This window comes from Rhinolophus ferrumequinum, chromosome 18 (genome assembly GCF_004115265.2).
Source record: "Rhinolophus ferrumequinum isolate MPI-CBG mRhiFer1 chromosome 18, mRhiFer1_v1.p, whole genome shotgun sequence".
NCBI classification, from domain to species: domain Eukaryota; kingdom Metazoa; phylum Chordata; class Mammalia; order Chiroptera; family Rhinolophidae; genus Rhinolophus; species Rhinolophus ferrumequinum.
In genome coordinates this window covers 38928573-39050468 of record NC_046301.1, presented here as the reverse complement: position 1 = coordinate 39050468, position 121896 = coordinate 38928573, and the positions used below count along the sequence as shown (strand labels likewise).

Below are 121896 nucleotides of genomic sequence, written 5' to 3'. Positions count from 1 at the left end.
GGTTGGAAGTAGGGTTCAGGCTCTGTCTTCTGGGCAAATCGACAAAGTGAATTATACCTTTTCCGTGAAGTTGCAATGCCACCTTCAAACTAGATGAATTCTCATGTGTTCTTGAGTTTCTTTCTGGATTCCCTCTGGATGTTTCCCCAGAGCCAGTGTCCTGCTGTTTTGATGACAGTGCATTTTGCTGTTTAGTAAGGCAGGTCTATCACATTCTTATTCATGATTCTTGGAAGTTGTTGAGGAGGTGGGTGTGGCCTGACTTCCCAGTGGTGGCATGCTTGCTGCATGAGGGTGCTGGGGCCCCTCCCAGCACCTGGTGTGAGGAGTGCAGTTGGGACACGGCATCTGTGATGACTGAATCAGATATGTGGCTCAGGAAGAGTGAGAAGAGGTGAGTCCCGGTGACTGGTCTTGAGGAGCTCTGTCATCTTGTTCCTTGCAGTTTAGAAAGCATCTTTTTAACAATGGCTGTCTGCTCATTGGTGTTGTCCCCTGAGCTGGACAGAAGCCCTCTGAGGGAGAGTGTCCATCCTGCCTTATTGTTTTGGTGATCCTTGTGTCCCCGGCTATCTGGCACAGGACGTGGTCCTTGGCGCTTGGTACAAGTGCTTGGCCGTCGTGGAGGAGGGGCCCGTCGCCCTCCCTACCACTCATTCCCTGTGTCACCTTGTATGTGTCACTTCTCCTTTCCACCCTCTGGGCCCTGTGAACAGGGACATTGGGCAAATTCCACGCTCTGGGCCCTGCAAACGGAGACATTGGGCTGACCTCTGATTCAAACCCCTGCCTGCCCAGAGCCTCTGAGTCAGTGGGAAGAGGCCAGGTGGCTGTGAGCTGCCCTGACTGTCGGGGTTAAGAGTGACGGTTTGCCACTCCTTGGCATGATCCTGGGCACTTAATCTGTCGTTTCTGTAATGTCCTTTGAGAAGCAAGGATGATTATGGCCCTGGCCTCATGGGTCAGAATTAGAAGTGATGGTGTTTTTTTGGCATAAAGCTTGGCTGGTAGTAAGTAATACCAGCCAGGTAAACGTCAGCTGGAAGGAATTCACGGCTGACCTTTTGGTAAAATAGCTTTGCTTAATTTTAACAGTAACACATGCACCTTGTAACGAATTCAACACCATCGACATCTCTAAAGCAGTGAATGGAAGGTGTCACTTCCACTGAGTTCCTCTCCCCAGCAGTAACCTCAGCCACATATTGTCCAGGTTGTTCCTTCAGTTCATTCAGTTGAGCCAGCAGTCTCTGCCCTGCAGAAGCTGAAGTGACAGTTGAGGGCGGGCCATGGGAGAAGTTTCGGTGACTTGCCGTGCGGAGGGCGGGGATGGGGGAGGGATCACCGGCAGGGCTGTCTGTGGGTGGGTGTTACTCAACTCTTCCCAGAGGGGAACTGGGCTTCTCTGCAGCTTTCAGCTCAGGATGCACACTGTTTTCAACATTCGGCATGAGAATCAGGCCCTGAAATAATTCCACTTATGCAAGTTTTCCTACATATATACGAGTACTTGCACACATGTACAAAAGCATAGGTCCAGCGATGCCCACTGTAGCTGTGCTGCGAAAAGGGTAAGATCGAAGAGGATTTCAGCGGGCCCCAGTAAAGAGCCAGTGACACAGGCCGAAGCTCTGTGGCTGTGAAAAAGAAGAGCAGTCCTGCTCTTGGAAATGTATCTTGTTTATCCCACAAACATAGCTGCCCACATAGGAAGCAGGTACAGGGTCATTGATTGCAGCAGTTTTTGAAGATAGCAACATTATTGGAAGCGCTCCTGGCAACCCTCAGGAGATGGCTGGTTAGATAGGCAGTGGGTCAGGCATATGGTGGGGCGTCTGCAGCCAGAGTCAGGAGCTGCTGAGAGCAGATGGGCAGATCTCCAGGTATAACAGGCAGGAATAGGAAAGTGCAGAGAGCACCTTTTGAGGTACAAAACATGCATGTATCTTGATTGTGATAGTGGGTTTGTGTCCTTGTCAAAACTGACAGAATTATTCGCTTTAAATGCATCAACTACACCTGAAGAAAGTTGTTAAGAAAAAAAAAGCAAGGCGCCATCAGTGAGAAAGGGAAGAAAAAAAATCACATTTGCTTTTATTTGCATAGAGAGATACTAGAAGGAAACAGAGGATTTATAAAATGTTATTTCTTTTTAGGAGAGGGGGAGGGAAAAACAAAAGAGGGGGTAAGAGATTGTACCTAGAAAGGTGAAATTTTAGATTTTTGAGCCAAATGACCATATTAACATATTAATGCCATGTTGAAATGAACAAAATGAATGTTCTGTTAGGAACAGCTGAGTTGTGGTTAAGTAGAAACAAGAGTTGTGATTAACTAGAAAGAACACATGGAGAACTGTGTGTCTATTGTGTTGCTTTGTATAAAAAGTGGGGGAGGGATGTGTTTATTGTGGAGGCATCAATTGTGGAAGGAAAAAAATGAGGGTGGTGGCTGCCCCTAGGGAGATGGGCACGGGAGAGGAAGGCTTGCTTCGTGTTGTACCCTTTTTCTGTTTGGTCTTTACTTAAAATTGTATCCATGTATGGGGCCAGTTGGTTGCGGATGGGATAAGAGATGGAGGTGCAGGCCAGCAAGGGGTGGGGAGCCACTCTCAAACCCAGGTGATGCATCTCGCCAGAGATGTGAGGAAAGGGACACTCGTGACACACGTTCAGTCATCTATTCTTTTATTGAATATTTGGCAGTGACAGAAGGATGTTGGGTTCAGGAGCATCTGTGGTTCTCCTTCCTGCTCAGCAGGACCACAGGCCCCTGAGAAAGCCGCCAAGGGGCAGGGTCCCAGCAGGGTCCCGCTCCCCCGCCAGGGAAGCCCCTCTGCCTCAGGTCCCTCACAAACTCACAAGCCTGGCTCGCCTTGGCAGCCTGGTCTTGAAGAGGGACTTGCCAGAGGCCTCGATGTAAGTGACGCTCATCTCTTTGGGGCTGATCTCCACATAGGCGAAGCCACCGAGTGAGTTCTCGACCCCATAGTGGAAGCGCAGGTAGCCACTGGGAACCTTGCGGAAGTGCCTCCTTGAGGGGTCCATGAAGTTCCCAGCCCCACTCAGTATGTAGCCCGTGCCGTTCTCATCCTGAAGGTACTGTGGCCAGAGGACCCAGGGTCAGTGGCCTCCAGCCCCTCAGTGGGGTCGACCACGGGCTTTGTGCCCACCTGTCTTGAATCTAGGGTCCTAAGTGGTCCCTGACCACAGTCATCTTGGGCATGGAACATGAATGCCCTCTAGTTCTCAGTTTCCTCACACGTAAGAATGTATTGATCCTACTTCACAAGTCTAGCTGAGTAAGCTATTGGCAACTGGTAGCTATTATGATGGATTTTAGGGAACTTTTGGTTTTCTTCTTGGTTAAAGAGTATAGAGTTTGAGGGACAGTGACACTTGGGAGACCACCAATGTGCTACGTGGCACATCAACTGGGGTGGGGACCTCTTATCTAGCTCCCCACCCCATTCTACTTGCAGATCTCTCACCTGCAGGTTGTGGTCGTGGCCACACAGGTAGGCAGTGACGTTGTAAGTGGCCAGCAGTGGTAGCAGGTGATGGACCAGGCAGTGGGTGGGCCCGTGCTCGGCAATGGACCACACCGGGTAGTGGCCAGCCACCAGCACGTAGTCCTCCTTGGCTGCTGCCAGCTGCTTCTTGAGCCAGGACAGCTGCGTGCGAGCCATCTGTGTGTCACGGGGCCTCTGCGGCTGTCGGCTGAGGAAATCGTCCGAGTTGCCACACAGTGTCACTGTGTCCAGCATGAAGATGGCCACGGTCACATTGGACCGTGGGATCTTGAAGTGCAGGCGGTAGTAAGGGCTGGGGAAGTTCCTATGGTAGGATAGAGACGGCAGGCGTACATGTTGGGTGGAAAGGCCCCAGGGTCAAGCTCAGGCCAATGGGCCCCTCTGCCCACCAGAGCGAGGTATGGGGAGGGGAGGGGGTCAGGCTCACCAGCGCTTGGAGATCTTGGAGTAGGCGATCTGTGCTGAGACGTTGCCCAGATGGTCGTGATTGCCAGCCAGCACGTACCAGGGCACGTTGCGGAGAGAGGGGGCGGAGAACACATCCTCAAAGGTCTCCTGCAGTGGACAGAAAGGGCACCCCCCACCCAAAGGTCAAGCAGCTACCCCGATGCTCCTCCAAGTCAGGAGCTGGGGACAAGAGAGACACTGAGTGCTCTAGGTCCCCACAAATGTCAGCTTCCCTCTGCCTTCTTCAGAATCAAAAGGTTGAATGGCTTCTCCACATGTCCCACTCCCCCCACTCCAGTGGCACACACCCGGAACCTCTTGTCGTTGGCATCCTGCACGCCAGTGAAGTAGAAATTGTCCCCCAGAGACAGGATGAAGTCTGTGCCCAGGATCTTTGCGGTCCTGGCAATCTCCTTGGCATTGGCCGTTTCCCGGGCTGTGTAGAACGGGGCATTGGGGACCCCTCCCCAGTCACCCACAGCCACAAAACGCAGGATGGGGGCAGTACTGTCAGCCAGGGGGAGCACCAGAGAGGCTTGCAGGATGAGCAGCACCGTCCTTGTGTCCATCTGGGAGGGGAGAGACAAGCGTCTGGGGGCCCGGGGCTAAGTGTGGGCAGCAGGCTCTTGAGATGCCCACTTGCCCTGCTCTGGCCCAGCAAGAAACCTTTGGGGTAGGTGGGCCTAGTTCCCAGGACTTCAGGGAAATAGTTGGCAGGGAGAGTGAGTGTGAGTGGGACAGGCAGGGTCCAGCCAGGGACCAGGAAGGATGGCCATGCAGCCCCATTCTGCCCTCCCTCATCCCGGGCCCAGCACTCACCCTGGCAGAGGCACAAGCCAGTCAGCTGGGCCTCCAAGAGGCAGGTGAACTCCAGGACAGAATGGCGAGGGTCAATGAGCCTTTATTCTCCGGGGCGGAAACGGATCATTAGTAAGGATGATGCAGTTTCTCCGAGGATTGTTTCAGAAGCCCTCCCCTTGGGTCATGTGAGCCTTGGAGTTCCCCAGCGCTAGACAATAGATTGGGGTGGGGGTCTGGCACGTGCCACCCCACTCACACCCATGGGCTCTGTCTGCCTGCCTGAGCTTGTCTGTGTGGTGGGCCTGAGGTGCCGGTTATCTGCACATACTGTGTTTGTCCCAATCAGACACACATCTTGTGTGTCCGTGTTTTCTGAGGACGTTTGTCTGCTTGTGTCTGGGTGTGTCTGAGTTGCTTTCTGTGTGCAGCCAAGCGTGCCTGGCTGGGTCACATGTGTGCTGTGCCTCGGAGTCCTGTGTAGATATGTACACGGAGCTGGCAAGGCGCATGTGTCTGTGATGGACACCTGATTTCTCAACTGAAACTGTGTGGGATGTTGATTTGTGTGTCCATTTTGTGCCTGGGTGGTGTTGTGTGTCTACATTGTGTCTCTAACATGAGTTGTGTGTCTGGTGTGTGTGGTGTGTTTGACAACCGCTGAGTATGTGTCCCAGGGTCATTCCCCTCCCCCAGACAGCAGGGTCTCCCTTTTCCAGGAAGTCCTGCCCACACCTTCCTCTCCTCCCCACCCCCACTCCTACAGGAGGAACCCAGGCAGGAAGCAGCTGATAACACCATGTGACCACAAACTTTTGACCCTCACACCCTCAGCAGCTGCCTACAAACTCTCCAAATGACCCCAGCCCATTGAGGACAGGTGGCCAGGTGCCTGGGCAGTGGGGCCCCTGCACTTGTGGCCTGAGGTGCCCCTCACCTTCCTGCCTCCCTCCTCCCGCCCGGATTCGTCCCTTGCACACTCATGCTCTGATCCCTACAGTCCCTTTCTGGGGGGGATGGGGGCCGCTCATTCAACGCCTGGGTCACCCAGCACGGGCTGGCTGTCCCTCTCACTCCTGCAGCCCAGACAAACAGGAAGTGGGTCACGAGGACAGGCGCAGACCCCTCCCCCGGGACGCGGCCCACCCGCATCTACACCCGTGGAGCCGGTCTCACCTGTGGCCAGCGGGCCCGGGGTTGGGTTAAGCTCAAAGGCAGGCGCCCCGGGAGCCCAGCTGCAGAAGTGCGGGGTGCTGGTAGTCGGGGGTTGCCCGACTTTCAGGTGCAGTGGCCCATTCGCCCTGCCCGGGGGCCCTGGGCCGGCCCAGGTGACCTCTGGGGCTCAGCGCTCCTCACCTGGCCGGGCTAGCCGCGCCCCGGAATCCTGCTCGTTCACCCTGCGCCTCCACGCCTCCGCCTCCGGGGCTCAGGCAGCGCATCTGTAAAACAGGGTAACACACTTCAGAGGGCGGCCCAGACCCAGCGATTGGGGCTCGCCAGGGGGGCTCGGGAGGGATTTTCTTCTCTTTCCCCCACAGAGGCCCAGAGTCGCCACCTGCCTTCACATGTGGGGCACCACAGCCCTGATCCAGCTCTGGGTGGGGCCTCACCCTCAGCTGGGCCACCCTCTAGTGGGGAAGTCTGTCGTCTTCAACCTCAGTTTCCTGGTCTTTAAAATGGGTGTGAAGAGGGCAAAAGAGTCAAATCTTTCTTAGAATTCTAAGTCATGTAAATTGAAAGACTCCTCCAAAAGCTAGAACTCAATCCTTCCTGCTTCCTTTTGAGTGTGGACCAGATTCAAAAGAGTTATTGACTCTCATCCAATGCATGAAGTATGGAAAAGCAAAAGACTTAACTGTGGAGACACCTGGCAGACACCGCTCACCCAAACGGTCCAGGCTAATATTATAGTGGTACATCTTTTTGATATCACATGGCCCTGACATACTGTAGTGAGAAGGGCACTTCACCTCTGTGGGTGAGGTAACCAGTAACGAGTAACCATGCGCGGATGATGAGGACAATACCAGATACACCCAAACTGAGGGATATTCTGCAGAAGACCTGACCTGTACTCTGAAAAAATATCCCAGTAATGAAAAAGAAAGAAGCGTGAGGAACTGTCCCAGACTGGATGAGACCCAGCAGACAGGAGTACACAATGAAATGTGGGATCCTGGGCCAGAAAAGGGGCATTGGTGCAAAAACTAGTGACACCCAAATAAAGCCCGGAGTTTCGTGAATGGTAACATAATTAAAATACATAATTTCTTAGTAGTTGCAGGCGGATCACTGTTCTAGAAGATATTAGCCATAGGGTAAGCAGGGAAGACTAGACTGGAGCTCTTTGCACTGTTCTTGGCAACTTTTCTGTAAATCTAAAATTATTCCCAATTAAAATAGTTTACTTTGAAAATGGACAGGACCCAAGAAACTGAAAAATGTACTCAACATGTTCTGAGCACGCACTGTACCATAAGCCTGACAAAGCGGTGAACAGGACAGACAGGAAATCCCACCCTGCTGGCGCTGACATGCTAGAGAAATTTATACTCTAGCTGTTAATCACTCTCCTTTTTTGGAGGGTGGGGTGGGGCGTTCTCTTTTTATTTTATAATTTATGTACTGTTTGGAGTTTTGCTTAAAAAGCCCTGTTAGTTATTTTGCCAGCAGAACAAATGCACACTTCCTCTTAACATATCTATAGTCAAATGCAAACACAGGAAACAGAGACCTCACTCCAGATTCAGGTCAGTATTTGTTTTTTGGGGGCACGGGGTGGGGGGTGGAGGTGGGGGTGGTTGGTGTGGGGGTGGTGGAGGGAATGAAATTGGGGTTTGGGGACAGTGGGGGGGGGCTTGGAAAGGGGCTTCAACTTTATCCCTACTGTTTTCTTTCACACAAAAAGGAAAAAAGAAATTATCAGAAGCAATTAGGACCAAATGTTCACATTTGCTTCTTCATGTGGTGGGTACAGGGGTGTTTTTAGGGATACTCTTCTATGTTTTCTGTACTATTTTTAAGATCACACAAAATTATATTGTCTTATTGTAATACATGGTCTTTATAGAAAAGTTGGAACATACTGAAAAGCACAAATAAAACAATCACACTTGCCAGTAACACCCCTGCCTGGACAGTCACTATCCATTAATTTTTTTTTCCTGTTGATATTTCTATGCCTATATTTGTCTTCAGAAAAATGGGATACTAGTGATACCATTTTATAAGTTTTTAAAGTGTTAATGTTTCTATGTTTTTTAAATTAAAAATCACAAAAGCATGTGCACATGACTAAAACAAACCAGACTTTGTGCAGAGTGTGCAATGAAACTTGTGGATCCTTGGCTAGATCTCTCTGCTCACCTCTGGGGTTCTGAAATAAGCTCTTCTGCCTCCGTTTGCCCAGGGGAGCCCTGCTCTGCTGATTTGCGGTGACGGGGGATCAGAATTTGGCTCAGAGACCACCCTTGGCTGAGTTCCTCGTTTGGTGTCTGCACGTCCTGCTCTCACTCCCCTCTCTTCTTGCTTTCACCACTCCTCTGGTCTTCTTAACCTTCCTGGGATAGGGCCATGGTCTGACCTCAGGGCCTTGGCACTTGCTGTTCCACCTGCCTAGAAGGCTCCTCCTTCTCCAGATTACCCCCACCCCATGGCTCCCTTCTCATTGTATTTGAGTTTGTTTAATTTATCGAAAATGCACCCCTTCACCCCATTCTGACTCCCTCTCCTGCTGCAGTTTTCTCTGTTGCCCTTATCCTGACTTGGCAGACCACACACCTGTTTATTTTGTTTTTGGTCTGTCTCCCCACCAGAGTGAACTCCAAGGGGCCAATAACTTTCTGGGTCTTGTTTCCTGCTTTGTTTCTCTGGCATCTAGAATCCAGGGCACAAAGGTGGTTGCTCAGGAATTATTTGGGGGATGATGGAATGAAGGGATGCTCCTTCAGGACCCCTCTTCCCTCTAGTCTGAATGTGCAGACTTCCCACCCCCCCACCTCCCAGCTTCATCCCACCAACTCCTTTACAGCTGGTTCCAATTCTAACATTGCTGGTGGTAGTGTTGATAATCTGACCCCGACACAACTCTTGGAGATATTTCAGTCACCCCTGATTAGACTCTGCATCTCTTTCACATCCGGGTCACAGCGCTCAAGTCACATTAAGGGCAGATTATTCCCACCTCAGGGCTTTTGCACTTGCTGTTCCCTCCACTGGACCACACTCCCCCCATCTTCCTGTCACAGAGTACTTGGCTTAAATGCCACCTCCTCAGACTACCCTGACACCCTGACACAATTAGCACCCCTCCCCATCACCCACTCCCTCATCTCTACTGTTGTCAGGCACGCTCCCCGACCCTCCTCACCAAGAGTTCCCATGACAACAGGTCTGAATGGATAACCAAGGTACATTCAATGGGGACAGAAGGGCACGGGGCTAATATTACTTCTGACAAGCCTGGGTCAGTGAAGGGAGCTTGGCCCCGACTGGTACGTGTGGTGTAAGGAGAGCCTGAGGTAGAGGCCAGTGGATGGTATCAGGAGGTGGGGAACAGAGGCTAAAGGGGCCATAGGAACAATGGCCTGGAGCAATGCAGTAGGGACTTGATCTGGAGGGTGACAGGTTTGGAGGAGGATGGGGTCCAAGCTGTGTTTTTACAAGATCAGGGTGGAAAAGAGCAAGTCAAAGCAGATCTATATCATATATCTATGTGTCTATATATCTATGTGTCTACTTATCTATCTCTCATCTGTCTCTACGTATCTCTCTCTCCCGCTCTCTATCCTTACATTTATCTATCTATCTATCTATCTATCTATCTATCTATCTATCTATCTATCTATCATCTGCCTACCTACCTACATACCTGTCAATCAATCACACTATATCTCGATACAAAACTACCAGTGCACAGTTGCTACACACCAAGAAGAAATTCGGATGTCAACAGGAACCGAATTAAGAGTGATATCCTCTGGGGAAGGTTGCTACAGGAAATGATTACTTTATACTTTATCGATTTCTTTATGGAATTCATCTTTACAAATTATAAGCGGGTAATATTTTTGGAATCAGGAAAATGATATTTACCTAAATAGTCATTCAGCATTCCAGATGGCTGTTCAAAGATGGTCGAGCCTGGGTGCCCTGCAGCCGTCTGCCTGGGTTTGGACTGCAGCTGCTCAGCTGTTATTTAGCTGTGTGACTGTTGTCCAGGGACTTCACCTCTCTGTGCCTTATTTCTTCATCGTTAACATTGATGATGTTACAGTTGTTCAATACAGGGTATTGTGTGGCTCAAAAGACCTGCCACAGATGGAACGTGTGGACCAAGGCCTTGCCCACAGCAACCACTCGCTGTAAGCCAGCTGCCGCTGCTTACAATTATTTTTACCATCACTATTATGTGCGTTATATTATAGGGCAGTGAGAGTTTGGATAGACTGAACATATTTAAGAGGCAGAAATGATAGTTAGGGGACCAACTAATCCCAGTTTACCCAGGGCCTTTCCTGATTTTAGCATACAAAGTCCCACATCCCAGGAACCCTCTCAGTCTTGGGTAAATTGGGAGGACAGTTGGTCACCCTAAGATAAATCCTGGGACCCAATGGTGACAGAGAGGAATCACCGGCAACCCCTCGCTTTTGGGCCTGGTGAATCAGATCCCACTCCAAGGAGGACACTCGGGAGAGGAACCATTTTAGAGGGAAGTACTCATACATAAACCCAAATGTGGATGCGTTGAATTTGAGGGACCACTTGCCTGTCCAGGTGGGAGAAGATAGATTTTCCTGTGGGAAGTTAAGGACAGACGTCCCAGCATTTTATTCGGAAATACTTCAAATATATGAGGTCTAACAATTAAGTTCGCGAACTTATTGCAATGATGTTGCTAACCATTTTTGATATCAGAGGGATTATTCATTATGAATTTGTACCAACTGGACAAGTTTACTATGTGGAAGTGCTGAAAAGGCTACATGAAAAAGACAAAAACGACCTGAACTTTTCGCCAAAAATTCATGGCTCTTGCATCCCAACAATGCACCAGCTCACACGGCACTGTCTGTGAGGGAGTTTTTAGCCAGTAAACAAATAACTGTATTGGAACACCCTCCCTACTCACCTGATCTGGCCCCCAATGGCTTCTTTCTTTACCTGAAGATAAAGGAAATATTGAAAGGAAGATATTTTGATGACATTCAGGACATCAAGTGTAACACAACGACAACTCCGGTGGCTGTTCCAGAAAAAGAGTTCCAAAATTGTTTTGAAGGGTGGACGAGGCACTGGCATCGGTACATAGCTTCCCAAGGGGAGTACTTTGAAGGTGACCGTAGTGATATTCAGCAATGAGGTATGTAACACTTTTTCTAGGATGAATTTGAGAACTTAATTGTCCGTCCTCATACAGCAAAGTTGAAAGAATCGTACAGTGAACATCCACATACTCCTAGATACTGCAATTAATATTTGAATATATTTGCTTTAATGTCTATTCATTCATCCATCTTACTTTTTCCCCATGTTAGTATGTCACAGACATCTGCACACTCTGCTCTCAACACTTCATACCATTAACTAGAGTTTAATATTTGTTTGTAGTTCTTTGATGTAAAATTTACATAAAATTGTGTGCACGACTCTTAAGTGTATGCTGGCTGAGCTCTAATGAACCTCAGTTATAGCCATTAAGGAAATAATTTACTCATTCCTGGTGAGATTCAAAACAAAACATAAAAGTTACAGGAGGCAGCTCAGGCTCTGCCGTGGGCAAAGCTCTGTGACACGGAGCAAGTGGCTTATCCTTTCTGGGCCTCAGCTTTCCATCTCTAAAATGGGAAGAGTAAGGGAGTCTACTTGAAATCTGATGTGGTTGTTGTGAGTGTTAAACTAGTTAATCTATGTAGAAATACTGAAGAGTGCCTGGCATGTAGGAATTGTCTTAAAAACACTTTCCTTATTACCCAGATGGAACAGTCAAAAGAATTACAGTTGGCGGAGGAAGAAGTAAAGGCAAAAGTATGTTGTTGAAAAATTTCAAAGACGGCCAACAGAGGAACTTCAGCGGGATCTACATGGTTGTGAGGAGACAGGTCGGGGGAGAGGGAGGCTGTGAGCTAAATCGTGATCCACTGCCACGGAAAACCAGCTCCATTTACCTGTGGGTGAAGAGATGGAGAAGAATGCATTTAGAATCTGGACATGACCAGAGGGAGAAAGGTAAGGCTCCACAGGTGTTTGCCATTTATAATAAGCCCTTGACAAGATCTCATTTATTTAAATCATGTACATATGTTTTTGTATTTTTAATTTAAATTTAACTTGAAAAACAGACAAGATTCTGACACATGTTGTAACATGGAGGAACCCTGAGGACTTTATATTAAGTGAAATAAGCCAGACACAAAAGGTCTGTGAGATTCCACTTATATGAGGTCCCTAGAGGAGTCAGATTCATAAAGACAGGAAGTAGGATGGTGGTGCCAGGGGCTGGGGGAGGGGAGGGGAGTGAGTGTTTAATGGGGACAGAGTTTCAGTGTGGGAAGGTGAGAAAGTTCTGGAGACGGATGGTGGTGATGGTTGCACTACAATGAGAATGTACTTAATGCCACTGAAGTGGACACTTAAAAATGGGAAAGATGGTAAATTTTATGGTACAGGTATATGTATTTTACCTAAATTAAAAACAAATTAACAAACCAGAAAGCACAGAAGATTATCCCTAAAACACCCCTGTATCACCACAGGAAGAAGCTAATGTTAACATCTGATTCTAATTATTTCAGATATGTTTCCCTTTTAATGAAAGAAAATTGTACTGGACAAAGTTGAACACCCCTACCCCCCGCCCGCCTTGTAATTTCAATTTAAAAAATCCCAAGTAGTTGTAATTCAGGGTGTCATCCGGGGTCTCTGGTCCCGCTCCCCACATAAGAACGCAGGACATGGTGAGGCCAAAAAGGAATACCCACGGAGCCATAGATAGGGGAGTCATATCACTATATTCTCGCTGGGGGCTGGGTTGGAGACACAGGAAGCAGGCTCTACACGATCTGCAACCTGCCGTCCGCTTCTCTATCAACCAACCAACCCCACTTGCTAGCTGCAATCCACCGTGTTAACTGCAATCCACCCTTGCTAGCTCAACCACCATCTTCTTGCCAGCCCCCATTTTCTGCTAGCGTAGCCACAGCAGTTATACTAGTGGTCAATGGCTCATTGGTTACAGCTGATGCCCAACCAGCCACGCTGATGGCCATCCAATCACAGTTGATGGCCATTTACTACCTGAGCCAGCACCTTGAGAGCCTGGAAACTGCACTCCTGGCTCTGTCCCCACAGTAGTTTACAGTGAGAAGCCTCCCTCCCACTCTGGTCCCCCAACTACCCCCACCACCACTTTGGAGGGAACAAGTTTACCAGATTTTTATTCTCTTTCCAGAGATGATTAATTGATTTCAGGCTGGTAACTTTAAGTTGAAAAGTATACAATAATTTGGCTGAGTTTAGGAGCAGTACCAGAATGTTTAAAATAATACATTTCCTCCTATTTATATGTTTAATTTTTAAATTTATAACTGCTAAGGACCTCAGAAGGGTTTGTTGGGTGGAGGCACTTAACAAGATTAAAGAATAAAATATATGATTTAATAAGTGTCACCTATAATATTTAAGTGATTTCAACCCACTACATATGTAGTTCTAAGTGGACCCAAATGTGGAGCCAGTGGCCTCTTGAAAGTGAGGGTCCACTCTGCCAGGTATAAAGTAACATAGTAGCTGTAACTGGAACTTAAAGGCTGAAGTGAAACTATGTTTCTCAAGGTATAATTTAAATGGACCATACATTTACAAAGTAACTATAACGATGGATTTTTCTAGGCACCAAAGCTGCCCCAAACCCAGACACTGTCCTCAGTTTGACTTGAGGAACCAAAAGGCTAGTGTGGCTGGAACACAGCAAGTGAAGGGGAAAGTGCGAGGAGATGAAGGCAGGGAAGTGAGAAGGTTTGCGTGGGGTAGATCGTGTGGGGCTTTAGGGCCTGCGGGGAAGGGGGCTTTTATCACCAGTGAGGTGGGTGCAATGGAGAATTCAGCGCAGAGGAGGGACTGATCTAATTTAGGTTTTGCATAATTTTCACTTGCTGTTGCGCTGGGGAGCACCGCCACTGGATGGGAGGAGCAGGTGGGAAAAACTGGGTCTTACTCGTTAAAAAAAATTAAAAAAAAAAAAAAAGGAACAGCGGTCTTGGCTTGGAAAGCTCCAGGGATGCCCAACGGATCAGAAGGCGGGGCTGCCTTTTAGATCCTTGACCTATCCATTGCTGCCCCCGCGTGGCCACAGCTTGAACTGCATAAGTTTAAGTTGTACAGCATGACTTACATAGGTTGTGAAATGATTACCACAGTAAGTTTAGATAACATCCATCATCGCATACAGATAGAAAAAAAGAAAAGACAAAAAAAGTTTTCTACCTTGTGATGAGAACTCTTAGGATTTACTCTTTTAACAACTTTCAAATACACAATACAACATTGTTAACTTAGAGTAATGCCCTCAAGGTCCATCCATGTTGTTGCAAATGGCAAGATATCCCTCTTTTTAATGGATGAATAATATTCCATTGTTCATATATACCACAACTTCTTTATTCATTCGTCAGTCAGTGGACATTTAGGTTGTTTTCATGTCTTGGCTACTGTGAATAATGCGGCTTTGTATGTGGGGGAGCAGGTATCTCTTTGACATAGTGTTTTTGTTTCCTTCCTATTCCAGAAGTAGAACTGCTGGATCATAAGGTAGTTCTATTTTTAATTTTTTGAGGAACCTCCATACTATTTTCCATAGTGGCTGCACCAATTTGCAATCCCACCAACAGTGCACAAGGGTTCCCTTTCCTCCACATTCTCCCCCACACTTGTTTTTTGCTGATTTATTGATGATGGCCATTCTGACAGGTGTGAGGTGTTATCTCATTGTGGTTTTAATTTGCATTTCTCTGATGATTCTTTATATGTCTGTTGGCCATGTATGTCCTCTTTGGAGAAATATTTATTTAGGTTCTCTGTCCTTTGGAGAAATGTTTATTCAGGTCCTCTGCTCATTTTTAAATTTTTTCGTGTTAAAGTGTATGAGTTTCTTATATATTATGATTATTAACCCCTTATTAGATGCAAATATCTTCTCCCTCCCAGTAGGTTGTCTTTCATTTTGTTGATGGTTTCTTTCACTGTACAAAACCTTTATAGTTTGATGTGGTCCCATTTTCAATCTCGCTTTTGTTGCCATGCTTTTGGTGTCAGATTAAAAAAAATCACCAAGACCTACAACAAGGAGGTTACAGACTATGTTTTCTATAAGTTTTATGGTTTCAGGTCTTAATGTTTAACTCTTTAATCCATTTCGAGTTAATTTTTGTGAGTGGTGTGAGACTGGGGTCTGGTTTCATTCTTTTGCATGTGCACATCCAATTTTCCCAGCACCATTTATTGAACAGATTTTCCTCCATTAGGTTTCTTGGCTCCCTTGTCAAATAATAGTTGATTGTATATGTGTGGGTTTATTTCTGGGCTCTTGGTCTATGTGTCTGTGTTAATGATTGTAACGTTTTGTTTTGACTACTATAGCTTTGTAATATAGCTTGAAATCAGGAAGTGTTTTTGAAATCAGAAAACTTTGCTCTTATTTCTCAGGATTGATTTAGGTATTCAGGATCTTTTGTGGTTCCATATAAATTTTAGGATTTCTTTTTTCTATTTTGTAAAATATGTCATTGGAATCTTGATAGGGATTGCATTGAATCTATAGATAGCTTTGGTAGTATGAACATTTTAACAATATTCTTCCAATACATGAACACGGGATATCTTTTTATTTATTTGTGACTTCTTCAACTTCTTTCATCAGTGTCGTATAGTTTTCAGTGTACAGCTCTTTCACCTCCTTAAATTTATTCCTAAGTATTTTCTTATATTTTTTTATAGTTTAATGTATTTTAATAGCAAACTTACAGGAATAGCACAGGTGGCTGACATTAAAAACAGGTACCTGCATGTAGGACAATTCAGTTAAAGAAGTATAGTGAATGGATGGAATCTACTGTATGATAAAAATGCTACAAATTCCATTTTGTTGCCATCAGTAAGATTTTTTTTAAATAAAAATCTAAATGCTGGCATTGTTTAGAAAAATTTAACAGGTTTATTTATAATTGTTATAAAGTGAAACTGTTGAGACTTGTTCAGTGAAACATTTTGACTTACATTAATGCTTTATGTCCCCATGTTTATATTAAAAATTCACACACAAATGAAAATGGAAGAACTTTTAATACCTGATTTCTGTGCCCTATTTTTTCATTTGCAACCATCTACTTAAGTACCTCTTGACCCCATGGGAAAAAATATTTAACAACCAATAACAGGAAGACAAGAAATTTGGTTTTTTAAAGAATGAAATAGTTCCTATCATAGTGGATTGTTAAGCACATCTCCACATATATGGCATGCTAGCTGGTGTCTTTTGGCATAATTGTTACACATTTGGCATGGATAGCACACAGGTTGGTGTCCTCTAAAAGGCCAACCAAATGGGCCACACTTGCCTCCTGCAAAGTAGCAATAGCTGTGCTCTGAAAGCACAGGTCTGTTTTGAAGTCCTGAGCGTTTTCTTGCAACAAATGCTGGAAGGGAACTTTAGACTTTTACCTTTATTTTTTATTGGGGAATGTTGGGAAACAGTGTGTTTCTCCAGGGCCCATCAGCTACAGGTCATTGCAATCTAGTTGTGGGGGGCGCAGCTCACTGGCCCATGTGGGAATCGAACTGGCAATCCTGTTGTTGAGCGCTCACGCTCTAACCATCCGACTGCTCCCGGTCTTTCTTTTTTCTTAATGTAGGAGTTTATCACTATAAACTTGCCTTTTGAACCACTTTTGCAGTATCCCATAGGTTTTGTTATGTTGTGTTTCCACTTTCATTTGTTTAAAGTTATTATTTTAAATTTTTTTTGGACCCATTTGTTGTTCAGGTGTATGTTGCTTAATTTGCACATATTTGTGAAATTTCCAGCTTTCCTCCTATTATTGATTTTCAGTTTTATTCCATTGTGGTCAGAAAAGATACTTGATATGACTTCAGTCTTCTTAAATTTGCTAAGAATTGTCTTGTGACCTATTGTATGATCTATCCTGGAGAATGTTTCATGTGCACTTAAAAAGAATGGTTATTCTGCTGCTGTTAGATGGAATACTCTGTATATGTCTGCTGGATAGCACAAGGGTCTCGGGGTCTGGATGTTTCTTGCTATCCTTGCTAAATGTTAAAATGTAGCACAGTATTTGGAGATGCAGCTGTAAACAGGATGAGCTTGATAGGAACCCAACCTGGTAAGTATAGCCAACTGCAAAGAAGAAACCAACATGTAATTAGCCAATTAGTATACATAAGCAATGGCCAAGCCTCTCTTAAGGGAGACAGAGCTTTGGATGTGAATCCCGTCTCCTTTACTTGCTTCAAGTAAATCAAACTACCACCTAACAACAACTATGGTTTGTTCTTAAATGGTGCACGCTTTGAGTTTGGTAATAGGTTCATTCGGTCTAAAGTATGGTTTAGTTGGATGTTTCCTTGTTGCTTTTCTTTCTGGATGATCTATTCATTGTTGAAAGTGGGTATTGAAGTCTTCCACTATTATTGTATTGTCTACTTTCCCCTTAAGATCTGTTTGTATTTCTTTAATATATTTAGGTGCTCTGATGTTGGATGCTGATATATTTATGACTGTTATATCTTCTTGATGAATTGACCCCTTTATCATTATAGAAGTATACCTATTCCTGCTCTCTTTTGGCTTCTACTTGCATGGAGTATCTTTTTCCATCCCTTCACTTTGATTCTATCTGAGTTCTTAAAGCTGAAGTGAGTCTCTTGTAGGCAGCATATAGTAGTTGGGTCTTGTGTTTCTTTCTTTTTTCAATCCATCAATCTATTCTACGAGTATGTCTTTTGATTAAAGGATTCAATCCATTTATATTTAGAGTAATTATTGATAGGTAAGGACTTACTAGTGCCATCTTATTAATTTTTTCTGTTCATTTTGTAGTTCCTTTGTTATTTTCTTCATCTCTTGCTGCCTTCCTTTGTGGATTGATTTTACATATTAGTATGCTTTGATTCCCTTCTCTTTATCTTTTGTGAATCTTTTGTAGGTTTTTGCTTTGTGGTTACCATAAGAATTACATAAAACGTCTTGTAGATATAACAGTCTATTTTATGCTCTTAACAACTTAACTTCAATCATATAAAAAACTCTACACTTTTACTCCCCTTTTATATTTTTGATGTCACAATTTACCTTTTTTTATTGTGTACTCATAAGCAAATTATTATAGCTATTATTATTTTTAATACTCTTGTTGTTAACCTTTATACTGGAGTTAAGTGTTTAACTCTTCACCATATTACAGTATTAGAGTATTCTGAATTTGACTTTACCTTTACCAGAGTGTTGTATATTCATAGGTTTTCATGTTACCAATTACTGTCCTTTCTTTCAGCTTGAAAATTCAGCATTTCTTGTAAGGCAGGTCGAGTGGTAATAAACTCCCTCAGATTTTATTTGCCCGGGAAAATTTTTCTCTCTCCTTCAGTTCTGAAAGATAGGTTCTCTGGGCAATGTATTCTATGTTGGCAGTTTTTTTTTTTTCTTTTTCTGTCAGCACCTTAAATATATTTTACCACTCTCTCCAGGTCTGTAAGGTTTCTGCTGAGAAGTCCTCTGATAGACTTATGGGGGTTCCCTCATAAGTTACAAGCTTTTTTCTCTTGTTACTTTTAAGATTCTTTGTCGTTGATTTTTGACAGTTCTATTATAATGTGTCTTGGAAAGGGTTTCTTTAAGTTGATTTTGTTTGGTAATCTGTGAATGTCACTTACTTGGATATCCAAATGTCTGCCCAGATTTGGGAAGTTGTCAGCCATTATTTCTTTAAATAAGCTCTCTGCTTCCTTCTTCCTCTCTTTTGCTCTGCAACTCTAAGAATTTGCAATTTTTTTTTTTTAATGGTATCCTATAGATCAGATAGGCTTTCTTCACTCTTTTTCGTTCTTTTTCTTTGTTCTCTGACTGGATATTTTCAAAGTTCCTGTCTTCAAGCTCACAGATTCCTTTTTCTGTTTGATCACTTCTGCTGTGGATGCTCTCTATTGCATTTTTCGTTTCATTCTTTATATTCTTCAGTTCCATAATTTGTTTGGTTCTTTTAAATGATTTCTATCTCTTCATTAAACTTCTTGTTTGTGTAGTCTTTTCCTGATTTCATTGAATTGCCTGTGTTTTCTTATAGCTCACTGTTTCCTTAGAACAGCTATTTTGAATTCTTTATCTGCTAAATTGCAGATCTCCCTGTCTTTGGGTTTGGTTAGTGGAAGATTATTGTGATCCTTTGGTGGTGCCATGTTACCTTTATTTTTCATGTTCTTTGAAGTTTTCATTGTTATCTTTGCATTTGAAGTAACAGTCAACTCTTCCAGTCTTTACTAACTTCCTTCAAAAAAGGGATAACTTCCATCAGCCCTGCTAGAGATGCTGAGGGTATCTCGGACCTTCTGTGGGTACACCATCTCCATGCTTCTTGCTCCCTCTTGTGGCAGAATTTGTAAGTTTGTAAGCCTTCTCTGGATCTTGTAAACACTAAGTCAAATGTGGACAGTCTTTTTTCCCCCCCAAAGGTGGCACTAGAGCTCGTTTGTGGTCTCTCCCTGGCCTATAGATTCTGCCGATTTTTGCACGTGCTCACTAACCATCATCTATGCACAGAGAGCTGGCCACAGGGTAGGGGAGGTGTGTAGGTGAGGTATGCAGAGCCCTAGGAGTATCTATGGGCCAGTTGGGGGAATCCATGGGTGAGGAGTTCCCAGTGGCTTGTTGGCAGGCTTCTTGATGGAAACTGTGATGCAGAGAGTAGGATCCATGTCCCTTCAATGTCCTTTGAGAGTCTTATCTGCCACTCTTCCTACCTCTCTCCTCCCCCAAGTCACGCAGCTCACAATTCAGTGCTCTCAAGATCTCTCTTGGCCTATAATTGTGCCACCTTAGCGGAGAGATGATGCAGGTAAAGTTAAACTGTTTCTCTTACCCTGTTCAATGTATCCAACATCATTCTTTTTTTGTTTATTTCCTCCAATGGAGTGCTGGAACTTCTCCTCCAGAAATCTGAACTTCCACACTTTCTCTCCATGGGTGATTGTTTGAGTCATTGTTCTCCAGGGGCTCTCAGACCGTGGCTGAGAGGGCCTGAAGCCTGTTTACAGGCCAGTAAAGGGTCCACAGCTGGGAATGAGGTCTGTCTGTTTGGCAATTTCATGCACATATTTCACTTGCTCAAGTGTGTGCATGTGACTTGCCATGTCTGCATTCATTGTGTTGCAACCCTTACTTTTCCCCCAAAAAAATCCACTTTGGTGATGAAACACCTAGTCCATATTATTTTTCAGTCAACATTTTGGGGACTTGTCTGGGATTCCAGAGAACAACACTGACGGCTTCATGGCAGGTGAGCAACCAGTTGCTGGCACCCGACATAGAGCCACTTTGGCTGCTGTCTTGCTTTCCAATTTGAATGCTTAGGGTAAGTCTTCTCCAGGAATTGAGCTTCTGCTTTTTGTATTTTGAAGCTCTCTGGGCTTTATTTGGTAATTGTTTAAAATTTTTGTTGTTGTTTTTGTTTGTCCTGTTGTTGTCAAAAAGGCCTTGTTTGTCTGTGTCTGTAAGTACTCGATTTGGCATGTTGGCCTGATTTCTTTGGAAACAGGTTGTCCACTGAGAAAAAGCTAGCTTTGGCCTAAAGATCCTTTTGGGGAACAGAAGTTATTTCCATGGAAATTAGTCAGTTTGGCCCAGAATTAGACTGTCGTCTCATTGAGAGGAGTGTCACTCAGGCTCAGCCTATAACTGGACTCTTCCAGGGTCAGTTATTTTCCTAGAACTGGCTTTTACCTTCGGCCTGGTCTTCTGTGATCAGATTGTTCCAGAGTGAGGCTGGCTGGTAGCTGACCTGCAGGCTGCTCAAGATTGTTTTGGTCTTTTTGCTCTAGGGGAAAGTATCTGACAGATGGGATCTCGGCTATCTAAATATTTTAAGACCGTCCCTCCCCTGCCAGGGACCCTGGCCGAGTACAAGGTTAAAAGCCACAGACAATTTTCATGCACATGTTTCACTAAATGGACAAATCTAACTAAAAGTAATTCAGAAAATCAGTGGCCACTGTGGGGAACTTCTGAGATTCCCAAAATTAATTTTCTTAAAACCAAACTGGACAAAAATAGTGCTAAAACTGAGTGGGATCATTTTGAATGGTATTTTGAGGCTTCCAAATGAGACCAAGAATCTGAAGGCTCCTCTTTGTTAAATAAAATCTTAAAATTAAAAGGCTACTGAAACTTCAATGGCGTCTGAAGTCAAGTGTTCTTCCTCTGCAGCACTGTCTTGGCCCCCCTCCCCCGCCCTTGACTCCATTGTCTCAGGTTCCATCTTTAGGTCCACCCTATCCTTCTGTGCAGACTTTGCCTCAGTTTTATTCTCCAGTTTGTGCAAGTGCTTCTTCCCCAACTCCTTTGCCTCACTCCACTTTTGACACCATCTTGCCTTCCACCACTGCTTTTACTTCTGGTTTCACCTTCAGGGCCATTTCCTCCTGAATCCTCCCCTGCTCTTTCTTCCTACAACACAGGGAAGCCTGTGTGCACTGCCCTGGACAGTTTAAATTGCCTAGCTCTTTTGAGATTTGGCAAATAGTTTTTACACAGCTTCCCCTCATCTCATGGATATAATTGTTTTAGTCATGACATGTTTGTGTTCTCACTGGACTGAAGTTTCCCTTGCAGACAAGTTAATGGCTCTAAAATGGCTAACATGCTATTAGAGAAGATTATTCCTACTTGGGAACTCCTCTTGAACGCCAGTGATCAAAGAACCTATTTCACTGGTCAGGTGCTACAACGAATCTGCTATTCGGCTAGTTTTACATTTTCACTGTGCTTACCATCCTCAATCCTCAGGTTTAGTTGAACATTATGAAGATTCAATTGGCAAAATTTGCAGTAACTCTCCAAATACGTTGGCCAAAAGCATTGTCATTGGTTCTCTTAAATGTCAGATCTACCTCTTTTGGGACTCAAAGGCTTTCCCCTTTTGAGATAATTACAGCGCTCCCCATGCATTTGGCTCCTGCTTCTTTTGATCCACAGTTTGTAAAAGACATACTTCAATAATGTAAAGGCTTATTTCTATTGAAAATCACGCTTTGGTAGAACAATCTTTTCACAATGTACTCCAAGGCAATGAAAAACTCAAGATCTATACAACCTGGAGACTTCATTCATTGGAAAAGACACCTCAAAAAAGATTCCCTCCAGCCTTGCTGGAAAGGCCTCTGTCAGATACTGTTGACAAACCCCTGTGCTGCTAACTCCAGGGAGTAGACTCTTGATTACATGTGTCAGATCTAAAGAAGGCACCAAACAGTCTGATGACCTGAAACTAAAAAGCTGTCAAAAATTAAAGCAGGTGGCCTCTGAAGATGAATTGCCAAAACAACTGAACCAGGCCTGGACAATTTCTTTCTTACTATTCTTAGTTCACTTTCTTTTCCTAAGCTATCACATGAAAAGGGGCAAATTTCTGGTTATTGAATCTGTCATCAAGAACTTTGATCTAAGATAACGATGGTCTTCATCTAGAGGTTTGAGCTCCTGATTTAAATTCCTCATGTAGACTAAGTTGTTATATTGTTCTAATCCTGTTTTGAATTCTTAACTTTTGCATGTGTTGCCTATTAACCCTGGACAAGAGCTGTTCCCAATCCATACACCTTTCCTCTGATATGAGACACAACACCCAGAAGAGGTCCTGATATCAAGGGACAAAAAGGCTGAAGTTGAAAGACCTGTGATGCTTTCAGAGAAAGACCTTGATCAAAAGGAAGGAATGATAAAAGACTGACTAGGCCTTTAAGCGAACGTAACCAGTCAGGAGGCTCTACGGGAAGAACTAGAGCCTATGGGAGGACTTCTCACACTCTACGTAATCACAAGAACCCTACACATGAGGACCCTACAGGAAGAACTGTTTATAATAAAGCTCTATGGTTCTAACTACTTCTCCCTTTAATTTCCTTTCCCTTTATATAAATACTTCTCCATCTTGGCACGTGGGCCAGAGTGTGCACGTGGCTTGCTATGTCTGCATACACTGAGTTGCAACCCTTTCTTTCTCCTGAATAAATCCTTAGTGATGAAACACCTAGTTGATATTCTTCAGTTGATGAGCCTAATTCCAAAATGAACAGTGTCTGTGGACAGGCTGGGAAGACAAGGCTCCCTGTCCCTGCTGTTCCAGAGGGCTTTCTTCCTAGGAAGAGCAGGACTTCAATGTTTATAATCCCACCCCAAGGCACCTATTACTGAGGCTATGTGCCTGGTGAGTGTGCTTGAAGAGCTGTAGTTCACCTCCAAAGGCAGTCTGTTGGCAGAATTCCTTCTTGCTTAGGGAAGGGCAGTCTTTGTTCTATTAAGGCCTTCAACTGATTTGATGAGGCCCACCCACATTATGAAGGGTATTCTGATTTACTCAAACTTTTACCAATTTAAGAGATGTTCTCATTCAAAAATCACCTTTATATAAACATCCAGTAGAATATTTGATCACAGTGGACTTGCATAAATATCACTCTATTCAGAGAATAAATTCAGGATGGCCTAAAACAGTGCAGATAAACCTAACCTTTTCTCAAAATTGAGAGGGATTCCAGGGTTTAATATAGGAACAAAATGAAAATCCCAAATACTATAAAACTTTAAAATAAAGGTGAATTAAAATTTTCTTAAATGATGTTAAATACAAAGACACCAGAAAGAGTTGTGGCCTAAATCAATGGAAAGTCTCAAGGTCCAGATACTCATGTCCAAATTCATGATCACCTGCAAAACTGCAAAAAGAATGAATATGAACCACGTCTGTATTTTTATGGGGAATCTTTCCTGTCAATCACAGGAATGCAGAACTTTCTCCACTGCTGTCCTCTATTTACTTCCACACCAAAGCGGTTCTTGAAACTGTAAGGTGTGTTACATGCTGGAAATTCATGTGATCGAAAATGACAGTCACTCACTGACGCTCCTACCTTCAGAGAAAATATATACATACATCCAGCCTCCCTAATATCTCGTTTTTTGGTTTTTACATTTCATCAAAACTCTAATTTCCATCTTATAAACCAAACTTTACCACTGGTTAACCATCTTTTTTCCTGTAAAAATGAGCATCAGATGAAAGAACTGGTTTATTTCATACCTCTATATCACGTCTGACAGCCTTATTTGTGCTAAATTGGGTATGTTTTGAATCTACAGTGTCTGGTAGATGAGGTATGTTGAAAAATTTGCATCAAGAGTATAGTCTCTGAGCAAGAAAGGACTTACTGGAATACTGGTCCCGTCTTTCTCCCTTGCTAGGTTTGTGTTCTCTCACAATTTACCTAAACATGCAGGCCTCAGTTGAGTCACAAAGGAGATATTAAAGGTTTTATGTACTTCACTAAGATGTGAATTTCTACATTTTCACTGACGTACTTTATGGTAAGTAATGTCCATCCAATACACCAGTATCAGTATTTAGATAATGAGAAGGAAAGACAAAAACTGTCCCAGTGGACTAGGGGCTGGCCTTGCTTTTTCTTATTGTGAAGTGAAAAATGTCAAAGGCTTCCATCATCAAACAAAGCTACTCAGTGATCACAATGGATTCATACAAAAATAAGGGTATTTTTAAACTATATCTGTAAAATTGGTGAGAGAGACAATTCCAAATCATAAAAATGACCAAAATTTCCCCCTTAATAACACGACTGACTGGAGCTTATGGGTTAGGTTTCGCTCTACTACACTGTTTTAGCCTTCTAGAAAACAACATTTATGATTGCCAATGATAGAATTAAGTTCACCTCACAGCATCCAATACATCCAGAAATGTCTTGCTTCTTTGAATAGTAATCAAATCACTTGCAAAAGCCTAAATCATATATTGTTTTGAGCATCCTCTTACTGACAAATCCATAGTCATTTAGGGTTTGCAGTCATTCTTAATACTACAATATACACCACTCTTGTTGACTCCTGGTGTAATCCTGGTAGGTTTAGTTGAAATGGCACTGACAAAACAAATGAACAAGAAATTAGCTTCAAGACAAAAACTGTTAACTATAAAATAAAAAAAAATATACAATTTACTGGAAAAAACTCAAAATATGTGTATACAAGGTAATATTGAGTGAGAATATAGAACTATTAACTTGACAAAATTACAAAGTTGATCTGAAAATCCATAATTACAATGGGATATTTTAATATATGTGCTCAGGAAATAAAAATCACAACTGTTACATACAAACTGTATGAAAACAATAAGATATTTCTAAGAACTACAGATTTTATTTGACAAAAATACCTTGTTTTTAACCACAAACACACATAATCAAAAATTTGCTGCACACTTGTGTACAGCTGTGAGCAATGGGAAACATTCACAATCTGCCTGATATGAGGAAGGTGCCAAATCTCACATGGAAGGAGTGGGTCACAGAAGTCACTACACAGTGTAGCAGAGGAACAAACTCCAACCTGGTTCATTTGGACGGCACCATTGCAGCTGTCATAGTGGAATCAAGAACACATGGTCACTAACAGTATTACCAGAACAAGGTGTTTACTGTACAACTTAGATCTTATATGAATACAGTCCAGGAAAGATGGAAGTGCAAGCATCAGAAAATACTCCAAACCATGAAAGTTCAAATTAGTTGCCTAGTAGACATATGGAAGATTGCAAGAAAACCCAAATGATGGATCTTTGATGTGGAACTTCTGAAGGTATGTGTGGAAACCTACACGTCTGAGAAAATTGAAGCAGTTGATTGTGGTTTTGAGGATACTCTTGATTGACAGATCAAGGAATCAGGAAAACAGGCTGGAAGCAGGTGTCCTCAATTCTTGTGCACCTGCGTCCCTCCCTGTATGGTGACTCCAAAACCTGACTAATGCCTTCTATACTTTCGCATTCCAAATCTCACACAAATGAAGCTACAGGTGAATTCTAAAATGAAACCATAGAAAGAAAAAATATTCTAAAACTGGTCTCATTACCCAGGTGACAAAACACAATTTAGGAGAACCAATTCTACATTTCATTGTTCAATAACAGCAACCCAAACGTCAACTCTGTGATTGGGAATCCATGTATGTGGACAGCTGACTGTAGTTATACTCAGATCTTCAACTGCATGGGAGGTCAGTGTCCCGAACCCCTGCACTGTTCAAGGGTCAACTGTCATTCACATGAGACTATATCATAAAATTTGCATATTTACAAATTTATGTCTTATTAGCAAGGAAAATGGAATAAGGGTCTTCTGGTGAAAACAAAAAAGTAGGTTTTCTCGTAAAAAAGAAGGAAAATATATAGGATATCCAGTACCTGGCACAGGAGGCCATTTGAAATCCCAACAAATACTAAAATATCATTTGTCAATAACTCCTTATAAAACAATTGAAACATAAAAATCTATTGCATATTAGAAATACACTTCACCTGTATATCAAACAGGCTCCAAAATAGAAAAAGAAAAATGTTATTAAGTGATTTAAGAAGAAAATACCTATAAACCCTACATATATTGCATAAGGAGTATTACCTCAATGTTCATTTTTGGAAGTAGTAAATATCCACAGTTCAAAGATCCACTTTAAGAATGAGGCACAAATAAAGACAATACATTTATAACTTTTATAATGACTTTCATGTTATAGTTTTTTGGAACTTTATACATGGATTAATTTGTATCGGGTTTTCTCATATGACTTATATTTATAGGATCTCATTCCAGTGGGAATTTTCACATGTAAGGATGAAGGCCAACTGATGTCCTTTTCAAATTGTTTACATTCAAGAGGTTTTTATTCTGTATGAGATCTTTCATGCCTTCTAAAGGAATGGGGACGACTGAAGGCTTTCCCACATTGTTTACATTTGTATGGTTTCTCGCCAGTATGCGTTCTCACGTGTCCTCGAAAGGTAGTGCGATAAACGAAGGCTTTTCCACACTCTTTACATTCAAAAGGTTTCTCTCCAGTATGGGTTTTTTCATGTGTTCGAAAGGATGTGTAACAACTGAAGGCTCTACCACATTCCTTACATTCATAGGGCTTCTCTCCAGTGTGAGTCCTTTCATGTATTCGAAATGAACTGGGAAAATTGAAGGCTTTCCCACATTCCTTACATTTATAAGGTCCCTCTCCAGTATGCATTATCATGTGTGTTCGAACACTTGAGGGAGAAATGAAAGCTTTCCCACATTCTTTACATTTATAGGGTTTCTCTCCACTGTGCTTTCTCATGTGTCCTTGAAATGTTGTACGATAAATGAAGGTCTTCCCACATTCCATACATTTATAGGGTTTCTCTCCAGTATGTATTCTTTCATGTATTCGAAAGGAACTGGGCCAACTGAAGGTTTTACCACACTGCTTACATTCATAGGGCTTCTCTCCAGTGTGAGTCCTTTCATGTGATCGAAAAGAACTGGGACAAATGAATGCTTTCCCACATTCCTTACATTTATAAGGTCCATCTCCTGTGTGTGTTACCATGTGTGTTCGAATGCTTGAAAGAGAAATGAAAGCTTTACCACATTCCTTACATTCATAGGGTTTCTCACCAGTGTGAATTCTTTCATGTATTCTTAAACCTAGAGGAGAACTGAAGGTTTTTTCACACTGCTTACATTCATATTGTTTCTCTGCAGTGTGAGTCCTTTCATGTCTTCGAAAGGAACTGGGACAACTGAGGGCTTTACCACACTGCTTACATTCATAGGGTTTTTCTCCAGTGTGATTTCTTTCATGTATTCGCAGACCTAGAGGAGATCTGAGAGATTTACCACACTGTTTACATTCATACGGTTTCTCTCCAGTGTGAGTTCTTTCATGTGTTCGAAGCGACGTGGAACAACTAAAGGCTTTCCCACATTCCTTACATTTATAAGGAGCATCTCCAGTGTGTGTTATCATGTGTCTTCGAAAGGTTGTGAGCCACGTGAAAGCTTTCCCACATTCCTTACATTCATAGGGTTTCTCTCCAGTGTGAGTCCTTTCATGTCTATGAACAGATTTGCGGTAACTGAAGCCTTTCCCACATTCTTTACATTTATATGGCTTCTCTTCACATTCATGATACTCATATGGTTTGTGTCCAGTGTGAGATCTGATGTGCCTGTTAAGGGATGAATGACGCACAAAAACTTTTCCACACACACTACATTTACATAGTTTTACTTCAGAAGTTTTCTTGTTCAGATTAAGATTCAGAATTTGGCTGATGGTTTCTTGACACTGACTACCTTCTTTGCTTTCATGGAGTTTTTCTACCATATGACTTCTGTAAAAAATGAGAAGCATGGTATTAATGATTTCTCTAGTATCATATTTATTAGTAGGGGATTGGAATTGCATTTTTATAATTTACAACAAAGGTGAAGGTTTTCTGTCCTTTCTGAATAGTTTGTAAGTGAATATACTGAATACTCTGTAAGAGGACTTGACCATGGCTATTATGAAAACAGTGATCTTAATATATGGGATTAAGGATAAATAAATTTAAAGAAGGGGTTATCTTATTTGCTTGTTTTTAAAAATTCATGACATATTAGAGTTCTCATGTAGAATAAGGCTGTCTATTGTGTGACATACCTTAGTTTTCTCCCCTGGATTTTGTACTGATTTTCAATGTTATAATCTTCCCACTTTTTTCCTAAATGCAGACCTAGAAAAATAATTCCAAATTATGAGAAATTACAGAAATAGCATTAGATTGTAGGTTCATAATGAGCCGTGACCATGCTTAGTTTATTTACTAATGTATTCCCTTTCCACATTCTACATCTTGGAACGATGCTGATGGGCAAGACATACTTTTTCTGTAATTCACAAATTAAGTAAAAATGTTGTCATCCCTACCTACTGAGGCCAGGTTCCTGAAGGTTTCCCGCATCACATCTCTATAGAGTTTCTTCTGTGAAGGATCCAGTAAGGCCCACTCCTCCAGGGTGAAGGTCACAGCCACATCCTCAAAGGTCACTGAGTCCTAAAACGTTGCAAATATGTGTACAGTAGGATGAGTGAGACTGACAGCACTGGGGATTTATATTCAATTTATAGGAAGGTTACATATGATTCTCTGGTCTCAAAACATTTATTTCATGTCTCGATCATCAGAAACTCACTTTGTCCACACTTAATTCCTCATAAATTTAACAGCATCATGAATGCATGCAAAATATTTATGCATTTTTACTGTGATCACTTTAAATATTATTGCTCTTTAATGGCAGGATCTGGACAAATGAGAGAAATGCTATACAAATGAAACAAACATCATTTTAAATACACCAATTCCTCGTGAGAAAAACTCTCTCTCATCTCCTTTCTTATTACCTACCATTTAACTCAGCACTCCAAGATGTACACGGTCAAATCTACATGAGGTTTTAATGAATAAAAACATGTCAAGACATTGGAAGCTTTTACTTCTATTCCCATCTCCAAACATGAGAGTCCAGGCAGACTGGGGAAATCCAACTTGTAACAAGAACCAACTGGTCATATCAGTGTGAAGCACTCCAGGCCATTAGAAGTAGCTAGATCAAGTTGGCTAAAAAAATATTCTTGTGAAGTAGTAAATTTTGTAATATTTATCACAGACTCAGTTTACACATTCTGTCCCATTTCATGGAACTAGGAAGTTCTTCAGAAGCTAGGCCTCAGATAACTTCACATGATATGGCATACTAAAAAGGCATGATGACTTAGGCCTTCAACAAAAACTCTATAGACATGAGCCCCAGAGGTGCTTCTCACCAGTTTTCAGCACACATAGGCACACATTCTGAGATAAGGTGCTAGAAAAGCTCTTTTCGGTCAAACCCTAACCGTCTGTCCCATCCTTTGCTGACCTGGAGTAACAGATTAAGAGCTTCAAATTACAAGGGAGTTCAATGAAATCCACAATGGCTTGATGGACTGCCCATAATCATAAAATATATAAAGGATTCTGCAGTGCTTTCCTCCGAAAGAACCTAACATCTCCATTTTCTAATTTCAGGAGGACGTTTCCTGACTAGCCACTCTAGAGGCAGCCCTTCCAACTTCTCTCACTTCTGAGCTCCCCTAGGGTGCACAGAAGCATAAGAGCCCCCCACCAAGTATAGGCATCCCTAAGTCGGTGACACCACACACTGCCAAAAGGGTATGCAAGAGTTTATTACTTCCATAAATGATGTCTCTGGGAAGTAAGGCAGGCCTCTCAAGGCATGAAATGAAAGAGCATGGAAAAGCACATGGACTTGTTTTGTTCAGGTTGTGAGTGGACTAAAGTGAGTTCACTCACAGGGGCAGCAGCTTGCATGGACTGAATCTTTTGCCACCCCCAAAGGAGAAAGCACGAAGTCTTCCTTATCACCCTGGATAAATGTGGGGCACAAGAAGGAGGAGGCTGAGGCTTTAAAGCTGTCAGCAGTCGATCATCAAAAACTGGAGTCAGATTTCTTTTGCTTTTTTTTTTTCTCTCCTGTCTGTCATATAGTAAACTTAGTAGCTGTTGTTCCCAGCCTCACAACACAAAAGCAAAAAACCTAAAATGAACAACCTTCTTGGGTCTATCAGAAAACTGAGGACATGGGGAAACCACCATCTCCAAAACTGGAGAGACACAAAAAAAAGCTATTTTATAATATGATCAGAATATTCTATAGTTAAAAAAACCTGTCCTTAAAATAACCTGTTTCACTAGGGCCTAACCAAAGACAATAAAGAACATAATATCCAAGAACTGTGTGACACTGTCATTGTAAAATGACAGCTGTAACATACACATAATAGGAATACTTGATAGAAAAAAAAGGCAGAAAGGAACAGAAGAAATAAGTGAAGCAATAATCACTGAGGTTTTCCTAACATTAGTGACAGACAGCAAAATGTAGATCCAGTAAGCTAAGAGAACATAAAACATGAAAACAAACAAAACATGAAAAAAAAAACAACCCAAAAATGCACACCCAAGCATATTATATTCAAAGTGGAGAAAAATCAAAGACAAAGATAATTTACTGAAAAAAAACTAAAGAGGAAAAAACAAACCTTAGTTATACTGAAACAAGGATAAGAATTGGATTTATTTTCAGAGACCATGCAAGCAAGAAGACAGTAGAGTGAAATATTTAAAATGCTGCAATTTAAAAAAACAACAAACCAATATCCTATGATTCTGTGTCAAGCAAAATTATTCAAAAGTGAGAGAGAAATAAAGACTTTCCGAGATAAAAACTGAGAGAATCTGACATCAATACCTGTTTTGCAAGAAATGTTAAAAGAAAATGATCAGAAAAAAGATAAATGATAGAGGTGGAGCATCAAAAAAAGGGATTAATGAAGATAAAATATATTACCCTTGTAATATATATAAAATATACATTATTATTCTTTTTTTTATTTGTACTTAATCTGATATTACTCTGTTCAAGGATAAGTGAAACAAATGACAACAATGTTAAAAGAGACAGAGGGAGGAATTGAAAATATACGTGACCCTTGAACATCTATGGGTTTGAACTGTGTGGGTCCTCTTATATGTGGATTTTTTTCAGTACAGTTGGCCCACTTATACTTGGATTTTTAAAGCCTCCTGTATAATTCTCCAGGCCCTCCTGCAGATAATCAGAAATGTAAACACAGTCCACAACTGCCAGAGACTAAAGGAACCAAAGGGAAGAAATGGAAAGGAGAGCCTTTTGAAAAAGTTCCCTTATCTAAGCCCCTGTACTCCCCCCAACCCGCCATGCTTACTTAAAAATTATGTGTCAAGGACAAATACAAATCTTAAAGGTCTTCTTTAAAAGTGGTAAAAGCCTTGCCATCTGAACATATAAACCTAACTTATTCCAACTGTAATAAGTTAGTGAGTTTTTTTGCCTTATTATACTTGTCTCATGGCTGAAATTTTAAAAATGAAACTATCAGGTCTCTGGTTGCATCTGTCTATATATATGTGTGTGTGTGTCTACCTGCAGAGCATATTAACAAAATTGTTTTATAGAATGCTCTGTTTAACTTAAAAAAATTAAGTGCTTATATAAATTAAGAAATATAACAGAAACTAACCCAAATATTTTTCAGGCTCTGGAAAAATATTTGATATTAAAGTTCATTAAAAAAGGCATGTCTTTAGTTATCAGAATTTAATATTTTATTCTACCTAGGCTTATAAATCTATCAGCAAAAATAATAACTTAGAATGACTGCTGACTTGGTCTAACATCTCATGAAACTTTTATGGGTAATCTAAACATAATTATTACAACAGGTAAAATAAATAGACATAGGTAGGGACAAAACGTCTTTCAGATGAAACACTTTAGCAACAATTATATGTACTTAAAAATAGTTTCCGAAGATGTTTGATAACTTGAAACTTTAAAGTTTTGCTAGCTGAGTTAACTGATGATTACCTGACTATTTAGATCATTTTCCAAATAAAATACTGAAATATTAATTTTTAATAAGTCTATTTTTGGCTTATTACAGAGAAACTAAAACATAAATTTGGATTTTGCTGTTAGTAAATGTGTCACATTGAAACACTGCACTATTAAAAAGGAAACATGTTTCTTCAAATTATGAAATACATTAATAAATTTTCCAATCTGAAAAAAACCCTGATGTAACAGTTCACAATAGCTTACTTAGTTTTCATTAGAAATTGAGGTTTTTAAGAGTTAGAAATTCCAACATATATAATTGAAACTACGAGGAATATGTTTTCAGTAAAAGAAGGTGTAAGGTATGGAAATGGGGTTTTGAGGAAAAGTTGTACAGGTTTGTGAAAAGGAATCCTGACAAAGCAAATTTTGCATATGATCAAACTAGATAGGCTTGAATGTATTTATTATAAATTTTATTATCAACAACGTACTTATGTAAAACTAAAACAAATGTACTTATGTAAAAATAAGACAATGTTATCTGCTAGTGTAAGAGACTGTTAGCATGAGAACTGCTATCTTTAGGTCAGGGTTAACAGCCCCTAGCCTGAAACAACATAATTATAAAATTCCAGGATGTGGGCAGTTGCAGCATGGAGACTAGAAGTTCTGTAGCTTATCCTATACTCCTTATAGCTATGCAAGTTCTGTAGCTTATCTTATACTCCTGGTCTCCTTGTCCTGTAGTAAATCTTATACTCTTTGAAGCTATGTAAGTCCTGTAAGTTTATCTAGTACTCTCTGAAGCTATGGAAAGCCTTGAAAATGCTATATAACCCCTTGGCTTTAAGTGTTGGGGGTCCTTGTTAAAACCCGCTGCGTCGGGCAGAGACTCGGACCCCAGCTGGCTGGAAATAAACCTCGCTGTGTGACTTGCATTATTGTGCGGGTTCTCTGTCTGTCTGAGGGGGACAATTCCGGACCTTAACACTAGAAGGACAGTTTTCCTGTACAACTGGTATGCTCTTAATAAGAGATTATAAAGCAAAAGCAAAGATTTTATGTTTCATTAAAATGATTTCCTGTGCTCTGTATCATCAGGTTTTTCACTGCTTAGGTAAACCAATACTGGGGGTGCCAAAAAAATACATACATATTTTAAGAGCTGTTATCTATGTATTAGATACTTTTTGAAGTTGAAATGAATTACGGTAGCAAAGTGTAGTATGATGTTCGTTCAAAAGATGGCGTTTATGAAACAAATGCTAGCGTCACCATGTGACAGGCAGTCAAAGAAAATGGCAGAAGCACGGTTGTCGTTAGAGGCGCAAGGCCATTTTGAAGTAGTATTTGAAATTTGAGAATGTGGTGGAAGTACAATGACAATGGAGGCGTGAGAGCCTCCAACACGCCTAACAACTGCTCACATCCGTGATAAGTCTGAGACACGTGGTGCTATGTGTGATGAGCACAAGGGAAGATCCGGGGGGCCTCACACAGCAACAAGTCCTGCTGCTTCTGCTGCTGTGTTGGAACGGTTTACACGCTCGCCACAGAAGTCTACCAAACAGTGTTCGCCATAATCAGAAGAGTCTGGACGCTGATGGTAACCACTCTGAGCACCTCTTGTAATTGCAGAAGTCAAGTGTGACTTGTATTCGTCTTTTGTTATCGGTATATATTGAGTATTACAATTTTAATACAGTTTTTCCCTTTCTTTAAATGTGTATGCTTTTTTTGGCACTCTCTGAATTAAAAGAATTACATTTTGCTTACGACTATGTAATTTTCTGTATTTGCCTAGGAAGTCTTGAACTGTCACCATGATTAAATGGATAACCAAGTATTGTTTCACAGTGACCTATGATCCTACTTGACCAAGCGTTTTAAAAGCTTTTGATGTTTGACAAACTTCCCCAAACATCAAAATATTAGAACTTCAAATATTAGAGTATTTTTCTTAACCTGAGATTTTTTAAGGGAATTCTTGAAACATTTCAAATGGTATATTTCTCTCTTTATAAAAGCGGGAAATTAAACTATTTAGGCCTATTTGCTATGCTAATATTACATGGGAAGCATTGTAAAATAAGGAATAATGTATTTGTAATGCGAGTATTATTGTTACTAAAATAGTATGTTGTAGAAATTATATAAAACTTCTAAAGATCTAAAACATCCTGATATGTTTTTATTTGCTGTTCTAGATGTTACCATGAGTATTATTGTTACTAAAATAGTATGTTGTAGAAATTATATAAAGCTTCTAAAGATCTAAAACATCCTGATATGTTTTTATTTGCTGTTCTAGATGTTACCTTAGCATGTTGAGTGTTGCACAGAAAAGCAAATTTCTTTTGTCAATCGCATTGTAATCAGATCTCTAACCAAGTCATTGAAAATCAGGAAAGTCACTGAAATCAGGAATATCATTAACAATCAGAAAATCAGGAAAGACATGCAGTCAGTTACACGTTGCTTAACAACAGGGGTATGTTCTGAGAAATGTGTAATTAGGTGATGTCGTTGTTTCAACATTAGAGTGCACTTACACAAACCTAGATGGTACAGCCTACTACACACCTAGGCTACATGGTATAACCTGTTCCTCCTAGGTTACAAACCTGTACAGTCTTACTGTACTGACTACTCTAGGCGATTATAACTGTAATGTATCATGTTACAACATTACGACAGCTATGTCACTAGGCTATAGGAGTTTTTTAGCTCCAATGGGACCACTTGTCATACATGAACTCCGTCGTTGACCAAATGTTATGTGGTGCATGACTGTAGTTGAATTGAACAGCACCGTCAAACAACTGGTTTAGGGGTGACATAAGCAGCATGCAGTGTAAGATGTCCTCCAAGTCTCTCCCTTTGATGTTAACAAGTTGCACAATTATAATTCCCCTCCCCCACAAAGGATTCCCTGCTTAACACACAAAGAGGTCTGAGATTTCCTCACATTAACACTTCTGAAGGTGGGCGTCTTTGAGCAAACGGGAACGACAGAGATAGGTGCACAGGCTCAGCTCAGTGCTCACTGAGGCTCCAGAGGATTGAGAGTGGGGTGGAGTCAGGTTACAGCAGATACACACTGTAGCTGAACCCATACAGGGGCAGAGATGGAACACAAAGGTGTGGCAGATGTGGTTCAGCAGCCACCATTACTAGGCAGAAAACAAAGCCCCAGTTGTGTAGCCGCCTCCCCTCACCCTCCCAGCAAAGTAGCCCCAGGGGACTCTGTAATAGCAAAAGTGTTGGGTTACAGAATACACTCTTGGCAGCCCTGAAGACTGCAGGGACAGAAACATTTCTCCCTGAGGGGCAGGCACATACTATACCCAGTTACAGGGGTGGAGATACAGAGGTGTGGCTGAGGTCTGCCATTACTGGAAGGAGAACAAAGCCACAAATGCAGGAACCAGCGTTTCCCCACCCATCCTGCCACCTCCCATCACAGCAGAGCAGGTGGAAGCAACTGGGATACCTCACGTAGTACAGCACTGCTGGCAGCATCTAGTTGCATGAGGCAGCGCTGAGCACTTGTGCACCCTGAGTCCCACTGCTTACCACATTGCCCCATGGGGGTGGAGCCCTAAGACCAAGGTGACCTGGTCACAGAGGGGATACCCCCTCACCCCCAGGGACTATGGGTATTTTCCACAGCCAGGTGACACCATCCCACAGAGATCCTGGAAACCCCTGCAGTGCATTTGAGAGACAATAAACACTTGCACTTCAGCACCACCTACTGGAAAGCAAAAGAAGACATCTACAAATCAATTCAAGATAGTGAAGTATCAGATACTTTCAAAAAACCAAATTTCAGGGCGGCTGGATGGCTTAGTTGTTTAGAGCGTGAGCTCTTAACAACAAGGTTGCCGGTTCGGGCCCCCCACGGGCCAGTGAGCTGCGCCCTCCACAACTAGATTGAAAAACAACAACTTGACATGGAGCTGATGGGTCCTGGAAAAACACACTGTTCCCCAATATTCCCCAATAAAACAAAACTAAAACTAAAACAGATTGCAGCTCTCTTTCTTGGGCTGCCTATGCAGGTGGCAGCCATCTCCTCCTCAGTATCATGGCTGCCCTCAGACCCCTGGTGAAGCCCAAGATCGTAAAAAAGAGGACCAAGAAGTTCATCTAGCACCAGGCTGATATGTCAAAATTAAGCATAAGTTATGGAAACCCAGAGGCATTGACAATAAGGTGCACAAAAGATTCAAAGGCCAGATCTTGATGTCCAACGTTGGTTATGGGAGCTAACAAGAAAACAAAGCACGTGATGCCCAGTGGGTTTTGGAAGTTCCTAGTCCACACTGTCAAGGAGTTTGAAGTGCAACTGATGTGCAACAAATCTTACTGTGCTGAGATTGCTCACAACATCGCCTCAAAGAACCACAAAGCTACCAATCCCAATGCCAGACTACACAGCAAAGGAAATGAATGGACAGCTTGTATGCACATTTTATTGTGCATACAGTATCATAAAATTCTCAATCCCCCACAACAGATCTCATTCCGATCTGTGTCTAGGCAGAAAAGTAATCCATTAAATACCAAGCATAACCCAGATAACAAGAAGCTCAGAAAGAAAATGAAAAAACCTCCAGAAAAAACATTTTTAAGGACATGGAAATATATGACTTAAATGGCAGAGAATTCAAGATTGGAGTTCTAAAGAAAAAAAAAAACTTGAGATACAAGAAAATTCAGAAAGGCAGTTTAGTGAATTCAGAAATAAAATCAATGAACACAAGGAATACTTTACTAAAAAGATTGAAACTATAAAAAACAACCAAAAAGGGCTGGCCCGGTGGGTCAGGTGGTTGGAGCGCCATGCTCCTAACGCTGAGGTCACCGGTTCAATTCCCACATGGGCCAGTGAGCTGCGCCCTCTACAGCTAAGACTGTGAACAACAACTCTCCCTGGAGCTGGGCTGCTGTGAGCAGCCAGAGGTTGGCGTGAGCTGCTGTGGGCTTCTGAGTGCTGCCGCGGGCTACCGTGTGTCGCCATGAGCGGCCTGCGGCCAGCATGAGTGGCCGGCAGCCCGCGAGAGCTGCTGTGAGCGGCCCACCAATGACTGGCAACAGCCGAGGGGCGGGGAGCGCAAGGCTCATCATACCAGCATGGCCAGGGAGCTGTGTCCTACACAGCTAGACTGAGAAACAGCAGCTTGAACTGGAGTGGGGGGGGGGGGGGGAGGCAGGAGCAGGGGGGGAAATAAATAACTAAATAAACTTAAAAAAAAAAAAGAACCAAATAGAAATACTGCAGCTGAAGAACTCAATTAAAGACATGCAGAATGAAGTAGCGAACTTAGTATATAGAGCAGACCAGGTGGAGGAAAGACGTGATGCCAAAGATAGGAATCTAAAAATGACTCAGATGGAAGAAGAGAATTGTAAGAAGGAAAAAAAGAACTCTGAGAACAGACTCTATCAGAAAAATATAAGAATAATGGGTATTCCAGAAGGAGAAGAGAGGGTGAAGGGAACAGAAAGCTAATTCAAACAAATAATTGATGAGAGCTTCCCAAACCTATGGAGAGAACTGAGTACTCAAATCCAAGAAGCTAACAGAATACCTAACTATTTCAATCCAAAAAGGCCTCCAAGGCACATGTTAAAACTGTCAAAAACGAATGACAAAGAATTCTCAAGGCAGCCAGGTAAAAGACAGCAACCTTTAAAAGAAATACCATTAGATTATAATTAGATTTTTTTTAAAGCAAAAACAAGCTGGAAAGAGTGCAATCAAATACTCAAATAACTGAAAGCAAGAAATCACCAGGCAAGAATAATTTTTCTAGCAAAGTTATCCTTTAGATATGAAGGAAAAATAAAGGCTGTTCCCGACACACAGGAGCTGAGAGAATTTACCATCACTAGATAGACCTGCATTACAGGAAATACTGAAAAGTGCTCTCCTACCTGAAACAAAAATAACAAAGGATACAAAACTATGAGTAAGATGACTGACAGACATAAAAAAGCAGGAAATTACAACCCTTGTTCAGAATGCTATTAAACACTTAAACAACATAAAGGTTAAAGGAAGCAAAAACATTAAAAAAAGAGAGAATGTAGTAGTTAAGTTGGAAGTGAACTCACACAGCATAAAAGGGGTGATTTGTGACAACAAAAACATAAAGGTGGGCTAAATGGCTCAACTTGCACAGGGGAATGGAGAAAAGATGCAATCAGAAGAAAAAGGACTACTGTATATAGTAAAGCTTTCTTTTACATAGACTTATTTGTAACCACACACAGAAAATCTGGAACTGAGATACAGAACATTAAAAAAAAAAGAAGAAACAGAGAAAAACAATCACAGAACACCACCAAACTAAAATGACAGAAACAAAGAGAAAAGAAACAATGGAGACACAGAACTACCAGAAAACAAAAGATAACATGGCTATATGAAATCCTCACATATCAAGAATCACCCTAAATACAGATGGACAGAACTCAATTAAAAGGCACAGAAGCAGGTTGCATCAAAACACAAAACCCAACTCTATGCTGCTGGCAGGAAACACATCTCAGCTGCAAGAAGAAACAAAGACTCAAAATGAAGAGGTGCAAAATGATACCGCAAATAAATGGCATCCAGAAAAAAGCAGGTGTAGCTGTACTTATATCTAACAAAATAGATTTACAAGATAAAAAAACAATGAGGGGGCGGACTGGTGGCTTAGTTGGTTAGAGCACGAGCTCTGGGCAACGGGGCTGCTGGTTCGATTCCCACATGGGCCAGTGAGCTGCGCCCTCCACAACTAGAATGAAGTCAATGAGCTGCCGCTCAGCTCCCGGGTGGCCAGATGGCTCAGTTGGTTGGAGCATGGGCTCTCAACCAGAAGGTTACCGGTTCAACTCCCCAACTCCCACAAGGGATGGTGGGCTGCGCCCCTGCAACTAACAATGGCAACTGGACCCGGAGCTGAGCTGCGTCCTCCACAACTAAGATGGAAAGGACAACAACTTGACTTGGAAAAGTCCCGGAAGTACACACTGTTCCCCAATAAAGTCCTGTTCCCCTTCCCCAATAAAATCTTTAAAAATAAACAAACAAAAAAACATAACGAGACAAAGGTAGACAGTTTATCATTATAAAAGGAACAGTACATCAAAAAGACATAACATTTATGTATACACACACACACACACACACACACACACACAGACACACAAACATACAACCAAGGTGGAGGCACCAAAATATACAAAACTACTACTAACACAACTACAGGGAGAAACTGATGACAATACAATTATAGTAGAGGATTTACATACCCCATTGACAGCAATGGATAAATCACCCAAACAGAAAATCAATGTGAAAATATAGGCCTTAAATAACACATTAGACCAAATGGACATAATTGATATTTACAGAGGTTTTCATCCCTGAACACCAGATTATACATTATTATCTAGTGCAGATGGAACATTGTCAAGGATAGACCATTTGTTGGGACAGAAACAAATCCCAACAAATTTAAGATACAAAGCAACCAAGCATATTCTCTGACCACAATGCTTTCAAACTGGAAATCAACTACAAAAAAGCAAGCAGGAAAACCCACAATATATGGAGATTAAACAACACGACAGTCAACATCAACTGGGTCAAAGAAGAAATAAACAGATCAAAAGATACTGAGACAAATGAGAATGACAATACGACATACCAAAATTTTTTGGGTATAGCAAAAATGGCAATAAGGCAGTTTATATCATTACAGGCCTACCGTAAGAAACAGTAAAGACCTCAAATAAAATCTAACATTTCAACTTTTAAAGAACCAGAAAAAGAACACAGAAAGCCCAAAGTCAGTAGAAAGAAGGAAATAATAAAAATTAGAGCAGAATTAAACAAAATAGAAAAAAAACCAATAGAATAAAATTAATGCAACAAAGTGCTGGGGTACTTTGAAAAGATTAATAAAATTGGCAAACCTCTGGCTAGACTCAATCAGAAATTAAAGAGAAGTTACCAATAAACATCACAGAAATACAAAGGACTATATAAGAATACTATACGCCACCAAATTTGATAACCTAGAAGAAATGCACAAGTTCTTAGAAACACATAACTTTCCTAGACTGAATTATGAAGAATTGGAATATCTAAGTAGACTGATCAAAGAAAGAAAATTGAGTCATCAGAAATCTCCCCGAAAAACAAAAGTCCATGACAAGATGGCTTCACTAGTGAAGTTTACCAAATATTCAAAGAAGATTTAGTATCTATCCTTCTCAAACTCTTCCAAAAAATTGAAGAGGAGGCAATACTTCCTAACTACCTCATGAGACCAACATTACCCTGATACCAAAACCTGACAAGGACACACATACACAAAAAAAACTACAGACCAATATATCTGATGAATATAGATGCAAAAATCCTAAACGAAATACTAGCAAGTCGAATAAAACAATACATTAAAAAGATAATACATCCCAACCAAATGGGATTCATTCCAGGGGCACAAAGATGGTTCAACATATGCAAATCAATGTGATACACATTAACAAAATAAAAGATAAAAATCGTATGATCACATCAATAGATGCAGAAAAGCATTTAACAAGATACAGTCTCTATTTATATTTAAAACACTCAATAAAATGGGTATAGAAGGAAAGTACCTGAACATAATAAATGGTGAAAAACTGAAAGTTTTCTCTCTAAGATCAGGACTAAGGCAAGGATACCCACTCTCACCACTGTTATTCAACATAGTACTGAAGTCCTAGCGAGAGCAATCAGGAAAGAGAAAGAAATAAAAGGCATCCAAATTGGGAATGAAGAAGTAAAACCGTCACTTTTTGCAGATTACAGGATTCTTTATATAGAAAATCTTAAAGACTCTACCAATACAATAAATAAACACAATAGAGTTGAAAGATACAAAAATCAATGTACAAAAATCCATTGCATTCCTATATATTAGCAATGAAATTTCAGAAAGAAAAAAATTCCATTTGCAATTGCAACAAAATAAATAAATAAAATAAAATACCTAGGATAAATTTAAAGGATGTGAAAGACCTATACACTGAAAACTAAGACACAATTAAAAGAAACTGAAAAAGAAACAAAGATATGGAAACATATTTCGTGTTCATGGATGGAAGAATCAACATAATTAAAATGGCCAAGTTACCCAAAGAAATATACAGATTTAATGCAATCCCCATCAAAATCCTAATGACATCTTTCAAAGAAATAGAACAATAAACAAATGGGACTATATGAAACTTAAAAGCTGCACAGCAAAAGAAACCATCGACAAAATAAAGAGGCAACCAACTGAATGGGAGAAGATTTTTGCAAACAGTGCCTCCGATAAGGGGCTAATATCCAAAATATACAAGGAACTCATGAAACTCAACAACAAAAAAACAAACAACCCAATTGAAAAATGGGCAGAGGACCTGAAGAGACATTTCTCCAAACAGGACATACAAATGGCAAATAGACATGACAAAATGCTCAACATCACTAATCATCAGAGAAATGCAAATAAAAACCACAATGAGGTATCACCTCACCCCAGTCAGAATGGCTATCATCAACAAGACAAATAGTAACAAGTGTTGGAGAGGCTGTGGAGAAAAAGGAACCCTCATCCACTGTTGGTGGGAGTGCAGACTGGTGCAGCCGTTATGGAAGGCAGTGTGGAGGTTCCTCAAAAAATTACGAATAGAATTACCATATGACCCAGCAATCCCTCTCCTGGGTATCTACCCAAAAAATCTGAAAATATTTATACATAAAGACACGTGTGCTCCAATGTTCATTACAGCTTTGTTTACGGTGGCCAAGACATGGAAACAACCAAAATGTCCTTCGATAGATGAATGGATAAAGAAGTTGTGGGATATATACACAATGGAATACTATTCGGAGGTAAGAAAAGATGATATAGGAACATTTGTGACAACATGGATGGATCTCGAGAATATAATGCTAAGCGAAATACGTCAGACAGAAAAAGCAGAGAACCATATGATTTCACTGATATGTGGTATATAAACCAAAAACAACAAAAGAACAAGACAAACAAATGAGAAACAAAAACTCATAGACACAAACAATAGTTTAGTGGTTACCAGAGGGTAAGGGGGTGTGTGGGGTGGGAGATGAGGGTAAAGGAGATCAAATATATGGTGATGGAAGGAGAACTGACTCTGGGTGGTGAACACACAATGGGATTTATAGATGATGTAATACAGAAGTGTACACTTGAAATCTATGTAAGTTCACTAACAATTGTCACCCCAACAAATTAAAAAAACAAAAAAAAGGAAAACAAAAAGGAAAACAAAACAAAACAAAAAAACCCCAGAAATCATACAAACTATGCTCTCAGAACATAGTGGCATTAATATAGAAATAAGTAACAGGAAAATAGTTGGAAAACCCTTAAAGACACGGAAATTAAACAACACTTCTAATCACACACAGGATCAAAGAATTCTCTAGAAAAATCAAAACTTATTTTGATCTACACGTGTTCCCTGGCTTATAGTGTAGTCACAGTAAACCCATCGTTAAGTTGCAAATATCATAAGTCTAAAATGCATTTAATACACCTAACCTACTAAACATCAAAGCTTAGCCTGGCCTACCTTAAACGTGTTCAGAACACTTACATTACAGTTTGGCAAAATAACCTAACACAGAGCATGTTTTATAATAAAGTGTTGAATAGCTCATGTAATTTAGTGAATACTGTACTGAAAGTAAAAAAATAGAATGGTTGTATGGGTATTACTTGAGCACCACTGTAGAGCTGAAAAATTTTAAGTTGGGGACCATCTGTAAGTGAAATGAAGACAGAACCTATCAAAGGTTGTCTGATGCAGTAAAAGTAGTGCCTAGAAGAAAATTTATAGCACTGAACAAATAAATTAAACAAAAAGAATAATCTATAATCAACAATGTAAGCATCTCTCTGAGAAAACAATAAAAAGAGCAAATTAAAGCAGCCAAATAAAGTACATACTCAGTTCAAAATGGTGGTGTAAGAGGGACCTGAACTCACCTTCTCCCACAGATACACCAAATCTACAGCTACATAGAAAACAATTTCCTTGAAATAAAACCCCCCAAAACTAGCTGAGTAACTTCTACATCTTGGGTGAATGAGGGAAAATCCACATCCAAGCAGGTAGGAGAGGCTGAAACACAAACTGGCCATAAACTCCACCCATGTCGTGGAAACCCATAATTGGGAGGGAACTCAAAACCCCAAACTTCTTGAGGAGTGAAGGTCTTGAACCCCATGCATCTGGCACATTGACTTTGAAGACCTGCACCTAAAGATGAGCCCCACAAACATGTAGCTTTGAAAGCTAACAGGGCTTAAAGGTCTCAGGTGCATGGACTCAACTACCCCAGGGCCCATCCTAGAGGCAGCCAACGGAAAAGTGCCCAGACATTCTGTAAAAGGGGCTTACTTGCTTGTCTTAAATCATCGGCCTGACGGACAGGCATGTACTTTCAAACACCCCTAGAGGCCCACTGAAATACTCTCCAAAGACAGAGCTCTGAGGATGCAACTGCTGCACTCCCCTTCTGCCTCTCCAGCTCTCCGCTATCTTGCAGAAGGAGCCTGTGTCCTTGACTGGTGCCCCAATTTTGGCAGCTGCCACCTGGAGAACACCTCTAGATTACCTGGCTCTGGTGGCCAGCAGGGCTTATGCTTGAGGATCCCAAAGGAATATACGCAACAGATGGAGAAAGAGTTCTTAACTGGCTATCACCCCAAGGGCACAGCAGGGTCAACAGGCTGATGGTCCCCCTCTTTTTGTGAAAAATGCCTGTGAGCTTATCTTCATAACTGCAGCCTGAGGGGCAGACGTCTAATTGAACATACATCTAGGAGCCTACTGAAATACCCTCCAAAGACCAAGGCCTCTGGGCGCAATCTTTACACTCTCCCTCTGCCTTGTGCTAGCTCACCAATATCTCTAGGAAGAGCTTCTCCACTTGGTCTGGTGCCCCGATTTCTGTGGCTGCTGCCCAGGGGACATCCTTAAATTGCCAAGCTCTGGTGATGGCGAGGCTTTTATTCATGGGTCCCATGAAGAACAAAGGAGAGACAAGTGTTGGCACTGCAGAGACAGCACTATAACACACATCTCAAGTTTTTCTGTGATCCACATACAAATACAAAACAAAAAAATGAATGTAGATAAAAGCCTCACACCTTTCACAAAAATTAACTGAAAATAGACCACAGATCTAAATGTAAAATGCAAAATCACCTAGAAAATAACAAGAAAATGAAAGTGATCTTGGGTTGGCAAATTTTAATATACAACAAAGGTAAAATAGTGTCACTTCATTAAAATAAAACCCTGTTCTACAAAAGGCAGTGGTAAGAGAATGAAAAGACAGGTACTGAGGGGGAGGGGGGAATCTTTGCAGAACACTTATCCGATACAGCACTGGTATCCAAAATGTCCAAAGAACCCTTAAACTCAACAAGAAGAAGACAATCCATTTGAAAGTGGGCAAAAGATCTGAATACACATCACTAAAGAAGACATACAGACGGCAAATAAGCATATGAAAGTAAGGTCAAAATCAAATGTCATAAGGGAATTGCAAATAAAACAACAATGGATATCACTTAAGACACTTATTACAACTGATAAAATTTAAAGGACTCAGAACACCAAATATGTGGAGGATGGTAAAGCCACAGGAATCCTCACTGCTGATGGGAAAGCAAAAATGGTTTGCCTACTTTGGAAGACAGGCAGTTTCTTACAAAACTAAACATATTTGTACCATAGTATCTAGCAATCAAACTCCTTGGTATTTACCCAAATGAGATGAAAACTTGTATTCACACAGAAACATACAAATGGATATTTATTGATGTTTTATTCATAACTGCTAAGACTTAAGAGTTATTCTTCGATATATCCTTCAATAGAATAAATAACCAACTTGTGGTAAATCCATATGATGAAATATTGCACAGTGATGGAAAAAATGAGGTTATCGAGCCATGAAAAGACCAGGAGAAAACTTAAAAAGTATATTGTTAAGTGGAAGAAGACATTCTGACAAGGCTACACTCTGTATGATTCCAAGTATATGACAATCTGGAAGAGACAAAACTATGAGCCAGTAAAAAGATCTCTGCTTGTGAAGGAATTGGGGATTGTAGGGAGGAATGAATGGATAGGTAGAACACAAGGTATTCTGAGGGACGTGAAACTATTCTATACGATATAGACATGTTGCCAAAACCCATAGGTTGTGTAACACAAAGAGTCAATGCTAAGGTTTATGCACTAAACTTTAATGCATCGATATTGGGCTGTCAGTTTTAACAAACATACCATGGTAAAGGAGATGTGAATAAAAGTGCAAACTGTGTGAATGCACAGGGGTCAAGTGGAAACTGTACTTTTTGATAAACTTTTCTGTAGACCTAAAATGCTCTGAAAAAACTAGTCTCATCATTTCACATCTTAAAAAACTACTAGACTTAAAAAAATTAGTATCTAGTGAATTTCTTATCCTCCACATGCATGTATTTAAAATAAACAGAGATTTATATATACCATAGTTTACTATTTAATAGATTGTTTTTAATTAACTTTCGCTACTTCAATTTTAAGTTAATTTAATTTAAACTTTTCTATATAGGAAATCATGCTAAGATTTAGTTCTTTAAACACTAACGGATATAAAACTGCATACTATAAAAAATTAAAATTTTCAAAATTTTTCAAAATTTCAAAAATTTTCTTTCTTACTAAAAGGACAAGAGACATAGTTTGTCCCTCCACTTCATTGCACATCAGGGATACTGTCAGAAGTGAGTAGTTTAGGGGTTTATATTTACTCCTTGAAACCTACTAGGATTTTCAAAGATTTATATAAGCTTGAGTTGTTTTTCTTATTATCAATTAAAACAGAAATTCAATAGCTTTTTCCTTTCATCAATTAAAATAGAAATTCATTTGTCTTTAGTATAGTTTTTAAAATATCAAAGTCCTCTAGGGACATGCACATACAAAAACTGATCTAAAACTGAAAAATGTGCCTGAGAATTTAAATACACCCATCTCACAGCCTGAGATTCTATTGCCTGAAATGGAACAAAAAGTCTGTTTGGTTTCAGGATTTTCTTGCTTTACACACTTATTTCTCAATCAACTTACATTTTCAAAGTCCAAGAAATAAGAAAATCTTACACACTAAAACAGGAAATAAAACTGTGAACTGCTAAAAGAAACTACAGTTAAATGACTGATATATTCAATAGATAAAGATATCTAGAGGAAAGAAATACAAATACTAAAATTAGCTGAGATAAGCAGCCTGCTTATCCATAGTTAAAAAGAAAAACCCACGTTCAGAAAGTTAAACACAGTCCCAAGCTTGGGGGTCTAGATACCCCCAGTTGAGACAGAACCCATAAATCGGGTCAGTCCCTGGGGAAGGAGGGACACCTGAGCAGCCCCAGGAATGAGCTCTGGGAGCTCCACACACACCCTCCTCTCCTGTAAGCATGGAAGTGCTCCCTCCCCCAGGATTCCATTCTCACAGTGAGGAAAGTCTCAGCCTGAGTCAGTTTAAGATTCTGACCCAAATGAACTTCCAAATTCATAAACCGTTTTTCCAGGAGATAGGAATCCTGACTCTCAATGTGCACAAATTACACTCTGTGTGTATCTATATCATGAATACAAAACTCAACATGTAAAGATCGTCTAGGCCTAAGAAAACCCCCTTTGCCAGGTTAAGGAGGGGTTGGGGGAAGTTTAGTTTGGAGTCAGTGGCCTCAGACCTCTCTGGTCCCCAGTCACAATGCTTTGGACCACCACTGATCATTTAAATGACATAAACCCAGTGTTTCAAGAATCCAGCAAAATCACTTCAACCCAGTTTGTATAATGAGGAAAGAAAATTGTAGGGGACTTTTACTAGTTCAACAAGAAAACCCACAAATATCTATTCCTATCAGAAATCAGTATGCCAATTAATTATTATTTCAAAAAAAAAAAAAGAAAGTGATTTGTAAACAACCATATTGGAACACTTCTAGATGCTTTAAGTCTAAGCCCTGATATGCCATTTGAAATCACCCAAAGGAAAAGAACAGACCTTAGAATATTACTACACCCATTTAGGGGGAGAAAAAGGAAATAAAACTTTAACAAATGTATGTAATAATGAAATATTTTATTCTATTTTTTCTTAAATTCACCTCTTTCTTGCTCCCTTGGAAATATTTTACACCGTCTCCCAAGCTCTAGTGATTAAATAAATTTTCATTTTTTTGAAAAGTTATGCCTCAAATGAATAAATCTTTTCAAAGTGACAAACGTAGGGAGGGGCAGTACTGACTAGGAACTGCGCTGAAAGGGCATATCACCCAGGAAAGTTTCCCAAGAGGAACATCCACCCAACGGACTTCCCACAGGATGTCTGTTCTCATAGGGAAGGTCCTGGGGGGGTTAGGAACGGGGATTTCATACAACATAGTCCAGGTAGTTATTCCCTGCTTTCCTCTCATGTAAAATATACACAAAAAATAATCTTTGAAAAGAGCCATCCATACCTCAATAAATGATAAACAATTAAAATACTGCGTCTGTTTGAAATGCACCACGGAGGACAAATAGTTAATGATACTATGAACTGGAGAGAAGATGGCGTCTGGAAACGCCGGGAAAGATCTGGAAATTTAGGGATTTTCTGCCAGCCCTAGAAAGAGGTAGGCTGAGGAGACAGGATCGTGGATTTGAGGCCCTGCTTCCCAAACATCTGGAAAAGTGAAAGGAAAACGAGTCGCCTGGGGAAAAAGGAGGAACTGGGGATCCCCCACACCATAGCTCTTCCCATGCACGAACCCTGGAGACTGAATCACGACTGTCCCGTTGACCCTTCCCGTGATCACTACACAATCTGGGGGCTACAGGCCACGCGCAGTGACAGGACAGACTGCCCGGAGGTGCCGGCTACCACCAGCTGCCAGCAGAACTTCCACGCTGCGTGCCGGAGGGGACCTAGGTCCGAGCAGACTCGGTCCGCAGACTGCGGGATGACCTCTGGGAGGTTGGGTCCTGCCTCGGCTGGTTCCAACCAGCCCCTTGTCCCCGTCTCCCGACATCCTGCACACTCACCATTTCTCGGTTTCTGGGGTTCCCTGCCGTCCACCCTACGACTTCCGCGGCAAGTGCAGGTCACAGCGACGAAGGATGATGTGCCGCAGGCCTTTGAAGGTAGTGAGAAATGACCCGGTACGTTCACAGGCGCTAGAACCTACTACCACGCAGTCCACACCGTCCACACCGTAATCTGAGCACCGCCCCCACGTACGTTACCACTGACTCCCCTGATTGGACAGTTCGAAAGGCCCCGCCCTCTCCTGCTTGAGTGACAGCAGGCCGGAGGTTCGTATCTGGGCCGACTTTGTGTCGGCTGTGGGTCCGAACCTGTCCTCTCGGGACACTACGTTTAACTATAAGGCCACCAGGCCACTTACAGAACTGTGACCCTTCTTCACAAACACAGACACTTAAAAGTGACCTCACCATAGGTAATGATGAATCTGGCTCCATTTTGATCTTTGATCAGTTCCAGCGGGGAGACATCACCCTTCCCTCCCCATCCCCACTCCTCTGGTACTTGAAAGAATCCTGTGATTTCTGGAGCACTTGGCTCTGACGGGAAGTTTGAACCCCACAGTCCTAGACCAGGTCCGAAGCCTCAGATGACAGCATGTGTGAAACAAATGAGGCAAAGTAACCACTGGGAAACCTTTTCAAGGAATTCCATTAATACCCATTTGGTGAAAGGCCAAAGGAGGCAAAACTGAAAGAACAGTCCTTAGTGGAAAATAGTAGATGGCAAAGGTATGAAGAATAAAGAATCAGGACAGTGGTCAGCTATGGGGCAGTACAGAGATGATTCAGGGACAGGAACATCAAGACACCCTGGCCACTGCCCACAGGCCATTTATGAATCTTGATGATGATTCCAAGGGTGTTCATATTGCTATTACAAGATCGTACCATAACACAGGTTGTATATTCTTTTCTGAATGTATTTGAGATTAAAAATTTTAAGAAGAAATTCAGTTTTGAAAAGAATATAATTTGTATGTTTGTTTGCCCTGTAAAGTGGCAATCTGAGTTTTCATTCACGGTTTTGGCAGCAAAAATTGGTAACAAGCCATGTGTCTATTTAGAAAAAATGGCTTACATAAATTCATCATTATATGTACACTTTAAGAACAAAGAGTGGAATGTATTTATATGCGAAGATCTGGAGTATTTATCAATAGAACCATTAAAGTATATTGCAATATATGTATATACCATGTTACCTCTTCTGTAACTGTTATGGTCACCTGCAGAGTTAGGTGGGCCCCTACCCTAGGTTTGGTTGACAACACATTCTTGCCAGAAACATATGAAAAGGTTTATTACTTCCATAACTGAAGTATCTGGGTAGGCCTCTCAAGCAGGTGGGAAATGGCTTGAGAGAGCAAGAAACAGAGGCTGGCCTGGGTTTTGTTTTGTTTTGTTTTGTTTTTAATTGAGGTTAGGGGATGGGCTAGGGTGCATACAAGGACAGAGGCTTCCAGGGATTAAATTCTTACCAGCTCCAAAGGAGTGAGCATTCAGGCTTTATTATCACCTTGCACAGATGTGGGGCACAAGGGGAAGAAGAAAGATGAGGCTTTTAAAGATGCCAGCTGTCAGTCATTAAAAAATGGAGTCAGAGACCTCTGGTTTCTCCTGTGACATGTAAGGAGCTCGAAATGTGACATTCCTATCCTCACCAGAAAAAAGCTAACAAACTTAAAATCAACAACTCAGCTCTATCAAAGCATTAATCACAGTGCAAAGAAAGAGACAGAAAAATAGCCGTCTTGAAATATGCCCACAATATGCTGTTCTTCTTAACAAGACCTGTCCTCAAAGTTTCTGTTTCAGCAGAGCCTAGCAGACTGGGATTTTACTAGTACCAACCGACATGGGGGAGGGAAACTGGCAACTGAAGTCCCTTTCTGCCTGACCTAAGTTGACTTTGGGGAAAACTTAAGAAACATTTGTGAGGTTAGTTTTTTTTAAACTCCTGACAGCAAATATGTGGTATTTTTCCAAAACCACTCTCCAACACCAACTGGGTGGCTTACAGTTCAATTCAATTCTAACAGTACCAGAGTTAATATCAGACTCCATAGTTTTAGGGCTCAGTCCCACAAGACTGCCCCCACTTCAGATGCCAGCCACAAATAGGGAGGCCCAGGCCACACACATTTCTGTATGGCCGACTGCTGATTCGGAGGGTCTCTGGAGACACCCCATGTTTGTTGAATGACTTTTAGAACTAAGAAAAGTGCTTTATTATTATTGGTTGATTGTAAAACATACAACTCAAGAACAGCCAAGTAGAAAGGATATGTAGGGCAAAGTGAGGGTGGGAGAGTAGGAGATTCTAGGCCCACTCCAGGCAAGACACCCTCCCAGAGCACTGATGTGTTCACCAACTCAGATCTCTCTGAATTCCAAGGTACAGGGGTTTGGATGGTTTCATTATGTTGCTGTGACTGATTGAATCATTGGCCAGTGGTTATTAACTCAATCTCTAGCCCTCTCCCCTCCCCAGAGTTTGGAGGCTGGGCTGAAAGTTCTAAGCCTCTAATCTAAGATTGGTCTTCCTGGTGACGAACACCCATCCTGAAACTATTTAGGGGCCTGTGGTCACCTCATTAGAACATCAGATGCTCCCATCACCTTATCACTCAGAAAGTCCTAAGGCTTTAGGAGGTCTTTGCTAGGAACCATAGACGAAGACCAAATATCTTTCTTATATACCATAGAATGTCATAGACCAGGACACAGACTCATTAAAATACTGAGACCAAATCACCGGACTATAGAAAACTTCCTCTCCACCCACAACAGAGCACTACATCAGGAGGACTCCTAATTATCATAGTGGATACACTGAAAGAGTTTTTTTAAAAAAACTTATTTAGGAAGACTCTATAAAACCCTAAAGATGAAATGGATGACAAAAGCTAAGACCCTTGAATATATTTTGGCCTCTGACAGTTACAGCAAATAGTAAACACAGCCTAAACCCTAGTCAGATAAACATAAAACCTCACATGAAAGGCTTATTTATCTAAGTTCCTTTTACACAGTATATCATGTATGGCATTCAACAAAAAACTACAAGCAATGCTAAAAGAATTAAGACACAGTGTGAAGAGACAGAAGAAGCAAAAGAACATAATTCAGATGTAGTAGATATGTTGGATTATCAAACCAGAAATATAAAACAATCATGATTAATGTGCTAAGTGTTCTCATGTAAATAGGGTACAATATGCAAGAATAGAGACGGAATGTAAGCAGAGATGGAAACTCTAAGAAAGAACCAAACGAAAAATGCAAAAAATAAAAAACAGAACAGAAATGAAGAATTTCTTTGGAGGGCTTAGCAGTACAGTAGAAATGTGTGAGGAAAGAATCAGAGAGCTTGAGGAAAGGTAAACACAACTTTCCAAAATGAAATGCAAAGATAAAAAATGAAAATAAAAAAGAACAGAAATCCAAGAACTTTGGGACAATTACAAAAGGTATAACATATACATAATGGGAATACATAAAGGAGAAGAAAAGGACAAATAAGTAAAGGAATAATGAGTGAGATTTTCCCCAATATAATGATAGACACCAAAAGAAAGATCTAGGAAGCTCAAAGATCACCAACCAAGCTAAAAACCTAAAAATGCACACCTAGAAATATCATATTCAAAGTTTAGAAAAATCAAAAACAAAGAGAAATCTTGAAAGAAGGGGGAAAAAACTTATAGAGAAACAAAGATAAGAATGAAATCGGACTTCTTTTCAGAAACCATGCAAGCAGGAAGAGAGTTTTGTGAAATAAGGTGTTCAAAAAGAAACCACCCAACTAGAAGTTTGTGTCAACTAAAATTATCTTTCAAAAGTGAGGGATAAATAAAGACACTCTGAGACAAACAAAAGTGAGGGAATTTCTCAATAATACCTCAGCTGTGCAGGAAATGTTCAAAGAAATTCATCAGAAAGAAGATAAATGATAAAGGTAGATGGAGTGTTAGGAAAGCAAGAAATAAAGGTAAAATAAAACTATTTGTTTTGTTATTCTTAATCTGACAGACAACATTTTGCTGAAAATTATAATAGAAGCAATCTACTCAGTAATTACAGCTTTTGGATACATGAATGACAGCAATGTTATAAGGGACAGGGCAAGAGGAATGGGGAATACTCTATTATGAGGAACTTACACATCCAGTGAAGTGCTACCGTGTTACTTCAGAGAGGACTTGGGATAGTTGTAAAAATGTATACTGCTAACTCAAGGGCAATGACTAAAAAAGTAAAAAACAAATAATGTACTATGATATACTAAGAAAAAATTAAAAAATGGAATAAAATAAAATGCTTTAAAAAAGGCAGAAGAGGTAGAAGACAAAACAGAACAAGGACAACCTAAAAAATTATAAAAATGTGGTAGATATTAATCCAGCTATATTAATAATCACTCTAAACATCAATGGTCTAAATATGACAAGTAAAAGACATGTCAGTAAGAAGGTGGAATAGGGAGTGTTCTACCAAAATCTCCCCACAGCGCACCGATTTTGACAACCACCCAAGGATAAGAATACTTTTCTGGGAGTCCAGTGAAGTTTCAGCACACCACTGGAGAGAACAAACTGAGAATACACACGTCACAGACTAAGAATCACAGTTTCATGCAGTTCACTCTGGTCGACTGCACATAGCACTGGGGTTGGGTGGGGTCAACACTGCCCCACGGGCACAGCTCACAGCACCAGCTCCCCAGCACCCAGCAGCCCACAGTGCGGCCGCCATCAGGCAGCAGAGCAGGCGAGCAAGTCAGAGCAAGAGAAGACAGACCCACGGGGTGGTCACGTCAGGACAGGCTGCTCACAGTGCCAAGCGTTATGGTCACCTGCAGAGGGGTGGTTCTCACGCTGAGAACGATGCTGGTGTGGGCCCTTCTGCCCCCTCTCTCCCCCCCCCCGCCCCATGCGCCCCCCCCCCCCAAGAGAGTAGGAAAAGGCTTACAACTCACATAAGGGGTCTCAGGCCTCTGAAGCAGCTCTCAAATGACTTCAGGAAGAAGGAAAGGATCCTGGTCTTGGTGTCCACTGTGGCTGGGTGCGGGGCCAGGGCAAGAGTTCTGCTCATAGGCAGGGGCTTGTGTGGTGGAATGTGACAGTGCCAGAGGAGGGAGCCCCAGACTTTGTCCTCAGCTTGTCCAGCTGTGGACACAAGGGGAGAGAGGAGGAGGAGCCTTAAGCTGTCAGCAAATAACAGAAAATGTGGAGTCCAACAGCTTATAACAAGGACAAACGTGGGTAAGAAAATTATGCATTTGCAATGGTTTGTTTTTATATAAAGAAATACTAAGGAAGCTGAAGAAATGATCAAAACTATGTATTTGGGGGTAGTTGGAGTAACAGCGCCAAAGGGACAAGGACATATTTGCAGGAAGTCTTCTTAACTTAGATTCTTCTATCTTATAGATTTATTTAAAATAAACACAGAAATTTATATACACCATAATTTACTATTTACTAACCATTCTAAGATTTAAATCCTTTAAACACTAATGGTCACAAAAGGATAAACTACACAAAGAAAATGTTCAAATCTCTTGCTAACTAAAAGGACATGTAGAATCCTCGTTCTTCCTTCCCCTATTTCTCACACGTGGCGGTATTTTCAGGAGTAGGTAGAATATTAGAATGCCACAGGGGTTTGAGTTCAGCCCCTTAAATGTAGTAGGATTGTCAAAGATTTACATAAGTTTTTGGCAGTTTTCCTCACATCAATTACAATAGGAATTCAGTTGTTTTAGCCTTTTTAATTTTCAATGTGCATACCAAACCTGATCTAAAAATAGAAAATGTACATCAGAACTTAAATGCAGTCATCTTACATCTTCAGGTTGTCTTGCCTAAACGAACAAAAACTTTATTTGGTTCCACAATTTTCTTGCTTTCCTCACCTCATATTTCTCAGTCATCTTCCAGTTTCAGAGCCTCCACCCAAAAGGCTTCCCATAGGACATCTGTGCCCAGGGAAGGTCCTGGGCAAGAGGAACAGGGATTTCACACAACGTCTTCCAGGTGGTTATTCTCGGCTAAAATATCTTCTTACATAAAATATCCACAGACAAATGTAAATCTTTTAAAATGATCCATTCATTGACTGTGGGAAAATGACAAACACTTAAAATGTTGCGTCCGTTCCAAATGCACTACTAAGGACAAACTAGTGACAACGATGCTGTAACTAGAAGAGGGGAAGCTGAAGTTTGGGAATGCCTGGAGGTTCTGGAAATTTAGGGACTTACTGCTAGTCCTGGGGAGAGCTAGGCTGGGGGGACAGGGTACTGGATTTGAGACCCTGCTTCCCAAGCATTTGGAAAACTCTTGAGAAATGGGTCCCCTGGGGAGAAAGGAACCCCACAGACCACAGCCCCTCCCAAGCACAAACCCCAGAGAATGAGTTACGATTGTCAACCAATGACCCTCCCTGTGGTCACCGCACCCTCTGGGGCCCGGGCCCAAGTCGCAGTGCGCAGTGGCAGGACAGGATGCCAGGAGTCCCGGCTGCCGGCCTAGTGCCCACGCTGCGTGCCAGAGGGGACTGAGGTCCAAGCGGAGCCCGGGCCCGCAGACACGGAAGGTGACAGCGGGGAGGCCGGGTCCCGCTCCCAGCGGGTACCAACCGGCCCCTCGTGCTCCTCTCAGAACCTGGCCCCGCGCACTCACCGTTTCCCGGGTTCTGGGGTACCCCAACGTGGTACCTTCGGCTCGCTCGGCCCATGCAGGCCACAGCGGGAGTGACTGACGTTAGAGCAGAGACACCTGGACCGTTAACCGCAGGTGAGGTGAGATCGCAAGAGCTGCCAGGAGCATCTATGCGGTTAACAGAGCGTGGCCCCACCCACCTGCCCTGAGGAACCTCTGATTGGACAGTTCGCAAGGACCCGCCTCCCTAATTCCTGAGCTGACAACCAGAGAAACTGGTCAGTTGGCTGAGCAGAACTGTTACAGAAAGAGGGTTCTTGGCCTCACATATCAACGTGAGCCCATATAGAGTTTAAAGTAAAAGTAAGTTTATTTAGAGTAAGTAAGAAAACAAAGTCCACCCATAGACAGAGTGGCGGTCTCTAATCGCTAGTGGAAGAAAGAGACTCTTTCCATCCCCTGGGCTAGAGTTTATACCTGTTTTCTGCTTCCATGGAATATTCATTGGTATGGGGGCGGAGGAAGGAGAACAGAAAAACAATGTTTATCTTTAACTTCAGTAAGATGCGAGAAGAATAGGGGCAGTTTTGTTTTTAACTCTTATAAAGCACAAGTGGTGTTTTCACTCCGTGGGCTTAACTAAGGGATGGTCATAATGGAACCTCTATTTTTTCAATAGTTTGCTCTGTGTAATTGATTAACATCTGCCTGAGTTCTGTGTGTTAAAGCACATAGGCAGCGGGCTTGGCATCCAACCTCTTAGTTCCCTCTTCTGTAAAATTAGTCCTCATGCCCTTTCCCTATATTAGAACCAGCTTCTGCCTTTGGATGTCACCATGTCTCCTTCAGGGACATTTGCTTTTAATCAAAATTTGTCCTGGGCCGTAAAGGGACAGTGGCATCTTCCTGTAGCTCCTTCTGAATGTGGGGACGCAGGTGTGCACAGAAAATTCCAGACTCAGTTTCCAAATAGAGGGATGCCCTTGTCCTGAGCAAGAGGGGGCTCCTAGGCCAGGCCAGACTGGGACCAGAGGTTCAGAGGTCTTCCATGGGTCAGGGGTTGGCATAGGCTGTAAGGCCACTCATAGAACTGTGGCCCTCATTTAAAAACACACCTAAAAATGACCTCACCATGTGTAATACCATTTTGATCTTTGCTTACATCATTAAGGCTTCTACCCATCCCTTCTCCGCTTCCATACATGTGGTTCTAAAGCTAGAGAATTCCGTGTTGCTGGATTAGGTTTGCTCTTCTGTTAGCAAATAATAAAGCTTGGCTTATAAACCAGAAATGAGAGCTTTGAAGGAAAGTTCATAATGACATGTGAGATAACAGGAACCATGGGTGTGTTGTGGATCTCCTGCATGGAGTAGCAGCCTCAGTGATTAAGGATGTCATCATGAATCATTTCCCTTTCTACCATCTAACATACTAACACTTTCAGGAATTGCTCAGGTGTGTATGTAAATAGTGGGCATAATATAGACACGGTTCTGTGTTTGTGGGCAACCAGTAATGTTTCCTGTAAAAATAAAAGGCATACTCACATACATTAGGATGCGTAATATGAGAAAAAATATAACAAATGTTGGCAAGAATGTGGTGAAATTGGAACCTTTGTGTCCTGTTGGGGATGTAAAGTGCTGGAACCAGTATGGAAAAAGGTACATTGGATCCTCAAAACATCGAAAACAATAACTATATAGTCCAGCAATTTCACTCGAGGTATATCCCCAAAACAGTTGAAAGCAGACAATCAAAGACATATTTCTAAGGGGTGGCCGGTTACTTCAGTTGGTTAGAGCGTGGTGCTGATAACACCAAGGTTGCCTGTTTGAACCCCGCATGGGCCACTGTGAGCTACGCCCTCATTAAAAAAAGAAAAAAGAAAAAAAAAATCACTCAAGACCTATGTCTTAACCTATGTTCATAGCTTCAGTAGTCACAGTAGGCAAATGAATGGTGGAACCAACCCAAATGTACATTGACTGATGATTGATTGATTGACGGTAGTATACATGCACAGTGGATTATTGTTCAACCTTAAAAAAGGAAATTCTGACATCTTACAATATAGATAAAGCTTGAGGACATTGTATTAAGTGAAATACGCTATGCGTGTGAAGACAAATACTGTATGGTACCACTTATATGAGGTACCTAGAGAAGTCAAATGCATAGAGATAGAGTAGAATGACAGTTTCCAGGGATGGGAAGTGAGGAGAATGGGGAGTAGTTGTTTAATTGGTATAGAATTTCAGTTTGGGGAGATGAAAATAGTTGTGGAGATGGAAATGTTGATACTTGCACAAAAATATAATGTAATTACCAATTAATTGTACTCTTGAAAACAAAACTCAACATCAGGACATAGTCCCTAAGCTAGAAAGGCCTGATTTGAATAGTGGTCCCATCTTTGTCTCTTGCTAGATTTGTGTTTCTGATATTTAATCTAAATACATAGGCTTCAGTTGACTCATTAAAAGTGTTAAAAGACTTTTTAAAAAATGTTATTGGGGAATATTGGGGGACAGTGGGCTTCTCCAGGGCCCATCAGCTCCAAGTGGTTGTCCTTCAATCTAGTTGCGGAGGAAGAAGCTCAGCTCCAAGTCCAGTCATTGTTTTCAATCTTTAGTTGTAGGGGGCGTAGCCCCATCACCTCATGCGAGAACTGAACCGGCAACCCTGCTGTGGAGAGCTCCCACTCTAACCAACTGAGCCATCCCGCCACCCCTCTAGAAGCTCAGCGACAGCTCGTTGTCTTCAATCCAGTTGTGGAAGGTGCAGCTCACTGGCCCATGTGGGAATTGAACTGGCAACCCTGTTGTTCAGAGCTCGCGCTCCAACCAACTGAGCCATCTGGCTGCCCCTTAAAATATTTTTTAAACTTCATACTTCATGAAGTGGGCAGTCTCCAATCTCAAGAGTACAGAGAACTGCAAAGGGAGGGAAAGTGCAAACTGTGGTAGGGTAAGGCATTCGGGGAGTAAGGAGTGTTTGGTGTCAGTTCATTGGCTGGGGTTGCACATCTCACCTGATTAAGAATAAATAAATTACAGCTGGGGATTGGCTAACTGGCTATACTGTATTTTGGGTCAAGCAGAGCATTTACAGGAATAGGAAAGTTAGGGTTCCTTGATGTGGCACCTTGGGCTAAAGCAGCTCCATCTTGGGTCTAGGAATTTATTTCAACAAATGAGATAATTAAGTATGACAGAATTTGCTAAGGAAAAAGTGAATTTATATATAACTAAGTTACTGTATGGAAACTCTTGAAACGATGTCAACTATACAGCAAGAAATGTTCAAATGTTTAGATCATAATTGAGAAGAAAAAATAGTGCTGAATAAATGAGAGCTGCCTCCCCCTCCCTGGTAGTAAAAATTCTGTCGAAGTAAAAAAGTCACATTCATCCACCATCAGACAGTGCTGCCTGATAACAGTGATGGATCATAACAAGATCAACTTAAAGACTCATACAACTCAGCAACAAAAAAAACAAACAATGCAATGAAAAAAGGCACGGAGGACCTGAACTTTACCAAGGAAGACATACAAACGGCCAACAGGTACATGAACAGATGCTCAGCCTCACTACCTATAAGGGAAATCCAAATCAAAACCATAGTGAGATTCCTCCTCACACCTGTTAGAATGGCTATTATCAACAAGACAAAAAATAACAAGTGTTGGAGAGTCTGTGGAGAAAAGGGAACCCTCACTGTTGGTGGGAATGTAGATTGGTGAAGCCACATGGAAAACAGCATGGAGGTTCCTCAAAAAATTAAGAATAGAATTACCATATGACCCAGCAATCCTTCTTCTGGGTACCTACCAAAAAAAAATCTGAAAACATTTATCTGTAAAGATACATGTACCCCTCTGTTCACTACAGCATTATTCACAATAGCCAACACATGGAAACAACCTAAGTGTCCTTTGACTATAAATGGATAAAGAAGATGTGGTACATACATACAATACTACTCAGCTGTAAAGGAAAAAAAAGATGAAATATTGCCATTTGCAATGTGGATGGATCTTGAGAGTATTATGCTACCCTGTTTCCCCGAAAATAAGACCTAGCTGGACAATCAGCTCTAATGCGTCCTTTGGAGCAAAAAATAATATAAGACCCACTCTTATAGTAAAATAAGAAACATGGTAAGTAAAATAAATCAGATGGAAAAGGACAACATGGTAAGTAAAATAAATCAGACGGAAAAGGCCAAGAACCGTATGATTTCACTCATATGTGGGATATAAAACAAGAAACAAACAAAAAACCAAATTCATAGATAGAAAATGGAATGGTAGTTACTGGAGGGAAGGGTAGAAGAGGGGTAGGATGAAGAGGGTAAAAGGGGCTAAATATACGGTGATGGAAGGAAACTAGGCTTTGGGTGGTGAGCCCACAATGGAGTATACAGATGTCGTATTATAAAGCCGTACACCTGGAATTTATATAATGTTATTAACCATGTTGTTCCATAAGTTTAATAAAAAATATACATAAAAAAGATAAAAGGACTTCTGTAATGTCTCTTAAAATGGTAAATGAGAACAGAGTCCAAACCACAAAAATGACCAATCATTCCAAACAATTTTGATTACCAATCACAGAATTACATTTATCTCCTCATAGCATCCAATAGAGTAATGTTGGGGCGGCTGGATGGCTCAGTTGGTTAGAGCACAAGCTCTGAACAACAGGGTTGCCGGTTCGAGTCCCACATGGGCCAGTGTGCTGCACCCTCCACAACTGGATTTAAGACCAGATGCTGCCGAGCTGCCGGAGGGGCAGCCGGATGGCTCAGTTGGTTAGAGTGTGAGCTCTCAACAATAAGATTGCCAGTTCAATTCCCGGTTCAATTCCCACATGGGATGGTGGGCTGCGCCCCCTGCAACTAAGATTGAAAATGGCAACTGGACTTGGAGCTGAGGTGCGCCCTCCACAACTAGATTGAGGAACAACGACTTGGAGCTGATAAGCCCTGGAAAAACACAGTGTTCCCCAATAAAAAATAAATAAAAAAAAGAGAGTAATATTTGGCTTCATTGAATATCAATGAAATCACCTAACACCAGTCCAAATTCTCTAAAAAGACCTTTTGAGCACCCTCTTACTGATACGTGCACAGTCATTTATTGTTTGCAGTCGTGCTTATTACTACCAGTCAATACACCACTATGACTGCATGTGTGTCCTGGTTGTCTTTGGTAAAAGGGTACTGAAAGAAACATGATTTAAGTTTTTGGTATTATAAGTTAATGATAAGTTAGTTTAATGACAAAAATTTAAACTATGTAAGAATCAAAATTAAATTTGCCTGAAATTTTCTGAACTTGTATGACATTCTAATATTAACTCAGAATGTATGATTAAATGGAGAAAATTAAAGTGGATCTGAAAAATCCAAAACTGAAAAGGAACATTTTAATATGTGCTCTCAGTAAATGGAAAATAAAGACAATAATACTCATTACTAAAGCAGTCATTTGAAAACACAGCTGTATTTCTAAGAAATATCCACATAAGCGTTTGACAAAAATTATAGGTTTTTGCAATACCAGAGGTAAACTTAAGTATTCTTAAGATTTTGAATTTTTGCCCCAGGTTTTTATTTTTGCGGTTTATCTGCTCATAGTGTTTAAAACATAAATACATTTTCTCTTTGATGTGGATGTAGACATAAAACATGTGTCCTTCATGCTCTCAAATCCAACACTTTACCTGTTTCGGCTTGAAATTCCCAAGGTTTGGCAAATACCTGACCAGAAAATACCCAAAAACTCTTGTTTATAAAGACAAAAACAAAACAATTTTAACCAAGAAGCAAAATCAGGAAGCATGTTAATTTCCACACAGCTGTGAATTTTAACAATAATGTTGGAAATAGGCCTTTAGTGTAACATTTTGTTTTCTTCAATAGGAGGTACACTATGTTTCATGTTCACTGTACCTTCAAGTGTCAGGGACTTTCAATATCCTCTCATGTCCTTGTCTTTTTCTCTCCTGGTGTGTTTGGGTTTCCCTAGAAACTCATTTTGTGTCAGTTTCTTGCAGCTCAGCTTTAATCCACTGTTTTTACTGGAGCCCTGGTGCTATGATGCTCAAGTATTTGGGTGCGAAAATGTTCTCTTATGATTAAACCTGTCATGTTTTCTGGGACAGAATCCTTGGACTATGAACTTCAGAACAGGTTCTTAACATTGATTCCTGCCCTTTTGTCAGAGGGTCTGGCAGTTGTCTGGTGGCTCTTTCACCAATAAAAGAAGGAAACACCCAAATTGTTTATGGTTGTAAAAATGAAACCAAAACAATTTTAACCAAGAAGTGAAACCAGGGAGCACGTTTGCTTAGTTTCCACATACTTGTGAATTTTCACAATTAAGATTTGAGGTAACTAGACCTTTAGTGTGGCATTTTATGATTTCTAGAATAGGCGTCCAACTATGTTTAATGTTTGCTGCAGATGTCAGGGGCTTCACTATGCTCTAGTGTCCTTGTATATTTGTTTGTATATTCCTTGAAAATCAATCTTAAGTATACTCTACATCTTTATTTTAATCCCGTTTTTATACTGGAGCCTTGGTGATATGGTGATCAGGTATTTGGGTGGGAAAACGCTCTTTTATGTTAAGCCTGTCATGTTTTGGTGGGACAGAATCCATGGATGTTGAACTTCAGAACAGGTTCTTAGCATTGATCCCTCCCCTTTTTTCAAAGTAAACCTGGAAGTTCTGATGGCTTTCACTACGAGATAAAGTTTTGGCAGTTTCCTTTGAGGGATGGCCTAAATTACACAGAGGACAGAATGCTTTGTGTATGTATTAAAATGTTTCCTCATTTTTTGCAAGAAGCACAAGGCAATTTTTTCCAGTCTTCACTGTGAGAACCTGTTTGGGCTCCTGCAAGAAAAATTCATGAACTGTGGGAAGGACCCTAAGACAGATCACCACTTAGTTTGTAAATCTTAAGCTAGTTCTTACTGCATCTCCAGCGATTTCATCTGCAGTTTACATGTTCCTAGAAGTAGCTGGCTCCACTGGCCTCTGGTCTCAGTAAGCGGCAATTTGCCATATTCACCAGCCTCTCATTTTGGGGGCATTCCTTTGCCATATGACCTCAAATGTCTCACAGATCTAAGAAGCAGTGTTGCTTTTTCGATTTCTTAGTTTTTTCTTGTGAAGACAAGAATGAACACTCCAAGGTCTTTACATGTCGGGACATAAACCATCCATTCACTTGTATTGCTCTGAGTATTTCCCTTAATGAGACTGCACCATTTTCAATTATTGATTCTACCGCTAGATCCCATGTGGGTGGTTTCAAAGTTTTTCTTTGGTGACAAGTGCATCTAGAAACATTATCATACTGGGGTCTCTGCTTTTAGATTTCATATTGTCTTCTGAAAATTCCCCATACTGAACAGCCGTCTGTCACGTGAAAAGCCTTTTTCATTGATTATCTTGTTTTATCATTACCCCTCTGGGGGCTGGAATCATACTCTACGTAAAATGGGATCGAATGTCAAGACTATGTCACCACATGCGTCAAGTGAAGAGAAAAATAATTATTACTCAAAGGTACTTCCTAAGATGAGGGAAAAGGTAAGCTGAGATATAGCTAGATTCTACAAAGAATGTGTTGGCCCTTTAAGCTGTGTAAGGTTAGAGGATGCAAGTTTTCAAGGTTTGATCCTCCTATCTGCTGACACAAGAGAAAATCTCTATTTATAAGGTGTTATTAAAGCCTGATGATCAGACATATTGTTATAGGCCCCAATGACTGGGCACTGAATCTAAATACTAACTCAAATAGCAGGAAGATCCACTTAGAAGCAAGCAAGATTTCTCTAAATAAGCCATAAAGCCAACCTATGAGAGTTCTAGAGGGTCATGAGAGGTACAAGTCCACGGAATGCCTTTGTCAAGAGCCCAGTGTTTTCTATTTTGATAAACTAGTTGATAATGTTAGTTTCTAGAAGGTCTTCATAAGTCCTTGCATTTTGGCTTCAGTAGGGTCATGTATGCTAATATGAGTAATGTGTCTGAGTTTCTACCGTGGTGTGAACATAGCAAGTAGCCCAGCAGAGGGTGTGAGAGGCCCTGCAAAGTGCATTTGCCGTTAGCTGTAAGAACCCTTTCCTTGGTTTGAAAAGTATGTGAATTGATTATACTACCAGTGGTGCATTTTTTTCACATTGGGTGCATTAGTCAGTCACTGAATTAGCCATGGCAGAAGAAGAAATTCCCTTCAGTTTTGCCTAGATCTTTAGGTTAGAGGCCTCTAAATGTTTCAGTATTATGTTTCAGTATTAAGCCAAGGTTAATAGCATCAAGTCTGAGGTGTGAGTATGTATCTCAGAAGTTTGACTCAGTTTATCTCCCTGAGCAATGAAATGAGTCTTTCCAGATTGCAGTTTAATATGTGCAGTTAAGAGTGACCTTGATTTATAGCTGGTTATTGTGAAACAAGATATTCCCAGAGTTTGTTATGCCAAATGGGGTAAAACTGGATAAGGAGTTGTTGTTTGGTGGGATGAGACAGCTAGACATTGGAAAAAGACAAAGGATCTATAAAAATGTGTAAATAAATTCAATTCTTGGCCAAGGAATTCTCTAATGCTAACACAATTGCTTGCAGTTTGACTAACAGATCTGTGTATGCCCATTTTTTTTTTTTTATCAGGAATGGCCTGTTTGATCTAGGGACAGAACACAGCATCTGTGCCATGGACGCCATCAGGTGTGGTGGAGTCCATATTCTCTCTCTAAAGTATATGAACTCTTTGCTCATTCATGTGCTCCCAAGAGACTCCCTAAGTGGCCAATACGTCTAGAAAAGTGACCTCCTCCAAAATGGATTACATTAATGTGAAGGAAGCACCCTTACTCTGGAGGTGGAACCTACTGGGACACCATTTTTGGCTCTGTGCTGTAAGTAACAGTGTCTCTTCAGCGAGGAGACTTATGGTTAGAAAGCCTGAGGTTCCTACACTCATGACCGAAGGCAAAGTGGCAAACAGGCTGTAGAGTATCATCACTGCAGGGCCTGGAAGGGCCTGCGTTACAAACAGAGTTTGTCCGTTATCAACACTGGCTGCCCTAATTGCATGCAGCACAGGCTGAGGAAAACAGTCTCTTGAACAAGAATGCCCTGAGCAACATGTGTCCACCCTGGGTGGTTTGGAGACGCTTAGATGCCTAAGAGAAAGCTGCTAAAGCCTTTCTAAAGGGATGTGTAAGTAAAGGAGAGAAAGACACTAATGGAGTGACTGTTATTTCAACAAATGCTAGAGCCATTTTTCTCATCCAAAGTCAGTCAAATTTTAAGTATTCTGGGAATAAGAAAACAGCTGATAAAATTGTGACAAGGTAGGACTGCTGTGGCTCAGGGGAATCAGCCCATCATATATGTCCTGCCATTGACTCTGTCATCCTTTCAGTTCACAGCCCCCTAGCGTTGTCTAGGAGAAATCAATATGAAAATAATTACTCACACGAAACTATATTCTTTCTTAAACTTGCCATACATAATTTATTCATTTATTAGTGTGGAAAATGAAAATAGGTTCCTATACACCCCCCACCCTGGCCACCCCAAAAAAAGTGCTCTCAGTAAGATAGGTAGTATATAATCTACTAAAGATATCCAAGAATTGACACAAAGCCAGTAGGAAAATCCCAACAATAATCAAACTTTTATTTTTCAATGTCCCCTTAACACACAACAAATAGAACATTATCAAAAAATTAAACCTAATTGCATATTAAAAATATACTTCAGCTATGAATAAACAGGCTTCAAACTGGAAAAAATAAGATATTATTAACTAACTTAGAGAAAAAGCACTACCTATAATCTCAGTATTATTGTTGAATAATGATTCATGGAATAATCTCAATATTCAGCTCTGAAAATTGTAGAAATCCACAGTCCAACAATGCACTTTGAGAAGGAGGCTAAATAAACAATATATTTACAACATTTACAATGACTCTTTTCAGGTTAAAAGTTTTCTGGAACATACATGGATTAATTCCCATCAAGCTTTCTCATGCTGCTCATATTTATCTCTTCTTCAGAATTGTTTTTGTTTTCTCTCACATGTAAGAATGTGGGATCAACTGAAGTCTTTCCTGTTCTATTTACAGTCAACAAGACTTGTCCAGTGAATCTTTTTATGCCTTCGGAAGGAACTGGGAGAACTAAAGGCTTTCCCACATTCTTTGCACTCATATGGTTTCTCTCCAGTGTGGCTTCTTTCATGTGTTTGGAAACTTACCTGAGAAACAAAAGCTTTACCACATTGTTTACATTCATAAGGTTTCTCTCCAGTATGAGTTCTTTTGTGTATTTGCAAGTAACTGTAATCTCTAAAGGCTTTACCACATTGTGTACATTCATGGGGTTTCTCTCCAGTATGAATCATTTCATGCTTGCGTAATGAACTGAGAATATAAAATGCAGACCCACATTCTTTACATTGATATGGTCTGTTTCCAGTATGTATTTTCATGTGTGCTCGAACACCTGATGGATAAATGAAAGCTTTCCCGCATTCCTTACATTGATAAGGTCTATTTCCAGCATGTATTTTCAGGTGTGCCCGAAATCCAGACGGATACATGAAGGCTTTCCCACACTGTTTACATTCATAGGGTTTCTCTCCTGTGTGCAGCCTCTTGTGTATCTTTAAGCCTTGGTGACTGGAGAGAGCTTTCCCACATTCCTTGCATTCATAGGGTTTCTCTCCAGTATGAGTTCCTCTGTGTAAGAGTAAGGAATAGTAATAAATGAAGGCTTTACCACACTTACACTCATAGGATTTCTCTCCCTTGTGATTTCTTTCATGAATCTGGAAACCGCGGTAACAATTGAAACCTTTACCACATTGCTTACATTCATAGGGTTTCTCTCCCATGTGACTTCTTACGTGTATTTGGAAACTTTTATGAGAACTGAAAGCTTTACCACATTTCTTACATTCATATGGTTTCTCTCCTTTGTGGTATCTTTCATGTATTTGGAAACCTCGATGAGAACTGAAAGCTCTACCACATTGCTTACATTCATACAGTTTCTCTCCTGTGTGAGTCCTTTCATGTGCTTGAAAAGTACGATGATATCTAAAGACTTTCCGACACTGTTTACATTCAAAGGGGTTTTCTCCTTTGTGATATCTTTGATGTACTTGGAAACCTCGCTGAGAATTGAAAGTTCTACCACATTCCTTACATTCATAGGCGTTCTCTCCTGTGTGAGTCCTTTCATGTGATTGAAAAGTACGATGATATCTAAAGACTATTCCACACTGTTTACATTTATAAGGTCCACCACCAGTATGCATTGCAATGTGTCTTCGAAAGCTTGTGAGCCACATGAAGGCTTTTCCACATTCCTCACATTCGTATTGTTTTTCTCCTGTGTGAATCCTTTTATGTGTTTCAAAAGACGGGCGAAAATGGAAGGCTTTTCCACATTCCTTACAAGTATAGGCTTTCTCTTCAGTGTGCATCCTTTGATGTATTTTAAATGAACTTGAAGAAATATAAGCTTTCCCACATACCTTACACTTATATGGCTTCTCTCCATAACTCAGATACTCATACGGTTTGTGTGCAGTATGACAGCTCATGTGCCTATTAAGGGATAAGTGATGTGTGAAGACTTTTCCACATGCACTGCATTCATGTGGTTTCACTCCGGTAATTTTCTTGTTCAGACTGAGATTTGTGATAACGCTGGAATTTTCTCCACAATGACTAGCCTCCTTACTTTCACAGAGTCTTTCTACCTTTTGACTTCTGTAAAAAATGAGAAGCACATTATTATTGATTTTTTCAAAGTACTTATCAGGATTCATAGGAAAGGGTGTAAGTTTTCTGTCTTGTCTGAATTCTCTGCAGTTGAACATACTGAATGCTCTCCAAAAGTACTTCACCCGTGCAATTGTCAAAACAGTGATATTCATATATAAGGTTTACTAATACTGTTTCTAAGTAAACAATTTTGCAAGCACTGAATATCTATGTCACATATATTTTGAATTCTTGAAAATTTCTAAGAATAACTAAATTTGAAGCAGCAGTTGTTTATTTTGTTTCCTTTTTTAAAAAATTCGTAACATACATACCACGATTCTCACATGAGACTCTACTTCCTATTGTGATTGTAACTCACCTTATTTTTCTCCCCTGGTTTTTGTACAGCTCTTCAACATCATTATCTTCCCATTTTTTGCCTAAAATATAGATCAAGAAAAATGATTGCCAAATATTAGAAGTTATAAGAAAATTGTTATATTCTATGTCCATTGTGACCATGCCTCGTTTATTTACTAAGATCCTCCTTTTACACATTCTACATCTTGGAAAAACAATGATGAGCAAGAAATACTTGTTCTCTAATTGGGCAAGTGAAGGAAGGTCATCATCCTTACCTAGTGAGTCCAGGTTCCTGAAAGTTTCTTGCATCACATCTCTGTAGAGTTTCTTCTGTGAAGGATCCAGTAAGGCCCACTCCTCCAGGGTGAAGTTCACACTCACATCCTCAAAGGCCACTGAGTCCTAAAACACCCCAAATATGTGTACAGTAGGATGCTGAGACTAATTACAGGATGCTGTAGCCTCACATCCTACAGTAGGATGTGAGACTAACAGCACTAGACATCTATACTCCATTTATAGGAAGGTTACATATGATTGTGTCATCTCCAAACATTTATTCTATGACTTGACCATTAGAAACTTACTGTCCACACTTACTTCCTCATAAATTTAACAGCATGATGAACACATGGAAATTATTTACACACTTTTACTGTGACCACATTACATCTTATTTCTCTCTGATGGCAGATTCAGAGCATGTTGAGAAGTGACAGAAATGCTATACAAATAAAACAAATATCATTTTAAAACCATCAATACTTTGTGAGAAAAACTTTCACCTCCTTCCTGATTACTCACCATTTACAGCTCTCTATGAGGTGGAGAGTCAAATCTGCATAAAATTTTAATGAATAAAAACAAAATAAAGAATTGGAAGTTTTTTCTTCTATTCCCATCACCAAATGTGAGAGTCCAGTGGAAATCCAACTTTTTCTTTTTTATTTTATTTTATACTGATTGTAGGTCAAATTTAATTTCTGACTAACAAAGTACTTTTAGTCAATTTTATTTCCCAGAAAACCTATTAAGATATGATACTTAATCAAATGTTTGTCACCTGTCCAAAATATTGTAAATGGGTAAGTAAAAATAAAAAGAGAACAAACATGCATAGCTTTAATGCTTTCAGTGAGGTTTGTTTCAAAAGAGAGGAACTGTTTTCCTCTCTTTGTGAATCCTCTAATCTCAGATCCTGCAGCACTAAAAATTTTCTCCTGTGGTGTGTTAAGAACCTCTCCTAGTTCCAGTCTTGCAATCTTCTGCCCGGGTAAAGTCTTGAACACTGCCACTGCTTCTCCTTTCTTCATGCCAAAGCAAGTAACTACACCATTATGATCTCCAATAACTAACTTTTGTGTGGCTCTGTGTCTTGAAGCAGGAAGTAGTTTCATGGTCTTCTGAGAGGTCACTCCCACCTGTAAATAATCCGCTCGGTTTAAATTCAGATCCATGATGGCAGCACGGACGCACTGGGTGTCGCCAAGCCAGGAGGGACAGGCCGTACCCCAGGCCTCTGAGGGGAAACAGCTCACGTCCCCTCAGAGGAACGACCCCAGCTCCAGGTACCTCAGCGGAGATACAAACGCCTAGCGTCAAGTGGAAATCCAACTTTTAATAAGATCCAGTTGTCTATATTGTCCCTAAAGTACTCCAGGTCCTTAGAAGTAGTCAGACGCAGCTGGTGAAATCAAAATATTTTTGTGAAGAAGCATGGTTTTTGTCTTGCATAATATTTATTAGACTCAGTTGTTCCTTTCTCTATCTGTCCAATTTGATGGGCTAGAAAGTTAATTGGAACTTAGAATTCAGACACTAGGAAAAAGGCATGACAACTTAGACCACAAAATCCCTGTACTCATGTGCCTCATGGCTGCTTGGAGCCAATTTTTGGCACATAGAGAGAGTCACACAAAGTGACAAATATACCAGAACTGCTCTTTATGGAAGAAACAACACTGGGCCCTGTGCCCTGGTGACCTTGATGAACAGGCTGAGAGCTGCCAATTTCAACTGTGTTCATTGAAAGCCACAGTGGTTTGATGGTGAATTTACCCACGAGCACAACACACATGAAGGACTCAGCAATGCTGTCCTTCAAAAGAACGTAAAATCTCCACCTTCAAATTGCAGGAGGACGTTTTTCCCGACCAGTCACCTGAGGCTGCACTCCCAACTTCTCTAATTCCCAAGCTCCCCCATGGAGTAATGGAGCATGATACCTCAAGCCCTACGGCTACAGATCCCTTAGCTGATGACACCACACATGGCCAAGAGTGTGTTGAGGGTTTATTAATTCATAATTGAGGTCTGTGAGTGAAAGCAAGGCAGGCCTCTCCATGAAATGGCTTGAGAGAGCAAGGAAAGATGCCTGGACTTTTTGTAAAATTGACGTTAGGGTGAGGGTTCACACACAAGAGCAGGATCTTACAAGGACAATCTCTTGCCATCTCCAAAAGGCGGAGCACTAAGGCACTCTCATCACTTTGCATAGATGTAGGTTACAGGGGAATGAGGGATGAGAATGAGGGATGAGACTGTAAGGCTGGCATCTATCAATCATCAACTGGGGCAGCGAATTCCGATTTCTGGTCGTGCGTTTAAGGAACTTGGAGCTTCATAGAAAAAGCAAGAAAACTTAAAATGAACAACTCTTCTTAGATCCATCAGAGCACTGAGGTAACAATCAAATCATTCTTTCCAACATTGCAAAACAGAAAATAAAACAGCATTTAAAAATATGCCCCAAATATTCTGTTTTTAACAAGGTCTGTACTGAAAAGTCTTTCACTGGAGGCTAATGCAAAGACAAAAGAACAAACATCACAGAACAAAATAGCCATGAACTCTAGAGGCATGATATAGGTTTAAACACAGGTAATGAGAAAACCTGAAGGAAAAGACAGAAAGGAATAGAAGAAATAAGGTAAGCAGTAATCACTGAGATTTTCCTAAAATTAATCATAGATGGCAAGTTGTACAATCAAGAAGCTCAGAGAATACTAAACATGAAAAACATCAGAAATGCACACCAAATATATCATGTTCAAACTAGTGAAAAATCAAAGATGAAAATATTAATACACTAAAAAAAGCAAGAGGAGGAAACACTTGAGTTATAGAGAAAAAAAGATTAGAATTAATCAGACTTCTCAGAAATGATGCAAGCAGGAATAAAGTTAAATAAAATGTTTAAAGTGTGAAAGAAAAAACTACTCTCCTAGTTTGGAAAACCAAAAACTGGTCCTCTGAAAAAAAATAATTCAATCAACTTGTTAAACATCTACTCAACATAATTGAGGAAAGAGGGAAGGTAAAAATTACTAATATCAGAAGTGAAAGGAAGGGCAAATGAACAAGAAATGGGTTTGATACCATCCAAGATTCATTTACGATAATAATCTAGTAATAGAGGGGAACTCCCTCTTCTTGAGAAAGAACATCACAATACTTATGGCTAACATCATACTTAATGATGAGAAACTAGATGCTTTTCTGATAACATGAGAAAGGCAAGGTTTCCTTTCACCACTCCCATTTAACACTGTACTGGAAGTCCTAACGATGTAATAAGAAAAGGACATAAAAGTACAGAGATTGGGAAGCAAGAAATAAAAATATCTTTGTTCCATATCATGTAACTGTCTATATAAAACACCTGAAAAAACTCTCAATAACAGAAATAATATCTGGAATTAACAGGTTGAAGTATGCACAAGTCAACTGGTTCCCTAAATACGTACACAAATATAATGAACTGATCTTTGACAAATGAGCAAAGGCAATTATAAGAAAAAAACAAGTCTTTTAAACACAAACCATGCTGGAAATAATAGATATCCATATACAAAACATACACAGACACAAAAAAATGAATGTGGAAACAGAACTTAAACTCAGCCCCAAAATTAACTCAAAATATAGATTATACATCTAAATATAAAATGCAAAAGAAAAAAATTCCTAGAAGGTAACATATAAGAAAATCTATGTGATCTTGTGTTAGAGATAAAGTTTTAGATAAGACACCAAAAAAAATCCAAGAAGGGGAAAAAATAAGTTTCACTTTTAAAATGAAAGATCCTGTGTTGGGAAAGTGTTAAGAGAATGAAAAGATAAGTTACAGAGTACCATTTTCCCTGAAAATAAGACCTAGTCGGACAATCAGCTCTAATGCATCTTTTGGACCAAAAATTAATATAAGACCCGGTATTATATTATATTAATTATATTATATTATATCATATCATATTAAGACCCCAGTCTTATTTAAGACCTGATTTTATATTATAGTAAAATAAGACTGGGTCTTAGATTAATTTTTGCTCCAAAAGACACATCAGAGCTGATTGTCCGACTAGGTCTTATTTTCGGGAAAACATGGTAGATCTTTTGTTGAACACTTACCTGATAAATGACTCGTATCAAAAATATTCATAGAACTCTTAAAACTGAACAATGAAAAGACAAATAAGCCAATTAAAAATGGGCAAAAGATCTGAACAGACTACTCACCCAAAGAAAAGTACAGATGGAAAATAAACAATATGAAACCATGCTCAACATATGTCATTGGGAAATTATAAATAACCATATCAAATTCTGAAAATTCAACTCTCAGAACAGCAGATACTGGTGCAGATGTGAAGCTATGGGTAATCCTCATTCACTGCTGGTGGGAATGAAATTTGGCATGACTACGTTGGAGACAGAAATTTTTTGTTAAAACTAAACAATACTCTTACCACACAGAGTAAGATCCAGCCTACTCGTGAATGTTTGTAGGTGCTTTACTCCTACTTGGCATGAGTTAGAGTCAAACAACACGTCCTTCAAGAGCTGAGTGGATAAATAATCAGTGGTAAATCCATATGATGAAATACTAAACGTGATAGCAAGAAATGAAGTATCAAGCCATGAAAACACATGGATGAACCTTAAAAAATACCTTGCTAAGTGAAAGGAACCAATCTCACAAGGCTATGCACTGTATGATTCCAAGTATAGGACAGTCTGAAAAAGACAAAACTATGAACCAATGAAAAGATTTCTGTAAAGGATTTGAAGTTGGATGGAAAGATAAAACAATAGGTGGGCATAAGGGATTTTTAAGGAAGTGAAACTACATGGCACAGAAATGAATGTACATGTCATTAAACATCTGCCCAAACCCAAAGAGCCTACAACACAAAAGTCAATGTTAATGTAAACTGTACACTTTATCAATATTGGTTGAGTAATTGTTAAAAAGGTACCAGTCAACAAGATATAAAATAGTGCAAACTGTGTGAATCCACAGGGGTTATGTGGAAACTGATAAGTTTTTTTGTAAACCTAAAATTGCTCTTATAAAAATGGAAGTGTAGCAGGAAGAAAAAGATGAGAACAGACTCATTACAACTCACTCTGATGCCTATGACTACAACAGGACAATTTCACCCCACTGATTTGAAATTATTTCAATAAGCCCGCCTGGTACTCCATGAGAATGAGACCAGAAAAGGAGGACAAACTTCCATGGAAGGCCGTGTTGGAGAGTGTGCCATTCTATATTCTGAGAAGCGCCATGGTCACTGTCAGTGTCTGGAACTCCAAGTGGATGAGGTGTGTCCTGGTGAGTCCTGGGATGTAGACTTAGTAATGGACAGACAAGTGTCACCTATATTTATATTCTGGGGAGCTGAGTCAAGAGATTCCCAGAGTTCTTTTACCACAAAGCGGCAACTCTTAGACAATTATCCAAACATCTGTGAATACATGTAGATGGGGCCAATTTTTGGCCAGTCATAAGATGACTGCCTGATGTTCGGTTAGTAGTGGTGACCCTTGGGTTTGGTTCTTCATCAGCAATGTCCCAATTCAGGGACGAAGAGCAGCAACTCTCCACAGAGCTCCATCACGTACAAATGTGCACTGTCCTCCTGAAAGCCTGTCCTGCCCAGGGCTGTGCATTCAGTGAATCCCAGGGAACTTCTGAGGAAACTCTGTTTGGGGAGTGATGACCTCCTCCAACACTATAGCATCTTTCAATGGACTGAATAGAGAAGAAAGCACTCTCTTACAGGTGGCATAAGCCAGAAGGCCACGGTTTGGTTCCATCTTGTCACATAGAGGTGTTGGTAGGCGTGCTGACCTGGTAGGGTGCTGTTTCTAGGGCCAATAGCACAATGGCAGCTCAGCAGAGCATCACATGCTCAGTGCTCACGAGAGCCTCTAGTTTGAAGAGAGCTCAGTAGGTGATAGTATAGTGACTGAAGTTGTAATGGCATATAGTATGGGAACTAGGGCAGTTTCTTGCATCAGAAGCCTATGAACATTACAATTGTATCAGAAAGTATAAATTACCTAGGAATAAATGTAATCAAGGTGAAAGACCTGTATTCTGAAAAGTGTAAGACTGATGAAAGAAATTGATAGTGACACAAATTAATGGGAGGATACACTGTGCTTATGCATTGGAAGGATCAATATTGTCAAAATGTCCACATTACCCAAAGCAATCTACAGGTTCAATGCAATCTCTATAGAAACACCAATGACATTTTTCACAGAACTAGAATAATCCTAAAATTTACATAGAACCACAAAAGACCTCAAATAGCCAAAGCAATCTTGAGAAAGAACAAAGATGGAAGTATCATACTAACTGATATCAAGCTATACTACAAAGCTATAATAATCAAAACAGCCTGGTACTGGCAAACACACACACACAGATCAGTGGAATAAAACAGAGAGCCCAGAAATAAAAAACCACACAACATCATGGCAATGAGAAGACCTCTAGGTCTCTACCCTTAAAGTTACAAGTTGTACAGCTATAAATCAACAAAGGATTCCCTGCTCAACACACAAACACAACTAAAAGAGCTGCACGTCCAGACATCTGAAGGTGAATGTATGGGAGGCAAGCAGGGGAGGCCAGACAGGGGAACAACAAAATGGGAGCCACAGTGCAGTCCAGGGCTTGCTGCAGCCCCAGAGGATGCAAGCACAGTGAAGAGTTGAGGTGCCAACTCCAATGGGCAGACTGGAGGGGCAGATGCAGCAATCCAGCCTGAGTGGTGGGGTGCACATTAGGGCTGAGTCCAAGGTCAGAGACAGAAAAGTGGTGCAAAGGGTGGCAGCAGTGGGCCAGCTGCTACTACCAGGCAAACAAAGCCACAGACATAGGAATTTGTCCCTACTCCCCCTCCTGTGCCCGCCTTCCCTGCAGCATAATAACCCTCAGATGGCAAATTGCAAAGCACCAGATACAACATTCCAGGCAAAGTGGTGTGAACTCATTCCAGTTGAACACAATGGAAACAGAGCCACAGAAACTCAAACCTGCTTCCCTTCACCTTCCCCTCCCCCCAGCCATTATGGTGGATCCTGGAAGAGGGAGCTGTGACACATCCCACAATGCAGAAGCAGCATGCAGCTTCTGGTTGCAGGAAATTAGCCCTGGGAATACACAGACATAACCCCATCGTCCACCACTGGAATGGTGTCTGACACCGAGGCAAACTGGATTTAAAGAGGACACCGACCTCCCCAGGACACACGGGGCATTTTCCACTGCTGAGGTGACACCGCCCTACAAATATCCTAGAAATCCCAGTAGTGAAGGTAGGTGAAAACAAAAATTTGCACTACAGCACCACCTACTGAAAAACAAAACAAAGACCTCTACTTGTCAATCTGCTAAATGGTTAAAAAAGAGACAACTACTAAAAAAATTTCATTCCATCAAATGCCCAGGCAGAGAAATAATCCATCAAGTATCATGAATACCCAAGGTAACAAGGTAGGTCAGGAAGAAAATGAAAAATCTCCAGAAAAACGTAGACACGGAAGATTGTGATTTAAATGACAAGAAAATTCAAGATTGCAGTTCTGAAAAAAACTCAGTGAGATACAAGAAAACTCAGAATGTCAGTTGAATGAGCTCAAAAATAAAATCAACAAAAGGAATTAAAACTATAAAAAAGAACCATGCAAAAATACTGCAGCTGAAGAGCTCAATAAAAGATAAAAAAAATGAAGTAGAGTTTAGGAAATAGAACACACCAGATAGAGGAAAGAATTAGTGGTGTTGAAAGTATAAGTCTAGAAATTACTCAGGTGGAAGAAGAAAATCAACAATTAAAAAAAAAAAAAAGGAAGAACTCTATGAGAACTGACTCCATTAGAAAGAATAATACAAGAATAATGGGTATACCAGAAGGAAAATAGAGGGATAAGGGAACAGAGCCTATTAAAAAAAATTGATGAGAACTTCCCAAACCTATAGAAAGAACTGGACTCTTGAACCCAAGAAGCTAACAGAACACCTAATTATCTCAATGCAAAAAGACTTTCTACAAAGCACATTGTACTAAAGCTGTCAAAAGTTAATGACAAAGAAAGAATTCTCAAGCCAGCCAGGGAAAAGAAGCCTGTAACCTATAAAGAAAACCCCATTAGATTATCATCAGATTTTTCAGCAGAAACCTTACTAGCTAGGACAGAGTGGAATCAAATATTCAAAATGTTGAAGGAGAGAAATTACCAGCCAAGAATAAAAGTTATCTTTTGGACATGGAGGAGAAACAAAGGCTTTTACAGTCAAACAGAAACTGAGGGAATTTACCACAAGACCTACAGGAAATTCTGAAATGAGCTCTTCTACCTGAAACAAAAAGACAAAAGGATACAACATGGTAAGTAAGATGATGACAGACAGAACTAGGAAATTGCAACTCTTGTTCCAATAGGGTATTAAAAAGGATAATAAGATACAAAGATGGACACTTTATTATGATAAAGGGGACAATACATTAAGAAGACGTAACACTTTTTAACATATATGCACCCAACCTGAGAGCACCAAAATATATAAAACAATTACTAATAGAAAAAAACACAAAAATACAATTATAGTAAGGAACTTAGATACCCCATTGACAGCAATGAACAGATCATCCAAACAGAAAATCTATAAGAAAATATAGGCTTTAAATGACACACTAGACCAAATGAACATAATTGATACTTACAGCTTTTCACACCAGAACACAAGAATATACATTCTTCTCTAATGCACATGGAACATTCTCACAATAGGCCATATATTGGGGCACAAAACTAGTCTCAATAAATTTAAGATTGACTTTACACCAAGCATATTCTCCAACCACAACGCTTTGAAACTGGAAGTCAATTGCAAAAAGAAAGCTGGAAAAATCACAAATATGTAAATATTTACAATGTGCTACTGACCAACTACTGGGACAAAGGAGAAATAAAGAAATAAGAATATATAGACAAATGAGAATGACAATATATAAAAAATTCTGGGGTGCAGCCAAAAGTGGTACTAAGGGAAATTTATAGCATTACAGGCCTACCTCAAGAAACAGGAAAAATCTCAAACAACTTAACATTTTACCTTAAATAATGAGACAAGAACACATGAAACCCGAAGACAGAAGGAAGGAAATAGTGAAATAAGCAAAATTAAACAAAACAGAGAAAAAAGACAATAGAAAAAATTAATGCAACAAAGAGCAGGTTTTTGAAAAGGTAAATAAAATTGACAAACTTCTGGCTAAAATTACTAAAGAAAAAAAAGAAAATCAGAAATGAAAGAGAAGTTAACAACAGACATGACAGAAATACAAAGGACTATACAAGAATATGTACAGTCCTTTGTATTTGAAGGACTATACAAGAATATGAAAGGCTATATGCCACCAAATTAAATAACCTAAAAGAAATGGACAAAATTCTTAGAAATAAATATAACCTTCCCAGACTGAAGCATAAAGTATTGGAAAATCTAAATACCGTGTTTTCCCCAAAATAAGACTGGGTCTTATATTAATTTTTGCTCCAAAGAAGCATTAGGGTTTATGTTCAGCCCTGAAAAATCATGCTAGGGCTTATTTTCCAGTGAGGTTTTATTTTTGGGGAAACACGGTAGACCGATCAACAGTAAGGAAATTGAAAGGCATCAAAAACCTTCCAAAAAACAAAAGTCCAGCACAGATGGCTGCACTAATTGAATTCAACCAAATATTCAAAAAGATTTAATACCTATCCTTCTCAAATTCTTCCAAAAAACTGAAGAGACAGCACTTCCTAATTCATTTTATGAGGCCAACATTAACCTGATACTAAAAACCTGGCAAGGAGAACACACACACACAAAAGAAATTGTAGGCCAATATCCCTGATGAACATAGATGCAAAAATCCTCAACAAAACATATGCAAACTGAATTCAGCAATACATTAAAAAGATCATACACAATAATCAAGTAGGATTTATACCTAGGATGTTAGGTTGGGTCAATGTCTACATCACATATTGTGACACACCACATAAAGTGAAGGACAAAAATTATATGATCATATCAATACATGCAGAAAAAGCATTTGATAAAATTCAACATCTATTTACAATAAAAACTCTCAGCTAAGCGGTGATAAAACATAACAAAGGCTATATATTTGTATAACAAACCCACAGCTAAAAATCATACTCAACATCCAGAACCTAAAAACTCTTTAAAATCAGGAACAAGACAAGGATGTCTACTTACACTACTTTTACTCAACACAGTATTTGAAGTCCTAGCCACAGCAACCAGACAAGAAAAAGAAATAAGAGCATCTGAACTGTAAATGTCATTATGTGCAGATGACTTTAATATATTTAGAGAACCTGAAAGAGTGCACCAAAAAACTATTAGAACTGATTAAGTGAATTCAGTAAATTAGCAGGATACAAAATTAATATTCAGAAATTGATTACATTTTTATACACCAATAACAAACTATCAGAAAGAGAAATTAAGAAAACACTCCTATTTGTATTTGCATCAAAAAGAATAAAATACCTTGGAATAAATTTAACCAACGAGGTAAAAAACCTCTACTCAGAAAATTATAAGACACTAAAGAACTAAAGAACATACAAACAAATGGAAACATATACCATGCTCATGGATAACGCTGAAATGTCCATATTACCCAAAGCAATTTATAAATTCAATGCAATCCCTATCAAAAGACCAACGGAATTTTTCACGGAACCAGAACAAATAATCCTAAGATTTATATGGAACTTCAATTAGCCAAAGCAATCCTGAGAAAGAAGAATAAAGTTGAAAAGTATCATAATATCTGATATCAAACTGTCCTACAAGGCTACCGTAATCAAAACAGCATGGTACTGGCCTAAGAACAGACACATAGGTCAATGGAACAGAATAGCCCAGAAATAAACCCATGCTTATATGATCAACTTACCTATGCCAAAGGTGGCAAGCATACACAATGGGGTAAAGACAGCCTCTTCAATAAAAATGGTGTTGGGAAAATTGAAAAGCCTCATGAAAAGGAATGAAACTAGAGTGCTATTTGACACCATATACAGAAATATACAGAAATTTACTTAAAATGAATCAAAGACCTAAATACAAGAACTGAAACAGTAAAACAGATAGAAGATAGAACATATGGTAGGTACTACTACTAAACTTACGGACCTTGGTCTCAGAGAGAAGCTTTTGGGAATTTGACCTAAAAAGTAAGGGAAATAAAAGCAAAAATAAATGAATGGGACTATATCAAACTAAAACACTTCTGTACAGCTGGGGTTGGCCGGATGGCTCTGCTGGTTAGAACACGTGCTCTTAACAACAAGGTTGCTGGTTCAATTCCCGTCCCGCATGGGATGGTGGGCTGTGCCCCTTGCAACTAAGATTGAAAATGGTGACTGGACTTGGAGCTGAGCTGTGCCCTCCACAACTAGATTGAAGGACAACTGATGGGTCCTGGAAAAACACACTGTTCCCCAATATTCCCCAATTAAAAAAAATTATTTTAAATAAATAAATAAAACAAACACATAAAAAGCTTCTGCACAGCAAAAGAAACCATTAACAAAACAAAAAGGCAACCAACCAAATGGGATAAGATATTTGCAAACAATACTTCCGATAAGGGGCTAATACCCGAAATACATAAAGAACTCATACAACTCAAAAAAAAAAAAATCCAACTGAAAAATTGGCAGAGGACCTGAGCAGACACTTCTCCCAAGAAGACATACAAATGGCCAACAGATATCTGAAAAGATGCTCAACCTCACTGGCTATATGGGAAATACAAATCAAAATACAATGAGTATCACCTCACATCTGTTTGAATAGTTATTATCAACAAGACAAGAAATAATAAGTGTTGGAAAGGATGTGGAGGAAAAAGAACTCGTGTACACCCCTGGTGGGCATGCAAATTGATGCAGACACTATGGAAAACAATATGGAGGTGCCTTAAAAATTTTATAGCAACCATATGACCCAGCTGGGTATCTACCTGAAAAATTTGAAAGATATATGTACTCCTATGTTCACTGCAGTATTATTCATGGTAGCCAAGACATAGAAACTACCTAAGTGTCCTTTAATAGATGATTAAAGAGGTGGTACATACAAGGTCAGACAATTAAGTTCACGAACTCATCCTAGAAAAAGTGCTACATACCTCATTGCTGAATATCACTATGGTCACCTTCGAAGTACGCCCCTTGGGAAGCTATGCACCGATGCCAGTGCCTAGCCCACCCTTCAAAACAATTTTGGAACTCTTTTTCTGGAATGGCCATCAGAGTTGTGTCATTATTATCCTTGATGTCCTGAATGTCATCAAAATGTCTTCCTTTCAATATTTCCTTTATCTCCCACAAATGTAATCTTAATCAACCGGTCTTGAATTTTCTGGTCAAGCACAGGGAAGGTAATCTGTCAATGGGGCCCTCTCCATCCCCCACAGAAAGAGGAAATCTGTGTGATAAATACATGCCCCTTTCTCCCCGTCCCAAACAAAAAAGATGTCCTGGTCTTAAAATAACCTTTTCTTTTCTATTGTTAATAGCTCTCTTGCCGCCCCCCCGCCCCACGCCCATTTCTCCCTATAAAAACCTTTTGCACCTTTTAGGTAGTTGCTACTGGATTCACAAATCACTTAATTAAAACTAATTAGATTTTCAAATTAACTGGGTTCAATTTTGTTTAACAGGCAGAAGTTTTCAGTAGTCAAACATCAAAAATGTGGATGCAGACCACTCATGACAAGAACAAATAAAATATGAGTAAGAAAAACAGGCATTCAAATTGGCTTGTTCTTACATACAGAAACACTAACAGATGATCAAGAAGAGGTTATTTGAGGGTGGATGGCGTTAGAGCACAGGAGTGGAGCAGGACATGCAGAGCAGGGCATCTTCTGAAGTTAGTTTTCTAGCTTAGGAATGTTTTCAACCTTCCCATGCATTATGTACTTAAAATATAGGTGGAAACTTACATACATCACATTTTCCTATGCTTAACCATTATCTTTAATTAACTTCCGCTTTATAAAAAACTTAATTTTAACTTTTCTATAGAGGAAACCACTGCAAGATTTAATCCTTTAGACGTAACGGATATAACTGTAAACCATCAAAATTTACAAATCCCTTTCTAACTAAAAGGACAAGGGGTTTATAGTCCGTCCCTCCACTATATTTCTCACTGGGAATGTTTTCAGGAAGGAGTAGGGTATTATAATGTGGTAATGTTTGTAATTTGAGATTTCATTAAGCCTGGAGTTTTCCTCATATCAAAATAAGAATTTGTTTGCATTAGGAATAGTATAGGCTTCTAAATAGGAAAGTTCTCTAGAGACATAAACTCACAAACACTGACCTAAAAATGAAAAAGGTACCAGAGAACTTAAAATACACCCATCTCAGATCTTGATGTTCTCTTGCCTAAATAAAAGAAACATTTATTTGGTTCCACAATTTTCTTGCCTTACTCACATCATATTGCTCATTCAACTACATATTAAAAGCCCAAGTGCTAATGGGAACTAGAATAAAAGGGCAGCAATTCAGTGGAGAAAAGAATTCAATGGAAAACTCACCCCCGCAAATATTGGAATGAAAACAGTTACGCAGCCGGCTTCCGTACAGTTCAGAAGGAAACCGACACTCAGAAAGTTGAGTATGTTCCCAAACTTAGGATCTAGTCTCTTCCAATTGAGACGCAACCCCTGGAGCGGGTTAGTCCCTGGAGGAGGGGGGAGGGGAACACCTGAGCAGCCCCAGGCTTGGACTCTGGGAGCTCCACACACAGCCCCCCCACTCCTGTAAGCACGGAAGCGCTCCCTCTCCCAGGCTTCCATTCTCAGTGAGGAAACTCGCAGCCTGACTCAGTTTAAGGTTCTGACCCAATGAACCCCCCAATTCACAAACCCTTCGTCCACAAGACAGAACACCTGATCGTCAGACTTTTTCGATGTTCACAAATTGTACTGAGCGCACCTACACTGTGGATGCAAAACTCAAACGTAAGTCTAAAAATGTCTAGACTTAGGAAACCACAATCTCAGAGGGGTTGTCACCTCCTTCCCCTCAACATGTGCACCCCCAGCTTTCTAGGTCTGTGCCTTGTCTCAGTGTAAAGGCCCCTGCATGGTGGGTGTGAGCAGGTGGGACACCTGCAGGGAAGAACCACTGGGCCTTCAAGTACTTCCCTTTGCAGCTCCAGGGCCTTAGCCTGGGTCACTGAGTACAGGCTTCTGCTCCCAGTCACACTGCTTTGTATCACGTGGATATTTTAAATGGCGCAAACCCAGTATCTGAAGAATGCAGCAAAATCACTGAAACCCAGTGACAATGTGGAAGGGGGGGTGGGGGGAATCTTTAACTGACTTTTACTAGTTCAACCAGAAAGGCCCAAGTATGGGTTCCATTCAGAAAAACGGGTGTCTGTTAATTACTACTTCCATGCCAAGTCATTGTTTTGTAATAATCACACTTGGACAAATCTGCTCTGCAAGTCTGAGTTGTAGAATTTCATTTGAAAACACCGAAAAGTAAAGAACAGAACTAAAAAACTTACTACATACACTGAAGTGAAGACAATAGTGACACCAGAATTCTTAACAAATGAATTGGTAATACTGGAACTTCTTTTTTCCTGAGATTCACCTCTCGTGCCTCTTTGGAACTATTTTATACTGTCTTTCAAACTCTATTTATTAAATACATTTCACCTCCATTGAAAACAAACTTAAATAAATCAGTAAATTGTTTCAGGGTGACAAACCCAGGGAGGGGACGTGCAGGCAGGAGACAACACCCAGGAAAGGTTCCAAAGAGGAGCCTCCACCCAAAGGACTTCCCATAGGACGTCTGTGCCCAGGAAGGTCCTGGGGGAGAGGAACGGGATTTCATACGTTTTCCAGGTGGTTATTCTCGGCTTTCCTCTCGCGTATATTCACCAACAAAAAAATGTATCTTTAAGAAATAACCATTCGTGGCAAAATTGAAAAAGGATAAACAAGTAAAATATTGGGGCTGTTTCAAATGCACACGATAACAAATAGTAGATAATGATTCTGTGACTCAGGGAGGGGAAGTGCCGTTTGGGAAGGAAGGGACGGATCTGGAAATTGAAAGACTTATTGCCAGGGAGAGCGAGGCTGGGAGGACAGCGTGGTGGATTTTACACCCTGCTCCCCCAACATTGGAAAACTCACGAGAAAACAGGTGCCACTGTGCAGAAAGAAGGGACTGGGGACGCCACACATCGCAGCTCCTCCCTCGCACTAACTCCAGAGTCAAGAGTCACGACTCTCCCCTGATGACCCTCCCCGTGATCACCGTACAATCTGGGGAGACGCGCGGCTGGGGTCGCAGAGTTACCCACAGAGGCTCCGATTCCGAATTCGCTGCGCGCAGTGACGGGACAAGACGCCCGAGGTCCGGGCTGCCGGCCCAGCCCCCACTCTGCGAGTCCTCCGTCGCCATCTCCGCACTCGCCCCGCACACTCACCATTTCTAGTTTTCCTGGGTCTTCGTAAGTCCTGCCTATGACGCCCACCACCGCTGCAGATTACAGCGCGACAGAAGATGCAGCAAAGCCACCAGGGACCTCTAAGGGCAGATGACAAGCGATCTAGAACGTTGGCAGAGAGAGACGTTCACGCCTGTGCCGGCGTCACCCCTATCCGCCCCAGCAGCGCCCCTGATTGGACAGTTCATAAGGCCGCGCCCCCTCGTGCCTGAGTGACAACCGCAGCGAGACCCTGTGGCTCTGCAGAACTAGCTTCTGCCAGAAGGCTGTAATCTGTCTCCCCCAGCCCCCAACATCTAAACAGAACTTTTTTCTGGCCTGGAGCTGACTCCTTTGTCTTTTCCGCAGCTTCCTCGTAAGGCGTGGTCAGAGGTGTGCACAGGGTATTCCCGATTCAGTTTCAAGATGGAGGAAGTACAGACACGAGGGTGGGCCAAGGCAGGCCACCCTGGAACAAGAGGGTCTTATACCTCTTAGGGTGTCGTGGATTTTACGTTTAAGGCTGAGCCCTCACTCCTGGACCTGTGAGCCTTGTTTAGAAACACAGATATTTAATGTGACCTCATCATCTGTAATAGAGCCTGACTCCATTTTAATCTTTAAGCTTGCCAGGATTGAACCTTGCACCCATCCCTTGTGCCTACCCCCGACTCATTTGGAATTTAAGAGAAAGAATCCCAGGGTACTTGGCTGTGGTGGGAAGTTGGAACCCATAGCCCTATCCTGGAAGCAAGGACTCTTCTCAGTCTAACCACAGGGTGTGAGATGTGTTCATTACATTCTCAGGTACAATAAAGGAAATTCATTTTAGGTCAGTTTCTCCCTGTGTCCCTAGAAAACTTAAAAATGTAAATGGATTTGTTGATGAAAAAACATCCAGCCTCAGAGAAAGCTTATGGGAGTTTATTTGAGCCAAACTGACAATTGCTGGGAAGCAAAATCTCAATGGATTAAGAAAATGCTTTAGAAAACGGCAGTTTCCTAGCCTATTTTATACAGTAGAATCAAAGTGAAGCAGGGCTCGGTTGGGAGCCCCACAGGAGAGGCCTTGCCACATCTGTGGCCTAACCTTTACTTGACTTACCTATAGCTTAACATTAGATCAATCCCCTGCGGCTTGAGCTGGGAGTGTCTCCTGTCCCATCCAGTTCCCTGTTTGAGAAAATTACCCTTATGATTAATACCCTTAGGCTTATTGGTCACAATCTCTATGGTCTATGGCATTCTTTCCAGGCTAATCCCATCATTGTTCCTGGGTTTCTGGCTCCACCAGAGAATCATGTAGCCAGAGGGAAGGCTTCATACAGGCCCCTAGAACTATCGCGTAGCCTCTGGGGAAACGCCCAGATTTTCTTTTAAATACCCTATGCCTGACTGAGAATGTTATAGTAGCAGTTTTTGGAGAGGTTAACCCGCTGTCTTCTCAGACCACTGCTGCTCTGATAATAAACACTTATTCTACAACCCAACTCCTGTGTCAATCTATTGGCTGAGTGGCTCAGGCAGCAGGAGCCGCCGGACTTGTTTGGACTCCGGTTTCAAAAGGAGGAAATGTAAGGAGGGTTACCTGAAATCCATTGGTGGTAGATTAAGGGTGGGAGAAAGCAAAGTGGGGAAATCTCTGGTTTTGGATAAAGAGGCAAAATGGAGAAACACTTCTTTTACATTGGTGGACACAGGATAGTTAACAATTAACATTTTACAGCACAGATAGATAACATTGAGGTGTCATGCAGGGACTCTGGTTCCGCTCCCTGCACAAGAACACAGGATATGGTGAGGCCAAAAAGGAACACCAATGGATCCATGGATAGGGGAGTCATACCACTATAGTCTCGCTGGAAGCTGGGTTGAAGACACAGGAAGCACGAGCCGCAATCCGCCTGTCTGCTTCTCTGCCAACCTGCCAACCAACCAACCAACCAACCAACCAACCAACCAACCAACCAACCAACCAACGTAGCCATGGCAGTTATATCAGTGGCTAATGGCTAACCGGTAACAGCTGATGGCCAACTAGTCACAGCTGATGGCCATCTACTACCCGAGCCAGCACCTTTCCATGTTAGGCCCAGAGCCTGGAAACTGATCTCTGGGACTCTGTCCCCATATCAGGGAACAAGATAACAACGAGGGATTCTGTAGTCTGGTGTCCTCGTGGGGAGGATTATGCCCTGGGTGTCCAGAAAAAGGGATTACTCTGACATTCTAAGGGTGTGTTATCTTAAATGCAAAAAGACAATAGACAGGCTCATGTAAGGTAAAGATTGACCTTTGTCAAGGAAGCTACAGGCCAAGGATATGACTACCAGCCATCACCTGCTTTTAGTTACGAATTTTTATGTTCAGACCATCCTATGTGGTCAATTTCAGTCTCTGAGTTTGTAGGGCCTGCCATGCTGGCCTCCCTTGAGCTTGTCAGGTTTAGTATGTGGCCTTTGTTTCATCCACATACCCCTAAGGCTGAATTCCTATTTTCACTGATATAAGCAAAACTATGAATCATTATGTAATTTTGGGATACACTTGGAAACTTCTTTCCCAGTTTTATTGTGGTATAATTGACTAATAAAATTATATTTAAAGATTGCAACATGATGATTTAATATACACATATGGTATTGTATAATTTATCTATCATTCTCAGTTTTCCCATCTTCCTCCTCCAATCCTCAGCCCTAGCTAACCATTAATTTACTTTTTTCTCTATAGATTTACCTAATTTAGGTCTTTCATATGCATGGCATTATATAATATATGGTCTTTATGATTGACTTCACTCAGCATAATTTTTCAAGGCACATCTCTGTTGTAGCATGCATCAGTACTTAATTTGTCTTTATGGTTGAATATTTCATTGTGTCAACTGAAAAACGGTATCAACTAGGCGCTTCATCATCAAAAAGGATTTATTTGGGAAAAAGAAAGGAACGCAATCCAGTGTGTGCAGACATGGCAAGCCATGTGCGCACACCGCCCAGTGTGTCAAGATGAGAGATATTTATCAAAAGGAAAAAAGAAGTTAAGGGGAGGGGCAGTTACAAGCATAGAGCTTTGTTATAAACATAGACTTCTTCCTATAGGATTCTTGGGATGACACAGAGTATGAAAATTCCTCTCATAAGCCCTGGCTCCTCCCACAGACCCTCTAGACTGATCATGTTCCTTTAAAGTCTCATCATAATTTTCATCACTTCCCACTTTGATCAAGATCTTTCTCTGAAAGCATTATTGATCAATAGACAGGTCTTTCAACTTCAGTAGCCTTTTGTCCCTTGATATCCTGAAGGACCTCTTCTGGGTGTCATTTCTCACTCAGAGGGAAGGTATATGGATCACAGACAGCTTGTGTCCAGGGTTAACAAGCAACAGGTACAGAGCTTAACAATAAGAAGAGTTCAAAACAGAATTAGAACAACGCAACAAACTTAGTCCATATGATGAATTTAAATCAGGAGCTCAAACCTGTAGGTAACAGAACAAAGATCATGATTATCTTGGATAGATCAAAGTTCTTGGTGACAGATTCAATAACCAGAAAAGTTCCCTGCTTTCACAGTAGATTAGGGAATGTAAACAAGTTCTCATTTCTTCCAAGGAAAAGGGAAAAATGAAGAATTAATAGTAAAGAAAAAGGTTTGTGCAGGTCTGATCCAGTCATCTGGGGAAAGTCATTTCCTTCAGAGGCCACCTGCTTTAAATTTTGACTGCTTTAGTTTCAGGCCACCAGAGTGTGTGCAGTTCCAGTCAGTGTTGGGTGCTTTCTTTAGGTGTGACCCCTGTATCCAAGAGCCTACTCCCTGGTGTTTAGCAGCACAGGGGTTAGTCAATAGTAGCTGATAGAGGCCCTTCAATAGGGGCCCTTCCAGCAAGGCTGGAGGGAATTGTTTTTAAGATGTCTTTTCCAGGAAATAAATCTCTAGGTTGTAGAATGTGGATTTCGAGTTTTTCATTTCCTTGAAGTGTGCTGTAAAAAGATTGTGCTACCAAAACATGATTGCTTTCAATATAAACAATGAAGCCTTTACAATGCCGAAGTATGTCTCCTTTTACCAACTGTGGATCAAAAGGGGCAGGAGTCAAATGCATGGGGCGTTCTATAATTATCTTGAATGGTTAGAGCTTTTGAGTCCCCAAAGGGGTGGATCTGACAGTTAAGAGGACCAACGACAATACTTTTGGCCAAGGTATTTGGAGAGTTCCTGAACATTTTGCCAATTGAATCTCAATAATGTTCAACCAAACCTGAGGATTGAAGGTGGTAACTAAGCACTGTGAAAATGTAAAATTGGCCAAGTAGCAGAAACTTGTTGGAGCACCTGAGCAGCGAAATGAGTTCCTCGATCACTATGGAGTTCCAGAGGGGCTCCCAAGTAGGAATAATCTTCTAACAAGACTTTAGCCACTGTGCAGGCATTAGCTTGTCTGCAAGGGAAAATTTCAGTCCAGTGAGAACATATACATATAACTAAAATATATTTGTATCCATGAGATGAGGGAAGTTGAATAAAATCTATTTGCCAAACCTTAAATGATCTATTAGTGTTGTAAGTGGGATGTGGCTATCAGAGTAGATGTCTCACACACATTTGTGTCTTTCCACAATGTCAGCCTTTATTAGAATAAAGCCATGGATCTAGTCCTACTGACTCAGTTTACCATGGGCATTAACCAAGGTTCTGGTCAGATAGTCTCCAATTGTCGAGACAGAGTGGTTTCTCACAAGAGGGTCACATAGGTTTGTAAGCAACAGGGTTAGGCAAAACAAACAGAGTCTTACAAAAGACAGATGAGTGAGAGTCCGGTGTTCAGCAAGAGTCCCTATGGTGCTGGGGTGCGTAGTGTTGTCAGGCCAGGTTGGTGGGATGGTCAGGAGGTGAGGCTTCAAGCGCTCCATCTGGGACGAGTGCAGATGCGGTTGTCAGCCCGCTAGTCAGTGGAGGCCTGAGCAAGCAGCCGTCACAGAGCTCTGATTTTATGCTCAAGACTGGGTGCGGTGCACCCATCTGCAGTCCGATAAAGCCGTCCACGTGGTCACACTCCACCCTGCATTTGGAGTTATCTGGTTAGGGCGTTCCCTGGGTACGCCTTTCATGTGATGCTGTGGCATGGCTGTCGCTTTGTGACTGACATAGCTATCGGAATTATTAGAGCCCATTTTGTGCTCATAATTAATTCTCTATACAATTAGGCTATTTAAACTGTCCAGGGGCAGTGCACACAGGCTTTCCTGAGTTGTGCTTTGGACAGGTGGGTCACTTAATGTAGGTGCTTTTCGTGGCCTAATTAATAGTTCCCACCAATGTTGATTCATGAATGCTATCATTTTATGAGTGAGCCAATGGTTAAATTCATGTACAGTAGTCAGGAGTGAAAATTCTAGAGGCCCTCGTAGGACTGGGTTGTTATTTTGTCTGAACCCGAGCTTTCTTTTACTTTTTCTTTTTTTTAAATCAAACCAGTAATTTTTGGATTTTCAATTTTGTTTTTCTTTTTCTGAAGTCAAATATTGGGCTTCTCTGGGCAGCTTTTCTAAATTATCAGCTGAGGAAATACCCTTTAGACCATGACAGAGGTTTAACTGCAGTTGATGTTTTTAAGGGCAGTATTCTTAGCAGAAATGTCAGCCAGGTGATTTCCTTTATCTTCCAGGGAGTCAAGTTTAGAATATCCTGGAATCTTAATAAGCATCAGGTAAAATGTAGTATCCAATAATTCCTGAACATATGGGCAATTTTTAATTTTATCTCCATTGGAGGTAATGAAACCACGTTGTTTCCATTAATATTCCAAAGTCATGAAACATCTACTGTCAGTATAAATGTTGACAGTTTTACCCTTTGCTGAAATGCAAGCTCTAGTGAGGGCATAGAATTCAGCCTGCTGTGCTGAAGTGGCTGAAAGCAAAGATGCTGCCTCACTAACTTCAGAAGTGGTAACAATAGCATAAATAGCACCACCATTTACATTTTAAAATTATGAACCATCTGTAAACCAGGAGTGATCAGCTTTACTTAGAGGAGTCCCCTGCAAATCATCACGAGGAGTCAGGAGGTGATCTGTCAGTAGTAGGCAGTCAGGAGGGGCTTTATCAGTCTGAGAAGGGAGAAGAGCAGCTGGATTAAGGTTATTACCATGTGAAAGGGTTATATGGGCTGCGGTTAACAAAAAGATTTCATAGGAAGTAAGGTAACTAACTGAAAGATGCTGGGTGTGATGAGAATTCAGGAGAGCTTCTACTGCATAGGATGGTCTGAACATAAAAATTCCTAACTAAAAGCAGGTCGTGGCAAGTAGTCACGTCCTTGGCCTGTAACTTCCTTGACAAAGGTCAATCTTTACCCTAAGTGAGCTTGTCTATTATCTTGCTTCTAAGATAACATACCCTTGGAATGTCAGAGTAATCCCTTTCTCTGGACCCCTCAGGGCACACCTTACCCACCAGAGCTCGAGACCACAGAACCCCTCCTTGTTATCTTGTTCCCTGAATACCATCTCTATGCGCTGTAAAATGTTAACTATTCTGTGTCCACCAACATAAAAGAAGTACCTGTCTTTCCATTTTGCTTTATATCCAAGCCCAGAGCTTTCCCTGCTTTGCTTTCTCCCACCCCCTTAATCTACCACCAGTGGATTCCGTGTAATCTTATGTCTCCTCCTTTGATTCCAATGTATAAAATAAACAGCAAAACTGCCATTTTCTGAAGCATTTTCTTAATCCATTGAGATTTTGCTTCCCAGCAATTATCAGTTTGGTTCAAATAAACTTATTAAAATTCTCTACAAGTTTGGATGTTTCTTACCTCTACACAATATAAAATAGCTAGTTTTGATGAGGCAGAAAAAGTTAACAAAAAGTGAGCCCTAGGGGGATTATCAGAAAGTAACCTGATCAATATAATACTTTGCACCGCCCACACCCACTCCAATGCCTGCATCCACTCCCCAAGGACTGACCAGGTTCAGCCCCTAGAGATAAATTTTTCTGTTGAAACACCCCTAGAAAAAGGATATAAGACCCTGACCAGAATATCTAGCTTTTAGTGCTTGCTCAGACTGCTGGAGCCTGCCTCATTATAATACAGTTAGAATAAAATGAACATTATGACTTGCCCTCCTCCCACCCTGTGGGTTTTTCTGTATGCATCCTGGGTAAGAGCATGAGTACAAAGAAACCAGTTATATAACCTGTACATATCAATCAAACGACTTCAGTCTACATGTCACATCCTCTACTATAAGAAAAATACCTGTGCTTTCCTACATAAGAAAAGCTAACCTAAAGAGCAGCGCAGGAGTGGCCAGATGGCTCAGTTGGTTAGAATGCGAGCTCTTAACAACAAGCTTGCTGGTTCAATTTCTGCATGGGATAGTGGGCTGCGCCGCCTGCAACTAAAGATTGAAAACGGAGACTGGACTTGGAGCTGAGCTGCGCCCTCCACAACTAGATTGAAGGACAACGACTTGGAGCTGATGGATCCTGGAAAAACACACTGTCCCCCAATACTCCCCAATTAGAAAAAAAAAAGAGCAGTGCAGTTGTCTGCTCTATCTAGACTGCCCCTGGTGGCTTCTCCGCCTGAGCTTTTCTTCTAGAATAAACTTTCTAACTTCTATTCCTTTGTGCTTGTGAGTTCTTTCACAACCTGCAAGCAGCCATAAAAAGTTTGCAGAGTAAAAATGGACAAAAACACAATTTAAAAATGGAAAAAGAAGTAAAATATATTTAACAGAAAATGAAAGATCATATGTGAAAAAAAATGTCCATCACTTTGGAAATGAGGTAATAAAAAATGTCCAGTAGATCCCATTTCACAATGATTAGAACAAAAATTAGTCAATTTAATAGTCCTAAGTGTTGAAGACCATTGTGAACAAATGAATAAATTATGCACGAATGGAGGAAGGGTTAAGGCATGCACTCTATTGCAAATTCCTATAAATTTGAACTTGATCACTATCTACATCCCACCAATTTTTCAACAATTTCCACAGAATTTATTGTGTATTTACACTTGAAGACTGATACAAGGGTGGCATGTACTGATATCAAAAAATCTGGAGGCTTTATCAATGGACCATAACACATAAAGTGTTGTAAAATATGTACCATGTTACCTATTCTGTAACTGTTATGGTAACTAGAACAGGCAGGTGAACCCCCACTGAGATGTGGTTCAGATGTCTACATGGACGACCACACACATGCCTAGAAATGAAAAGTGTTTGTTACTTCCATAACTGAAGTGTCTGAGGAGGGCACTGTAGACCCCTCAAGTAGGTGGGAAATGCCTTTGGAGAGCAAGGAAAGGAGCCTGGCCTGGGTTTTTTATCGAGGTTAGGGGGTGGGCTAGGGTGAGGGTTCAGTACAGGGGCAAAGCCTTCTGTGGATCACTTGCCAGAACCAAAGGAAGGGCCACCCAGGTTTTCTTATCAGCATGTGCAGACGTGGGCACAGGGGGTGAAGGAGGGATGATGGTTTAAAGCGGTCAGCAAACATCAAAAAAGGAGTCAGAGATTCTGGTCTCTGGTTTGTTGTGTGAGATGCTTAGAAGCTGGCCTTCCAGTCCTCAGAGGAAAAATCCCAAGAAACTTAAAAATCAACAACTCTTCATTCAGAGGATAGAAGTTGTAGGGTAAACTGCTGTCTCCAAAATTAGAAAGAGTGACCAAAATATAATCATTTAAAAATGTGCACAGAATATTCTGTTCTAAACAAGGCATGTTCTCAAAATAATGTATTTCACAAGTGTGTAACTGACTGGGATTTCCCCAGAGCCTAAATGACCCGGTGAGAGGGAAATAGCCAACTTCAGTTTCTTCTAGCCTTTTCTGCTCTCCTTCTGAGGATGATACAGTTTTCTCCCCTTCCTGACACCAAATATATGGTGTCTATTCCAACACCTCTTCCCAACTATTTATTACCAAATAAGTGTCCAACAGTTCACTTCAATTCTAACAATAACTACCCAGAGTTCACAACAGATTCTATAGGTTAAGAGCTCAGTGCCACACACAGTCCCTATTTCAGATGTCAGCCACAAATCAGGCGCCTGTGCTACTGATATTTCTACTCAGCTGTCTATAAATTCATAGGTTCATTCAACGTTCCTTGGTAATTTACTGAAATGATTCTGAGAACTCAACAAAGTGTTTTACAGTAGTGCCCCTTGTCCATAGTTTTGTTTTCTGCAGTTTCAATTACCTGTGGTCAACAGTGGTCCAAAAATATTAAATGGCAAATTCCAGAAATAATCATTTCATAAGTTTTTAATTGTGCACCATTCTGAATAGCATAATAAAATCTCCAGCCCAGGATGTGAATCATGCTTTTGTCCAGCGTCTCCACACAATATACGCTCCTTACCCAACAGTCACTTAGCAGCTGTCTCAGTTGTCAGATCAACTATCAAGATATGGCAGTGCTTGTGTTCAAGTAACACTTATATTCCTTAATAATGGCCCCAAAGCACAAGAGTAGCGATACTGGCAATTCAGATATGCCAAAGAGGAGCCATAAAGTGCTTCCTTTAAAAAGAATAGATGAGAATTGTCAACTTAATAAGGAAAGAAAAAAATCATACTGTATAGGGTTTGCTACTATCTGTGGTTTCAAGCATTCACTTCAGGTTTAGGAATGTATCCCCCATAGATAGAAGGACTACTGCACTTACTATTATTGTTTTACTATAAAGGATACAACTCAGGATCAGACAAAAGGCAGAGAGAGATGCATAGGGCAATATGGGGTGATGGTATGGGTGAGGGGAGTAGAGATGAAGGGGTTGCTGCAGAGTTTACACACCCTCCAAGGACACGTCACCCTCCTGGCACCTGGTTGTGTTCAACCCAGAAACTCCTGTCTTTAAGGGTTTGATGGATGTTTCATTACATGGGCACAATTTATTAAAGCATTGGCTATTGGTGATGAAGTCACTCTCCAGCCCTTCTCCTCTCTTCAGAGGCTGGGAACTGGGGCTGAAAGATCCAACCCACTAATCAAGGCTTGGTGTTTCTATATCCAACCTTCATCCTGAAGCTATCTAGGAGCTGGCCAAGAGTTGCCTCATTAAAACAAAAGACATGTTGTCACTCTTATCACTCAAGTAATTCCAAGGGCTTCACGGAGTTTTTGCTAGGAACTGGGGACAAAGACTAAATATCTTTCTTCTCTCATAGAAGGTCAAGCCCAGGAACACAGGCTCTTAAAAGTCTGAGACCAAATCACTGGAATAGAGAATGCTCCCCTCTGCCCACACCTACCTCTGCATCAAATGGACTATTGTTTATACAAGTAGGATCCACTGAAAGAACTAGGTCCTTTCTCATAACATCAGGAAGAAGGCAAAATGTCCTTTCTCACCTCTCCTAGTCTACAAAGTACTGGAATTCTTAGCTAATGCAGTTAGACAAGAAAAGGAAATAAAAGATATACCGATTGGGAATAAAGAAATAAAACTGTTTTTGTGGCATATGGCAGGATTGCCTAAGGAGAAACTCTCAAAGAATCCACAATAACAAGGGAAACCCCTTGAACTAATAAGAGAGTAGAGGAAAGCTGAAGGATGAAAGGTTCATATACAAAAAGCAATTGCTTTCTACAGAATCCCACAAATACACTAAATTGATCTTTGATGAAGGGCCAAAGGCAATTCAATGTAAAAACATAGTTCTTTCAATAAATAATGGTGGAAAAACTGGACAGCTGTATTGAAAACAAAAATTGAGACAGACAACATTTTTCACAAAAATTAACTCAAAATGGATCATAGATCTTAGCGTAAGATGTAAAACTATAATACTCTAAAAAAAAAACATAGGAGAAAATCTTGGTGACCTTGGGTTAGGTGATTAATTTTCAGATAGAACAATAAAAGCAAGATCCAAGAAAGAAAAAAATAAGTTTGACTTCATTAAAATTAAAAACTCCTGCCCAGTGAAACACAGTCTTAAGAGAATGAAAACACAAGCCACAGACTAGCAGAAAATCTTTGGAAATCACAAAGATTTCCTGATAAAGAACTGGTATCCAAAACATCCAAAGAACGTTTAGATCTCAACAAAAAGAAGACAAACCACCCAATTAAAATGGGTAAAAGATCTGAACACACACTTCACCAATGATATACAGATGTTAAATAAGCACAGGAAAAGATGCTCAAAATCATATGTCAGTAAGAAATTCCAAATCAAAGAAGAATGAGATATCACCAGACATTTATTAATATTAAAATGGTTAAAATTAAAAATACCGAGGACACCAAATGATGACAAAGTTGGAGAGCAACAGGAACCCTCACTCATTGCTAGCAGGAATGGAAAATGGTCTGCCTATACTGGAAGAAACGCAGTTTCTCAAAACGAAGCCTACTCTTACCATACGAAGCAGCAATCATGCTTCCTCAAATTTACCCAAATGAGTTGAAAACTTATGTTCATAAAAAGACCCCTGCATATGCATGTTTATAGGAGCTTTATGCATAATTTTCAAGACTGAGAGGTAACAAGGATAATTTCAATAAACTAATAAATAATCACTGGTACATCCATAGGATAAAATATTGTTACATGATGAAAAGAAATGAGGTTATCAAGTCAAGACATGGAGAAACCTCAAAATCATATTGCTAAGGGAAAGAAGCCACTATGACAAGTTTACATGGTGTATGATTCCAAGCACATGACATTCTGGAGAAGGTAAAAGTATAAAATACTAAAAGATCTTTGGTTGTCAGGGATTTAGGGGTGGGAGGGAGGGATGAATGAATAGGTGGAGCACAGGGGATTTTAGGATAGTGAAAGTATTCCTTATGATACAGAAATGATGGTTATATGTCATTTTATATCAGCCAAAGCCCAGAGATTGTATAACACAGTCAATCGTAATGTAAACAATGGAATTATATGCCTCAATGTTGGCTCATCAAATGTAACAAATATACCACAGGACGATGGGACACAGAATATAGGGCACATGGTGTGGAGGCAGGGGGGTTGTGTGGAAAGTCTCCACACTTACTTATCAAGTTTTCTGCAAATCTAAAACTGCTCTTAAAAAAGTAGTCTACCAAGAAAAAAAAGATGAAGACAGATGCATTATTACTCATCCTTGATGACTGATGACAGAAACAGACCATCTTCCATTCAGTTAACTTTAACTTATTTCAATAAACCATTATGGTTCCATGAGGCTTGAACCTGAGACTTGGAAGAGAAGAGAAACTTCCATTGAATGAAAGCCCAGCCCGGAATACTCTGAGGAGTCCATTGAGTCCCTTTCTTACTATCAGTAGTGTCTGGAACTCTCACATGGAGGAGTGTCCTGGAGTGTAGAGACAAGTGTTACTTTAATTTACTCGTAACATATATTGAAAGTAATAACTGAGGCAAGAGATTCCTGGAGTTCTTTCACCACAAAGGGATATTTGGAGATAGGGCCAATTGTCGGTCGGTGCTAAGATGACTACTTGATGTGTCATCAGTTGTGATGACCCCTGGGTCTGGTCCTTCATCAGAGATGTCTCATTAAGACAGGAAAGCAGCAACTCTGCCCGAGCTCCATCATGTACGAATGTGGTGATGTCGTCCCTAAAGTCTACGAACTCCCATTGCTTTAAAGTCAGGTAACCCTAAAGAGCTCCCCAGGGAGCCTCGGGGTCTGGGAAAGGGGTGACCTCCTTCAGCACCTTGGCACCTTGTAAGAGGCTGAGGAGAAGGAAGGCCACTCCCTCCTGCAGATAGGATATTCCAGAGGGTCCAGGTTTGGCTCTATCATGTCTCAAGGGGGTCTCGGTAGCCATGCCGAGCCATTGGGGTGCTGTTTCCAGGTCCCACTGCTGGATAGGTGCTCAGAGCTATCTATTTTCAGGACAGCCCGTAAATAGAGGTGACTGCAGCTCTAATGACATACAGTGTGGGGCCTAGTGCAGGTTCTTGCACCACAAGCCTATGGGCAACTCCAGGTGGTCATGGGCCACCTGGGGACGCACGAGAGGAGGTCAGTGTAGCTTCTAGGAGAAGGAGCGTCTTAGGGCACTAACAGGAGTGCTGACTAGATGGCAATTTGAAGAGTCTCCAGCCTTTTGTGGCAGGGGTGCCCATTCACGGTGGCAAATTTGCAAGTAAGAGCATAAATGGGCTCGAGTAAAATTTGTAAACCAGGAATATGTTGTCTCCAGAGCAACAAAAGAACCTAGATGTTGTGGGTGCTGAGGGAACAACAGCTATTTCTTTACGATGTCAGGAAGGGAGCGGGTCTCAGATTATCAAATAATATCCAAAAGTTTGACAGAGTTGTCAGGACCTCACATGATATGCATCGCAATGTCCCATCCACTTTCTACTAGCTCCTTTTTACAATATTGTATGCCCTGAGTGTCCTAAGAGGAGGTGACATTAATGTAATGTCCTACCTGTGTTCTTGGAGAGGCCAGGATGCAGTTCGGATCTTGCCTGCAATGACTGTGGGATGGCAAAGCTGGTGAAGACCCGTGAGAATAGCCCACTAAAGGTGTATCATGTCCCTTCAGAGGTGACAGCCAAGTGCAGCTGAGAGGCTGTTGACATAGGCACTGAACAAACCAGACCTCGCCAAGTCTGGGACAGTGGGATATTTATCAATTGCTGATTGGGTAGAATAATTTTCATAATGTTGGGAACTGAATATAGAGTTGTTTGGTGCAACCATTAGCCTCAAGGTTGTGATAAACCACTGAGGTGTCATTCATTCTTTCCAGGTTTAGTAACAGGACAAATTTGGCTGTGAAAACGAGCACTGGGAGTAACCAACCCTTCACTAACTAGGTTTTTGTATACAGCTTTCAATCCTTCAATCTTTCAAGACCCTGTGTAATTTACACTGGGCCATATTAACTAATTTATTTCAGAAGTAAGGTCTGTGGGGTCCCATTTTGTCTAGCCAATCTGTAAGTGGCAAAGACTTCCTTTAATTTTAAGTCATGAATCATTGGTTCAGAGCCTCCCTCCTCAGTGTGGGATATTTTAACACATGGAGAATTTAGGCAAGACCAGAGTTCTGATGGTGAAGGAGGACTGGTTATCATATTTGTCCTCTATATTATTATTTTAAAAATTTTATTAAATCTATTGGTTAATAAGATTAGATAAGTTTCAAGTGTACAATTCTATAATACATCATCTGTATAGTGTATTGTGTACTCACCACCCAAAGTTAAGTCTCCCATCACCGTATATTTGACCCCGTTACCCACTTCAACCTCCCCCCACCTGCTTACCCTCTTGTAACCACTATACTGTTGCCTGTGTCTACAAGGTTTTTCTTTGTTTTATTTGTTTGTTTGTGGCTTTCTGTTTTATACCTCACATATGGCTGTTGTCTTTTCCCATCTGACTTATTTTGCTTAGCATGTTACTCTCAAGATCCATCCCTGTTATTGCAAATGTCAGTATTTCATCCTTTCTTATGGCTGAGTAATATTCCATTGTGTATATGTGCCATCTCTTCTTTATCCAATCATCCCCTGAAGGACATATTTCCATGTTTTGGCTACCATGAATAATGCATATCTTTATGAATACATTTTTTTTTCAAATTTTTGGGGTCAATGTGCAGAGTAGGAATTGTTGGGTCATATGGTAGCTCTAGTCTTAATTTCTTGAGGAAATTCCATACTATTTTCTGTAGTGGCTATAAGACTTGACATTCCCACCAACAGTGTATGAGGGTTCCTTTTTCTCCACAGCCTCTCCAACATTTATTTCTTGTCTTGTTGATAACAGCTACTCTACCAGGTATGAGGCAGTATCTTACTGTAGTTTTGAGTGGCATTTCCCTTATAGCCAATGAAGCTGAGCATCTTTTCATATAACTGTTGGCCATTTGTATATCTTCTTGGGAGAAGGGTCTGTTTAGGTCCCCTGCCATTTTTTTTTAAACAGGATTTTTTTTTCTTTTGAGTTGTATGAGTTTTTTATATACACGTATTTTGAATATTAGCCCCTTATCAGAGGTACTGTTTGCAAATATTTTCTTCCATTCAGTTGGTTGCCTTTTTCTTTTGTTGACGGTTTCTTTGGCTGTGCAGAAGCCTTTTAGTTTGACATGGTCCCATTCATTTACTTTTGCTTTTATTTCCCTTTACTTTGGGGTCAAATTAATAAAATCCTCTCTGAGACCAAGGTCCATACACTTAGTACCTATATTTTCTTCTATGTATTTTATTGTTTCAGGTCTTTTATTTACATCTTGATCCATTTTGAGTAAATTTTTGTATATTGTGACAAATTAAAGTCTAATTTCATTCTTTTGCATGTGGCTTTCCAATTTTCCCAGTATTGAAGAGCCTTACTTTTCTCCCTGTATTTTTTTGGCTCCTTTGTTGAAAATTAGTTACCCATATGCCATGTGGGTTTATTTCTGGGCTCTCAATTCTGTTCCATTGGTCTGTATGTCTCCAATTTTCTTCCAATACCATTCTGCTTTCTTATTGTAGTTTTGTACTATAATTTTAAGTCAGGGTATGTGATACCTCAGGCTTTGTTCTTTATTTTCAGGATTGCTTTGGCTATCAGGCTGGTGCAAAAGTAATTGCGGTTTTTGCAAAAATTTTTTTTTTAACCTTTTAAACTGCAATTACTTTTGCACCAACCTACTATTTGGGGTCTTTTGTGGTTCCATACAAATTTGATGAGTTTTTTTGGTTCTATTTCTTTGAAAAATGACATTGGGATTTTGATGGGGATTGCATTAAATCTGTATATTGCTTTGGGTAATATGGCCATTTTAACTATGTTGGTTCTTCCAGTCCATAAGCACAGAATATCTTTTCATTTCTTTGTGTCTTCTTTAATTTCTTTCAAAAATGTTTTATAGTTTTCAGATTAAAAGTCCTTAACACACTTTGTTAATTCCTAGGTATTTTATTCTTTTTGTTGCAATTGCATACGGAATTATTTTTTTAAATTTCTTTTTCTGAAATTTCATTGTTAGTATACAGGAACACAATGGTTTTGCACACTGATTTTTTATCCTGCAACTTTACTGTCTTTGCTTATTGTTTCTAATCATTTTTTGGTGGAGTCTTTAGAGCTTTCTATATATAGAATCGTCACCTACAAAATGTGACAGTTTTATTTCTTCATTCCCAATTTGGATGCATTTTATTTCTTTCTCTTGCCTGATTGCTCTGGCTAGGACTTCCAATACTATTTTGAATAACAGTGGTGAGAAGGGGCATCCTTCTCTTATTTGTGAGCTTAGAGGAAAAGCTTTCAGTTTTTCACAAATGAGTATGACATTAGCTGAGGGTTTGTCATATATGGCCTTTATTAGGTTGAGGTACTTTTCTTCTATACCCATTTTATTGAGTGTTTTAATCATAAATGGATGTTGTATCTTGGCTAATGCTTTTCTGCATCTAGTGAGATGATCACATGATTTTTATCTTTCATTTTGTTAATGTGGTTTATCACCCTGATAGATTTGCATATGTTGAACCATCTTTGCATCCCTGGAATGATCCTCACTTGATTGTGATGTATTTTCTTTTTAACGTATTGTTGTATTTGATTTGCTGATATATTTTGTTTAGTATTTTTGCATCTATATTCATCAGAGATATTGGTCTGTAATTTTTTTTTGTATGTGTTGTCCTTGGCACGTTTTGGTATCAGGGTAATGTTGGCTTCATAAAATGCATTAGGAAGTATTGCCTTTTCTTCAATTTTTTGGAAAAGTTTGAGAAGAATTGGTATTAAATCTTTGAATGTTTGGTAGAATTCACTAATGATGCCATCTTGTTATGGACTTTTGTTTTCTGGGAGGTTTCTGATGACTCTTGCAATTTCTTTAGCTTTGATTTGTATTTAGATTTTCCAGTTCTTCATGATTCAGTCAAGGAAGTTTATATATTTCTAAGAACTTGTCCGTTTCTTCTATTTTATCAAATTTGCTGGCATATAGACTTTCACAGTATTCTTGTATAGTGCTTTGTATTTCTATAGTGTGTATTGTAACTTCTCTTTCATTTCTGACTTTGATTACTTGAGTCTTTTCTTTTTGATGAATGTAGCTGGAGGTTTGTCAATTTTATTAATCTTTTCAAAGAACCAGCTAATCTTTTCAAAGAACAAAAAAATTTGTTGCTATTCTGCTAATTTTGTTGCTAATTTTTTTCTATTGTCTTTTTGTTTTCATTTAATTCTCCTTCTTCTACTGACTTTGGGCTTAACTTGTTTTTCTTTTTCTAGTTCTTTAAGGTGAAATGTTAGGTTGTTTACTTGAAATTTTTCTTGTTTTTTGAGGTAGGCCTACAATGATATAAACTTCCCTTCTATTATCACTTTTGCTGTACCCCCCAAATTTTGATATGTCATATTGTGATTTTCATTTGTCTCTATGTAGCTTTTGATCTCTTTTTTTATTTCTTCTTTGATCCATTGGTTGTTTACTAGCATGTGATTCAATCTCCAGATATTTCTGGTTTTTCTTACTTTTTTTTTTTTTTAACAGTTCATTTCCAATTTTAAAGGATTGTGGTCAGAGAATATGCTTGGTATGATTTCAATCCTCTGAAATTTGTTGAGGCTTGTTTTGTGTCTCAACATATAGTCTTGAGAATGTTCCATGTCCACTAGAGAAGAATATAATCAGGTGTTCTGTGATGAAAATCTCTGTAAATATCGATTATGTCCATTTGGTCCAATGTGTCATTTAAGGTTGATATTTCCTTATTGATTTTCTGTTTGGACAATCTATCCATTGCTGTCAATGAGATATTTAGGTTCTCTAATATAGTTGTGTTCTGTCAGTTTCTCCCTTTAGTTCTGTTAGTAGTTGCTTTACATATTTTGGTGCTGTCAGGTTGGGTGTATATATACTAATAAGTGTTATGTCTTCTTGATGCTTTGTCACCTTTATCATTATAAAATGCCCATTTTTGTCTTGTTCTACCCTTTTTATCTTGAAATCTATTTTGTGAGATACAAGAATGACTACACCCACTTTTCTCTGGTTGCTATTTGCTTGGAGTCTCATTTTGCACATCTTCACTTTGAATCTATGTTTGTTCTTGCAACTGAGATGTATCTCCTGCAGGCAGCATATAGTTGGATTTGTTTATTGATCCAACCTGCTACAGTGCCTTTTAATTGATAAGTTCTGTCCATTTACATTTAGGGTGATTATTGATATGTGAGGATTTCATACAGCCATTTTATTTATTTTTTTCTTTTGGTAGCTCTATGTCTCCACTGTTTCTTTTTCCTTGTATTTCTCTGTGTTATTTTAGTTTGGTGGTATTCTATGATTTTTTCCCCCTCTGTTTTCTCTTTTTTATATTATGTATCTGTAGGAATGGAGTCCCAGAGAATTTCCAGGCTCTCGGCCTCATGTGGAAAGGTGCTGGCTCAGTTATTAGATGGCCATCAATTGTAACTAGTTGGCCATCAGCTGTAACCAGTTAGCCATTAGCCACTAATATAACTGCCGTGGCCACCCTGGCAAGGGGGTTGGCAGAAAAGCGGACGGCGGATTTCGGCTAGCAAGTGCAGTTAGCAAGCGGATTGTGGATTGTGGATCGTGTTGATCTTACTTCCTGTGTCTCGCCCTGCCACCAGTGAGACTGGGGTGCAGGAAGACCCCTCATTGGGGTACTGGCGGATGTTTGCTTTTCTGTCTTGACCAGCTGCCATCGATAATATAGTGGTATGACTCCCCTAAGTATGACTCCATTGTTGTTCCTTTTTGGCCTCATCATATCCTGCGTTCTTGTGCGGGGAGCGGGAGCTGAGACCCTGCATTACAGTACTACCTCAGTTCTAATTTTTTTCATTGGGTACCAGTAGGTTTATGCAAAACAAAGTTTCATATATATAGTAATCCTTTTTCTTTTGATTGCTTCTTATCTCCATTCACCTGTAAAAATTCAGTCCTTTGCTCCCTCCCCTTTTATGTTTTTGTAGTCACAAATTATCCCTTTTTATGTTGTGAGTTAATTTCCAAATTGCAGTAGCTATTGTATTTCTCTTCTTTGTTTAAAAATATTTTTACATCCTTTAATCTATGTTACATACAAGTGTTCAATACCCTATTCTGAACAAATGTTACAATTTCCTGCTTTGTTTGTCAATCATCTTACTCATAGTTTTGTATCCTTTTGTCTTTTTGTTTCAGGTAGAAGAACACCCTTCTGTATTTCCTGTAATACAGGTCTTGTGGCGGTAAATTCCCTCAGCTTCTGTATGTCTGGAATAGCCTTTATTTCTCCTTCATATCTAAAGGATAACTTTGCTGGAAAAATTATTCTTGGCTGGTGATTTTTCTGTTTGACTTATTTGAGTATTTGATTCCACTCTTTCCTAGCTTGTAGGGTTTCTGCTAAAAAAAAAAAAAAAAAATCCGATGATAATCTAATGGTATTTCCTTTATAGGTTACTGTCTTCTTTTTCCTGGCTGCCTTGAGAATTCCTTGTCATTCATTTTTGACAGTTTTAACATAATGTCCCTTGGAGGCCTTTTTGGATTGAGATAATTAGGTATTCTGTTAGCTTCTTGGATTCGAGGACCCAGTTCTCTCCATAGGTTTGGGAAGTTCTCATCAATTATTTGTTTGAATAAGCTCTCTGTTGCCTTCTCCCTCTCTTCTCCTTCTGGAATACCCATTATTCTTATATTACTTTTTCTGATGGAGTCTGTTCTCATAGAGTTTTTATTTGTTGTTGTTTTCCTGAGTCATTTCTAGATTTCTATTTTTGGTATCACTCCTTTCCTTCATCTGGTCTGCTTTACATCCTATGTTTGTTAGTTCATTCTGTATATCTTTAATTGAGTTCTTCAGCTACAGTATTTCTGTTTGGTTCTTTTTTTATATTAATAGATTCAATCTCTTTGGCAAAATACTCCTTTTGTTTTTTTATTTTATTTCTGAGTTCATTAAACTGCCTTTCTGAGGTTTCTTGTATTTCATTGAGTTTTTTTCCAAACTGCATCTTGAATAATCTCTTAATTATATCACAGTCCTCTATGTCTTTAAGTATATTTCTTAGAGATTTTTCATTTTCTTTATGAACTACGTTGTTATCTTGGTTATGCATGGTAGTTGATGGATTATTTCTCTGCCTGGGGATATATGAGGATGAAATCTGCTTTTATAACTATTAATTAGTTAATTTCAGAATAATGATTCTTTATTTCTTAAAGGTTTTATTTTTATTTTTCAATTATAGTTGACATTCAATATTATTTTATATTAATTTCCAGTGTACAGTTTGTGGTTAGATATTTATATAATTTACATAGTGATCCACCAATTAGTCTAGTACCCACCTGGCTCTATTACAATATTATTGATTATATGCCCTATACTGTATTTTACATTCCTGTGATGATTTTATAACTACCAATTTGCACTTTTTTTTTTCCAATTTGCACTTCTTAATCCCTTCATCTTTTTCATCAAGTCCCCCCAATCACCTCCCTTCTGGCAACCATCAGTTTGAGTCTGTTTCTGTTTTGTTTCTTCATTTATTTTGTTCTTTAGAGTCCACATATAAGTGAGATAATATGCTACCTGTCTTTCTCTGTCTGACTTATTTCACTTAGCATAATACTCTCTAGGTCCACCTATGTTGTCGCAAATGGTAAGATTTCATTCTTTCTTTTATGGCAGAATAATATTCCATTGTACATATGTACATCTTTATCCAATTGTGTATTGATGGGCAGTTAGGTTGCTTCCACATCTTGGTTATTGTAAATATCACTGTAGTGAACATAGGGGGTGCATATATGTTTTCGAATAGTTTTGAATTTCTTTGGATAAAAACCCAGAGTGGAATTGCTGGATCATAAAGTAGTTCTATTTCTATTTTTTTGAGGAACCTCCACACTATTTGCCATTAATGGCTGCACCAGTTTGCAATTCCACCAAGAGTGCATGAGGGTTCCCTTTTCTCCACATCCTTGCCAACACTTTTTGTTTGTTAATTTATTGATGATGGCCATTCTGACAAGTGTGAGGTGATACCTCATTGTGGTTTTCATTTACATTTCTCTTATTAGTGAGGTTGAGCATCTTTTCATATGTCTATTGGCCATCTGTTTGTTTTCTTTGGAGAAATGTCTATTCAGGTCCTTGCCCATGTTTTAATTGGATTTTTTTTTTTATGTTGGGTTGTATGAGTTTTTTATAATAAATTTTGAATATTAATCCTGTATTGGATGTATCATTGGTGAATATCTTCTCTCATTCTGTAGCTTGTTTTTTTGTTTTGTTTGTAGTTTCCTTTGCTGTGCAAAAACTTTTTAGTTCGACATAGTCCTATTTGTTTATTATTTCTTTTGTTTTCATTGCTCTCAGAGCTATATCAGAAAAAATATTACTAAGAGCAATGTCAGAGAGTTTGCTGCCTTTGTTTACTTCTAAATGTTTTATGGTTTTGGGTCTTACATTTAAGTCTTTAATTCATTTTGAGTTTAGTCTTGTATATGGTGTAAGAAAGTGACCTAGTTTCATTTTTTTTTTTTGCATGTATCTGTCCAGTTTTCCCAACACCATTTATTGAATAGACTTTTTTTTACCCCATTGTATATTCTTTCCTCCTTTGTCATAGGTTAAATGACTATATAGGTGTGGGTTTATTTCTGGGTTCTCAATTCTGTTCCATTGATCTAGGTGTCTGTTTTTATGCCAGTACCATGCTGTTTTGATTACTATAGTCTTGTACTATTGTTTGATATGAGGTAGCATGATACCTCCAACTTTGTTCTTTCTCAAGATTGCTTTGGCCATTTGGGGTATTTTGTGGTTCCATACAAATTTTAAAATTATTTCTTCTGGTTCTGTGAAAAATGCCATTTGTATTTTGATGGAGATTGCACTGAATCTGTAAATTGCTTTGGGTAATACGGACAGTTCAATGACGTTAATTCTTCCTATACATGAGCATGGTATATACTTTCATTTATTTATATCTTCTTTAATTTCTTTTATCAATGTCTTATAATTTTCTGATTACAGGCCTTTTAACTCCTTGGTTAAATTTATTTCTAGGTATTTTATTTTTTTGTGTGTGATACAATTGTAAATGGGATTAATTTCTCTTGATAGCTTATTATTGGTCTACAAAAATGCAACTGATTTTTTAATATTAATTTTGTATCCTGCTATTTTACTTATTTCATTAATCAGTTCTAATAGTTTTTTCCCCCCTTTCTTCTGTCTCACCCCCCACTCCGGTTGAAGCCATTGTTTCTCAGTCTAGTTTTGTAAGACACAGCTCCCTGGCCCATGCTGGTATTATGAGCCATGCACTTCCACCCTGGCTGAAACTCCGGCACAGACGCTCTCCCCCCAGCACAGACCACACTGAGGCCCTCTGTCACCCACCTGGGGTCTATGGATACCATAGAGTTGTCCAAGAGAGTTCAGAACAGGCCGACATCAGCTGCCTGCTGCTGAAAGAGCCTCAGGTGGTGCATGAGTTGGGTGGGGTGAAGTCCCAATGAGTCACCAGGGTGGAGCTCTCCAGGCCAATGCAAATTCAGATTTGGCCATGTGGGGGAAGGACTCAACACAGGAACAATGGCAGCCCTTGCCCTGAAGTCACACAACTCAGCCTCTCCTTGTATGTCTCTAGTGCCTCCCAACAAGCCATCCCTCCACCAGAGTCCAGGGTGACTATGTGTGAGAGAATCTCTATGTGGGCCTTTTACAAGAACACCTAGGTTTCCATCAGCCTTCCTCTCACCTGGACAGATGGAATCCTCACTGATTTTCACAGCCAGATGTTGTGAAGGCTCCTCTTCCCAGCACTGGTGCTCTGGGCTGGAGAGTGCAGTGTGGGCCTGGGATCCCTTGCTCCTCAGGGGGGACCTTTGCAGCTGTAGTATCCCTCCTGATTCTCAACCATGACACATGGGTGTGAGGCAGCCTGTTTCGTGTCTCTGACCCTCTTACATCTTGATGTTGCTTCTTTGTATCTTTAGTAACAGGACTTCTGTTCAACTAGTCTTCCGATGGTTCTCCATGTTGACTGTTCTGTAATTTAGTTGTAATTTTAATGTGGTCATGGCAGGAGGCAAATACAACATTTACCTTCTCTGCCATCTTGATCAGAGCTCCCCCAAGAATCAACATCTGCTCTTTTAAAAAAGCACTTGACTCTTCACTGTTTGGCAGGTTGGTAAGTAGAGGTTTTTCATTTTGTAGTAGGTGCAAATTTTTATTGTCTCTTACCTGCACTGATGGGGCTTCAGGGATCTCTGTGGGGAGGTATTGCCTCTGCTGTGGCAAATACCCCCTATTTCGTGGGGAGGTGGGCATCTCCTCTGTGACCAGGTCACCTGTCTCAGGACACCATGCCATGGGGTAATGTGGTGGGCAATGGGGCTCTGTGCCTGTGAGATGCTGGCACTGCCTCCTATAACTAGATGCTGGCAGCAGTACTGTACTACCTGAGACATCCCAAGTGCATCTACCAAACTATGCTGCAATGGGAAGGTGCGGGGTGGGCCAGGGGAGGCCAGTTTGTATGTCTGTGGTTTTGCTCTTTTCCTAGCAATGACGGCTGCCAGGCCTCAGCTGACACACCTCTGTATCTCTGCCCATTCCTGGGTTCAGCCGCAGTACGTGCCTGCCCCTCAGGGAGAAATGTTTCTGCTCCTCCAGTCCTCAGGGCTACTGCATGTGTGCACTGTAATCTGATACCACCACTGCTACAGCCTCTGCCGGGTGCTGTGAGTTCTGGTAGGGTTAGTGGAGGCAGCTACACATTTGTGGCTTTGTTTTCTGTCTGGTAATGGCAGCTGCTATACCATAGCCACCACACCTTTATATTCTGTCTCTGCCTGTCACTGGGTTTAGACACAGTGTCTGCTGACCACTCAGGCAGGAATGTTGATTCTACCCCTCTGTTCCTTAGGACTGCAGGGTGTGCACACTGTAACCTGACACTTCCCCTGCTAGGGCACAGTGGGTTCCTGGCTGCGTCCTCAGCACCCGTCTCAATCCTTCTCTCTTCTCTCCTTCTCTGTTGTTCTGATACGCCCACCTTTAGATGTTTCAATGTGGGGATCTCACATATGTTTGAGTGATGAGCAGGGAATCCTTTGTTGAATTATAGCTGTCCAAATAACTCCAAGGGGAGAGAACTGGAGGTCCTCTCATCCTGCCATGCTGCTTATGTCACTAATCTTCTGTCCTCTATATTATATACATTAATGTGCCTAAGATTATCAGGGATATCTTGCTTAAATTTAGTGGGATCCCAGGTATAACTAATTTGAGACCTACGAGGACAAACATGGGTAAAAAAGTTCATTTGTAATTGCTTCATCTATATAAAGATATACCAACAGGAGGTTCAAGAAATGATCAAAACTATATCTGTGGGTGGCTGGGGAACAGCGCTGGAGGGCACGAGGACTGTGGGCAGTGAGTCTCCTTAATTTAGATATTTCTATCTTACAGGTTTATTTAAAATAAACCACAAAAAAATTTATGTATATTTTATATTAACAGTATATTTTACTATTAATAGTCTTTAATTTTAACTTTTGTGCATAGGAAACCATTCTAAGATTTAATTCCTCTAAATACTAATAGTTACAAAAGTGTAAAACATACAAAGCAGAATGTTTCGAATCTCTAACTAAAAGAACACGTGGCATCATTGTCCATCCTCTATAACTCACATCAGGGGTATTTGCAGAAATAAATAACATACTACAATGCAATAGTCCCTTAAATGTAGTAGTAGCTACACAGCAACCAGGGAACCCACTTAAGTGGTCATGTACTTTGACAAGTCAGTGCTGTCTGGTTGTTTGATACTCTCACTGTGCTTACATCTTCAATCTGCAGGGTTAGTCAAACACACTAATGGCACTATTATGACTCAATTTGCAAAATCTCTAAAGACCCTCCAATATCTTGACCAAAAGCATTGACATTGGTTCTTCTAAATCTCAAATCCATCACCTTTGGAACTCATAAACTCTCAGCCTTTGAAATAGTCAGAGGACACCCAATGCACCTGGCCCCTGCCTCTCTTGATCCCCAGCTGATAAAAGATATCCTTCAATACTGTAAAGGCCTAATAGCTTCTATTAAAAATAACCATGCTTTGGTAGAACAATCTTTTTACAACACACTCCCAGGAGATGAAGACATTAGCATCACATCTTGCAATCCAGATATTCCATGTATTGGAAAAGACACCTCCACACTCTCTTCAGCCTCACTGGAAAGGCCCCTATCAGGTACCGTTAATCAACCCTGTGTCGCTCAACTCCAGGGAACAGACTCTTAGATTCGCGTGTTATATCAAAAGAAAGCACCAATCCCTGACTGGACCTGCACACCGTCTGGTGACCTAAAAGTAAATATTTCCTGGAATTGTAGTAGACAACTTCTGATGAGACAGCTTTCCCAAGATGTGTGGACCAGGCTCATATACCCTTTTTTAACTGCTGCTTACTTTATGCTTTCCCTCTCTTCCTTGGACAATGCTTGTCTGCATTTCCTAATCCGTTGCAAAAGGGGAAACCTCTTTTCGTCTCTGGCCTTTTGGAAACAGCCTCACCATGATCCCATGACAAACTAATCTTTTCACTTGCTTTTTTGAAGACTTAGAAGGTTCTAAATTCATAGAAGTCTGTCTTTTATCTGGATTATTCACTGTCTCTGAATTCTTATCAAAATTTATGGTCTTTGAATTTGTAACCTTACAGGCTGTATTATTGGATAATACGTTTGGTTTAAAAGTGTTATTTTGAAATACTACTGTTCTAATACATCATTGAGGTTTTGTTATTTTTGTGAAGTTATTCCTTCAGCTATTGCTTCAAGTTTATGCCTGCACTGTCTTTCCAATGGGTTCAGCCAATTCTTTCAGTTGGAGTGTGCTCTTGCTGTATTCACTGTTCTTTTATTAACAAATCAGAAGCCTCTCATTGGGCCACCCAGCTAAGCCTGTAGTTAGCTGGTCACTATGAATGTGGAAAATCACTGGTGGTTATTGCATCCAGTCAGGATGTTCCATTCCACCAGAGCTACAATCGTGAAGAACAGAACTAAGTGACAGAAGCTGTGAAAGGATCTGCTTCATTGAAGGCAACAAGTAACAACAATTTGAGAAGGGCCTGTATCAGACCTGGAGGAACTTCTAATGACCTGGACTGAAAATCAGACACAGAAGCCTGATCCCCTTCAGCACCATGACAATCGTGGCCAGGGCACAAAGTTTGTTTTCAGTGTTAAATGTACTGCTCTCAGTGGCTTCAATTATTCAAGAATTGTTATTCATTACATGAAGTGAAAGTGAGTGGTGAGTCTGTGCTGATGCTAAGGCAGCTGAAGAATTTTTGGAAACTCTAGATAAGTTGTGGAGGAAAATTACTTTACAGAGCATATATTCAATATGGATGAAACCTCCCAATTCTGGTAATGGGTGCCTGAAAGGTCTTCCATCCATAGGAGGACAAATCAGAGTCAGGTTTCAAGGTTTTTAAGGTCAGGGTAACAGTCCAGCTTGGGGCAATGTTGCAGACTACAAACTGAAACCCTTTGGGAGCTGGCAGTGAGAAGCCCAGTGTCTTCAAGCATTCCAGTAGGCACACAGTGCTTATATACACCAGGAATAAGAAGTCATGGATGACCCAGCTCCTCTTCCAAGATGCCCTCCTGAATTACTATGGCAGTAAAATGAAGTACTCTTTGGAGAATAACATACAAGTATTTGGTTATTTTTGATAATGCTCCTGGATATATATTTTTAAACCGGTGATCTTCACCTCAATATCAAACTGGTGTTTCTTTCCCTCCAAACTGTATCACTGTACACTGTACCACTGTATCAAGGAGTTATAGCAACTTTTAAGGCCTACTGCTGAGGACTTTTGTCCAGGTTATTGCCACAACCGAGGAAGACACTGATGCAATTCTGTAAGAATTATACCTATGACGCGCATCAAGAGCCTTGCATGGGCTTGGGGGTGATGTCACTAAGGAGTGTGTGAATGGCATCTGGAAGAAGACACTCGAGAGGTTTGTCTATCTGATTGCCTGGTTTTCATGTAGTTTTTTCCCAAGGACTCATGGATGCTATACTTTATACTTGAAAGACAACTTGGCTACCTCAACTTTTTTTTTTTTAAATAAATATTAAAACTATGAACCATTTCAAGTGAAAAGTACAGAAAATAATGTAAAAGGTAGTTATACATTCATCATGGAGCTAACAGATGTTAGCATATTTGTTTCAGGTCTTGAACATTTTTTATTTTTTTAAAGATAAGCTAAAGCAGACATTCATGCTTTGCTCCTCTTCTTCCCCTTACATTCTTAAAGTTGGTGTATATAGTACCTGTGAATGTTTTTATTACAAGTGTCTTTATACAGTATTTAGATTATGTGAAAATTTATTCATTACAGTACTTTGCTATTTTGTACCTTTTCAGGTTCCTGTATTCACTTAGTATGTTTTAAAGATTTATCTGATTCATATAGATCTAATTCATCAATTTAAAATGTTGAATTGTGCTATATAAATCATGAAATAATATGCGTTCATTCCCTACTGGCCAGACGGTTGTCTTCAGTGTCTCGGTATTACAAATAGTACTGGAATGAACATTCTTGTCCATGTCTCTTTATGCGCAAGTGTAAATCTTCTAGTGTTGAACATCTAGTATAATTATTGGGCCCTGCACACCTTCGGACTTCCAAGGAATTGCCAAATTGCTCTTCAAGTGGTTGAATGAAGTTATATTTTTACTAGCAATAGTTCTACTTCTGTTTCGTTCTAATAGTTTTTTCTTTGTTATTCTTTTTTCATTAATAATGTATATTCCTCCTGTGTGTTTCTTTTGTCCAATTTATTTTTCCTGGAGTTTTCATTTTTTACTAACTTGTATCAAAAGATCACCTGTTTTATGCCTGTTTTTAGTTTTTGTACTGTATTTTTAAATAAATTTTCATTAAAAAAAAAAAAAGTGGTTTATCCATGACTTCAAACGACTTGCCAAGGATGGGGAAGGTACAAAAATCAACATAGCAGTGGCTGACAAACTTGAACGTGGGTGTGGGTGAGGATGACACTGAGGAGCTCCCAGAGCGGGTGCCTGAGGAATTGACTGAGGTGTTGGAACTGGAACTGAAATACATAGCTAAAGAGGCAAGAGAGAAAAACTGCAGAAAACAAAGAATTTCCAAGAAAATTCCCAAAGGATTTAGCAGAGGCTTTTTCAGGTTGCAACAAGCTTCTTAAAAAATTTGAAAACATGGCTCCAAACAGCGAGTTTTTCAGTAACTGAGAAAACTGTTCATGGTGTGTTACTTGCTTATAAGCAAAACTATGATTAAAAAAAAAAAATACCCAAAAACAAAAAACAAAAACCAACCAAGCAAACCACCAGGGACATATTTGTGAAAAGACTCACACCTTCTCAAGAGCCTCAGGCAGGTCCTTCAGGTGTTCCAGAAGAAAGCAGTGTTATCACAGGAGATGACAGCTCCATGCATGTTAGTGCCACTGAAGACCTTCCAGGGAGACAGGATGTGGAGGTGAGGACAGTGATATTGGTGATCCTGACCCTGTGAAGGCCTGGGCTAATGTGTGCTTACTTTTTAATAAAATAGAAAAAAGCTCACAGAACAAAGATATAAAGAAAAGTATTTCTGTATAACTGTACAATGTGTTTGTGTTTTAAGCTGTTGTTGTAAGAGTTGAAAGTTAAAAAAAAATCTAAGTTTATAAAGTAAAAAAGTTACAGTAAGCTAAAGTTAATTTAGTATTAAGGAAAATTTTAAATAAATTTAGTGGAGCCTAAGTGTCCAGTGTTTATAGTTTCCAGCCATGTACAGTATGTTCCAGGCCTTCACAGTCGCTCACCACTCACTCACTGACTCACCCAAAGCACCTTCCAGTCCTGAAAGCTCCATTCATGCTAAGTGCTCTGTACACGTGTACCACTTTTTCTTTTGTACTGTATTTTTATTGTACCTTTTCTACATTTAGATATACAAATACCATTGTTGTTAAATTGCCTACAGTATTCAGTACAGTAACATACTGTACAGATTTGTAGCCCAGGATTAACAGCCTACAGCACGTAAGTTTAGATATAGTAGGCTATACTTAGGTGTGTAGCAGGCAACACCATCTAGCTTTGTGTAAGCACACTCTATGATGTTCACACAAATGACAAAATCACCTATGATGCATTTCTCAGAATGTATCTGTCATTAAGCAGCACATTTCTATAATATCTGTTAGCATGTGATAACTTAGAAACAGTTAATATTTCCATTGAACAACAGAAGCATTCCTTTGACAAAAAAATGCACACATACTTTTAATCACGTATAATCAAACATAATTGAAAACACATTAAAGGGATACATTCAGCTACAAGTAACAGCAAACACCCAGTCTTCCTGACATGAAGGTGATTTTTCTCACATGGAAGGACCGGGTCAAGGCAGCCAGTGTACAATGCAGTAGAGAAACAAACTCCCATGTTGTTCTTTTCAATGGCACCATTGTAGATGTCATGGTGAATCAAGAAAACATACTCAGCAGCACTTTTACCAGCTTAAGGCACGTCCTATACAAATTAGACGTTATACAGGTATCCTAGAGAAGAGGGAACCAGACAATATTCCCAAGCAGGAAAATCTGAATCAGTTTCCTGGTGGAAACAAGAGGGCTTATACAAAAATCCAAATTCTGTTGAATCTTTGGTGTGGATCTTGTGAAGACATCAGGGAACATCTACACTTCTCAAAATAGTTGGTGGTGACTGTGAGGATACTCTTGATTGGAAGTGCAAAGAATGAGGAAAGTGGGCTGGAAGATGGTGTCACCGAAGACGCTATGTATCTCTCTCCCACTGTAAGGTGGTGGCTTCAAAATCTCACTAATGCCTTTTTCCCTTCTGCCTTCCAAATGACATGGAAGTGAGGCTACTGGTGAATTCTAACATAGCGCCATAATCTAATTCCTGGATTAGATTATGGAAAATCTAATTCCTAAAATTACACCCAGGGGAATATCTCCAGCTCTAGATTTTGTTGCCTTATCACAAGGCTCTTAAATCTAACTCTATTCAGCAAATACCAGTCAGAAAAAAATGCAAAGGCCCAAAATATGAAAACAATAATTTACATGAAACTATAGTTTCATAAACTTGCCACACAAAACAATTATTCCCACTGTTTATAGGTATGAAAATTGGGAAAAGGCTGTTTTACCTGTCATCTAAAAAAGGAGCTTTGTCAGTAAGAAAGATAGAATATATATAATGAACTAAGGATTTACAGGAACTGCCACAAGACCAGTAGGAAAATTCTAACAAATACAACACTGTCTTTTTTCAATGGCCCTGTAACACACACACACACACACACACACACACATACACACACACACTTTAAAAAATTACATCTAACTGCATATTAGAAATACACTTCAACTCACCCATGGATCCAACAGGCTTCAAAATGGAAAAATAAAATACTATTATCTATGTCCACCAAGAAAGTTCTTGACCGTTAAAAAAAAAAAAAAAAAGCCAAAGGAATTATAAAAAAATTTCATTTCTTTGGATTCTGTCTACTGAAACTTCTCAGTGAACAGAATAAAAGGAATTTGAAATCTTAAGAACTAACATCAGTGAAATTCTTCCCATTTAAAATATACTGAAACTTAAAATGTTATGTGGATATATTCGGTCACAGTATTTTTTTCTGAGGTCAGTAATGCTAACAGTGTTGAAAAAAGAATACTTAATTGAACATAATTTTGCTTGCTCTCTCATAAATAGCAATAAAGTAAAATCGTATTTTATTATCTAGCACTTTCTACCACCTAAATGCCTAAAAGATTTCATCTTAACTGGTTATTATTTCAGTAAGCCAAATATATGGTAACACAAGGGGGAAAATACTGTATGTCCCAGCATTCAAATATTAACGTTTATGCTTTGGTGTTTGAAATTTAATTAAAAATATTTACTATAAAAATACTATTAACTGATTTAAGAAAATAAGGATAATACCTATTAATCTTAGCTATTATGGGTGAAGATGACTCCCAGAATTATCTCACCTCAATATTCATTTCTGAGTAATTAGAAATCCACTTTCCAATGATGTACTTTCAAAAAAGGGGCTTGATAAACAATATTTTTAAAACTTTATTAACAACTCTTTCATGTTTAAAGTTTAGTGGGACAATACACATGAGTTAATTTCCATCAAGCTTTCTCACGTTACATTTATATTTATTTTTCATGGGAGTTTTCACAAGTAAAAAATGTGAGCCAATTGAAGTCCTTCCTATAGTTTACATTCAAGAAGTTTTCCCCAGTGAATCCTTTCAGTCCTTTGGAAGGAACTGGGATAATTCAAGTCTTTCCACATTCTTTACATTTACGTAATGTCTCTCTAGTGTGCACTCTCATGTATCTTCAAGTGAAGGCTTTACCACAATGTTTACATCCATAGAATCTTTCCAGTGTGAATTCTTTCATGTATTTAAAAACCTAGATGAGAAATGAAAGTTCTACCACATTGCTTACATTCATGGTGTTTCTCTCCTCTTTTTTGTGTGTGTTTGTAAGGTACTGTAGTATCTGCAGGCTTTACCACAGTTTACATTCATTGGGTATCTCTCCTGTGTGATTTCCTTTCATGTCTTCAAAAAGATGTTAAAAAAAACCACAGGCCCCAAATGGTATCACTCATAGTAATAGTCTTTGATACCAAACCTTGATTTTTATTTTTTTATTTCAAAAATTTGATGAGTCACGGTTCAGAAGTCTCTCACTTTTCATACAAAAATACTGTGCTACTGATACAGTTGAAAAAGTTCAAATGGCTTCTCCTGCAGGAGAAATTCAGAGTCCCCAGGAGACATGAAACCTGGCCCTGTCCCCATCATCAGTGGCTCACCAAGGACTGCATACCTGTTACCTGGGGACAGGTTTTCTAGGCACTGACCCTGCCCTCCCCAAATCTTGATTTTCATATCACATGATCTAATTGCAGTTTCAGCTCCTCTCAGAAACATAATCAACCAGTATGTAATATTCTGATCAAGCACTTGTAAGGTGATCTATCACATGGGCCCTACCTATCCCCCATAGAAAGAGGCAATCTGCACTATAATAACAATTCTCTTCTCCCAAAGGAAAGATATCCTGACCCCAAATAACCCTTTCCTTGTCAATAGCCCCCTTGCCCCAACCTATAAAAAAAATTCCATTTAGTGCAACCCTTCAGAGCATCCTTCTAGTTGCTGGATGGGATGCTGCCAAATTCATAAATTTCTGAATGAAAGCCAATTAGATCTTCAAATTTACTTTGTTGGATTTTGTTTTTGACACTTGGATAACATTTGAAGGATTTTCAACTTTCTTACATTCATAGGGATTCTAAGTTCTTTTGTGCTTTTCTAAGAAACTGTAATCTCTGCATGCTTTACCACATTCTTTACATTCACAGAGTTTCTCTCCAGTACAACTTCTTTCATGTGGTTGCAAGCAAGAGTAATCTTTGAAGTCTTTGCCACATTGTTTACATTCCCAAGGTTTCTCCCCAGTGGCTCCTTTTGTGTCTTCAAAAACTTTTATAATATCTGAAGGGTTTTCCATTTACATTCATAGTTTCTCTCCACTGTCATTTTCTTCATGTCTTTGGAAATAATGGGAATACTTAAATGCTTTACTACTTGTTTTACATTCATAGGGTTTCTCTCAAGTTTGAGTTCTTTTATGTGTTTGAAGACTTTGCTAATGTCTGAAGGGCTTTTCCACATTCCTTATATTCATAGGGCTTCTCTTCAGTATGAATTCTTTCATGCAATTGAAGATAACTGGGATATCTAAATGCTTTACATTTTACATTCAGAGGGTTTCTCTCCAGTGTGAGTCCTTTTGTGTCTTCGAAAACTTTTATAACATCTAAAGGCTTTCCCACATTCCTTACATTCATAGGGTTTCTCTCCAGTAAATTTTCTTTCATGTATTTGGTAATTACGATAATATCTGAAGGCTTTTCCACAATCCTTACATTCATAGGGTTTCTCTACACTGTGAATTTTTTCATGACTTCGAAGATAAGAGACACAACTGAATGCTTTACTACATTTTTTACATACATATGGTTTCTCTCCAGTGTGATTTCTTTCATGTATTTGAAGACTTTGATAACATCTAAAGGCTTTTCTACATTCCTTACACTCATAGGGCTTCTCCCCAGTGTGATTTTTCTCATGATTTCGAAGATAACTGAGACAAATAAATGCTTTACTACATTTTTTACATACGTAGGGTTTCTCTCCAGTGTGATTTCTTTCATGTGTTTTAAGAGAGCGGAGACGACTGAATGCTTTACTACATGTTTTACATACATAGGGTTTCTCTCCAGTGTGACTTCTTTCATGTGTTTGAAGACTCTGATAATATCTAAAAGCTTTTCTACATTCCTTACATTCATAGGGCTTCTCTGCAGTGTGAGTTCTTTCATGTTCTTGAAGGCGACTGGGATACCTAAAAGCTTTACCACATATTTTACATTCATAGGGTTTCTCTGCAGTGTGAATTCTTTCATGGCTTCGAAAACTTTTGTAACATCGGAAAGTTTTTCCACATTCCTTACATTCATAGGGTTTCTCTCCAATGAATTTTCTTTCATGTTTACGAAAACTTTGATGATATCTGAAGGCTCTTCCACATTCCTTACACTGATATGGTTTCTCTCCAGTATGAGTTCTTTCATGTATTCGAAGATACGGGAGACAACTGAATGCTTTACTACATTTTTTACATATATAGGGTTTCTCTCCAGTGTGATTTCTTTCATGTACTTGAAGACTTTGATAACATCTAAAGGTTTTTCTACACTCTTTACATTCATAGGGCTTCTCTCCAGTGTGATTTTTTTCATGATTTCGAAGAGAACTGAGACAAATAAAAGCTTTATTACATTTTTTACATACATAGGGTTTCTCTCCAGTGTGATTTCTTTCATGTTTTCGAAGATTACCGAGACAACTGAATGCTTTACTACATGTTTTACATACATAGGGTTTTTCTCCAGTGTGACTTCTTTCATGTGTTTGAAGACTTTGATAATATCTAAAGGTTTTTCCACATTCCTTACATCCATAGGGTTTCTCTGCAGTGTGAGTTCTTTCATGTATTTTAAGACGACTGGGATACTTAAATGCTTTACTACATATTTTACATTCATAGGACTTCTCTCTATTGTGATTTTTTTCATGATTTCGAAGATAACTGAGACACCTGAATGCTTTCCTACATTTTTTACATGAATAGGGTTTTGCTCCATTGTGACTTCTTTCATGTATTTGAAGACTTTGATAACCTCTGAAGGCTTTTCCACATTGTTTACACTCATAGGGTTTCTCTCTAATGTGCATTCTTTCATGTAACTGAAGTGAATTTGAACAACTAAAGACTTTCCCACAGTCCTTACATTTATAAGGAGAGTGTCCAGTGTGTTTCAGCATGTGTTTTTGAAGGGTTTTGTGGTACACGAAGACTTTCCCACGTTTTTTACATTTATAAGTTTTCTCCCCATTATGATGTCTTTCATGTTGTTTAAAACACTGGAGATAACTAAAGGCTTTCCCACATACCTTACATTTATATGGCTTCTCTCCACATTTCGGATACTCAGATGGATTGTGTCCAGGGTGACATCTGATATGTCTATCAAAAGATGAATGATACACAAAGACTTTTCCGCGTGCACTGCGCTCACGGGGTTTCACTCCAGTAGTTTTCTTCAGATTGAGATTTGAAATAAAGTTGAAGTTTTCTCCACACTGACCAACCTCTTTACTTTCAGAGAGTCTCTCTACTGTTGGACTTCTGTAAAAAAATGAGAAACACAATATTATTTCTTTATTAATGACAACATTCATTATATTTATTATTGTTTACAGCAAAAGCATAGGTATTCTCTCTTGCCTAAATTGTCTGAAATTAAATATACTGAATGCTCTTCAAAAAGACTTCAACCTTTCTATTATCAAACTGTGATATTCATATATAGGGTTTATTAATACTGTTTCCAAATGAACTATTTTGCAAAAACCGATCACATATGGTACATTTAGGAAAGTATTTTTGGCAAACATTTTCTAAGAAGAAAGACATTTTTAGTGGAGTTTATTAGTTTTGTTTGTTTTTTAAAATTTCGTAACATATTAGAATCTTCATATGAAACACTGCTTTCTATTGTGTAACTAACCTTAGTTTTCTCCCCCGATTTTTGTACTGATCTTCAATGTCTGGATCTTCCCATTTTATTCCTAAAATGCAGATCCAGAAAAAATTATTTGAAAGCATTAGAATTACAGAAAAATTATTAGAGTCTCGATCCATGATGAGCTGTGACTATGCATAATTTATTAACCAATGTCCTCCCTTTCCATGTTCCACATCTTGAAACAATATTGACGAGAAATAAGCACTTATTTTCTAATCAACAAGGAATTTTCTAATTGAAAGAATGCCCTCATCCTTACCTATTGAGGACAGGTTCCTTAAGGTTTCCCGCATCACATCTCTGTAGAGTTTCTTCTGTGAAGGATCCAGCAGAGCCCACTCCTCCAGGGTGAAGGTCACGGCCACATCCTCAAAGGCTACTGAGTCCTACAACACCCCAAATATGTGTACAGTAGGATGAGTGAGACTGACAGTAGTGGGCATCTAGACTCCATTTATAGGAAGGTTACATATGATTCTTTCATCTCCAAACATCTCATCTATGACTTGATCATCAAAAACTTACTCTGTCCACATTTACTTTCTCATAAATCTAATACCATCATTAACACATGGAAATTAGGTACACATCTTTACCGTGATCACTTTACATCATATTTATCTCCAATGTCAGGGTCCTGAGCATGTAGGAAAATAACTGAAATGCTATAGAGATGTAACATGTATTACCATTTTAAGATGATCAATTCTTTGTAAAAACTGATATTTTTCATCTTCATTCTTATTAACCACCATTTACAGCACTTAAGGAGGCAGAAGGTAAAAATCTTCATAAATGAATCTTTATTTAATGAGTAAGATATAGTGAAAAACTGGAAACTTTTCCTTCTATTCCCATTGCCAAACATGTAAGAGTCCAGGAGGCCTGTGGAAATCAAACTTTCAACAGAGCCAGCTGACCATGTCGTCCTTAAGTCCTCCAGGCCTCTATCAGTCAGTGATCAGATACAGCTGGCTGAATAATATGCTTGTGGAGAAACATTGCTTTTAACTTGTGTAATATTGATCAGAGACTGAATTCTTCCTTTCGCTCTCTGTCCAATTTAAAAATAGAAAGTTATTTGGAACTCAGAGCTCAGACACGAGGAAGTCATGACAAGTAAGACCACAAGAACTCTTTACTCACTCATGTACTCAGGGCTGCTTCCAGTCAAATGTTAGAGCACATAGTGAGAGAATATGCCAGAAGAACTCTTTCTGGTCAAACCGTAACCGGGGATCCTGGGCCTCACAGCTCTTGAGGAACAGGTTAAGAGCTGCAGCTTGCAAGGAAGTTCACTGAAGTCCACATGGGTTAATGGTGAGTTTGCCCGTGAGTATAGAATACATAAAAGATTCAACAGTGCTTTCCTCCAAAAGAACACAGAATTTCCACTCTCCAATTTCAGAGGAAGGGTTCACCAAGTCACTCTAGAGGTTACCCTGCCAATTTCCAGTGTGGCACTTAAAAACTTAGGAGCTGTCACTCTCAATCTCTTCCTCTTTCCCTCTCTCCCTCTCTCTCTCATACACACACACACACACACACACACACACACACAGCAGATCACAAAAAACACAACCCCACCCCACAAAAAAACAACCAAACAAAAATAAAACAAAAAAACATGAACCACTCTGAGATCAGAGCCTCGAGGTCACAGGGAAAATTGGCATCTCTGCAATAGGAAAAAAAGTGGGAGGAGAAGGTATTTTGAAATATGGCCCAAATATTGGGTTCTTCACAAGGCCTGTAATAAAAGAAAATATTTCACCAGAGTCTAATGCAAAGCTGATAAAGAACAAAAAAAGACAGAACACAGTATCCATGAATCCTAGGGCAACCTTCTTTAACATGAGGTTTGAAATACATATAATAGGAATACCTAAAAAATATAAGAGACAGAAATAGACAGGAGAGATAAGAAAAGGAATGATGACTAAAATTTCCTAAAATTAATAAGATGCAGCACACCGTAGAGACAGAAATCTCCAAAACACAAAACAACAAAAATGCATATTCAAGTACATCATATTCAAATTAGACAAAAATCAAAGACAGAATTTATTAAAAGACTCAGAAGGGAAAACAAACATCAGGTATACAGAAATAAAGACTTGAATTAAATCAAACTTTTCAGAAAAAAACATTAAAGGAAGAACAGACTGGAGTGAAATATTGAACATTTTGAAATTTAAAAAACACTGTTGTAGAAGTATATGTCAAGCAAAACTATCCTTAAAAATAAAGGAGGCCCACCATAATATCTGTAAGTTTTTCATGTAATCTTTTGTGTCTTCATCTTTTTTTGGAATACCATGTGCTATTTGGCATTCTTTTCCTGTTTCAATTCTTCCCTCCTTTGTTATGCTCATCTAAGTCTGACAAGGGTTTTCTTTAAACATTCAATATACTTTGCTGGAACATGTTTTAGTACATATAAGCTGTACCTACTTTGTATTCTTTTCTCTTTCACCCTATCTTAACCATACCCTTTCTTTTGTTCTTCTCTTAGCTATTTATGTTCAAATTTCCACTCTTAGCTATTTATGTTTAAATTTCCACTCTCACTTCTTTCTATGCTTACAAGACAACCCATTATACAAAGGGAAAACATTAAAGAGGCAAGGAATTTGGGATTAATCATGGCATATTTTCTCTTTAATGTTGGGGAAACCACTACCCCTCTGTGGGCCTCACTTACCTCACCTGTAAATGAGAAAGCTAGTTGGGATGCTCTATGAGGATACCACTAGTGCTAAAAATAAAGGGGAAAAAATAATAAAGGAGAAATAAGGACTGAGACACAAATAAAGGAAATTTCTCCTAGTACAAAATTTCTCCCATTTTGAAATGTTCAAAAATACACCAGAAAGAATGTAAATGACAAAGGTAGAGAATTAGAAAAGGAATAAAGGTAAAACAACTTTCGTATTTCTTATATAACACATGACACTTTGTTTGAAATTAGCAATATTAATATTAGTAAAAATGCTGACGGGCAATTGAAATAAATGATAGCAATGTGACAAGGGACAGTGGGGGAGACTGAGAATAGTGTGGTATGAGGTATTTGCACAAACAGTGAAGTGATATTGTGTTAACTGACAGAAGACGTGGATTAGTTGTAAATGTATACTCAAAACTCAAGGGAAACGAAAAAAGTTCCTTTTTAAAATGTGTAGCTGATATGCTATAAAAAAATTTATAAACAGGTAAAATGCTGAATTAAAGCCAAAGAAGGCAGAAAAAAAGGTTGAAGACAAAAAAGAACAAAGAACAATGGCAAAAATAGAAAACTGTAAAAAGACTTGGTAAATATTAATCTATCAGTATCAATAAC

At 39.9% G+C, this 121896-nt stretch overlaps 3 protein-coding genes and 1 long non-coding RNA gene across 8 annotated transcripts in view; 1 reads left to right on the top strand and 3 right to left on the bottom strand.

Moving 5' to 3' along the window:
- Window positions 1-2670: 2670 nt before the first annotated feature.
- On the bottom strand, window positions 2671-6320 carry ACP5 (acid phosphatase 5, tartrate resistant). Of its 5 annotated transcripts, none has more exons than XM_033133311.1 (6): window positions 5954-6320; window positions 4799-4885; window positions 4288-4548; window positions 3960-4087; window positions 3491-3836; window positions 2671-3101 (listed from the first exon to the last, which is right to left on the bottom strand). In XM_033133311.1, the coding sequence occupies exons 3-6, from the start codon at window positions 4546-4548 to the stop codon at window positions 2850-2852; spliced, it is 987 nt and encodes a 328-aa protein (XP_032989202.1). In that variant the 5' UTR covers window positions 4799-4885; window positions 5954-6320; the 3' UTR covers window positions 2671-2849. The 5 variants fall into 5 exon arrangements, with proteins under 5 accessions (XP_032989202.1, XP_032989204.1, XP_032989205.1 ...); XM_033133313.1 differs by having other exon boundaries at window positions 4799-4878; XM_033133314.1 differs by having other exon boundaries at window positions 6134-6320.
- A 5615-nt stretch (window positions 6321-11935) lies between these two features.
- Window positions 11936-32101, top strand: LOC117037647 (uncharacterized). The gene is made up of 3 exons (XR_004425564.1): window positions 11936-12007; window positions 20285-20418; window positions 30001-32101. It is a non-coding gene; the product is annotated as an uncharacterized LOC117037647 (long non-coding RNA).
- Window positions 25099-83412, bottom strand: LOC117037646 (zinc finger protein 709-like). Its single transcript, XM_033133862.1, is given in 5 exon segments — window positions 25099-28060; window positions 65395-67037; window positions 67414-67474; window positions 67673-67799; window positions 83254-83412. Coding segments are annotated over 5 exon segments (3231 nt in total). The 5' UTR covers window positions 83257-83412; the 3' UTR covers window positions 25099-26663.
- A 30570-nt stretch (window positions 83413-113982) lies between these two features.
- Window positions 113983-121896, bottom strand: part of LOC117037645 (zinc finger protein 791-like) — a 15663-nt gene continuing 7749 nt past the window's right edge. The window contains exons 2-4 of the mRNA XM_033133860.1: window positions 118813-118939; window positions 118536-118596; window positions 113983-118153 (exon numbers count right to left, since the gene is read on the bottom strand). Of these exons, the coding sequence (XP_032989751.1) occupies window positions 116149-118153; window positions 118536-118596; window positions 118813-118939 (2193 nt within the window). The 3' untranslated portion in view covers window positions 113983-116148. The remainder of the gene's footprint in view (window positions 118154-118535; window positions 118597-118812; window positions 118940-121896) is intronic.

Coding starts and splice junctions, on each gene's coding strand:
- ACP5 (XM_033133311.1), bottom strand. CDS start 4,548: ATGGACACAAGGACGGTGCTGCTCATCCTGCAAGCCTCTCTGGTGCTC. Junction 4,088..4,287: donor CCAACGACAAGAGGTTCCGG/GTGTGTGCCACT, acceptor TGTCCACTGCAG/GAGACCTTTGAGGATGTGTT. Junction 3,102..3,490: donor GCCACGACCACAACCTGCAG/GTGAGAGATCTG, acceptor CTCTGGCCACAG/TACCTTCAGGATGAGAACGG.